The 127,238-nt window shown below is 46.9% G+C and overlaps 1 protein-coding gene across 1 annotated transcript; it reads right to left on the bottom strand.

Moving 5' to 3' along the window:
- Positions 1–42,824: 42,824 nt before the first annotated feature.
- On the bottom strand, positions 42,825–120,473 carry LOC308184782 (uncharacterized protein). The gene is made up of 4 exons (XM_080572332.1): positions 103,864–120,473; positions 61,633–61,737; positions 45,998–48,660; positions 42,825–44,740 (listed from the first exon to the last, which is right to left on the bottom strand). The coding sequence occupies exons 3-4, from the start codon at positions 46,096–46,098 to the stop codon at positions 43,789–43,791; spliced, it is 1,053 nt and encodes a 350-aa protein (XP_080428458.1). The 5' UTR covers positions 46,099–48,660; positions 61,633–61,737; positions 103,864–120,473; the 3' UTR covers positions 42,825–43,788.
- Positions 120,474–127,238: the final 6,765 nt, after the last annotated feature.

Raw genomic sequence — 127,238 nt, 5'->3', positions numbered from 1 at the left:
GAACATAGACACTTAGCACTCCCTACTTTGGGACGCATTCATACTAGAATTTCAATAAACAAAAAGTGTTTTCCATTTTTTCCTTGCAAGATCATGGAAAAGAGCCTCCCGGAAGCAATGTCAAGGCACATGCAAGACAAAGGGGTGATCCAAGACAGACAACATGGCTTCACCAAGGGTAAATTGTGCCTGAACACTCTGGCGCCCTTCTATGATGGAGTGACTGCATCAGTTGACAAGACCGATCAATGTCATCTACCTGGACTTCTGCAAGGCCTTTGACACTGTCCCACATGACATCCTGGTCTCCAAATTGGAGAGATACGGACTTGATGGGTGGACCATTCAGTGGACAAGGAATTGGCTTGAAGGTCACACCCAGAGAGTGGAGGCCAGTGACATAGACAGTGGGATCGAGTGCACCCTCAGCCAGTTTGCACAGTTTGCAGATGACACCAAGCTGAGTGGTACAGTTGATACAATAGAAGGAAGGGATGCCATCCAAAGGGACCTGGACAAGCTTGAGAAGTGGGCCCACATGATCCTTATGAGGTTCAACAAGTCCAAGTGCAAGGTGCTGCACCTGGACCGGGGCAATCTGAGACATGAGTACAGACTGGGAGAAGAACTCATTGAGAGCAGCCCTGCAGAGAAGGATTTGAGGGTTCTGGTGGATGGAAAGCTTGACATGAGAGAGCAGTGGGCGCTTGCAACCCAGAAGGCCAACTGCATCTTGGGCTGCATCAATAGAGGAGTGGCCAGCAGGTCAAGGGAGATGATTGTCCCCCTCTACTCTGCCCTTGTGAGGCCCCACTTGGAGTACTGCGTCCAGGTCGGGATCCTGGACAAGAATGATGTGGATCTGTTAGAGCGGGTCCAGAGGAGGGCCACAAAGATGAGCAAGGGGCTGGAGCACTTCTCCTATGAAGAAAAGCTGAGAGAGCTGGGGCTGTTCAGCCTAAAGAAGAGAAGTCTCCAGGGTGACCTCATTGTGACCTTTCAGTACTTAAAGGGGACTTTTAAAAAAGATGGAGAGTGACTCTGCTCAATCAGATAATGACAGGATGAGGGGGAATGGTCTTAAACTAAAAGAGGAGAGATTTAGATTAGAGGTTAGGAGGAAATTCTTCACTCAGAGGGTGGTGAGACAATGGAACAGGTTGCCCAGAGGGGTTGTGGTTGCCCTATCCCTGGAGGTGTTCAAGACCAGGTTAGATGAGGCCCTGGGCAACCTGATCTAGTGGGTGGCATCCCTGCCTATGGCAGGGGGGTTGGAAGTAGGTGATCTTTAAGTTCCCTTCCAACCCAAGCCATTCTATGATTCTATGATTTTCGGTCTTTAGAAAGGACCCATTTTCTTTTCAAGGGAAAGATTTCTCATAACTGCTTTTCCTTTCTGAAGATGATACCAAGTTTGCATTCCCTAATGCTACATCATACTTCATTGGAATACAAATATATGTATAAACCTGTTACTATTAAATTAAAATACCCTGAAAGCCAGGTGAAGTTGTTACCTGTCATTTGGAGGTGATAACATTGTATCTAAGAGCTCATGTTCCAAACTATGGATCTCTAACATATTTTGTTCTTAGGTTGTGAACTTTGCCCAAACTGAGTGAAACTGTAACTACTGATGATTTGTAGATAGCCCACATGATAGCAATTTGATCAGTGATCGCCAGGGAACAGATACCCTTGCTGGGAAATGACAGCTTTTGGCAGACTGAACAGACATACAGGGTTATTCTCCCATCGACCTAATTAAAAAGTGTTTGATTCTTTCTAAGAGAGGAGGGAAAATGCAGAAAGAAAAAGAAAAAAAATGTTTTTTGTTTGTTTGTTTTCCCATTTGAAGACACACAGGCCTTGTTTTGGGTCCAAAAATCAGGCTACTGTAAGATCGTAACTCACTGCATTCACAAAGAATTCCATCTGCGTGTTGCAGGACGCAAAGTGTCTTTGCAGATGCTTGCCTTGCTCATTCAGTTACACTAGAGCCTGTTGTGGTTTAATCCAGCAGGCAGCTAAGCACCACATAGACATTTGTTCCCCACCACAACAGTGGGATGGAGGAGAGAATCAGGGGGGAGGAAGTAAAAGCTCATGGCTTGGGATAAAGATAGTTTAAAAGGACAGAAAATGAAGGGAAATTATAATAATAATGATAATAATAAGTATAGAATGTACAAAGCAAATGATGCACAATGCAATTGCTCACCACCTGCAGACTGATGCCCAGCCCATCAATGATCAGAGGTCCCCCCCACACTCTAGCCAGCCGCTCCATATGTATTGTTCAGTATGACGTAATATGGTATGGAATATCCCTTTGGCCAGTTTGCATCAACTGTCCTGGTTCTGTCCCTTCCCAGCTTCTCGTGCACCCCTAACCTGCATGCTTGGGCATCGAGCCTACGTGAGGGAGCCGCCAGGCACCGGCAGCCCTCGTGAGGGAGGTTGACGAGGCGTAGGCGGAGCCAGCAGCGTCAGCGACAGCGTCAGCGGCGGGCCTTTTAAATCGGGCACCACCGCCATTTCAGAGCCACTTGCCGAGGCGACCGGCTCCGGGGCAGACGCGTGCTGCAGCTAAGCGCGGGATCGGGACAGGCAGGGCTATTTTTCGGGCATCGAGCCTACGTGAGGGAGCCGCCAGGCACCGGCAGCCCTCGTGAGGGAGGCTGACGAAGCGTAGGCGGAGCCAGCAGCGTCAGCGACAGCTCCTCCTCCCGGCCGTTCAAAGGCAGCCCTTAGGGAGCGCGAGCGACCAGGAGCGAGGCGAACAGGGCCGGCAAACAGGGAGTGAAGCGGGGGGAGTGACGCGGCAGTTAGCGAGGCAGTTAGTGCGGGCAGGAAGGGCGGGGACCCATCGTCGCTCTGTTGCAGCTGCCTCTCCCTTCGGTGCTTGTAACCTGCTTGCGTAGAACCTGACCATGGTATCAACCAGGCAGAAAACCGTGGCCTCCGCATCTCGTGCGGCATCTCCAGCCACGGTCACCACGGTGGCTACTCAGACGGAGGGCTCCGGGAAACACGCAGCCGTCCAGGTCCTGGGCTGCAGAGTGTGCCCCAGCCTTCTGTCGGTCTCCGACAGCAGTGGTGGGTATGCCTGTGGGAGGTGTGCCCAGGTTGAAGAACTGCTCAGCCAGGTAGCGGTGCTCCGGGAGGAGGTGAACAGGCTCAGGAGCATCAGGGAATCGGAGATGGAAATGGGCCCTTAGGCCCAACTCACCCAGAAGGAATGGGAAGGTTTAGAAGTCACAGAAGACCTGGTTTTCCTTTATATTTCCTGCATATCTTGTACCATGTTTGTTGTTGTTCTTTTACTATTTAAAGAGGGAAAAGGCTGTAAGATTGGAAGAGGTGACACAGGTTTCTGAGTCCAAGCCTTCTGCTATTACAGAAAGCCATGCATTAGTTGTTAAGGTCAGGAGGAGGCAAAAGAACCTTAGGCCTCCTCAAGCCACATGGAAAATCCCAACACCCATTAACGCTTTTAGGTCCTTTTATATAAAGCATCAAAACCCACAAAAATTCCAGTCTGCCAATGAAAAAAGGGAGGAGAAATCAAGTCTCTGGTGAGAGATCACCAGAAACTTAGACCCCTAAAAAGAAATTATGATTGGCAAAAAATCCTGAGAGATTCTAGGAAGTCAGTCATACGTGACACACAACAGGAGATGACAACAATCCTTGACAGTCTCTCTCAATGTCAATTACTTTCTGACTAGGCAAGCAGCTAAACAATCAGAGTGCACAAGCCAGCTGCACAAAGCTGGCATTGCTGGGGTTTCCTGATTAAATTAACTAAAGACTTTGTGAATGACTTTGCAGTTCATACTGGCATATTTTGTATCTCCAGTGGTTGAGAAAGACCTTTGTCTCTCTTATTTTTAGCTTCTTTTGGGGCTGATTTTTTTAAATGAAAATTCAAATCTTGTATAATTTCATGATGAGTAAAGAATTAAGGAAACAGAATCATGGGACCAAAAAGTAAACAGATGAGGGAGTGAGAAAGATTTTTAAAGAAGTTTCCTAGTTTTTTTTGTGGGTTTGTTTCTTTGTTTTGTTTCTTGATCACTTCTATTTAATATTAATGTTAAATGAGCATTTTAAAAAAGGATATAATTTTGAAGCATGGAGTTCCCATGAACTTTCAGTTAAGATGCTGGAAATTATTCTGTTTCTGAGCCTCCCAAGAAGAAAAACTAATGGTTACACAATTTCATATTCCAAGCAAATTTTAAGAATACCCAGCTTTCAGACTTTCTCCCTACATGCTAAGGGCAAAAACTCTTTTGAGAAACCATTTTGACCCTGGAAGTATTATAATTCTTAGCAAACAGGCCAGGTTCTGATCTCCACTGTTGCTCAGCAAATCCAGCTTTGAAGAAATGAAATAATATTAGTATTAGAGTAGTGAAAGAGGAAAGAATAACTTGCCTGTTATAAATTATTCTTTAGCCAGAAAGAATTTATAGTAAGTCGATTAGTTTATTGAGTAAGCGATCAGCAAGCAAAACAGCGCTGGGCGGCTGGGGAGTCCATGCTCCTCCAAACGGCGCGCACCCTTCCCCTTTCGCAGTCCCCTTTTATCATCAGGTTCTTTCGGGGTTACGTGGCCCCTTTCTAGTACTGCGGCTGCGTCGGTTGTTGCTAGGGGGTCATCTCTGTCCCTCTGGCGGTCGCGCGGATGAAGGCAGTAGTCTTCCTCTGCTTAGTTTGCAGCGTTTCTCCTCCTTATTTGGTCATGTTAGTTTTTCTTAAGATAGGGCAGTGGGTTATCGGGTTGGCAATTGTACTGTTTACACAAAGTTCTCTCAACCGTATATCCGAGACATCAACAGGCAGGATGTCTCAAGGTTTTTACCGCCGCTTGAGCAACTCCTTTTGTTCCCTTCTTAATATAGCCATGAAAAATAATGAACAAGCATTTCTTATACATCACATTGCCCACTAAGCCCAGTTCTTTCAACTATGAGTCTAACACCTATTATTGTACGGTGTTGTATTTCTGGCAACTGCATAATATATGTTTTCTGGTGACTGTATATGAAATGTTTGCTAAAGAATAATACCACTAAAATAATCACCAGAGAGTGATCTTACTAAAGGTATTTCCAGTATCAAGTGCTTATTATTTGCAAAGTTAATTAATGCATAATAGCAAGGGACTGAAAAAAGAAAATGCTGGATTATCATTATTTGGGCTGTAACTAGCCAGGTAAGTACCACTGTACAAATGTTTACAATGAGGAACAAGTATCTGTCTATTCTGAAAGGACAATAGCCGCAAACACCTGCAGGTCTCAGCTGTCACTACAGAGCTTAATACCTGTGTGAGGGAGTTTGGTGGAAGTTGCACTCCAGAAAACAAGAAAGTGTTTCTGAGCAGTTAAACTGCTTGTCAAGGCATCCTTGTAGGTGTGTGTATTGAATTATCACAGTCTGAAGGCACAGCTGAAGGCTTTTTATAAGCCTGGGAAATTCTTGGAGGGACCCCTCACTTCAGCTGGCTCACTGTGGGGACAGACAAGGACCATCTTTTGCAAAGGTATTCTTTTTGGAATTTGGTTTGGTTGGTATACCATTGTTATGGAAGGTATCCATAAAGCGTAGAAGACATTCTACGTTGGGTGCCATACTACTAGTCACTGGGAGTCCATGTGATTTAGTTAGTACATTGTTTTGTAGACGTTCTGTGTTGGGTGCTGTACTACTAGTCACTTGAAGTATATGTGTCTTAGTTGGTACATTGTTTTAACTTTGTTTTAGTTTTAGATTTGTTCTGGCTCTTTGACTCTGAATTTGTTCTTGACATTGAATAATGGAATACGTTTAATGGATCACGATTTATGCTGGGAAATTTGTTGCAATAAGTGTGTTACTATTTATAGTAGTGATTGTTGTTTTGTGTTGCTTGAGTGAAAAGTGTAAGGGGCCTCTTTGTGTGACTGTGTGATTGTGTTGTGTGAGTGAGACGCAGCATCGCTGCAAAGTGAGTGCAGAGTCCCGATCCGCAGTTCCGCTATTCCGCAAGGAATACTGCCGGAGATGGACGAAGCGTAAGAGATTAAGAAAAGACATCATAATGGGAGCAACTTCGAGTACTATTGATAAAAAGACCCCTCTGGGTTGTATCTTGGCCCATTGGAAGGATATTGGTGGGCCACCTGGAGGAAATGTTAATCGTAAGATCTTAGTTAAGCATTGTAACCAATGGTGGACTAAAAAAAAAAATAAGATCCAGACTGGGGAGACATTGATCTAATGTTGGGGGAGATGATGGAAACAGAAAAGCAGCTAATACTTAAAACAGCCCGAGTTCATGTGTGAGCTCAGATTGCCAATGGGACCGCTCAGGGAACTGTAGACGATTGCATTCGCCTGACCGACCCCCTCACTGAGACCCTAATCACCCCGGAAATTATGAATGGTTATGTAAATACCGAAATCTGATTAAATTGGGAATTGAGAACGTGGTTCCGAAAGCTATAAATCATTCAACCTTGTATAGTATCCAACAAGGTCTGAAAAAAAAAAAACTATGGAATTTTTGGACCAACTTCAAAATGCAATGAGAAAATACACCAATCTGGAACTGGTTTCGGAAGACGGACAGAGGCAATTGGCTAGCCTCTTTCTAGGGCAATAGGCCCCTGATATTGGAAAGAAATTACAGAAATTGGAGAGACCAGACTTGAGAGACCCAGAAAGGTTATTGAGTGCAGCGTGGAAAGTATTTAGGAATAGGGAAGACGCGAAGGTCAGAAGTTATCTAAGGTGATAGCCACAGCAAACAGTGTCTGCACTAGATCAGAAAGTGGGGGGGGGGGGGGGCAAGGGGGGGTCAAGGGGGAATTGAAAAAGGTAAAGAAAGGACTTTAGGAGGGTTTAGAGGAACATTAGGACAGAACCAGTATGCGTACTGCGAAGGAAGGACATTGAAAAAAGATTGCCCTAGGTTGCAGGATAAACTTGCAACAGTCACCGTCGCAGAGCAGGAATGACAGGGACCTGGTGCATCTACCTTAGCAGATCCACTGGTTGAAATAAAGCTAGGGAACGAAGAGAGAGGCATGGATTTTTTTTTGGCTATGGGATCTTCTTTCTCTGTGTAAAACCAAAAATAGATTCTGGAAATTTAAAGGAAAATGCTCCCAGGGTATGCCAAAAGCAATACATACTAAAGGTGGAAGACAGAAGGGGAATGGAAGGAATAATCAATAACTTTCTTAAATATGGACTATTAGTAGAATGTGAGTCAGAATATAATACTCCTATCCTCCCAGTTAGAAACACAGATGGAACCTATCGTATAATCCAGGATTTAAGGGCCATCAATAGTATCACAAAAGATTTATACCCTGTAGTAGCCAACCCCTATAACCTTTTGACAAAATTAGAAAACTGTCAAGTTTGATTCCCAGTACTAGATTTAAAGGATGCCTTTTTCTGCCTGCCCGTGGCGACTGAAAGACAGAAACTCTTTGCCTTGGAATGGGAAAATCCCAATACAGGACGAAAAACTCAGCTTACTTGGACTGTGTTACCACAGGGGTTCAAGAATAGCCCCACCATATTCAGGAACAAACTAGTCTGTGATCTTGAAGCTTGGAAAGCCCCTTCATGAAAGGGGACACTGTTGCAATACGTAGATGACCTGTTGATAGCTACTGAAGAAGGAAAGGAATGTGTAGAATGGACTATTAGTTTACTAATTTTTTTTTTGGCACTAGCACTGTGAACCCAGCCTCTTTCTGTAGTAACAAAGTTTCAAGATCACCCATTCACAATTGCATCAAGACCATGGAAACAGTATGCTCCAGCTGACCAGACTTAAAGGATATACCCTTAGAAGATGCGGAGGATTGGTATATAGATGGCAGAAGCTTTGTCTGCCAGGCAGTTTGCCTCGCAGGGTATGCAGTAACAACGCTTAATAAGGTAACTGAGGCGAAGCCTCTTTTCCCTGGAACATCAGCCCAAAAGGCAGAAATCATCGCCTTGATAAGAGCTCTTGAGCTGATAGAAGGGAATAGAATTAACATTTGGACAGATTCAAAATAGGCCTTTGGTGTGGTGCATGCACACGGGGCAATTTGGAAGGAGAGAGGACTCTTACTATCCTCAATTAAACATGCAGAAGAGATACTGAAGTGACTCCAAGCAGTATACCTGCCTACCAAATTTGCCATTATGCACTGTAAAGGACATCAAACAGGATACTGATATTGGAAGAGGAAATAGATTGGCTGACACAGAAGTCAAAGAGGTGGCAGAACGGACATCTGAGAGTCAAATTTTGGCACTAGTACTGGGAACAGAAAACCAGGCATTAGCAAAAGCCTTAGAGAATGAAGTAGAATATTCTAAGATCGATAAGCAATTAATTGATGTAAATGGAAAATATTACCTACAGGTTTAGCACAAATAAATGATGGGAGAATCGTGATACCATATTATATTATATGGTAATTGGAGAACATAATAAAGCATGCTGGGGAGCTGAAATATTATAACAGTTTTTAAGTAGAATATGGATAGGACCTAATTTGTATGCCATTGTCAGACAGGTATCGAAACAATGTGTCATATGTCTTAAAAATAACCCACAGACAGGAATCAAGCCCCAAATGGGAACAATAGGGAAGGGAAATGTTCCTGGGAAACAGTGGCAAATTGATTTTTTCGAACTCCCAAGAAAAGGGGGGGGTTAGATGCCTATTGGTACTAACAGGCACCTTTTCGAGATGGCCAGAAGCATTCCCGTGTAGAACTAACAAAGCCAGAGAAGTGTCCAAAGTATTGTTGAATGAAACCATCCCTGGAGGTCTTCTCACCATCCCTGGAGGTCTTTAAAAGACGTTTAGATGTAGAGCTTAGCGATATGGTTTAGTGGAGTACTTAGTGTTAGGTCGGAGGTTGGACTCGATGATCTTGAGGTCTCTTCCAACCTAGAAATCTGTGATACTGTGAAACTATACCGAAATTTGGTGTACCCTCAGTAATGTCATCTGACAGGGAACCACACTTCACTGCAGAACTAACCCAACAAGTAAGCAAAGTGCTAGGAATTGAATGGCAACTACACACTCCATATAAGCCACAGGCGAGTGGCCAAATGGAAAAAAATGAATCATTTGATAAAAAAACAGATTGCTAAAATCTGTCAAGAAACCAATATGTATTGGTATCAGGCACTACCCATGGCACTTCTTTGAATTAGAACTAGGCCTAGGAACAAGGAAAAACTAAGCCATTCTGCGATATTGTATGGCAAGCCTTACCATATGCCATACAAAGGAGAAGATCTAACACAAGTAGGAAACCAATATTTACAACAACATATTATAGTTTTGGGCAAGCAACTAGAACAAATCATTAAGAACGTTTTAGGCACTAGACCTTTTATTAGTCTCCCAAGGGGGAGTATGTACATTAATAAATATTAGTTGCTGTATGTACGTAAATGAGGCAGGACGAATTGATACTGATCTCAAAAATATTTGGGAAAAGAACAAGATCTTACATAAGGTAGCTCAAGATGACACCTCGTGGGGTTTTCGAGAATTATGAAACAAAATGACCTCTTGGCTACCCAACTTTTCTTGGCTTAAACAATTGTTTGTAGGAATATTGATCTTGCTTTTACTACTATTCTCAACCTGTGTATTGGTACAGTGTGCATTTTGGTGCTGTATAAAAGGACTCGATGATTATGAATCCTGGAAGCGTAACGGAATCGAGCACCAAGTAGAAACTGGTAAGAAATCTATGAAAACTTTGAATCAAGAAGGAATGTTATAAGCAAAAGAATTTGCTTAGGATAAAGAAAAGGGGGGGACTTGAGACAGGGAACAAGATAAAGGATGTTGATTTTGCAGGTCTTAGCTAACACAGCTGTATATTAACCACAAGGACAGGACGACCCCAGAGATAAGGGAGTAAAAGACTGTATGCATAGATAATAGAACCAGCAAGAACTGGCTTGGACTGCTGAAGTCTGTCAAAGAAAGGAAGGGTCAGAAGTTTAGCAGCAAGGAAGACTTCTGGCCTTCATCAAAAGACCACCAGAGTACACCGGATGACCACCAAAGGACTCTAGTATGCATGTGAATAAGGGTGGGAACCTATGCTGATGATTCTTCAGAGACCTATTTAATATGCAAGAGACTTACGGGAAATGAAATGAATATTTCGTCTATCCCTACGGGGGAAGGGAGAGACACGGAGAGGACACGGAAAGCTCGCGTGGTTAATAGGTGGCTCAGAGGCTGGTGCCAGCACAGAAAATTTGGGTTTTTTCACCATGGGGAGCTTTACTTGGCACCCGGCCTGATGGCCCCAGACGGGTCCCTATCTCCAAGGCGAAAACGGATCCTAGGTCAGGAGCTGGCGGGGCTCATAGAGAGCGCTTTAAACTAGGTAAGAAGGGGGATGGGGCTCAAACAAGGCTTGTTGGAGCTGTGCCGGGGGAAACAATGGCCCAGCTGAAGTGCATCTACACTAATGCACGCAGCATGGGTAACAAACAGGAGGAGCTGGAAGCCATCGTGCAGCAGGCAGGCTACGACTTGGTTGCCATCACGGAGACGTGGTGGGACCACTCCCACGACTGGAGTGCTGCAATGCCTGGCTATCGGCTCTTCAGGAGGGACAGGCAGCACAGAGGGAGTGGTGGCGTGGCTCTCTACATTAGAGAATCTTTTGATGTTGTGGAACTCCAGGCTGGGAATGATAAGGTTGAATCCCTGTGGGTTAGGATCCGCGGGAAGGCCGGCAAGGCTAGCATCCTGGTCGGGGTCTGTTATAGACCGCCGAACCAGGATGAGGAGATGGATGAGGAGTTTTATAGGCAACTGACAGAAGTTGCAAAATCGTCGGCGCTTGTCCTCGTGGGGGACTTCAACTTCCCGGACATATCCTGGAAGCACAACACGGCACAGAGAAAGCAGTCTAGGAGGTTTCTGGAGAGCGTGGGAGATAGCTTCCTGACGCAGCTGGTCAGCGAACCTACCAGGAGTGGTGCCCCGCTAGACCTTCTCTTCACAAACAGAGAAGGACTGGTGGGAGATGTGGTGGTCGGAAACTGTCTTGGGCAGAGCGCCCACGAAATGGTAGAGTTCTCTATTCTTGGCGAGGCCAGGAAGGGGACCAGTAAAACTGCTGTATTGGACTTCCGGAGGGCTGACTTTGAGCTGCTCAGGATGCTGGTTGGCCGAGTCCCTTGGGAGGCGGTTCTGAAGGGCAGAGGAGTCCAGGAAGGCTGGGCGCTCCTCAAGAAGGAAATCGTGATGGCACAGGAGCGGTCCGTCCCCACGTGCCCAAAGACGAGCCGGCGTGGAAGAAGACTGGCCTGGCTCAACAGAGAGTTGCGGCTTGTGCTTAGCAGAAAAAAGAGGGTTTATAATCTTTGGAAAAAAGGGCGGGCCACTGAGGAGGACTACAAGGATGTAGCGAGGCTGTGCAGGGAGAAAATTAGAAAGGCCAAAGCTCATCTGGAGCTCAACCTGGCTACTGCCGTTAAAGACAACAAAAAACCCTTTTACAAATATATCAACGCGAAACGGAGGACTAAGGAGAATCTCCATCCTTTACTGGATGCGAGGGGAAACCTAGTTACTAAGGATGAGGAAAAGGCTGAGGTGCTTAATGCCGCCTTTGCCTCAGTCTTTTAGCGGCAAGACCAGTTGTTCTCTGGATACCCAGTGCCTTGAGCTGGTGGAAGGGGATGGGGAGCAGGATGTGGCCTTCGCTATCCATGAGGAAATGGTTGGCGACCTGCTACGGAGCTTGGATGTGCGCAAGTCGATGGGGCCGGATGGGATGCACCCGAGGGTACTGAAAGAACTGGCGGAGGAGCTGGCCGAGCCGCTTTCCATCATTTATCGGCAGTCCTGGCTATCGGGGGAGGTCCCAGTTGACTGGCGGCTAGCCAATGTGACGCCCATCTATAAGAAGGGCCGCAGGGCAGACCCGGGGAACTATAGGCCTGTCAGTTTGACCTCAGTGCCAGGAAAGCTCATGGAGCAGATTATCTTGAGTGTCATCACGCGGCACTTGCAGGGCAAGCAGGCGATCAGGCCCAGTCAGCATGGGTTTATGAAAGGCAGGTCCTGCTTGACGAACCTGATCTCCTTCTATGACCAAGTGACGTGCTTGGTGGATGAGGGAAAGGCTGTGGATGTGGTTTACCTTGACCTCAGTAAGGATTTTGACACCGTTCCCCACAACATTCTCCTCAAGAAACTGGCTGCTCGGGGCTTGGACTGGCGTACGCTTCGCTGGGTTAGAAACTGGCTGGATGGCCGGGCCCAGAGAGTTGTGGTGAATGGAGTCAAATCTGGTTGGAGGCCGGTCACTAGTGGTGTCCCCCAGGGCTCGGTACTGGGGCCGGTCCTCTTTAATATCTTTATCGATGATCTGGATGAGGGCGTCCAGTGCACCCTCAGTAAGTTTGCAGACGACACCAAGCCAAGTGCGTGTGTCGATCTGCTTGAGGGCAGGAAGGCTCTGCAGGAGGATCTGGATAGGCTGGAGCGATGGGCTGAGGTCAACTGTATGAAGTTCAACAAGGCCAAGTGCCGGGTCCTGCACCTGGGGCGCAACAACCCCAAGCAGAGCTACAGGCTGGGAGATGAGTGGCTGGAAAGCTGCCTGGCCGAGAAGGACCTGGGAGTACTGGTTGATAGTCGGCTGAATATGAGCCAGCAGTGTGCCCAGGTGGCCAAGAAGGCCAACAGCATCCTGGCCTGTATAAGAAGCAGTGTGGCCAGCAGGTCTAGGGAAGTGATTGTGCCCCTGTACTCGGCTCTGGTGAGGCCGCACCTCGAGTACTGTGTTCAGTTTTGGGCCCCTCGCTACAGGAAGGACATGGACGTGCTCGAGCGAGTCCAGAGAAGGGCGACCAAGCTGGTGAGGGGTCTGGAGAACAAGTCTTACGAGGAGCAGCTGAGGGAGCTGGGGTTGTTCAGCCCGGAGAAGAGGAGGCTCAGGGGCGACCTTATCGCTCTCTACAGTTACCTTAAAGGAGGCTGTAGAGAGGTGGGGGTTGGTCTGTTCTCCCACGTGCCTGGTGACAGGACAAGGGGGAATGGGCGAAAGTTGCGACAGGGGAGTTTTAGGTGGGATGTTAGGAAGTACTTCTTTACCGAAAGGGTTATTAAGCATTGGAACGGGCTGCCCAGGGAGGTGGTGGAGTCACCATCCCTGGAGGTCTTTAAAAGACGTTTAGATGTAGAGCTTAGCGATATGGTTTAGTGGAGTACTTAGTGTTAGGTCGGAGGTTGGACTCGATGATCTTGAGGTCTCTTCCAACCTAGAAATCTGTGATACTGTGATACTGTGATACTGCCAGTAACCCTTGGTGTGTGTGTGTTAGGCGGAGTGATCCCCCACATACCTGGTGCCGTAATAAAGAATACCTGCTTAATAACTTTGGTTATTGAGTTTTCACTGCATCAGGTTGCATATACTTGTCTGGTCAGTACGCTTGTTTGACTATGCCTTGCAGCTGATCAGTACAGTCTGTCTTATCTTGCTAAATACCTTTCTAGATCTTTCCTGGGTGAGAGCTCTCTGTTCTGTGTCATTGGGAGTCTGAGTGTCAGGAACTGGAGTCAGACCACAGGTCAGAGGGCCCATTTGTCCATAGTGCCAACAACTGGAGTGAGCGAAGGTGTTTGAGTGTGTGAGTGCTAGTGAAGATCAAACCAGACTAGCTGGTGAGTAAGTGAAATGGCCTAGGAGCAAGGGGGAGTACGGATCTCTAAGGGCCAGCTCTGGGAGTGAGAATTCTCTGTGTCTCTGTGGGAGTGTGGCCATGGGGGTCGACGAGCCCCATGGTTGATGATAACATCGGACTCTTAACGATGAGGCCATCAGGAATGTAAAGAGTTTAGAGGGAACAAAGAAGGGTGATTCAGGAGACACCTTGCCATCTCGGGTTGGTTGTTCTCCAGCCATTAAGACATGGAAGTCGCTAGGTGTTTGCAGTTGCCGGGCAAAGTTATTGACCAATGAATAGTTAGTGGAAAGGTACTGCTGTGGGGCGAATGGCATAAGGGGCTTGTCCTCAATATGGGGATGCAACATGGAGAATGAAGTTATGTCATCAATAAAGTAGCAGCAGTTACTGATCCTGAAAGAACCCTGGTGTCCGTGTGGTCATTACGCCACATGTCTCTAAGGGTGAGAGCACAAGAGGTTGGCTATTGGACCAAGGGAGTCCTGGTCAACTCTGGGTGTGAGAGCTTTGTGTATTTCTAAGTGCAAGAACGCAGGGGGGTCGGCTACTGGGACATGGAAAGTCCTGGCCAATTGCATCTGTACGTAACAGTCTGTACCAGTAATTGGAGTGGGGCTGTGGCTTCAGGGGCTCATATGTCTAGATGCCAGCAACTGAGGAGACTGGGATCCAAGGACCAGTTACTGTGAAGACTGAGTATCTGAGCCCAGACGCTGGAGGGATCCACCTTGTACATGCTGTTGTGGTTTAACCCAGCCAGCAGCTAAGTACCACACAGCCATTCGCTCACCCTCCCCCCTCACTCTCTGGGATAGGGGAGAGAATTAAAAAGAAATGAAAGCCTGTGGGTTGAGATAAAGACAGTTGATTAGGACAGAAAAGAAAGGAAAATAATAGCAATAATAATAACAGTACTACTAATAATAATGTGTACAAAACAAGTGATGCGCAAAGACAATTGCTCACCACACACTGACCGATGCCCAACCCATCCCTGAGCAGCCGGTCCCCCCACCCCGGCCAGCCCCCCCATATTAATTGTTCAACATGACGTCGGATGGTATGGAATACCCCTTTGGCCAGTTTGGGTCAGCTGTCCTGGGTCTGTCCCCTCCCAGCTCCTGCTGCACCCCTAGTCTGCCCACTAGCAGGTCAGTGCGAGAAGCTGAAAAGTCCTTGGCTTAGTGTAAGCACTGCTCTGCAACAATTAAAACATCAGTGTGATATCAGCATTATTCTAATCCTAAATCCCAAACACAGCACCCTACCAGCTACTAGGAGGAAAATTAACTCTATCCTAGCTGAAACCAGGACATATATCCACCCCTTATTCCATACCATTTATGTCATGCTCGGGTCCCACACTTTCCAATACATTCCAACTAGTCACCATCTTCATATATGTATATAAAATGTCCACTAAGTTTGTTTAGTCTGTGACTGACCTGGAGCTCCATCTGTCCCAGCAGTCTTTCAGGGCAGAAGAGATGGTGTGTGATGTTGGATTGTTGCACACTGAAGCTCATCCTCGTTCCATTACACCGCTGTGCTTGTCCCATTCTACTAACCTAAATTCATTGCTATCTGCGGGACTGTGATACCATTAATGGGATATTGACATATAGCAATCACAATGCTGATGACATACAGTATTAGATAATAATTGACATAATACAATTCAACTCATGGGCTATTCTCACCCAGTATTAAATTCCCTTGAGGTACACACCGGACCTCCCCATTCTTTTGCATTACCCACCAAGTGCATCCAGGTCCCTGGGCAAAAGCAATCCCACGGATGAGTTTGCCTTTTCCTGAGGCAGGAATAGCCCAGACTGTCTTACCCAGCATGTTTCTTACGTGCACTACAGGAACTTTATCCCCTTCTACAGTACGTAACAGGTTTGATTGGGCAGGTCCAGCTCGGTTGGCAGATCCCCTAGTATTGACTAACCAGGTGGCCTTTGCCAAATGTGTATCCCAATTTTTGAATGTCCCAGCACCCATTGCTTTCAGTGTAGTCTTCAACAGTCCATTGTATCGTTCAACTTTTCCAGAGGCTGGTGCATGATAGGGGATGTGTGTGGTGGTTTTACCGTGCTAGGCAGCTGAACACCACAACCGCTCTCTCCCTCCCCCTCCTTAGATGAGGAGGGGAAGAAGTAAAGGAAAGAACAACTCACGGGTTGAGATAAGGATGATTTAATTAAAGGGAAGAAAAAATAATTATTAAGGAAAGATTATTATTAATTAAACAATTTAACTAAACAATTTAACTAAACGATTAACAATTTAACTAAAGGGGGAAAAAAAAGGAAAGGGGAAAAGGGAGGGGGAAAGGGAAAACTAAACAAGTAAAGGCTATGTGGAAGTGCAGAGGAAAGAAATTACTCTCTACTTCCCACAAATGAGCGATGCTGGACCACGTCCTTGAAGCAGGGCCTCAACGCACGTAGCCGGTGTTCGGGAGGAGGACAGACGTTTTCACAACGAGAGCCCACCCCTCCCCTCTTCCTCCTTTTTCCGCCTTTTATTGCTGATTGTGACATCATATGGTATGGAATATCCCTTTGGTTGGTTTAGGTCAGCTGCCCTGGTGATGTTTCTTTTCTCACATCTTTCCCCACCCCTAGGGGTGTTAGGGAGAGTCCTGATGCTGTGCCAGCACTGCTCAGCAGCAGACACAACACTGGTGTGATACCATTGCTGTTTTAGCTACGAGTGCAGAGCACAGCACTGTATGGGCTGCTTCAGGGAAAGTTAACATCCCAGCCCGACCCAGTACAACCTCCACCCCTTATTCCATAACATTTGTGTCACTCTCAGGTCCCCCATACTTTAGCATATAAGTATTCTCATCACCGTTGTCCCTTGTCCTTTAACAGATCGATGGGTAGGTATGTCTTTTCATTCTATAGGTCTTTCTTGGAAAATGTTCATAAGAACTGTTGACAATTTGGTCTTCATCTGCCAAAATGGTCACTCACAGCAGGCGGAGTTGGATGTCTGGACGCCAGCACCAGCTTAGCTCAAGTCCTTGTTGCACTTGCCCGGTTCCTTGTGAAGTTGACCTGTTGTTGATCCTGCAGTGTCTTCCTACAACATATAACTTAGATTATAGATTAGTTTTCTCTCAAGGTTAAATCTCCTTGAGGCACACACTTGATATCCCCATTCTTTTGCATGACCCACCAGGTATACCCTGGTCCTTGGGCGAAGACAGTCCCACGAGTGGGTTTGCCTTTTCCTGAGGCAGGAACAACCCACACCGCCTTCCCCATCCACTTTCCTACATGCACTACGGGGACTTTAGCTCCTTTCACCGTGTGTAGGGGTTTTGTTTCGGCAGGAACAGCACGGCTGTCAGACCCCCTGTTGTTAACTAGCCAAGTGGCTTCTGGTAGATTTATGTCCCAATGTTTCCATGTCCCAGCACCCAATGCTCGTAACACAGTCTTTAACAGTCCATTGTACCTCTCAACCTTCCCAGAGGCTTGTGGGTGATAAGGGATGTGATACACCCACTCAATACCATGCCTCTTGGCCCAGGAGGTGACCAAATTGCTTCGGAAATGACTCCCATTGTCAGACTCCATTCTCTCTGGTGTACCATGACGCCACAGCACTTGCCTTTCTAAGCCCAAGATTGTGTTTCGGGCCGTGGCATGGTTTACGGGGTATGTTTCCAGCCACCCAGTAGTTGCTTCTACTATGGTGAGTATATACCGTTTGCCTTGGCGGGTTTGTGGGAGCGGTCCGATATAGTCAATTTGCCAGGCCTCACCATATTGAAACCCTAGACACCTCCCCCTGTTCCAGGGAGATTTTACCTTCATGGCTCTCTTAATTGTAGCACAGGTCTCACACTCATGGGGAACCTGTGTGATGGCCTCAATGGTCAGGTCCACCCCTCGATCACGAGCCCATCTGTATGTGGCATCCCTCCCCAGATGTCCTGATGTTTCATGGGCCCGTCGAGCTACAAACAGCTCACCCTTACATCCCCAGTCCAGGTCCACCTGAGCCACATCAATTTTTCAAGCTCGATCCACTTCGTTGTTCTGATGTTCTTCCGTTGCGCGGCTCTTGGGCATGTGGGCATCTACATGACGTACTTTTACATCCAGGTTTTCTACCTGAGCAGTAATATCTTGCCACAGGGTGGCAGCCCAGATAGGTTTACCTCTGCGCTGCCAGTTGCTCTGTTTCCATTGCTGCAGCCACCCCCACAGAGCATTTGCCACCATCCATGACTCAGTGTAGAGATAAAGCACTGGCCATTTTTCTCTTTCAGCAATTTGTAGGGCCAGTTGTATGGCTTTTACTTCTGCATATTGACTTGACTCGCCTTCCCCTTCCATGGCCTCCACGACTCGTCGTGTGGGACTCCACACGGCAGCTTTCCATTTCCGATGGCTCCCTGCCACACGGCAGGATCTGTCAGTGAACAACACATGCTGCTTTCTGTCTTCAGGCAACTCATTATATGCTGGTGCCTCTTCAGCACGGGTTACCTCTTCTGTTGGCACTCCGAAATCTCTGCCTTCCGGCCAGTCCATGATCTCTTCCAGGATTCCTGTGCGATTAGGTTTTCCCATTCGAGCCTGCTGTGTAATTAACACTATCCACTTACTCCACGTAGCGTCAGTTGCATGGTGTGTAGTGGGAATTTTCCCTTTGAACATCCAGTGTAATACAGGTAGCCGTGGTGCCAAGAGGAGCTGTGCTTCTGTACCCACAACTTCTGAAGCAGCTCGAACACCCTCATATGCCGTGACTATCTCTTTTTCAGTTGGGGTGTAATTGGCTTCTGATCCTCGATAGCCCCGGCTCCAGAACCCCAGAGGTCGACCTCGAGTTTCTTCTGGGGTTTTCTGCCAGAGGCTCCAGGTGAGGCTATTTTCCCCAGCTACAGTGTAAAGTATGTTTTGCACAGCTGGTCCTGTACGGACAGGCCCAAGGGCTACTGCACGAGCTATTTCTTGTTCGATTTGTTCAAAGGCCTGTTGTTGCTCGGGGCCCCACTTGAAACAGTTTCTCTTTCGAGTCACTCGATGTAGAGGGCTCACAAGCTGACTACAGCCTGGAACATGCATTCTTCAGAATCCCACAAGGCCTAGGAAAGCTTGTGTTTCTTTTTTGCTAGTTGGCGGAGACACTGACGTTATTTTGTTGATCACATCCATCGGAATATGGAGACGTCCATCCTACCTTTTTACCCCCAAGAACTGGATTTCCTGTGCAGGTCCCTTGACCTTACTCTGTTTAATGGCAAAACCAGCTTTCAGGAGAATTTGGATTACTTTCTTCCCTTTCTCAACAACTTCTGCTGTGTCACCCCACACAAGGATGTCATCAATGTACTGCAGGTGTTCAGGAGCTCCCCCTTGTTCCAGCGCAGACTGCATCAGTCCATGGCAAATGGTAGGGCTGTGTTTCCACCCCTGGGGCAGCCGATTCCAGGTGTATTGGATGCCCCTCCAGGTGAAAGCAAACTGCGGCCTGCATGCTGCTGCCAAAGGGATGGAGAAAAATGCATTAGCAATATCAATTGTGGCGTACCACTTGGTTGCCTTTGACTCTAGTTCGTACTGGAGTTCTAACATGTCCGGCACTGCAGCACTCAGTGGTGGCGTGACTTCGTTCAGGCCCCGATAGTCCACCGTTAGCCTCCACTCGCCATTAGACTTTCGCACTGGCCATATAAGACTATTAAAGGGTGAGTGAGTCTTGCTGATCACTCCTTGGCTCTCCAGCCGATGAACTAACTCATGGATGGGGATCAGGGAGTCCGGTTATCCCTCTCCTCTACCTGGCCAGAGGCAGGGCCCCTCTAGTCCTGGTTGGAGTGTCTGCCACTTAATTCTTGCAAATGAGAAGCAGAGGTCCCTTCATCAGGGTCAAGAATAACATCAGCTCTTCTACTGCCTCTGGGGAACTGCCCAACAGAAACTGGAGCAGCATTTTTCTTAGGAGCCCCTCTTCTTTCTGCTGTATTTCCTTTCAGTTCACGTACCCGAGCAGCTAGGGTTGAAGTAGGTACACCATCCCAGTTCCTCATATCTTCCCCGTGGTCACGCAGATAAAACCACAAGGTGCCATGTGGTGTGCGTCTTGGATACTCTCTCTCTCGAGCAGGAAAATACTGATTCTTAGTGGCTGAAATATCACTCCGTCTGGATGAGGAGGGATATGCTCGTTCTACGAGGTGGTCAAGTCTTTCGAACAGTTTCTCCACAACTGAGACACAGGCCCGTAGCGGAGCAGAGAGGTTGTCTTCATATTTTTGAAGCTGGCAGGACATAGTATACACTGTTGGACCCATCCCCTCATCCCAATGAATTCCTGCCAGTGTACTGGCATGTGATGATGGTGCATTCCGCACAAATTTACGCCACATGGATGTTGTGCACTAGACTTCATCGGGCTCTTGAGGTGTCTGGGCATTGTCCGAATCACTATAAATCATCTCCAGCACAGCTAATTCCCACAGATGCTGGAGACCTTCATCCATGGTGGCCCACTTGCCTACTTGATATACAATATCTTCCTTATGGGGATACCTTTCTTTCACAGCTGCCAGGAGTCGCCTCCAGAGGCTGAGAACCTGTGCCCCTCTCCCAATTACTTTGTCAATGACCCTTTCTCTAGAGAGGGATCCCAGCTGCTTGGCTTCATTGCCTTCTAATTGTTGGCTATTGGCCCCAGTGTCCCAGCATCGAAGCAGCCAGGTGAGGATGTGTTCACCTGGGTGTCGACCAAAATCCTTTTGTATTTCTCGCAACTCACTCAGGGATAGGGATCGAGTGGTTTCTGATTCCTTTATGATTTCCATCTCTTCTTCCTGCTGTTTTTGTGATGGCTCCGCTTTAGAGGTGCCTGCCTTCTCCTCTTCTCCCTCTTTCTTAGGAGAGGCTTCTTCCCTTACTAAACGAGCTGACTTCTGTTTCCATTGTTTTGACTTGACTATGGGGGCGACTGATACCATAGTTGGTTGATCCTCTGGGTCAGTCACAGCATGTGTTATCTGGTCATCAGGTTCAGAGACTTCCTCCCTCTCTTCAAGGTGCTGGATGATGTTAAACAGTGTTTGATAGGAGTAAGCCAGGACCCAGCAGGGTGCTGCAAGCTGTCGTTCTCCGGCATTATCAGGGTCAGGGCATACGACTCTCAAACATTCTATCAGGTTTTTAGGATTTTGCACTAGTTCAGGGGTGAAGTTCAAAACTATTGGAGGAGACACCCGTGACAGGTACCTGCCGATATCCTCCCACACACCTTGCCACCTGCCACAAGACTGTTTCGGGACAGATTCCCGGGTAAGCTTTCTAAACAATCGACTAATCTTAGAGAGAAGAGGAAACCCGTTATTCAGAATTAGAAATAGTAATATATGGGTTACACATGGATATTCAAAATACACAGAGACTGTTGTAATTAGCCCACTGTGAAAGAAGGAGGAGGTACCATTCCTGATATTATTCATAAACTGACTTCCAGATGAGGAAAGGAAGGCAGTGTAATTCTGAACATACTCTAAAAGATAGTTTCCATGAGACCCAAATGATAACAGTGCAGAGCCTGAATGCCAGATTAAACTCAAGGACAGTGCTTGGCAGCACAGCGAATTTAAAAGAACGAACACAGATTATAGCACATTCTCGGATCGGATATAGAGGAGAAAGGAGAACATGACAGGGATTGCATGACACATGATCAAACAAGCCAATATTAACAGGACACTGAACATGGTGACTAGCAATTAAGTATATTAGTTGTAAGCGTTTTAATCAATTCTACTGTTATCTCAACCCTTCGAGCCCCACGTTGGGCGCCAAAAAGGACTGTGGTGGTTTTACCGTGCTAGGCAGCTGAACACCACAACCGCTCTCTCCCTCCCCCTCCTTAGATGAGGAGGGGAAGAAGTAAAGGAAAGAACAACTCACGGGTTGAGATAAGGATGATTTAATTAAAGGAAAAAAAATAATTATTAAGGAAAGATTATTATTAATTAAACAATTTAACTAAATTTAACTAAACGATTAACAATTTAACTAAAGGGGAAAAAAGGAAAGGGGAAAAGGGAGGGGGAAAGGGAAAACTAAACAAAACAAGTAAAGGCTATGTGGAAGTGCAGAGGAAAGAAATTACTCTCTACTTCCCACAAATGAGCGATGCTTGACCACGTCCTTGAAGCAGGGCCTCAACGCACGTAGCCGGTGTTCGGGAGGAGGACAGATGTTTTCGCAACGAGAGCCCACCCCTCCCCTCTTCCTCCTTTTTCCACCTTTTATTGCTGAGTGTGACATCATATGGTATGGAATATCCCTTTGGTTGGTTTAGGTCAGCTGCCCTGGTGATGTTTCTTTTCTCACATCTTTCCCCACCCCTAGGGGTGTTAGGGAGAGTCCTGATGCTGTGCCAGCACTGCTCAGCAGCAGACACAACACTGGTGTGATACCATTGCTGTTTTAGCTACGAGTGCAGAGCACAGCACTGTATGGGCTGCTTCAGGGAAAGTTAACCTCCCAGCCCGACCCAGTACAATGTGATATACCCACTCAATACCATGCTCTTTGGCCCAAGTGTCTATAAGGTTGTTTCAGAAATGAGTCCCATTGTCTGACTCAATTCTCTCTGGGGTGCCATGTCGCCATAGGACTTGCTTTACAAGGCCCAGGATAGTGTTCCAGGCGGTGGCATGGGGCACAGGATATGTTTCCAGCCATCCGGTGGTTGCTTCCACCATTGTAAGTACGTGGCGCTTGCCGTTGCGATTTGAGGGAGTGTGATGTAATCAATCTGCCAGGCCTCTCCATATTTATATTTCAGCCATCGTCCTCCATACCAAAGAGGCTTTGACCGTTTGGCTTGCTTGATTGCAGCACATGTTTCACAATCATGAATAACCTGTGCTATAGTGTCCATGGTCAGGTCCACCCCTCGATCACGAGCCCATCTGTATGTTGCATCCCTGCCTTGATGGCCTGAGGTGTCATGGGCCCATCGGGCTATAAATAATTCACCTTTATGTTGCCAGTCCAGGTCCACCTGAGCCACTTCAATCTTAGCAGCCTGATCCACCTGCTGGTTGTTTTGATTTTCTTCAGTAGCCCGATTCTTGGGCACATGAGCATCTACATGGCGTACCTTTACAACCAGGTTCTCTACCCGGGCAGCAATATCTTGCCACAATGCAGCAGCCCAGATGGGTTTGCCCCTGCGCTCCCAGTTGTTCTGCTGCCATTGCTGTAACCACCCCCACAGGGCATTTGCTACTATCCATGAATCAGTATAGAGATAGAGAACTGGCCACTTTTCTCGTTCAGCAATATCTAAAGCCAGCTGGATGGCTTTCACTTCTGCAAACTGACTCGATTCACCTTCTCCCTCAGCAGCTTCTGCAACTCGTCGTGTAGGACTCCATACAGCAGCTTTCCATCTCCGGTGCTTTCCCACGATACAACAGGACTCATCAGTGAACAGGGCATATTTCTTCTCATTTTCTGGTAGCTTGTTGTACAGTGGGGCTTCTTCAGCACAGACCACCTCCACCTCTGATGATATCCCAAAATATTTGCCTTCTGGTCAGTCCATAATCACTTCCAAGATTCCTGGGCGACTGGGGTTTCCTATTCGAGCCCGCTGAGTAATCAGTGCAACCCACTTGCTCCATGTAGCCTCAGTTGCATGACGTGTAGAGGGGATCCTTCCTTTGAACATCCAGCCCAGTATCGGGAGTAAGGGTGCCAGGAGGAGCTGCGCTTCAGTACCGACCACTTCCGAAGCAGATCGAACTCCTTCATATGCTGCCAATATCTCCTTTTCAGTTGGAGTGTAGGGGGCCTCAGATCCCCTGTATCCCTGAATCCAAAACCCTAGGGGTCGACCTCGAGTTTCCCCAGGCTCTTTCTGCCAGAGGCTCCAGGTGGGACCATTCTCCCCGGCTGCAGTGTAGAGCACATTCTTTACATCTGGTCCTGCTCGGACTGGCCCAAGGGCTACTGCATGAACTATTTCATGCTTAATTTGTTCAAAGGCTTGTCGTTGCTCAGGGCCCCATTTGAAATCATTCTTCTTATGGGTTACTTGATAGAGTGGGTTTACAACCAGACTGTAGTTTGGATTGCGCATTCTCTAAAACCCCACGACACCTAGGAAAGTTTGTGTTTCCTTTTTGCTAGTTGGTGGAGACATAGCTGTTATTTTGTTGATCACATCCATTGGGATTTGACGATGTCCATCTCGACATTTTATTCCTAAACACTGGGTCTCCTGTGCGGGTCCTTTGACTTAGAATCATAGAATCATAGAATATCCCGAGTTGGAAGGGACCCATAAGGATCATCTAGTCCAACTCTTGGCACCGCACAGGTCTGCCCAGAGTTTAGACCATGTGACTAAGTGCACAGTCCAATCGCTTCTTAAATTCAGACAGGCTTGGTGCAGCGACTACTTCACTGGGGAGCCTGTTCCAGTGTGCGACCACCCTCTCGGTGAAGAACCTCTTCCTGATGTCCAGCCTAAACTTCCGCTGCCTCAGCTTGACAGTGTTCCCGCGGGTCCTATGACAGGTGATTACGGAGAATAGGTCACCTGCCTCTCCACACCCCCTCGTGAGAAAGTTGTAGACTGCGATGAGGTCCCCCCTCAGCCTCCTCTTCTCCAGGCTGAACAGGCCCAGTGACCTCAGCCGCTCCTCATATGTCTTCCCCTCTAGGCCCTTCACCATCTTCGTAGCCCTCCTCTGGACACTCTCCAACAGTTTCACATCCTTTTTGTACTGTGGTGCCCAGAACTGCACACAGTACTCGAGGTGAGGCCAGACCAGCGCAGAGTAGAGTGGGACAATCACCTCCCTCGACTGACTAGCAATGCCGTGCTTGATGCATCCCAGGATACGGTTGGCCCTCCTGGCTGGCAGGGCACACTGCTGGCTCATATTCAACTTGCTGTCAACCACAACCCTCAGATCCCTCTCTGCGGGGCTGCTCTCCAGCGTCTCATCGCCCAGTCTGTACGTATAGCCAGGGTTGCCCTGTCCCAGGTGCAGGACCCGGCACTTGCCTTTGTTAAACTTCATGTGGTTGGTGATCGCCCAGCTCTCCGGTCTGTCCAGATCTCTCTGCAAGGCCTTTCCACCCTCATCCGAGTCCACAACTCCTCCAAGTTTGGTGTCGTCGGCAAATTTGCTCAAAACACCTTCTAGTCCTACATCCAAATCATTTATAAAGACATTGAAGAGGACTGGCCCTAAAATGGAGCCTTGAGGGACCCCACTAGTGACCATCCGCCAGCCAGATGTGGCCCCATTTACCACAACCTTTTTTTTGTTTTATGGCAAAACCAGCCTTCAGAAGGATTTGGACTATTTTCTTCCCTTTCTCGAAAACTTCCTCTGCTGTGTCACCCCACACAATTATGTCATCGATGTACTGCAGGTGTTCAGGAGCTTCCCCCTGTTCCAGGGCAGACTGGATCAGTCCATGGCAAATGGTAGGGCTGTGTTTCCACACCTGGGGCAGTTGATTCCAGGTGTATTGGACACTCCTCCAAATAAAAGCAATTTGTGGCCTGCACTCTGCTGCCAAAGGGATGGAGAAAAATGCATTAGCAATATCAATTGTGGCATACCACTTGGCTGCCTTTGACTCCAGTTCGTACTGAAGTTCTAGCATATCTGGCACTGCAGCACTCAGTGGTGGCGTGACTTCATTCAGTCCACGATAGTCCGCTGTTAGCCTCCACTCGCCATTAGACTTTCGGACTGGCCATATGGGACTATTAAAAGGTGAATGAGTCTTGCTGATCACTCCTTGGCTCTCCAGTTGACAAATTAGCTGATGGATGGGAATCAGGGAGTCTCGGTTGGTGAGATATTGCCGCTGGTGCACAGTTGTGGTAGCGATCGGCACCTGCTGTTCTTCAACCCTCAGCAACCCCACAACAGAAGGGTCCTCTGAGAGACTGGGCAAGGTAGACAACTGTTTAATGTCCTCTGTCTCTAAGGAAGCTATGCCAAAAGCCCACTGATACCCTTTTGGGTCCTTGAAATATCCTCTCCTGAGGAGATACATGTGATACTTTCTCACTAGTGGACTTCCATCCTGTCCAGTCAGAAAGGGGAGTAGGATGAGGTCATTGGTGCTGTCTATGTTTGTGTGAGTGCTCTTAGTGTCTGTCTGTGATCCATGTGGCTGGTCATATTGATATATATACCTGTAGTGCGTATGTGTGTTTTTGTGTGTATGCCTGCTGGTAGTGCATCTTCAGCCCTGATACTGGTTGAACCTGGGGACATGGAGTGGCAGCCCCAGTGGGGAGTGTCGCTGCAGGGGTGGCCTCTGTGAGAAGAATCCAGAACCTTTCTGTGGAGAGGAGCCCACGTAGGACCAGGTGATCTGGAGGGAGATGCTGCCCGTGGGGGACCCAGGTTGGAGCAGTTTGCTCCTGATGGATGGACCCCTGTAGTGGGTTTACGTGGCAAGGTTTTGGTAGCAGGGGGCCATAGGGCTGGCTTCTGTGAGAAGGATCTGGAAGCTGCCCCATGTTTGGTAAGGGCCCCACTGCTGACCAGAGCTGAGCCAATAAGTGATGATGTTTTGCACCTCTGTGAGAGCATATTTAAGATGGGGGGAAAAAAAAAAAACCACGCTGTGCCACACAGCAGCTGGGAGAGTGAGAGGAGGGAGGAACAGACTTGCAGGTGCCAAGGTCAGTGAAGAAGGAGGGGGAGAGGTGCTCCAGGCGCCGGAGCAGAAGTCCCCTGCGGCCCGTGGTGAGGACCATGGTGAAGCAGGCTGTCCCCCTGCAGCCCACGGAGTACCACAATGGAGCAGGGTTCCACACTGCAGCGCGTGGAGGAGACCACGATGGAGCAGGTGGACTTGCACCGATGGAGACTGCGGCCTGTGGAAGACCCCTGCCGGAGCAGATTCCAGGCCAGACCTGTAGCCCGTGGAGAGGAGACCACACAGAAGCAGGTGACCTGGCAGGAGCTGCTGCCCGTGGGGGACCCAGGTTGGAGCAGTTTGCTCCTGAGGGATGGACCCCGTGGTACAGACCCATATCTGGAGCAGTTCTTGAAGAGCTGCTGCCTGTGAGCAGCCCACGTCAGATCAGTTCACCAAGGACTGCATCCCGTGGGAGGGACCCCACAGCACAGGGGACGAGAGTGACCGAGAAGGAGCGGCGGCGAAGCAGCGCTATAGAGTGACCATAACCCCCATTCCCCCGTTCCCCTGCGCCGCTCGGGGGGAGAAGTGGAAGAGGGTGGATGGGGGGGAAGGTGCTTTTGGTTTCTTTCCTTTGTTTCTCGCTTCTCTAGCTTGTTAGTAATAGGCAATAAATCTTACTATCTCCCTATGCTGAGTCTGTTTTGCCCATCATGATAATTACTGTGTGATCTCCCCATCCTTATCTCAACCCTTAAGCCCTTTTCATCGTATTTTCTCCCCATTCCTCTTTGAGGAGGGGGAGTTAGAGAGTGGTTGTGGTGGAACTCGGCTGCCGACCCGAGTAAAACCACCACAACCCCGTGGTACAGACCCATATTCGGAGCAGTTCTTGAAGCAGCACAAGTCCGGAGTCTGGAGGAGGGCCACAAAGACGATCAGAGAGATGGAGCATCTCTCTTATGAAGACAGGCTGAGAGAGCTTGGGTTGTTCAGCCTAGAGAAGAGAAAGCTCTTGGGAGACCTCATTGCAACCTTCCAGTACCTAAAGGGGGCCTACAGGAAATCTGGTGAGGGACTCTGTCAGGAAGTGTAGTGATAGTACAGGGAGTAATAGCTTTAAACTAAAAAAGGATGGATATAAGGATTAGATATAAGGAAGAGGGGAGCAAGGTACTGGAGAAGGGCAATGAAGCTGGTGAAGGGTCTAGAGAACAAGTCTTATGAGGAGCAGTTGAGGGAACTGGGGTTGTTTAGTCTAGAGAAGAGGAGGCTCAGGGGAGACCTTATTGCTCTCTACAACTACCTCAAAGGAGATTGTAGCACGTTGGGGGTTCAGTCTCTTCTCCCAAGTAACAAGTGATAGGACAAGAGGAAATGGCCTTATGTTAATCCAAATCCTACATTTCCATGCATTAGCATTTTGACAGGTGTGTGCTTTTTTTTCAGTATGCTAATGACCCTTAATGAGCAAAAGGTTACTGTAAATCAGTCTGGAATCTTCCTGCAGCTGTTTTCCTCCTTCTTGTTTTCTAGCTTTCATCCCTTATCTCCCTTGCTTCTGCTAGCTCAACGCTACCAGTCTCCATGTTTTCTTCAAGGTGTCCTTGTTTTCTTCAGCTTAAGACTACTGTTTCTCCCCTTTGAGACTATGAACCTCACTTTTAGGCTTCATAGTTCTCCCCACATAATTCTTGTCCATTTTTGCTAATTTGAAGAAGTACTTTATATTATCCGTATCTCGTTTTGCTAACATTATTTGGTGAGGTTTGCTGAATAAAGCACTATATGAATTTAGATAACTAGACATGCATCACAAAACAGAACTACATATGCCTATTATAGCTACAAATACTATGATAATTAAAAACAGTTGTTTCAGCCATCCAAAGTCTGGCAACCATGACCAGAGCTAGAAACAATCTGATCCACTATTAATGGCTGCATCCTGAGACACTTGGTGAAACAAATGGGATGCTCTCCAGATTCAGTTGATATCTGTCTGAATTTGCTTCTTCTCATTTACACAGACACAGCAGCTGCAGTTTTTCACAGCACAAAGGCCTTCCTGGACTGCGAGTAGTGCATCTAAGGCAAGACGGTTTTCCAAGGCTATTTGAGATACCTGTTCTAATTGTATTCAACCAAGAGCATCACTAGTGGCATTGCTTGTAGTTTCGAGTGTCACAGAAATGTTTACTATCACCCTTTCAAGTACTGTTATTCCCAATGAAGGGATTAAAAATCTACACAAAGCATGAGGTAGCATGAGAGGTCTCAGGAGACTGGAAGCTGGCAAATGTTGTCCCAATTTTCAAGAAGGGTAAGAAAGAAGACCCTGGCAACTACAGGCCTGTCAGTCTCACATCAGTGCCAGGTAAAATTATGGAGAAGATGATTCTTGAAGTTACTGAGGCGCACCTGGGGGACAATGCAGTCATTGGTCCCAGCCAACATGGGTTCACGAAGGGAAGGTCCTGCCTAACAAATTTGATTTCCTTTTATGATAAGATCACCCATCTAGCTGACCAAGGGAAACCAGCTGATGTGATCTTTTTGGACTTCAGCAAAGCTTTTGACACGGCTTCCCATAGGATCCTACTGGACAAAATGGCCAGCATACAACTTAACAAAAACATCATACGATGGGTGAGCAATTGGCTGACAGGCAGGGCTCAAAGGGTTGTGGTAAATGGGGCCACATCTGGCTGGCGGATGGTCACTAGTGGGGTCCCTCAAGGCTCCATTTTAGGGCCAGTCCTCTTCAATGTCTTTATAAATGATTTGGATGTAGGACTAGAAGGTGTTTTGAGCAAATTTGCCGACGACACCAAACTTGGAGGAGTTGTGGACTCGGATGAGGGTGGAAAGGCCTTGCAGAGAGATCTGGACAGACCGGAGAGCTGGGCGATCACCAACCACATGAAGTTTAACAAAGGCAAGTGCCGGGTCCTGCACCTGGGACAGGGCAACCCTGGCTATACGTACAGACTGGGCGATGAGACGCTGGAGAGCAGCCCCGCAGAGAGGGATCTGAGGGTTGTGATTGACAGCAAGTTGAATATGAGCCAGCAGTGTGCCCTGCCAGCCAGGAGGGCCAACCGTATCCTGGGATGCATCAAGCACGGCATTGCTAGTCAGTCGAGGGAGGTGATTGTCCCACTCTACTCTGCGCTGGTCTGGCCTCACCTCGAGTACTGTGTGCAGTTCTGGGCACCACAGTACAAAAAGGATGTGAAACTGTTGGAGAGTGTCCAGAGGAGGGCTACGAAGATGGTGAAGGGCCTAGAGGGGAAGACGTATGAGGAGCGGCTGAGGTCACTGGGCCTGTTCAGCCTGGAGAAGAAGAGGCTGAGGGGGGACCTCATCGCAGTCTACAACTTTCTCACGAGGGGGAGTGGAGAGGCAGGTGACCTATTCTCCGTAATCACCAGTCATAGGACCCGCGGGAACAGTGTCAAGCTGAGGCAGCGGAAGTTTAGGCTGGACATCAGGAAGAGGTTCTTCACCGAGAGGGTGGTCGCACACTGGAACAGGCTCCCCAGTGAAGTAGTCACTGCACCAAGCCTGTCTGAATTTAAGAAGCGATTGGACTGTGCACTTAGTCACATGGTCTAAACTCTGGGCAGACCTGTGCGGTGCCAAGAGTTGGACTAGATGATCCTTATGGGTCCCTTCCAACTCGGGATATTCTATGATTCTATGATTCTAGGTATTTCTATCTGAAAGGGGATTATAAATTCCTCATTCTTCTCTAGGTGTCATAAAGATAGCCGGTGATCTTAGCCAACCCCTTATGTGTGAGTGTTTATGGAGTCTAACATCTGGGACTATGGCTCCCAGGACACAAGTCCCATACCATCCAGGAGGAAGTGTTTTACGTGCCTGTGGACCACACTACGAATATACTCCTCCCAGGTAAAGAATCATAGAATCATAGAATCATAGAATCATAGAATCATAGAATCATAGAATCATAGAACAGCTTGGGTTGGAAGGGACCTTAATGATCATCTAACTCCAACCCCCCCTGCCATAGGCAAGGATGCCACCCACTAGATCAGGATGGCCAAGGCCCCATCCAGCCTGGCCTTGAACACCTCCAGGGATGGGGCATCCACAACTTCTCTCGGTACCTGTTCCAATGTCTCACTATCCTTACAGTGAAGAATTTCCTCCTAACGTCTAGTCTAAATCTATCTTGTTTTAGTTTAAGAACATTCCCCCTTGTCCTTTCATTATCTACACAAGTAAAGAGTCCTCCATCTTTTTTATAAGACCCCCTTTAAATATTGAAAGGCCGTGATGAGGTGTCCCCAGAGCCTTTTCTGCTTTAGGCTGAACATCCCCAGCTCTCTCAGCCTTTCTTTGTAGGAGAGGTACTCCAGCTCTCTGATCATCTTCTTAGCCCTCCTCTGGACTCGCTCTAACAGGTCCACATCCTTTTTGTATGGTCCACATCCATACATTGGAGGCCCCAGGCCTGGATGCAGTACTCCATGTGGGACCTCACAAGAGCAGAGTAGAGGGGGAAAATCACCTCCCTCGACCTGCTGGCCACGCCTTTTTTGATGCAGCCCAGGATGCAGTTGGCCTTCTGGGTTGCAAGCGCATGCTGCTGGCTCATGTTGAGCCTTTTGTCCATGAGAACCCCCAAGTCTCTCTCTGCAGGGCTGCTCTCAATGAGTTCTTCTCCCAATCTGTATTCATGTCTCAGATTGCCCCAGCCCAGGTGCAGCACCTTGCACTTGGACTTGTTGAACCTCATGCAGCTCACATGGGACCACTTCTCCAGTTTGTCTGGGTCCCTTTGGATGGCATCCCTTCCTTCTGTTGTATCAACTGCACTACTCATCTTGGTGTCATCTGCAAACTTGCTGAGGGTGCACTCAGTCCCATTATCTGTCATTGATGAAGATATTGAAAAGCACCTTTCCCAAGACAGACCCCTGAGGGACACCACTCGTCACCGGCCTCCACTTGGACATAGAAACATTGTCCACTACTCTCTAGGTGCAGCCATCAAGCCAATTCCTTATCCACCAGATGGTCCACCCTTCAAATACATATCTTTCCAATTTAGAGATTAGTATGTCATGCAGGACCGTGTCAAAAGCCTTACAGAAGTCCAGGTAAATGACATCACAGAATCACAGAATGGTCAAGGTTGGAAGGGACCTCTGAAGATCATCTAGTCCAACCCCCCTGGCAAACCGTACCCTGTAAATGAATTACTGACAGAAGGGAGTCAAATGCATATAAGAGGGGAAGGTTGAGTCAGGCAATATTTGCTGTCTTTGTCTGCTGTGTTGTCCTCTCTCCATAGATATGCATAGGAGCGACTACTGATTCCATTGGACATTCCGGTATACCCATTCAGACCTGGCCATCAGGTGCTGATCCGAAAGTGGAAAGATGGGCCTCCAAAGGAAAAGTGGAAAGGACCCTATACCATCTTGCTCCACACCTACACTGCAATCAAAGTAGAAGTGATCAAATCGTGGATTCACTATACTTGTATAAAAGCAGCACCAGAAGAAGAGAAGCGAGGCCTACCATCAGGAGAAACACAAGAGATTTCGTGGCAAGTTGAACGTACTGAGGACTTGAAATTGTTGTTTAAAAGGACAAAATGATTTCTATTTTGGTTATATTTTCCTTAAAAGAGCTGACCTATGTTTCGACTTCTTGGACATAGAATTCTATAGTTCAGTTAGCTTTAAACTTAACCCATTTTGCGACTATATCATCTTGTTGGGTGTGTACCCATGTACTTGTCTTGGCACATGACAGAACTCCTATCTATGCTATACCACTCACATTGCACAAGACAGATGTATGGCAATTAGCAAATACGAGCAATGCTAGTATCTTCTCTCAGTCACAGTTTCCCTCTCTCCCTGTGTATCCTATTGAGAGAGAAACTCTGTCATGGGCATGCTCAATAGAAGTAGAGAGAATGCTGCCCAGCGATCGTATGTAGGTTCCTGGAATCTGACTGGACAATGTAAAACTATTATTACAGTTGAAACTACCAATTACGCTATCATAAGAAATTATGGAAATAGAAGTGGACCTATTGGCCACCACTGGTGGATATCTGGCATGGTTAAACAAGGAGCTGCTGGTCAAACTTAGGCATAAGAAGGAAACGCACAGACAGTGGAAACAGGACCATGTGCTCTGGGAAGAGTAGAGAAACGCTGTCCGGATGTGCAGGGATGGGATCAGAAAACCCAAGGCATGGATGGAACTGAGCTTGGCAAAGGATGCAAAGAATAACAAGAAGGTGTTCTACAGGTACGTTGGCTGCAAAAGAAAGACTAAGGAAAGTGTATCGCCTCTGACAAAAGAAGATGGAGAACAGGTAACAGCAGATGTGGAGAAAGCAGAGGTACTTAACTTTGCCTCGGTCTTCACTAGTGGTCTAGCTTCCCATGTCTCTCGAGTACCCAAACATCTAGGCGGGGGTGAACAGAGTACCTCCCACTATAAGCAAATAGCAAGTTTGGGACCTCCTGACGCAACTTAACTACACGTCTATGGGGCTTGATGACATGCATCTCAGGGTCCTGAGGGAATGGGATGATGCATTCGCCAAGCCACTCTCCATCATATGTGAAAAATCATGTGTCCTGGTTCCAGTTAGGACAGAGTTAAGTAGCTCATAGTAGCTGGTAGGGTGCTATGTTTTGGATTAGGATGAGAAGAGCGCTGATAACATGTTGATGTTTTAATTGTTGCAGAGCAGTGTTTACACCAGGCCAAGGACTTTTCGGCTTCTTGCTCTGTCCTGCCAGCGAGCAGGCTGGGGGTGCAGCAGGAGCTGGGAGGGGACAGACCCAGGACAGCTGACCCAAACTGGCCAAAGGGGTATTCCATACCATCTGACGTCATGCTAAACAATATATAGGGGTGGCTGGCCGGGGTGGGGGGGCCGGCTGCTCGGGAATAGGCTGGGCATCGGTCAGCGGGTGGTGAGCAATTGCATTGTGCATCACTTGTTTTCTTACACATTATTATTGTTAATACTATTACCATTATCACTATTATTATTATTATTGTTATTATTATTTTCCTGTCTTAATAAACTGTCTTTATCTCAACTCACAGGCTTCACTTTCCCGTTTCTCTCCCCCGTCCCAGAGAGGGAGGGGGGAGGGTGAGCGAACGGCTGTGTGGTGTTTAGCTGCCAGCCGGGTTAAACCACAACAGTCCTTTTGGCGCCCAACGTGGGGCCCGAAGGGTTGAGATATCGACAAATCTGACCAGAGTGTGTTAAACTAAAACGGCGCTTGCCGTTGCGGGTTTGAGGGAGTGTGATGTAATCAATCTGCCAGGCCTCTCCATATTTATATTTCAGCCATCGTCCTCCATACCAAAGAGGTTTTGACCGTTTGGCTTGCTTGATTGCAGCACATGTTTCACAGTCATGAATAACCTGTGCTATAGTGTCCATGGTCAGGTCCACCCCTCGATCACGAGCCCATCTGTAGGTTGCATCTCTACCTTGATGGCCTGAGGTGTCATGGGCCCATCGGGCTATAAATAATTCACCTTTATGTTGCCAGTCCAGGTCCACCTGAGCCACTTCAATCTTAGCAGCCTGATCCACCTGCTGGTTGTTTTGGTGTTCTTCAGTAGCCCGATTCTTGGGCACATGAGCATCTACATGGCGTACCTTTACAACCAGGTTCTCTACCCGGGCAGCAATATCTTGCCACAATGCCGCAGCCCAGATGGGCTTGCCCCTGCGCTGCCAGTTGTTCTGCTTCCATTGCTGTAACCACCCCCACAGGGCATTTGCTACCATCCATGAATCAGTATAGAGATAGAGAATTGGCCACTTTTCTCGTTCAGCAATATCTAAAGCCAGCTGAATGGCTTTTACTTCTGCAAACTGACTCGATTCACCTTCTCCCTCAGCAGCTTCTGCAACTCGTCGTGTAGGACTCCATACAGCAGCTTTCCATCGCCGATGCTTTCCCACAATACGACAGGACCCGTCAGTGAACAAGGCATATTTCTTCTCATTTTCCGGTAGCTTGTTGTACAGGGGGGCTTCTTCAGCACGAACCACCTCCTCCTCTGATGATATCCCAAAGTATTTGCCTTCTGGCCAGTCCATAATCACCTCCAAGATTCCTGGGCGACTGGGGTTTCCTATTCGAGCCCGCTGAGTAATCAGTGCAACCCACTTGCTCCATGTAGCATCAGTTGCATGATGCGTAGAGGGGACCCTTCCTTTGAACATCCAGCCTAGTACCGGCAGTCGGGGTGCCAGGAGGAGCTGCGCTTCAGTACCGACCACTTCCGAAGCAGATCGAACTCCTTCATATGCTGCCAATATCTCCTTTTCAGTTGGAGTATAGCGGGCTTCAGATCCTCTGTATCCCCGACTCCAAAACCCCAGGGGTCGACCTCGAGTTTCCCCAGGTTCTTTCTGCCAGAGGCTCCAGGTGGGACCATTCTCTCCGGCTGCGGTGTAGAGCACATTCTTTACATCTGGTCCTGTTCGGACTGGCCCGAGGGCTACTGCATGAACTATTTCCTGCTTAATTTGTTCAAAGGCTTGTCGTTGCTCAGGGCCCCATTCAAAAGCATTCTTCTTACGGGTTACTTGGTAGAGCGGGTTTACAATCAGACTGTAATTTGGAATATGCATTCTCCAAAACCCCACGACACCTAGGAAAGTTTGTGTTTCTTTTTTGCTAGTTGGTGGAGACATAGCTGTTATTTTGTTGATCACATCCATTGGGATTTGACGGCGTCCATCTTGCCATTTTATTCCTAAAAACTGGATCTCTCGTGCAGGTCCTTTAACTTTATTCTGTTTTATGGCAAAACCGGCCTTCAGAAGGATTTGGACTATTTTCTTCCCTTTCTCGAAAACTTCTTCTGCAGTGTCACCCCACACAATGATGTCATCGATGTACTGCAGGTGTTCAGGAGCTTCCCCCTGCTCCAGCGCAGACTGGATCAGTCCATGGCAAATGGTAGGGCTGTGTTTCCACCCCTGGGGCAGCCGATTCCAAGTATATTGGACTCCCCTCCAAGTGAAAGCAAACTGTGGCCTGCACTGTGCTGCTAGAGGGATGGAGAAAAATGCATTAGCGATATCAATTGTGGCATACCACTTGGCTGCCTTTGATTCCAGTTCATACTGGAGTTCTAGCATGTCCGGCACTGCAGCACTCAGTGGTGGCGTGACTTCGTTCAGGCCACGATAGTCCACTGTTAGTCTCCACTCACCATTAGACTTTCGCACTGGCCATATGGGACTATTAAAAGGTGAATGAGTCTTGCTGATCACTCCTTGGCTCTCCAGTTGACGAATTAGCTTATGGATGGGACTCAGGGAGTCTCGGTTGGTGCGATATTGCCGCCGGTGCACAGTTGTGGTAGCGATCGGCACTTGCTGTTCTTCAACCCTCAGCAACCCCACAACAGAAGGGTCCTCTGAGAGACCGGGCAAGGTAGACAACTGTTTAATGTCCTCTGTCTCCAAAGCAGCTATGCCAAAAGCCCAGCGGAACCCTTTTGGGTCCTTGAAATATCCTCTTCTAAGATCTAAGTCTATGCCAAGGATGCACGGAGCATCTGGGCCAGTCACAATACGGTGCTTTTGCCACTCATTACCGGTTAGACTCACTTCAGCCTCCAATACAGTTAACTGCTGGGATCCCCCCGTCACACCATAAATACAGATGGGCTCTGGCCCTTTATAGCTTGATGGCATTAGATTACATTGTGCACCAGTGTCTACCAAAGCCTTATACTTCTGTGCGTCTGACGTGCCAGGCCATCGAATCCACACAGTCCAATAAACTCGATTGTCCCTTTCCTCCCCCTGGCTGGAGGCAGGGCCCCTCTAGTCCTGGTCAGAATCTTCATTTCTGTGTCTAAAGGACTGCCTGCTGGAAGTTGGAGCAGCAAACCTTTCAGAGAACTCCTTTTTCCCAATTGTTTTCCTTTGCAATTCACGTACCCGTGCCTCTAGGGTCGCAGTAGATTTTCCATCCCATTTTCTCATGTCCTCTCCATGGTCACGTAGGTAAAACCACAGGGTGGCGCGGTGTGTGTGCCCACCATATTGTCTTCCTTGCATAGATGAACGTTTACCCCTAATAGCTGAGACACTGGTTTGTACAGGTGGGGAGGAAAATAATCTCTCTTCAAGTTGGTGGATCTTTTCAGAAAGTTTCTCCAAGGTATTCTCTTTTAGCTGGTGGACACTGGTTCGTTCAGGTGAAGGGGAAGATAATCTTTCTTCAAGTTGGTGGATCTTTTCAGAAAGTTTCTCCAAAGCATTCTCTTTTAGCTGGTGGACACTGGTTCGTTCAGGTGAAGGGGAAGATAATCTTTCTTCAAGTTGGTGGATCTTTTCAGAAAGTTTCTCTAAAGCATTCTCTTTTAGCTGGTGGACACTGGTTCGTTCAGGTGGAGGGGAAGATAAATTCTCTTTAAGTTGGTGGACCTCTTCAGAGAGTTTCTCCACAGCTGAGACACAGGCCTTTAGGGAAGAGGAGAGATTTCCTTCGTACTGCCGGAGTATTTTAGTCACTTCATTCACTGTGGGATTCTCCTCAGTTTTCCAGGCTAGTATTGCTAATGAGTTGGCATATGATGATGGGGCACTCTGTACAAACTTCCGCCACATGGGTAGTGTACACCGGACTGCATCTGGATCTGCGGATGTTTGTGCGTCGTCTAGGTCCTTATAAATTACTTCCCGTACGGCCAATTCCCTCAGGTACTGAATTCCCTTCTCCATGGTGGTCCATTTGCTTGGTAAACATACAAGTTCTTCCTTGAAGGGATACCTTTCCTTCACAGCTGACAGGAGACGCCTCCAGAGGCTGCGAGATTGTGCTCCATCTCCAATTGCTTTGTCAATGCATGCGTCCCTAGCAAGGGATCCCAGCCGCCTGGCTTCCTTGCCCTCCAATTCCACATAATTGGCTCCCGTGTCCCAGCACCGGAGCAGCCAGGTGACAAGCTGCTCGCCTATACAGCGACCAAAATCTTTTCGCACATCTCGTAGCTCACGCTAGTATAGAGTCCGGGTAATTACTGTTGATTTTTCGACATCCTCATCCTCATCTTCAGTCTTCTGCACCTTTGATGGCCGGTGTAGAGTCCGGGTAGTTACTGTTGATTTTCCGACATCCTCATCCTCATCTTCAGTCTCCTGCACCTTTGATGGCTGGTATGGAGTCCGGGTAGTTACTGTTGATTTTTCGCCATCCTCATCCTCATCTTCAGTCTCCTGCACCTTTGATGGCCCAGCCTCGTCTTCACTACGCCCAGACTTAGCAGAAGACTGTCTGCGTTTTAAACGACCTGAGCCTCTATACCATTTTTTCACCTTGTCTACAGGGGCAACTTGCACTGCTACAGCTCGTTTCTCTGACCCAGACACAGGGTCTGCCACAGGGGTTGGAATACCCTCTGCGGGGTCAACTTGCACTGCTACAGCTCGTTTCTCTGACCCAGACACAGGGTCTGCCACAGGGGTTGGAATACCCTCTGCGGGGTCAACTTGCACTGCTACAGCTCGTTTCTCTGACCCAGCCACAGGAGTGGGAGCAGCTGCACGAGCTGGGGCAGCTGCAGGAGCTGGAGCGGCTGCAGGGGCTGGAGCTGGAGCGGCTGCAGGAGCTGGAGCTGGAGCGGCTGCAGGAGCCGGAACGGCTGCAGGAGCTGGAGCTGGAGCTGGAGGGGCTGCAGGAGCTGGAGCTGGAGCGGCTGCAGGAGCCGGAACGGCTGCAGGAGCTGGAGCTGGAGCGGCTGCAGGAGCTGGAGCCGGAACGGCTGCAGGAGCTGGAGCGGCTGCAGGAGCTGGAGCTGGAGCGGCTGCAGGAGCCGGAACGGCTGCAGGAGCTGGAGCTGGAGCGGCTGCAGGAGCTGGAGCCGGAACGGCTGCAGGAGCTGGAGCGGCTGCAGGAGCTGGAGCTGGAGCGGCTGCAGGAGCTGGAGCTAGGTTGCTAGTAGCATCAATTGCAGCTCGATAGGCACAAGCCAGACCCCAGCACGCTACAGTCATTTGTGTCACTTTGGAACTGCCAGAGTCATGACACCTTTTTTTCAAGCATTCTGCCAGCTTTTTAGGATTTTGCAGTTGTTCAGGGGTGAATGTCCAAAACACTGGAGGTGACCACTGCTCTAGAAACCTGCCCATATCCTCCCACACTCCCTGCCACTCGCAACTATCCCGCCTCAAGACAGATCTCCGGATGAGATTCCTAAGTAGTTGTTTAACCCTCCACAAAATCTGAAGCGCATTCAGGAGACATAAAAACAAGAGCAGGCTGGTCTGAGTACCCTAAGGATATTCAACATATCGGAGAACCACCGTAACTAGCTCGGGGGATAAGAGGGTGGTGGTGAAGGAGAAAGGGAGAGTGAACAGGTAGGGAAACATGTCTTCCCCTGTCCCCTTCACAGATTGGCTCCCTAACGAAAACAGGCAATAGGTGTAATTGCTAATAGTTTCCGAGATATGGGTTCCAAAGTATAGAGTCGACATCAGTGCTGAGTACAAATACCAGGTTAAAGTCGTGACCAGATATTTCATCATTTCATAAGCCATTGCTACACCGCACAGTACCATAACAATCTTAAACCAGGGCCCGGAAAGGATAAACAGTGCAACAGGGAGCACATACAGAAAGTAACGCACCATAAAACTCAATTTGGAATACAGGTACAGCAGACTGGAGATTAAGGCAATCAACATCGTGACTAGCAACTATTAAGCAGGTCCAATACTTATACCAATTTTAGTTTAACACACTCTGGTCAGATTTGTCGATATCTCAACCCTTCGGGCCCCACGTTGGGCGCCAAAAGGACTGTTGTGGTTTAACCCGGCTGGCAGCTAAACACCACACAGCCGTTCGCTCACCCTCCCCCCTCCCTCTCTGGGACGGGGGAGAGAAACGGGAAAGTGAAGCCTGTGAGTTGAGATAAAGACAGTTTATTAAGACAGGAAAATAATAATAACAATAATAATAATAATAGTGATAATGGTAATAGTATTAACAATAATAATGTGTAAGAAAACAAGTGATGCACAATGCAATTGCTCACCACCCGCTGACCGATGCCCAGCCTATTCCCGAGCAGCCGGCCCCCCCACCCCGGCCAGCCACCCCTATATATTGTTTAGCATGACGTCAGATGGTATGGAATACCCCTTTGGCCAGTTTGGGTCAGCTGTCCTGGGTCTGTCCCCTCCCAGCTCCTGCTGCACCCCCAGCCTGCTCGCTGGCAGGACAGAGCAAGAAGCCGAAAAGTCCTTGGCCTGGTGTAAACACTGCTCTGCAACAATTAAAACATCAACATGTTATCAGCGCTCTTCTCATCCTAATCCAAAACATAGCACCCTACCAGCTACTATGAGCTACTTAACTCTGTCCTAACTGGAACCAGGACAGATATCCACCCCTTATTCCATACCATTTATGTCATGCTCAGGTTACACTCTGTCCAATACATTCTAATTAATCACCATTTTCATCTATGATATATAGCAATCATGGTAGTGATGATATACATTATTATATAATAATTAACATACTACAATTCAACTCATGGGCTATTCTCACCCAGTATCAAATCCCCTTGAGGTACACACCGGACCTCCCCATTCTTTTGCATTACCCACCAAGTGCATCCAGGTCCCTGAGCAAAAGCAATTCCACGAATGGGTTTGCCTTTTCCTGAGGCAGGAGTAGCCCAGACTGTTTTACCCAGCATGTTTCTTACGTGCACTACAGGAACTTTATCCCCTTCTACAGTGCGTAACAGGTTTGATTGGGCAGGTCCAGCTCGGTTGGCAGATCCCCTGGTATTGACTAACCAGGTGGCCTTTGCCAAATGTGTATCCCAATTTTTGAATGTCCCAGCACCCATTGCTTTCAGTGTAGTCTTCAACAGTCCATTGTATCGTTCAACTTTTCCAGAGGCTGGTGCATGATAGGGGATGTGATACACCCACTCAATACCATGTTCTTTGGCCCAAGTGTCTATAAGGTTGTTTCGGAAATGAGTCCCATTGTCTGACTCAATTCTCTCTGGGGTGCCATGTCGCCATAAGACTTGCTTTTCAAGGCCCAGGATAGTGTTCCGGGCGGTGGCATGGGGCACAGGATATGTTTCCAGCCATCCGGTGGTTGCTTCCACCATTGTAAGTACGTGGCGCTTGCCGTTGCGGGTTTGAGGGAGTGTGATGTAATCAATCTGCCAGGCCTCTCCATATTTATATTTCAGCCATCGTCCTCCATACCAAAGAGGTTTTGACCGTTTGGCTTGCTTGATTGCAGCACATGTTTCACAGTCATGAATAACCTGTGCTATAGTGTCCATGGTCAGGTCCACCCCTCGATCACGAGCCCATCTGTAGGTTGCATCTCTACCTTGATGGCCTGAGGTGTCATGGGCCCATCGGGCTATAAATAATTCACCTTTATGTTGCCAGTCCAGGTCCACCTGAGCCACTTCAATCTTAGCAGCCTGATCCACCTGCTGGTTGTTTTGGTGTTCTTCAGTAGCCCGATTCTTGGGCACATGAGCATCTACATGGCGTACCTTTACAACCAGGTTCTCTACCCGGTGTCCTGGTTCCAGTTAGGACAGAGTTAAGTAGCTCATAGTAGCTGGTAGGGTGCTATGTTTTGGATTAGGATGAGAAGAGCGCTGATAACATGCTGATGTTTTAATTGTTGCAGAGCAGTGTTTACACCAGGCCAAGGACTTTTCGGCTTCTTGCTCTGTCCTGCCAGCGAGCAGGCTGGGGGTGCAGCAGGAGCTGGGAGGGGACAGACCCAGGACAGCTGACCCAAACTGGCCAAAGGGGTATTCCATACCATCTGACGTCATGCTAAACAATATATAGGGGTGGCTGGCCGGGGTGGGGGGCCGGCTGCTCGGGAATAGGCTGGGCATCGGTCAGCGGGTGGTGAGCAATTGCATTGTGCATCACTTGTTTTCTTACACATTATTATTGTTAATACTATTACCATTATCACTATTATTATTATTATTGTTATTATTATTTTCCTGTCTTAATAAACTGTCTTTATCTCAACTCACAGGCTTCACTTTCCCGTTTCTCTCCCCCATCCCAGAGAGGGAGGGGGGAGGGTGAGCGAACGGCTGTGTGGTGTTTAGCTGCCAGCCGGGTTAAACCACAACACCCGGGCAGCAATATCTTGCCACAATGCCGCAGCCCAGATGGGCTTGCCCCTGCGCTGCCAGTTGTTCTGCTTCCATTGCTGTAACCACCCCCACAGGGCATTTGGTACCATCCATGAATCAGTATAGAGATAGAGAATTGGCCACTTTTCTCGTTCAGCAATATCTAAAGCCAGCTGAATGGCTTTTACTTCTGCAAACTGACTCGATTCACCTTCTCCCTCAGCAGCTTCTGCAACTCGTCGTGTAGGACTCCATACAGCAGCTTTCCATCGCCGATGCTTTCCCACAATACGACAGGACCCGTCAGTGAACAAGGCATATTTCTTCTCATTTTCCGGTAGCTTGTTGTACAGGGGGGCTTCTTCAGCACGAACCACCTCCTCCTCTGATGATATCCCAAAGTATTTGCCTTCTGGCCAGTCCATAATCACCTCCAAGATTCCTGGGCGACTGGGGTTTCCTATTCGAGCCCGCTGAGTAATCAGTGCAACCCACTTGCTCCATGTAGCATCAGTTGCATGATGCGTAGAGGGGACCCTTCCTTTGAACATCCAGCCTAGTACCGGCAGTCGGGGTGCCAGGAGGAGCTGCGCTTCAGTACCGACCACTTCCGAAGCAGATCGAACTCCTTCATATGCTGCCAATATCTCCTTTTCAGTTGGAGTATAGCGGGCTTCAGATCCTCTGTATCCCCGACTCCAAAACCCCAGGGGTCGACCTCGAGTTTCCCCAGGTTCTTTCTGCCAGAGGCTCCAGGTGGGACCACTCTCCGGCTGCGGTGTAGAGCACATTCTTTACATCTGGTCCTGTTCGGACTGGCCCGAGGGCTACTGCATGAACTATTTCCTGCTTAATTTGTTCAAAGGCTTGTCGTTGCTCAGGGCCCCATTCAAAAGCATTCTTCTTACGGTTTACTTGGTAGAGCGGGTTTACAATCAGACTGTAATTTGGAATATGCATTCTCCAAAACCCCACGACACCTAGGAAAGTTTGTGTTTCTTTTTTGCTAGTTGGTGGAGACATAGCTGTTATCTTGTTGATCACATCCATTGGGATTTGATGACGTCCATCTTGCCATTTAATTCCTAAAAACTGGATCTCTCGTGCAGGTCCTTTAACTTTATTCTGTTTTATGGCAAAACCGGCCTTCAGAAGGATTTGGACTATTTTCTTCCCTTTCTCGAAAACTTCTTCTGCAGTGTCACCCCACACAATGATGTCATCGATGTACTGCAGGTGTTCAGGAGCTTCCCCCTGCTCCAGCGCAGACTGGATCAGTCCATGGCAAATGGTAGGGCTGTGTTTCCACCCCTGGGGCAGCCGATTCCAAGTATATTGGACTCCCCTCCAAGTGAAAGCAAACTGTGGCCTGCACTGTGCTGCTAGAGGGATGGAGAAAAATGCATTAGCGATATCAATTGTGGCATACCACTTGGCTGCCTTTGATTCCAGTTCATACTGGAGTTCTAGCATGTCCGGCACTGCAGCACTCAGTGGTGGCGTGACTTCGTTCAGGCCACGATAGTCCACTGTTAGTCTCCACTCACCATTAGACTTTCGCACTGGCCATATGGGACTATTAAAAGGTGAATGAGTCTTGCTGATCACTCCTTGGCTCTCCAGTTGACGAATTAGCTTATGGATGGGACTCAGGGAGTCTCGGTTGGTGCGATATTGCCGCCGGTGTACAGTTGTGGTAGCGATCGGCACTTGCTGTTCTTCAACCCTCAGCAACCCCACAACAGAAGGGTCCTCTGAGAGACCGGGCAAGGTAGACAACTGTTTAATGTCCTCTGTCTCCAAAGCAGCTATGCCAAAAGCCCAGCGGAACCCTTTTGGGTCCTTGAAATATCCTCTTCTAAGATAGTCTATGCCAAGGATGCACGGAGCATCTGGGCCAGTCACAATACGGTGCTTTTGCCACTCATTACCGGTTAGACTCACTTCAGCCTCCAATACAGTTAACTGCTGGGATCCCCCCGTCACACCATAAATACAGATGGGCTCTGGCCCTTTATAGCTTGATGGCATTAGATTACATTGTGCACCAGTGTCTACCAAAGCCTTATACTTCTGTGCGTCTGACGTGCCAGGCCATCGAATCCACACAGTCCAATAAACTCGATTGTCCCTTTCCTCCCCCTGGCTGGAGGCAGGGCCCCTCTAGTCCTGGTCAGAATCTTCATTTCTGTGTCTAAAGGACTGCCTGCTGGAAGTTGGAGCAGCAAACCTTTCAGAGAACTCCTTTTTCCCAATTGTTTTCCTTTGCAATTCACGTACCCGTGCCTCTAGGGTCGCAGTAGATTTTCCATCCCATTTTCTCATGTCCTCTCCATGGTCACGTAGGTAAAACCACAGGGTGGCGCGGTGTGTGTGCCCACCATATTGTCTTCCTTGCATAGATGAACGTTTACCCCTAATAGCTGAGACACTGGTTTGTACAGGTGGGGAGGAAAATAATCTCTCTTCAAGTTGGTGGATCTTTTCAGAAAGTTTCTCCAAGGTATTCTCTTTTAGCTGGTGGACACTGGTTCGTTCAGGTGAAGGGGAAGATAATCTTTCTTCAAGTTGGTGGATCTTTTCAGAAAGTTTCTCCAAAGCATTCTCTTTTAGCTGGTGGACACTGGTTCGTTCAGGTGAAGGGGAAGATAATCTTTCTTCAAGTTGGTGGATCTTTTCAGAAAGTTTCTCTAAAGCATTCTCTTTTAGCTGGTGGACACTGGTTCGTTCAGGTGGAGGGGAAGATAAATTCTCTTTAAGTTGGTGGACCTCTTCAGAGAGTTTCTCCACAGCTGAGACACAGGCCTTTAGGGAAGAGGAGAGATTTCCTTCGTACTGCCGGAGTATTTTAGTCACTTCATTCACTGTGGGATTCTCCTCAGTTTTCCAGGCTAGTATTGCTAATGAGTTGGCATATGATGATGGGGCACTCTGTACAAACTTCCGCCACATGGGTAGTGTACACCGGACTGCATCTGGATCTGCGGATGTTTGTGCGTCGTCTAGGTCCTTATAAATTACTTCCCGTACGGCCAATTCCCTCAGGTACTGAATTCCCTTCTCCATGGTGGTCCATTTGCTTGGTAAACATACAAGTTCTTCCTTGAAGGGATACCTTTCCTTCACAGCTGACAGGAGACGCCTCCAGAGGCTGCGAGATTGTGCTCCATCTCCAATTGCTTTGTCAATGCATGCGTCCCTAGCAAGGGATCCCAGCCGCCTGGCTTCCTTGCCCTCCAATTCCACATAATTGGCTCCCGTGTCCCAGCACCGGAGCAGCCAGGTGACAAGCTGCTCGCCTATACAGCGACCAAAATCTTTTCGCACATCTCGTAGCTCACGCTAGTATAGAGTCCGGGTAATTACTGTTGATTTTTCGACATCCTCATCCTCATCTTCAGTCTTCTGCACCTTTGATGGCCGGTGTAGAGTCCGGGTAGTTACTGTTGATTTTCCGACATCCTCATCCTCATCTTCAGTCTCCTGCACCTTTGATGGCTGGTATGGAGTCCGGGTAGTTACTGTTGATTTTTCGCCATCCTCATCCTCATCTTCAGTCTCCTGCACCTTTGATGGCCCAGCCTCGTCTTCACTACGCCCAGACTTAGCAGAAGACTGTCTGCGTTTTAAACGACCTGAGCCTCTATACCATTTTTTCACCTTGTCTACAGGGGCAACTTGCACTGCTACAGCTCGTTTCTCTGACCCAGACACAGGGTCTGCCACAGGGGTTGGAATACCCTCTGCGGGGTCAACTTGCACTGCTACAGCTCGTTTCTCTGACCCAGACACAGGGTCTGCCACAGGGGTTGGAATACCCTCTGCGGGGTCAACTTGCACTGCTACAGCTCGTTTCTCTGACCCAGCCACAGGAGTGGGAGCAGCTGCACGAGCTGGGGCAGCTGCAGGAGCTGGAGCGGCTGCAGGGGCTGGAGCTGGAGCGGCTGCAGGAGCTGGAGCTGGAGCGGCTGCAGGAGCCGGAACGGCTGCAGGAGCTGGAGCTGGAGCTGGAGGGGCTGCAGGAGCTGGAGCTGGAGCGGCTGCAGGAGCCGGAACGGCTGCAGGAGCTGGAGCTGGAGCGGCTGCAGGAGCTGGAGCCGGAACGGCTGCAGGAGCTGGAGCGGCTGCAGGAGCTGGAGCTGGAGCGGCTGCAGGAGCCGGAACGGCTGCAGGAGCTGGAGCTGGAGCGGCTGCAGGAGCTGGAGCCGGAACGGCTGCAGGAGCTGGAGCGGCTGCAGGAGCTGGAGCTGGAGCGGCTGCAGGAGCTGGAGCTAGGTTGCTAGTAGCATCAATTGCAGCTCGATAGGCACAAGCCAGACCCCAGCACGCTACAGTCATTTGTGTCACTTTGGAACTGCCAGAGTCATGACACCTTTTTTTCAAGCATTCTGCCAGCTTTTTAGGATTTTGCAGTTGTTCAGGGGTGAATGTCCAAAACACTGGAGGTGACCACTGCTCTAGAAACCTGCCCATATCCTCCCACACTCCCTGCCACTCGCAACTATCCCGCCTCAAGACAGATCTCCGGATGAGATTCCTAAGTAGTTGTTTAACCCTCCACAAAATCTGAAGCGCATTCAGGAGACATAAAAACAAGAGCAGGCTGGTCTGAGTACCCTAAGGATATTCAACATATCGGAGAACCACCGTAACTAGCTCGGGGGATAAGAGGGTGGTGGTGAAGGAGAAAGGGAGAGTGAACAGGTAGGGAAACATGTCTTCCCCTGTCCCCTTCACAGATTGGCTCCCTAACGAAAACAGGCAATAGGTGTAATTGCTAATAGTTTCCGAGATATGGGTTCCAAAGTATAGAGTCGACATCAGTGCTGAGTACAAATACCAGGTTAAAGTCGTGACCAGATATTTCATCATTTCATAAGCCATTGCTACACCGCACAGTACCATAACAATCTTAAACCAGGGCCCGGAAAGGATAAACAGTGCAACAGGGAGCACATACAGAAAGTAACGCACCATAAAACTCAATTTGGAATACAGGTACAGCAGACTGGAGATTAAGGCAATCAACATCGTGACTAGCAACTATTAAGCAGGTCCAATACTTATACCAATTTTAGTTTAACACACTCTGGTCAGATTTGTCGATATCTCAACCCTTCGGGCCCCACGTTGGGCGCCAAAAGGACTGTTGTGGTTTAACCCGGCTGGCAGCTAAACACCACACAGCCGTTCGCTCACCCTCCCCCCTCCCTCTCTGGGATGGGGGAGAGAAACGGGAAAGTGAAGCCTGTGAGTTGAGATAAAGACAGTTTATTAAGACAGGAAAATAATAATAACAATAATAATAATAATAGTGATAATGGTAATAGTATTAACAATAATAATGTGTAAGAAAACAAGTGATGCACAATGCAATTGCTCACCACCCGCTGACCGATGCCCAGCCTATTCCCGAGCAGCCGGCCCCCCCACCCCGGCCAGCCACCCCTATATATTGTTTAGCATGACGTCAGATGGTATGGAATACCCCTTTGGCCAGTTTGGGTCAGCTGTCCTGGGTCTGTCCCCTCCCAGCTCCTGCTGCACCCCCAGCCTGCTCGCTGGCAGGACAGAGCAAGAAGCCGAAAAGTCCTTGGCCTGGTGTAAACACTGCTCTGCAACAATTAAAACATCAACATGTTATCAGCGCTCTTCTCATCCTAATCCAAAACATAGCACCCTACCAGCTACTATGAGCTACTTAACTCTGTCCTAACTGGAACCAGGACACATGATTTTTCACATATGATGGAGAGTGGCTTGGCGAATGCATCATCCCATTCCCTCAGGACCCTGAGATGCATGTCATCAAGCCCCATAGACGTGTAGTTAAGTTGCGTCAGGAGGTCCCAAACTTGCTATTTGCTTATAGTGGGAGGTACTCTGTTCACCCCCGCCTAGATGTTTGGGTACTCGAGAGACATGGGAAGCTAGACCACTAGTGAAGACCGAGGCAAAGTTAAGTACCTCTGCTTTCTCCACATCTGCTGTTACCTGTTCTCCATCTTCTTTTGTCAGAGGCGATACACTTTCCTTAGTCTTTCTTTTGCAGCCAACGTACCTGTAGAACACCTTCTTGTTATTCTTTGCATCCTTTGCCAAGCTCAGTTCCATCCATGCCTTGGGTTTTCTGATCCCATCCCTGCACATCCGGACAGCGTTTCTCTACTCTTCCCAGAGCACATGGTCCTGTTTCCACTGTCTGTGCGTTTCCTTCTTATGCCTAAGTTTGACCAGCAGCTCCTTGTTTAACCATGCCAGATATCCACCAGTGGTGGCCAATAGGTCCACTTCTATTTCCATAATTTCTTATGATAGCGTAATTGGTAGTTTCAACTGTAATAATAGTTTTACATTGTCCAGTCAGATTCCAGGAACCTACATACGATCGCTGGGCAGCATTCTCTCTACTTCTATTGAGCATGCCCATGACAGAGTTTCTCTCTCAATAGGATACACAGGGAGAGAGGGAAACTGTGACTGAGAGAAGATACTAGCATTGCTCGTATTTGCTAATTGCCATACATCTGTCTTGTGCAATGTGAGTGGTATAGCATAGATAGGAGTTCTGTCATGTGCCAAGACAAGTACATGGGTACACACCCAACAAGATGATATAGTCGCAAAATGGGTTAAGTTTAAAGCTAACTGAACTATAGAATTCTATGTCCAAGAAGTCGAAACATAGGTCAGCTCTTTTAAGGAAAATATAACCAAAATAGAAATCATTTTGTCCTTTTAAACAACAATTTCAAGTCCTCAGTACGTTCAACTTGCCACGAAATCTCTTGTGTTTCTCCTGATGGTAGGCCTCGCTTCTCTTCTTCTGGTGCTGCTTTTATACAAGTATAGTGAATCCACGATTTGATCACTTCTACTTTGATTGCAGTGTAGGTGTGGAGCAAGATGGTATAGGGTCCTTTCCACTTTTCCTTTGGAGGCCCATCTTTCCACTTTCGGATCAGCACCTGATGGCCAGGTCTGAATGGGTATACCGGAATGTCCAATGGAATCAGTAGTCGCTCCTATGCATATCTATGGAGAGAGGACAACACAGCAGACAAAGACAGCAAATATTGCCTGACTCAACCTTCCCCTCTTATATGCATTTGACTCCCTTCTGTCAGTAATTCATTTACAGGGTACGGTTTGCCAGGGGGGTTGGACTAGATGATCTTCAGAGGTCCCTTCCAACCTTGACCATTCTGTGATTCTGTGATGTCATTTACCTGGACTTCTGTAAGGCTTTTGACACGGTCCTGCATGACATACTAATCTCTAAATTGGAAAGATATGTATTTGAAGGGTGGACCATCCGGTGGATAAGGAATTGGCTTGATGGCTGCACCTAGAGAGTAGTGGACAATGTTTCTATGTCCAAGTGGAGGCCGGTGACGAGTGGTGTCCCTCAGGGGTCTGTCTTGGGAAAGGTGCTTTTCAATATCTTCATCAATGACAGATAATGGGACTGAGTGCACCCTCAGCAAGTTTGCAGATGACACCAAGATGAGTAGTGCAGTTGATACAACAGAAGGAAGGGATGCCATCCAAAGGGACCCAGACAAACTGGAGAAGTGGTCCCATGTGAGCTGCATGAGGTTCAACAAGTCCAAGTGCAAGGTGCTGCACCTGGGCTGGGGCAATCTGAGACATGAATACAGATTGGGAGAAGAACTCATTGAGAGCAGCCCTGCAGAGAGAGACTTGGGGGTTCTCATGGACAAAAGGCTCAACATCTCGGGAACTGGACCTACGTGAACCTAATGAGGTTCAACAAGTGAAAGGTGCTGCACGTGGGTTGGGGCAATCCCAGACATGAGTACAGACTGGGAGAAGAACCCATTGAGAGCAGCCCTGCAGAGAAGGACTTAGGGGTTCTCATGGACAAAAGGCTCAACATGAGCCAGCAGCATGCGCTTGCAACCCAGAAGGCCAACTGCATCCTGGGCTGCATCAAAAAAAGGCGTGGCCAGCAGGTCGAGGGAGGTGATTTTCCCCCTCTACTCTGTCCTTGTGAGGTCCCACTTGGAGTACTTTATCCAGCTCTGGGGCCCCCAGCACAAGAAGGATGTGGACCTGTTAGAACGAGTCCAGAGGAGGACCACAAAGATGATCAGAGGGCTGGAAAACCTCTCCTACAAAGAAAGGCTGAGAGAGCTGGGGTTGTGCAGCCTAAAGAGAAGGCTCCAGGGTGACCTCATTGCAACCTTTCAATACTTAAAGGGGACTTATAAGAAAGATGGAGAGCGACTCTTTGCTTAGTCAGATAATGGCAGGACAAGTGGGAATGGTTTTAAACTAAAAGAGAGGATATTTAGATTAGAGGTTTGGAGGAAATTCTTCACTCAGAGGGTGGTGAGGCACTGGAACAGGTCTCCCAGAGGGGTTGTGGTTGCCCTATCCCTGGAGGGGTTCAAGACCAGGTTAGATGAGGCCCTGAGCAACCTGTTCTAGTGGGTGGCATCCCTGCCTATGGCAAGGGGATTGGAACTAGATGGTCTTTAAGGTCCCTTCCAACCCAAGCCATTCTGTACTTGGTTTGCGATAGTTTGCATTTCAGTTCCACAGAATCACACATCACAGAATGTTAGGGATTGGAAGGGCCCTTGAAAGACCATCTACTCCAATCCCCCTGACGGAGCAGGAACACCTAAATCACGTCACACAGGAAAGCATCCAGTCAGGTTTTGAATGTCTCCAGAGAAGAAGACTCCACAACCCCTCAGGGAAGCCTGTTCCAGTATTCTGTCACCCTCAACGTAAAAAAGTTTTGTCTCATATTTAAGCAGAACCTCCTGTGTTCCAGCTTAAACCCACTGGCCCTGGTCCTATCATTGGATGTCACTGAGAAGAGCCTGGCCCCATCCTCCTGACACTCACCCTTTACATATTTATAAACATTAATAAGGTCACCCCTCAGTCTCCTCTTCTCCAAGCTAAAGAGACCCATCTCCCTCAGCCTTTCCTCATAAGGGAGATGCTCCACTCCCTTAATCATCCTTGTGGCTCTGAGATGGATGCTCTCAAGCAGTTCCCTGTCCTTCTTGAACTGAGGGGCCCAGAACTGGACGCAATATTCCAGATGCGGTCTCACCAGGGCAGAGTAGAGGGGAAGAACCTCTCTCGACCTACTAACCACACCCCTCCTGATACACCCCAGGATGCCATTGGCCTTCTTGGCCACGAGGGCACACTGTTGGCTCATGGTCATTCCGCTGTCCACCAGGACCCCCAGGTTCCTTTCCCCTTCACTACTCTCCAGCAGGGCAGTCCCTAACTTATACTGATGTCTGGGGTTGTTCTTGCCCAGATGCAGGACTATACACTTGCCCTCATTATATTTCATTAAGTTTCTCCCCGCCCAACTCTCCAACCTGTCGAGGTCCCACTGGATGGCAGCACAGCCTTCTGGCATGTCAGCCACTCCTCCCAGTTTAGTGTCATCAGCAAACTTGCTGATGGCACACTCTATTCCCTCATCCAAGTCACTGATGAATATATTGAACAATGCTGGTCCCAGTACCGACCCTTGAGGGACTCCACTAGATATAAGACTCCAACTCGACTCCGTCCCATTGACCACAACCCTCTGGCTTCTTCCCTTCAGCCAGTTTACAGTCCACCTCACTACCTGATCATCCAGACCACACTTCCTCAGTTTAGCTGCGAGGATGCTGTGGGAGATGGTGTCAAAGGCTTTACTGAAATCAAGATAGACCACGTGCACTGCTTTGCTATAATCTATCCTCCTGGTTATATCCTCATAAAAGGCTATCAAGTTGGTCAAGCACGACTTCCCCTTGGTGAAGCCATGTTGACTGCCCCTAATGACACTTTTATCCTTGATATGTCAAGAGACGATGCCAAGGATAAGTTGTTCCATCACCTTACCAGGGATGGAGGTGAGGCTGACCGGTCTATAGTTACCTGGGTCCTCCTTGCCCTTTTTGAAAACCAGAGTGACATTTGCTTTCCTCCAGTCCTCAGGCACCTCTCCCGATGCCCACGACTTACCAAAGATGATGGAGAATGGCCTAACAATGACTTCTGCCAGTTCCCTCAGCACCCATGGGTGCATCCCATCAGGACTCGTGGACTTATGGATGTCCAGCTTGCTTAATCGGTCCTTAACCCAGTCCTCATCAACCGAGGCAAACTCCTCCTTTATCCCGAGTTCCTCTCGGGACTCAGGGGTACGGGGCTCCTCAGGACAGCCTCTGGCATTATAGACAGAGACAAAGAAGGTATTCAGTAACTCCGCTTTCTCTTTATCTTCTGTCACCAGGGCACACACCTCATTCATCAGTGGGCCTACATTGCCTCTAGTGTTAGTTTTATCCACAATGTATTTGAAGAATCCCTTTCTGTTGTCCTTCACCCCTCTCACAAGGTAAGGAGGCATTAGCATTCCTAGTTGCCTCCCTACATCCTCTGACAACAGCCTTATATTCCTCCCAAGTGGCCAGCCCCTTCTTCCATGATCTGTAGACTCTCCTCTTCCACTTGAGTTTGCCCAGCACTTCCCTGTTTAACCATGCAGGTCTCCTGGCTCTTTTTCCTGACTGCTGGGATGCTCTGTTCTTGAGCTCGGAAGAAGCAGTCATTGAAAGCTAACCAGCTATCTTGGGCTCTTTTTCTTTCAAATATCTTGTCCCATGGGGTTTCCCCTAGCAAATGCTTGAAAAGGCCAAAGCCGACTGTACTGAAGTCCAGGGTTGCGATTCTGCTCGGTATTCTGTTCCTGCCACATGAGATCCTAAACTCCACCATCTCATGGTCGCTGCAACCAAGTCTGCCTTCAGCCTTCACCGCTTCAACCAGCCCCTCCTTGTTAGTGAGGACAAGATCCAGCAGCGCTCCTCTCCTAGTTGGCACATCCACCATTTGCATCAGGAAGTTATCATCAATACACTGAAGGAACATCTTGGACTGCGGATGGCTGGCTGAGTAGGCCTTCCAGAAAATGTCAGGGTAGTTGAAATCCCCCACAATAACCAGGGCCTGTGTTCTCGAGGCTGCTATCAGCTGCCTGTAGAAGGCCTCGTCAACTTCCTCATTGTGATCTGGTGGCTTGTAATAGACACCCACAACAGTATCCCCCATGCCAGCCTACCCCTTAATTCTCACCCACAGACTCTCAACTCGCTCCTCATCCACCCCTGAACAGTACTCAATACAATGTAGATGCTCTCTCACATAAAGAGAAACTCCGCCACCTCGCCTTGCTGGCCTGTCTGTTCTGAGAAGGACATACCCATCCATGACCACATTCCAGTCATGTGAGCTGTCCCACCATGTCTCTGTAATTGTCACGAGATCATAATCTCCTGACCAAACATGGATTTCTAACTCCTTGTCCTGGTTTTAGCTAGGATAGAGTTAATTTTCCTCCTAGTAGCTGGTAGGGTGCTATGTTTTGGGTTAGGATGAGAAGAGCGCTGATAACATGCTGATGTTTTAATTGTTGCAGAGCAGTGCTTACACCAAGCCAAGGACTTTTCAGCTTCTCGCTCTGTCCTGCCAGCGAGCAGGCTAGGGGTGCAGCAGGAGCTGGGAGGGGACAGACCCAGGACAGCTGACCCAAACTGGCCAAAGGGGTATTCCATACCATCTGACGTCATGCTAAACAATATATAGGGGTGGCTGGCCGGGGTGGGGGGGCCGGCTGCTCGGGGATAGGCTGGGCATCGGTCAACGGGTGGCGAGCAATTGCATTGTGCATCACTTGTTTCGTACACATTACTATTAGTAGTACTATTATCATTATTATTATTATTTTCCTGTCTTAATAAACTGTCTTTATCTCAACTCACAGGCTTCACTTTCCCATTTCTCTCCCCCACCCCAGAGAGGGAGGGGGGAGGGTGAGCGAATGGCTGTGTGGTGTTAAACCACAATACTCTTCTTGCTTATTCCCCATGCTACATGCATTGATGTACAGGCACTTCAGGGAGCTGAGCACACCGATTTCACCCTAGGGGGGTGGGAGGCCTCCCAGTCTTCCTCACTGTTAGAGTGCTGCCCCACCTTTGCAAGCCCAGCTTCTTCCCCATTCCCCTTCGGATCTAGTTTAAAGCTTTCCAAATGAGCCCTGCTAATTCCAGTTCCCAGAATCCTTCTGCCCCTGTGAGATAAACCTTTCCCGTGTATTACTGTCAGGACTGGTGTCTTATAAAACTAGCCATTATCAAAAACCCAAAGCCCTGCCTGTAGCACCAGTCACATAGCCAATCATTCATGGACCGGATCCTTCTATTCTGTCCCACATCATCACCCCAGAATGGAAGGAGGGAAGAGAAAATGACTTGTGCACCAGACTCTTTCACCAACCACCGTCCCAAGGCCTTGAAATCTTTCTTCATTCCCCTCAGACTACAGGATGCAGCTTCCTCCCCACCTATCTGGAAGATCAGTAGTGGGTAGTAGCCTGTGGAGCGCACCAAGTTGGGGAGTATCCTGGTGATATCCCTGATCTGGGCTCCAGGTAGACTACAGACTTCCCTTCGATGAGGGTCAGCTCTGCATACTGGGCCCTCTGTTCCTCTCAGAAGGGAATCTCCTACTACAATTACCCTTCTTTCTTTCTTTTCGGAGGCAGTCTTGAGGCATGGTGTCAACTGCCTCTTCTAATGTGACCTCATAGGCAGGACTTCCACCACATCCTCACCTAGCTCTCCTTCAAGATCCAGGGCCTCAAACCTATTATGGAGGGGCACCTGGGGAAGCGAGGTAGGTAGGTAGGGGGGTTGCCTGCGGGGCCGAACCAGGACTCGCTTCCAACCCTCCTCATATTTTTGGTCCCCTCTCTCTGCCTGACAGCGACAGGGCAGGGGCTCCACCACCCTCTGGAGGGCATCCCCGGCACCCTTCTCTCTGGCACACCAAGGACTTACTCCACCAGTCAATCTTCTGCTCACACACCCTGCTGCTCCATAGTCTCTCCACCTCCTCCTTGAGCTCAGCCACCATGGTGAGCAGACCTTCCACCTGAGAACAGGTAGTTTCCCTGCTGCCCTCCCCTGGCAGCGGCAGGCTCAGGCGCTCCCTGCAGCCAGAGGCCTGAACAGCCCTGTTGCTGGTCAGGCCCAGACCCTCCGTCTGGGTCACCACAGTCTTTTTGGAGTGAGTTCTCTGCCTAGTGAACACCATGATAGGTGTGCGATCTCGCAGACTGCCAAGAGTTGGTGCAGAGCTCCCGCGCCCTGCCGCGCCAGCTGCACACCAGTGTGCACGTGCTGCTGACTCCTCCCTGCTCGTGGTGGGCAGCAACTAGTCATTGCTCTCCTGGAGGCTTTTTCTAGGCAGAGGGCATGGGCACAGTTGCCATTGCCCTGGTAACGTCCACTCCCTGTCAGCCTCTCTTCCTAGAGCTGGTGGGTGCTGCCTGGTCATGCTGCTGTCCCGGGCCACCCCTGGCGAAGCAAGGGCCCAAAATCCCCCTGTAACTCGCGATCAGGTGCTGTGGCTGCGGCTGCGCCAGCTCCGAGGCGGCCGACCTTGACTACTCATTTTGTCTAGCTGTTTGGAAAAGTAGGCCACTGGTGTTTTCCAGCTTCCCAACATCTGGGTCATCACACTGGCTGCCACCTTGCTTGTTTCATGAACAAACAATTGAAAGAGTTTTTCCAGGTTTGGCAGCCCTAGTGTAGTCCCAAAGCTGGGAAAAAACAAGGAAACCTTGAAGAAAACAGGGAGGCCTGTAGCTTGTGTAGTCTTTCTATAGCTTGTGTAGTCTTTTAGCTGAGAAAATAAGGAAAGAAAGACAACACTAGGGATGGGAATGACATTAGGGCCCTCTTTATATCATCAAATCCTTTACAGCACTCAGCAGTCCACTCCAACATATTTTCTGATCCCTTTGTTGCTTCATACAGAGGCTTTGTTATTAGTCCAAATTTGGGGATACAGATTCGACAAAAACCTGCCATCCCTAGGAATCCTCACAATTGCTTTTTGGTTTGGGGGACAGCAATTAGCCATATAGCTTCTTTTCGCTCTGGACCTAATGCTCACTGTCCTTGAAAAATATCAAACCCCAGCTACTGCACTTTCTGCTGGGCTATCTGGGCCTTTTTCTGGGATACTTGGTATCTGGCTGTTCCCAGGTAATTTAACAAGCTGATAGTCAATTGTACACATTTTTATTTGGTTGGGGCTCCTAGCAACAAATCATTGACATAGTGCAATAATGACCCTTCATTCTTGCTTTGCCAGTTATTTAAATCTGCCCCCACAGCAATCCCAAATAACATGGGGCTGTTCTTGAATTCTTATGGTAGTACTGTCCAGCACATTTGGTCTTTTTCCCTGTCGTAGGGTTTTACCACTCAAAAGCAAATACAGTCGGACTATCAGGCTCCAGGGGTATACAAAAGAAGGCGTTTTTAAGATCCAACACTGTAAAGTAAGAGTCTCTTTAAGATTGTGCTGTTTGAAGGGTGTACGGATTCAGCTCTGCTGTGTGGATGTCTTATTTTGTTTATGGCTCACAAATCTTGCACAAACCTATATTCACTGCTATTCGGTTTCTTTACTGGGAGTGTTGGCGTGTTAAAACTAGATTGACATTCACGGATTAGCCCATAAGATAGGAAGTTGTCTATTAGAGGTTCCAGCCCCTTCCTTGCTGTAAGGCTAATTGGATATTGTGGCACCTGTACAGGTATAGCTCCTAGTTTTAGCTCAACCAGAACTGGAAGCGAATTTTTTGCTCTCACAGGCTGTATTCCTTCTGTGAGTCAGCACAGGCAAGCAACAGGAACAACCACAGACTCGCAGCTAAAATGCAAAGAGTAGATTTATTCTTGTTACTTAGCCAACCGGGGGATCCCCAAAGCAGCACCCGAGCAGAGGTACACGAGCACAGGCATGCAAGCGGGAATGCAGGAACCACTAAACAGGGTCTGTGCTAGGAGACCGCCAGCCTGCTGGTTTCACCTGTTTTTATCAATAGTTCGTGCAGGCACAGTTTTTAACCACCATGCTGTGATTCTCACTGTGCTTCCCAGGGAAACCTCTGGGTTATATGGCGGTGGTGCTGAGGATGCCAATAACTGCACCTCTTTTTGTTCTAGATCTGGATAAATTTTAGGGGGTATAATCACTCCCTTTCTTCCCTTCCTTTTTGGTGCTATGCGTAATATGATCTTCCCACAATACACACTCAGCCTTCTCAGGTCCTGATACAATGACATAAAAGGAATAACAAACATCAACTCATCTCATTTTCCTTCTCACTGGCAAAATAATTGCAATATGGTATCATAATTGAACTATCTGTTCACTGGCCATTGTTCCCCATCATCTAGTTTGTACTGAGGCCACTCTTGATTACAATATTGCCTCATTTTACCCTTTGTCATATATTCACCACCAAATTTAGATCAGTTTTTAAGGCTTGGGAGAGGAAGGGGCGATTCTGGACTGACCGCTTCTCATTCTCCCTTCGACAGTTGCTCACACCGGTCTTTGACTTTAATGCATCAGTGGGGTCAGGTAGCTCACAGGGCCATATCCTGTTCTTGCCAAACCACAGCGCCTATGTGTGAGGCTGACAATCTGCTCTCCAAATACCCATAGAAAGATATATATCATACTCACCAGTGACTTCTTCTTTATCCCCTGATGTTTGGTGGATTCCTTAAAGTGTTGCATTGTTGTACCGCTCACTGGCGCCAGACTTTCGTAGGGTCAAGGTCAGACCCTGATAAAATCACTGGTGTGTGCTTGGTCTCTGGCATCCTCACCTCTGACGCTGACAAGTTGGACTGGGCAAGGCTAATTTAGGGGTCCCATCTGGGTCACCAAAACTGTTATCTTTAGGTTTGTGCCCAGTGCGCCTCAACAACAAGCACACAGACTCGGAATCCACACAAAGGTATTTTAATTAAATAATTAATTATATTATTCTGCAGAATCAGGTGCTTGGCAATCTTTCACAAAGCAAGCACACCTCTGGCTTGAGTCACCATTATTTATACACAGAAAACTTGTGAAACTATCTCTCTGGCTAATTTTGATGGGTTGTTTTAGCTCACCTAACTTATCTCTGTCGAGCCTGTGCATTACAGAGGACCAGCGGGGGTGGGGGACAGGACGGGACACACCAAATCCCACATTTCCATACATTTGCATTTTGATGGGTATGTTTTTTGATATGCTAGTGTTGTGGTTTAACCCGGCCAGCAGCTAAACACCACACAGCTCACCCTCCCCCCTCCCTCTCTGGGATGGGGGAGAGAAATGGAAAAGAGAAGCCTGTGAGTTGAGATAAAGACAGTTTATTAAGACAGGAAAATAATAATAACAATAATAATAATAATATTACTAATAATAATGTGTACGAAACAAGTGATGCACAATGCAATTGCTCACCACCTGCTGACCGATGCCCAGCCTATCCCCGAGCAGCCGGCCCCCCCACCCCGGCCAGCCACCCCTATTGTTTAGCATGACATCAGATGGTATGGAATACCCCTTTGGCCAGTTTGGGTCAGCTGTCCTGGGTCTGTCCCCTCCCAGCTCCTGCTGCACCCCCAGCCTGCTCGCTGGCAGGACAGAGCGAGAAGCTGAAAAGTCCTTGGCCTGGTGTGAGCACTGCTCTGCAACAATTAAAACATCAGCATGTTATCAGCGCTCTTCTCATCCTAATCCAAGACATAGCACCCTACCAGCTACTAGGAGGAAAGTTAACTCTATCCTAGCTGAAACAAGGACAGCTAGCGACTCTTAATGAGCAAAAGGTTGCCATAGGTCGGTCTGGAATCTTCCTTCAGCTGTTTTCCCCCTTCTTGTTTTTTACCTTTCATCCCTTATCTCCCTTGCTTCTGCTAGCTCAAGGCTACCAGTCTCCCCGTTTTCTTCAAGGTATCCTTGTTTTCTTCAGTTTAATACTACAGGAAAACAATTTGGAGATAACATAGTCTGATAGCCAAGGACTCATCTGTCTCCACTGCAGTTCTGAACCTTCCAGTGTCAATTCCTATTGCAGTCATGTTAGGGGAGAAACTCTAATGTTTGCATAAAGATAGATGTGCAAGAGGTAGGCAGGTGGCCATACACTTGAGTGATTAGATTAAGAAGAAATATTAAACAGTTACCTTATTTCCTGAGCACAGCCTGCACATATGCAGAATTAAACAGAAGTGCTGCAGAAAAATATTATTAAATCATGTAATTAAAAATGTTTTCCATAATGCATATTCAGATTGCCAGTGAAGCTGTAATTGCTGGAATCTTTCACTTCAGAACAACAAATACGAAACCTTAAATACATGTGATATAAGTAACATCGGTGCGCTCTGTACAAACTTCTGCAACATGGACCACATGCATTGGACTTCATCCTGATCTTTGGATGCCTGGTTGTTGTCCAGGCTGCTGTAGATCACCTCCACAACAATTAATTCACCTCTCTCCATGGTGGTCCACTTGCCTCAGTAACTTACAAGATATTCCTTGAAGGGATACCTTTTCTTCACACTCAAAAGGAACTGCCTCAATAGGCTGAGGACTTTTGCCCCTTTTCCAATCCCTTTGTCAATGGCCTTATCCCTAGCAAGGGATCCCAGATGCTGGGCTTCTTTGCTCTCTAATTCCTGACTATTGGCCCTTTTATCTCATCATTGGAGCAGCCAGGTGACAATGTGCTTGCCAGGGTGACGGCTGAAATCTTTTCGCATATCTGCAGCTCACTCAGGGATAGGGATGATGTGGTTTCTGACTCGTTTATTATTTCTGTCTCTTCCCCATCCTGATGACCCTGCTGCAGAACAGGCTGCCTCTTCCAATTCTTCTTCCTGATCCCTCATAGGGTAAGTATAAGCATCTTCTTCCAGTACTGAATGAGTTGACTTCCACTTCCATTGTTTCTTCTTGACTACAAAGGCAAGTGATACAGTTGAGGTTTGGCTCCCTGGTTTAGCCACAGTGTGTGTTTTGTCTTCAGATGCAGAGACCCTTTCTTCCCCTTGAGTGTGCTGAATGGTGTTGAATAGGGATCAGTAGACATAGGCCATGCCCTAGCACAGTGCAAGAAGTTATGTCTCTCTGAGATTACAATGGTCAGGGCATTCTTTTTTTCAGATGTTCATCAGGATTCCACACTTGTTTGGGGGAGAAGTCCCATACAATCAGAGGTACTCACCATTCTAGGTACCTGCCCATGTTCTCCCACGCACTGTGCCACCCATAACCACACTGCCTCTGGGAAAAGATGGTGAAGGGACTAGAGGGGATGAGGAGCGGCTTCATGGGAAGTTCAGATTTGATATTAGGAAAAATATTCTTCACTGAGAGGGTGGTCAGGCACTGGAAAAGGCTCCACAGGGAAGTGGTCACAGCACCAAGCCTGCTAGAGTTCAAGAAGTGTCTGGACAACTCTCATAGATAAATGGTTTAACGCTTAGGTTCCCCTGTGTGGAGTCAGGAGTAGGACTGTGATCCTCATGGGTCTCTTCAAACTCAAGATAACCTATGATTCTCTGATTCTGTGGTATCTCTGAGGGATTCTTAAATAATTAACTTTAGGAAAAGTCGGAAACATTCTGGAGACATAGCAGTAGGAGCATTTTAAGTTAACCAAGGATGCTTAAGATACTGAATAGTTAATGTAACAAGGCAAGAAATATCTACCCTGCAGGAGAAGGGGAAGTTGCCACTCTTTGTTTTCTCCACCAATTGGCTATCAGGGGAGAAAAGGGGAAAAGTGTAATTGTTAATTGTCTCCAAGAGATGATTCCCAAAGTACAGGGAGAACAGCAATGCAGGGCCCAAATACCAGATTTGGCTCAAGGCCAGTTCTTTTATCATCAGTTTCCCAGGCAAAACACAACCAAGTGCTACACAGCAAAGCAAACTGAAAAAGCCAAAAAAGGCATGAATCAAATAAAACAATGTCAAGAAACAAATAAGTCAACATCATGACCAACAACTGCTAAACAGATATAATAATGACAAACTCCTTCTAATACTCTCTGGTCAACTGTGTCATTCTCTCAAACCCTTCGTGCCCCACGTTGGGCACTAAAAAGGACTGTTTTGGTTTAATCCAGGTAGGCATCTCACCAACACAGAGCTGCTATCTTACTCCTCCCACCCACCCCCAGTGGGATAGGGAAAGAGAAATTGGACAGGCAAAAGTCAAACTAAAAGAGGGGAGATTTAGATTATAGGTTAGGAGGAAATTCTTCACTCAGAGGGTGGTGAGGCATTGGAACAGGTTGCCCAGAGAAGTTGTGGATGCCCCATCCCTGGAGGTGTTCATGACCAGGTTGGATGAGGCCCTGGGCAACCTGATCTAGGGGGTGGCATCCCTGCCTATGGCAAGGGGATTGGAACTAGATGATCTTTAAGGTCCCTTCCAACCCGAGACATTCTATGATTCTATGAAAAGTTAGGAAAATCATGGGTTGAGATAAAGACAGTTTAATAAGTTTAAAAATAAAAAGGAAACAACATAAAAACAAAAACAAGAAACACAAGTGATGCAAAACACAATTGCTCACCACCAGCCAACCAATATCCAGACAGTCCCAGAGCAACTTCCACCCTATTTTTTATTATTACTGAGCATAACATCATATGGTATGAAATGTCCCTTTCATCAGTTTGAGTCAGCTGTCCTGGCTATGTCCCCTCCCTACTTCTGGGGAACCTCCAGCATACTTACTGGCAGGGCAGTATGAGAAGCAGAAAAGACCCTGATTCTATGTAAACACTGCTCAGCAGAAACTGAAGTATTGGTGTGTTATCAACACTATTTTCATCACAAATCCAAAACATAGCACCATACAAGCTACTATGAAGAAAACTGGCTATTCCAGCCAACACCAGCAAAAGCATATATGACAGTTTGAATCTATTTGTCCACTAAATGTCTGTTTTTTATGCCCATTATATACTGAGTTTTGTACAGTGCTTTGAACAGACAGAATAGCCTAGCCCAGCTCCCACCACGGTCAGCATTACTCCTTCCCAAGCCTCTGCCTTTACACCCTCCAAACATACCCTTTTAAACTTCACTGCTGGAATCTGCTCCAAATGTTGATATGGTGGGTTCAGGGCATTTTGGAGTCTCGATTTCCATGGCAACCAGGCTTCTCTGCTTGGAACCTGTAGTTCAGGAGGGGACATGAGGGGGCAAGAAGTCTTTAAATGTGTCAATTAGTATGCAGGGCCAAGGCTGTATGTAATTGCAGGGAGTGCCTGAAAAGGCAAGCAGTGGTGGGGCTGTCCTGACAGCAGGGCAGACCAGGGGAAGATGGAGTTACCAGTATTTGGCTATAGCTGAGGGGAGCTGAATAACAGCTGCCTGTTGCACTGGCAGAAGCATGCCCACTAAGGGAAGGCATTGTGCCAGACATTCACCTACAAGTGGTTACAATATTTTGTCCTGGACTGACAACATTTCAGTCAGGGCTGCATGTATTTTATACAGCTGTACAGGAGCTATAAATGCTTTGTAATGTTTCTGAATAAACAATGCAATGCAATAAATCTAAGATTGTTACAGGGATTAATTCCATGGCAATATTTATCTCAATATTTATCATTAAAAGGAAAGTGCTAAATAGTTATTATTAAAAGGAAAACATTCTAGGTATCTTAATATGATATCCCAGATGAGCCCCCTCTCTTCTCCCTGGTAACAAATGATAGAATGCAAGGGAATGGCACAAAACTGTGCCAGGGGAGGTTCAGCCTAGATATTAGGAAAAATTTCTTCACTGTGTGGGTAGTTAAACACTGGAACAGGCTTCCTAGAGAGGTGATTGATGCCTCATGCCTGTCAATGTTGAAGATGCATTTGGATAATGTCCTGAATAATACGCTCTAATTTTTGGTAAGCCCTGAAGAGGTTAGGCAGTTGGACTTCAAGATCTTTGTAGGTTCCTTCCAACTGAACTATTCTATTCTATTCTATTCTATTCTATTCTATTCTATTCTATTCTATTCTATTCTATTCTATTCTATTCTATTCTATTCTATTCTATTCACTGTTGGTATTTCAGTTTCTTTTTTTTTTAATTCAGGAAGTGCACATCACTTTTCCAATCATTTCACATTCAGTGCATAGAATCTGCCTAGAGAAATTTCAGGAGTCACCTATTAATCATTTTGTTGTTGATTATTTTTATTTAGTCTGTCAGACAATCTATCCCCTTCCCAAAATATGTATGCTCCCTATATTTCAATGTTTTATCTGGGATTTACTTGTTTTAAGACATGACTTACTGATCTTGTGTGAAGCATTGTTTCTTTGTTTTTCCCAATGAATCCCTGTAAAACAACCCTTCTGTCAGTACAGTTCTTGAGTATTTGAGTTGTTTGTGGAAAAGATTTGTGAAGGGGAAGAATTCCCCCAGAAATTCCTATTAGGAAGTAAAAATAGAAAAAATGCAGAGAGAAACAGTATTGCGTAGGAGCTGGACTTCATGCTCCTTCCAGCCTCTCGCTGTCTAATACTTCATGAGACCTGAAACACTCTAGGAGTCCTCTGGATGTTGGGCTCCCTCATACCCAAGGAGGTGTCACTCTGCAGGAACCTGACCTACAAAAACATAACAATCGCCTCCACCTCCCCAGGGCCTCCAGCAGAGGATTTTCTTGGCTTCTATGTAGGTTTTGCTTCACTTCAGAACTGTATTGGGTTTATGTGGCAAGGTTTTGGTAGTGGGGAGCTGCAGGAGTGGCCTCTGTGAAAAGAGTCCAGAAGCTGCCCCATGTTAGAAAAGAGCCAGTTTCAGCCAGCTGGAAAAGGGACCTGCTGCTGGCCAGAGCCGAGCCAATAAGCAATGTTGTTTACACCTCTGTGAGAGCAGATTTAAGAAAAAGAGGAAAAAAAAAAAAAAAAACCTGTTGCACAACAGCAGCTGGGAGAGTGAGGAGTGAGAAACAGCCTTGCAGACACGAAGGTCAGTGAAGAAGGAGGTCATCTGGTCATCTAGGCACTGGAGCAGAAGTTCCCTTGCAGCCTATGGAGAGGACCGTGGTGGAGCAGATTTACATGCTGCAGCCTGTTAAGGAGCCCACAGTGCAGCAGGTGGATCTGACCTGAAGGAGGCTGTGGCCTATAGAGAGCCCCCCCACCAGAGCAGACTCTGGACCAGACCTGTAGTTCGTGGAGAGGAGCCCAAGCAGGAACAGGTAATCTGTCAGGAGCTGCCGCCCGTGGGGGACCCATGTTGGAGCAGATTGCTCCTGATAGATGGACCCCGTAGTATGGACCAATATTTGGGTCTTGAAGAGTTGCTGCCTGTAGGAAGCCCACGTAGGGTCAGGTTGGGAAGGACTGTATCCCATGGGAGGGACCCCACATTGGAGCAGGGGAAGAGAGTGACCGTGAAGAAGCGTTGTGTACTGAATGCAACCCCCATTCCCCATTCCCCTGTGCTGCTCTGGGGGAGGTTGTAGAAGAGGGTAGATGGGGGGGAAGATGCTTTTAGTTTGTTTTTAGTTTCTCGCTGCTATGGCAAGTTAGTAATAGGTAATAAATGTCATTAATCTCCCTATGCTGAGACTGTTTTGCCTGTGATGATAACTGTTGAGTGATCTCCATGTCCTTATCTCAGCCCTTGAGTCCTTTTCATCGCATTTTTTCTCCCCCTTTTCCTTTTGAGGAGGGGGAGTGAGAGAGCGGTTGTGGTGGAGCTCAGCTGCCCAGCAGGGTAAAATCACCACAGGATACATGCTTTTTAGGTAAAATAGGCCAGATAGGTGAGGTGGTGGAGTTGCCCTTTATGTGAGACAACACCTGGAATGCATGGAGGTCTGCCTTGGGGTAGATGATGAGTGGATCGAGAGCTTGATCACCACAAGAACCAATTTCAAAAATGTGCTAATTCAAAAAATTCACTTTAGAAAATGTGACCTCAATTTAATATCTGCCACATTTTATTTTAGTATCTGTATACATTTTTTAAAATTTACATTTACAATGAAATTTTTCAGGAGAATCTGCTTATTTAGATTTACTGGAAAAAAATAAAAAATTCATGTTCTGAATTGTGTTCAGTACTTCAGTCTGATATAGAGTCAAAGCCATTTCAAAACATGAATAATTCTCACAAAAAGCAGAACAACTTTTTCTGATCACTATAGTCTTGTGGAATAGGTTAATAAGATGACTGTAAGCAGTGATGCCTTGAACTCTCCCCTGTATCTCTGTAGTGCTTAAATTATGCTTGCTAAAGCAACTTTGAAACAGTGTTTTTCCTTGACCAAAAACCTCTTGAACTTTTGGGGACTTAGCAGATACCAAGTATCAAAGGAAAAGGCACAAATTGTCTGGGATATAGTCAACTAACCTGAGCTTCAAAATTCCAAAAGGGCAAAGGCAATTAGGAATTCAAAAAATCATAGACTATCCCGAGTTGGAAGGGACCCACAAGGATCATCAAGTCCAACTCCTGGCACCGCACAGGTCTACCCAAAAATTCAGATGATATGACTAAGATCATAGTCCAAGCGCTTCTTAAACTCCGACAGGCTTGGTGCAGTGACTACTTCACTGGGGAGCCTGTTCCAGTGCGTGACCACACTCTTGGTGAAGACCTTTCTCCTGATGACCAGCCTGAACCTCCCCTGTCGCAGCTTGACTCCATTCCCTCGGGTCCTATTGCTGGTCGCTAAAGAGAACAGATCAGCGCCTGCCCCTCCATTCCCACTCATGAGGAAGCTGTAGACTGCGATGAGGTTTCCCCTCAGCCTCCTCTTTTCCAGGCTGAACAAGCCCAGTGACCTCAGCCGCTCCTCATACGTCTTCCCCTCTAGGCCCTTCACCATCTTTGTAGCCCTTCTCTGGACACTCTCCAATAGTTTCACATCCTTTTTGTACTGTGGTGCCCAGAACTGCACACAGTATTCAAGGTGAGGCCGCACCAGCGCAGAGTAGAGCGGGACAATCACTCCCCTCGACTGACTAGCAATGCCGTGCTTGATGCATCCCAGGATACGGTTGGCCCTCCTGGCTGCCAGGGCACACTGCTGGCTCATATTCAGCTTGCTATCAACCACAACCCTCAGATCCCTCTCTGCGGGGCTGCTCTCCAGCGTCTCATCGCCCAGTCTGTACGTATAGCCAGGGTTGCCCTGTCCCAGGTGCAGGACCCGGCACTTGCTTTTGTTAAACTTCATGCGGTTGGTGATCGCCCAGCTCTCCAGTTTGTCCAGATCTCTCTGCAAGGCCTTTCTACCCTCAACAGAGTCAACATCTCCTCCCAGTTTAGTATCATCAGCAAATTTACTCAAAACACCTTCTAGTCCTACATCCAAATTGTTTATGAAAACATTGAAAATTGAACAAGAATTGAACAAGAATTGAACAGAAAGAAGCTATTTGAAACCTCCCCAAGCCGCATACACCAAGAAAACTGTGAGCGTTTCTAGGAATGACAGAATGGTATCACCTGTGGATTGCAAATTATGGCCTGTTGGTAAAACCTCTATGCAAATTACCAAAAGATTCACAAAATGGGACTCGTGAATGGACAAATGGCAGCAGAGCTGTGTTTAAACAACTGAAAGAAACTCTGATGAAAGTCCATGCCCTGGGATTACCAAACATTTTTTGAACTTTTCACTTATGAGTGATGAGGAGTGGCACTAGGGGTCCTAGCCCAGTTTCTAGGAGGGCAATGGAGAGCCATAGCATATTTTTCCAAACAATTGGACAATGCAAGCCAGGGATGGCCCAGCTGCCTCAAAGCAGTAGCAGCCACAGTATTATTAATTCAAGAGGCATGCAAACTCACTTTAGGACAAAAGATAACTGTGTACATACCACATATGGTATCCACAGTTTTAGAACAAAAAGGAGGGGATTAGTTGTCCCCCAGCAGTATGCTGAAATGCCAAGTAATACTACTGAAACAAGATGACATTAATCTTAAGACTACTTCAGTTGTCAGTCCTGCAGTGTTTCTCTCCACTGATCGAGTGGAGAGTCCACCAGAACATGATTGCTTAAAGACAGTGGAAGAAACTTACGCTAGCTGCCCAGATCTTAAAGATGTTCCGTTGGAAAACCTAGACTGGGAATTGTATACTGACGACAGCAGTTTTGTTCATGACAGGAAGAGATTGTCAGGATATGCTGTGACGACCTTAGATGGCATAATAGAGGCATGAGCCTTATCTCCCAAAACATCAGCCCAAAAGGCAGAGCTAATAGCTTCAACTCAAGCATTGGAACTAAGTGAAGGGAAAAAGGTTAATATCTGGACAGATTCTAAGTATGCTTTTGGAGTTGTACATGCCCATGGAGCCATCTGGAAAGAGAGAGGACTACTATCAGCACAAGGAAGTGAAATCAAGCATGCTACACAAATACAAGAACTATTAGAGAGCATTCAAAAACCGACGGCAGTTGCAATAATGCACTGCAAAGCCCATCAAACAGGAAAGGCCCCACAAGAAATAGGTAATCAATTGGCAAATAAAGCTGCCAAAGAGGCTGCAGAAACAGGTGTCATGGCATTATTACCAGAAATAGTTCTACCGAAAACACCACCTAAATATGATAATAAAGAAGCCAAATTAATAAAGGGCCTTACAGGCACAGCAACAAACAGATGGGTGGGCTGTTACGCCCACAGGGCAAATAGTAATCCTGCCCTCATTAATGAAAGAAATTACCAGATGAGAAGATAATAAAGTACATTGTGGAACTGAAAATTTAGAAAAACATCTTTGAAAAATAGTTATAAGCTGGGCAATGACAGAAATAATCTGCTCCATTACAGAAAAAATGTGAAATATGTTGTAAAATATATGTATGTAAAATATATGTAAAAAAATGCCAGCAATAAGTTAATTTTTGGGGTTACAAAAGTAGGAAATTCCCCTGGAGACTGGGGAAAATTTGATTTTACAGAACTACCTAGAAAGGGGGGATATAGGTACATCCTTGTTCTGGGTGATACTTTTACTGGATGGCCAGAGGCTTTTCCCTGTCGAACCAACAGAGCTAGAGAAGTAACTAAAATCTTGTTAAAAGAAATTATCCCAAGGTTTGGTGATCCTTTAGGAATGTCCTCAGACAGAGGACTGCATTTTGTTGCTGAAGTTATAAAACAATTGAGCAAAAGCTTAAGCATAGCATAGGACCTCCATATCCCCTACAGGCTACAATCAAGTGGAAAAGTAGAAAGAATGAGCTATACGCCTAAATTGCAAATTGCAAAAATACATCAGGAAGCATCGATGACTTGGATACAAGCACTACTTTTAGCGCTATTAGGAATTATAATACAACCTCATGGTAAAAATAATTTAAGTCCCTATGAAAAATAATTTAAGTCCTTATGAGTTGCTATATGAGACTATCAGACCCCACATATACCAGGGGCAATCCATATGAGACGGGAAATAGATTTAAATAATTACTTAATGTCTTGGGGAAAGACTTTACAGGAACTGCAAAAGTACATGACAAGCAGGCCCTTGGAACTGGATACATCAGCCCATTCATTTCAACCTGGAGACTGGGTCTACATCACGTCGTGGAATTCAGAGCCGCTAACTGAAAAGTGGAAAGAACCATTGATGCTACACAGGCACTACAAATTGAAATATCTAGTTTATCCAAGGAAGTGATGCAAAACCAAATGGCTCTTGACTTACTATTGGCTTTACAGGGAGGTGTTTGAAAGATTATTAATATGAGCTGCTATATATATGTCAACCAAGCCAGCAGAATTTCTCTGGATTTAGCAGAAATTTGGGAGCAAACAAAAATCTTGCATCAAGTTATGAAGGACAATATGTCCTGGGGATTTGAAGAGCTATGGCATAAACTTATTGTTATTATAATAGTTATAATTTGTCTGCACATCTTAGCCTGTATAATGATTAAATGCTGTAGTTGTTGCAGTCAATTGTACATGGAAGTAAAGTTTAAATATTGAGGCTTTGGATTTGTGAGTACAAAGTCTCAATAAAAGGGGGGAATCGATGCTTTGAACAAAGATTCTACTGTATCTCTGTAGTACTTCAATTATGCTTACTTGAGCAACTTTGAAAATTTGTTATATACGAAAAGGATAAGAAAACCTTGAGCTTTGTTGATAGCATGCACAAATAGATCAGAAGCCTTGGGCCTTGCTAAGCTTTGTGATTAAAACCCGCTAGGACCAGTTTAGGACCATATAAATGGGAAAAAGAGATGAACCATCTGGGATGACCCACACTGTGCATGCATTAAGGTAGAGTTCAACTAGAGGACACCAAGAAAACAACCACCAGAAGGTCTCAGAGACCTCTAAAGACCACCAACCCATAACAGCGCATGCCCAAAAGGGGCAGACACTATGTAAATGATTTGGGGGTAAAATAATGAATATGTATATGCATTGCGGGAAAGCTTTTGCATATGTAATGTCTGCAGTGTATATAAGCTTAAGAGTTTTTGAGCCAGGTATGCACACTAGGAAGAACTATCCCCCGTGCATCCAGTGCTGCAATAAAAAGAATGCCTGCTTTCTAAAACTACAAAATTGAGTCTTAGAGAGTTTCTTTGACCAGCTTTTATGGTAACAGTAGCCTAAGGAAAAGCTTGCATGGATTTTTTTGGGAAGGAGAAGTTTAGGGGGAGAACTTTTCAGTCCATAATAAGTAATTGGTGTATTTTCTTCTGTTTTGTTAAATCTTATTCTGTTTATCCCATCCTCTCACTCTGCTTTTAAACTTCTAAATCACAGTGTATTAAAATGATAGTAAAAAGTTACTATGATTCTTTTAGCAATTAGTCTCTAGATTAAACACACCCATCTCTACCTTTACATAACATCATAGCTCTCTCTTCCTTTTCTTGTGCCAACATGGAAAAATAGGTTCTAGGTATCAGTTTCACAAAAACTGCTTCTGGATACCATTGCACAATATTGTACTGGGCTTATGTGGCAAAGGTTTGGCCTCTGTGAGACACTCTAGAAGATGCCCCATGTTAGATAACAGCCAGTTCCATCTGGCTTCAAAGGGACCCACCACTGGCCAAAGCTGAGTCAATAAGCATCTCACCTCTCACCTTTCTGAGAACATATCTAAGAAAGGGAATAAAATTGCTGCAAAACAGCAGCTGTGAAAGAGGAGTGAGAAAATGCAGAGAAAAACAACCCTGCAGACACCAAGGACAGTGCAGAAGGAGGGGAAGGAGGTGCTCCAGGTGCTGGAGCTGAATTTCACTTGTGGTCCTTGGAGAGAACCATGGTGGAGCAGGTCGTCCCACTGCAGCCCATGGTGTACCACAGTGGAGTAGATCTTCACGCAGCATCCAATGGAGGAGCCCACGGTGGAGCAAGTGGATCTGGCCTGAAGGAGGCTGCATCCCATGGAGAGCTCCTGCAGGAGCAGACTCCAGGCCAGAACCTTCAGACTGTGGAGAGGAGCCTGCGTGAGAACTGGCAGGAGCTGCCACCCGTGGGAGACCCATGCTGGAGCAATTTGCTCCTGAAGGATGGGCCCCATGGTACAGACCCATATTGGAGCAGTTCTTGAAGAACTTGGATCATTTGGGGAAGGACTGCATTCTGTGGGAGAGACCCCACGGTGGAGCAGGGGAAGAGAATGTGAAGGAGTAGCAGGTAGAAAGCATTACTACGGGGTCCATCTATCAGGAGCAATCTGCTCCAACATGGGTCCCCCACGGGCGGCAGCTCTTGCCAGATCACCTGCTCCTGCTTGGGCTCCTCTCCACGAACTACAGGTCTGGTCCAGAGTCTGCTCTGGTGGGGGGGCTCTCTATAGGCCACAGCCTCCTTCAGGTCAGATCCACCTGCTGCACTGTGGGCTCCTTAACAGGCTGAAGCATGTAAATCTGCTCCACCATGGTCCTCTCCATAGGCCACAGGGGAACTTCTGCTCCAGCGCCTGGAGCACCTCCTCCCCCTCCTTCTTCACTAACCTTGGTGCCTGCAGGGCTGTTTCTCACTCCTCACTCTCCCAGCTGCTGTTGTGCAGCAGCAGTTTTTTTCAATTTCTTAAATCTTCTCTCACAGAGGCGCAAGCAACATTGCTTATTGGCTCGGCTCTGGCCAGCAGCAGGTCCCTTTTCCAGCTGGCTGAAACTGGCTCTTATCTAACATGGGGCAGCTTCTGGACTCTTCTCACATAGACCACCCCTGCAGCCCCCCACTACCAAAACCTTGCCACGTAAACCCAATACACCTGCCAATGTTAAACCACCATAAATATAAAAATACTCTTCATGTCTTCACAATAGTAGAAAAAGAGTGAATTTTGTTATCTGCATACCAGGTCTTGCTTACAGATGTACTTATATCTTTCATTTAAATGCATTTTTATCATTTTCTACGTATATAATACCTCTTCTAATAATTAATATTAGAAATAATATGATATAGCATTAACATTAACATAAAATGTTAAATATTAAATAGCTTTAAATATTAACTTTCTTGACAATATTAATGAAAACAAGATGTTTCCATGATTGTAGCATTTTAACATTAACTTTTTTGGAGATTGATGTCTATCAAATACTTTATAGTGATTGGCATCCATCCCAGTACATAGAGCTAGCAGAAGGTGTACGGTATTTCTTCCCTTGCTTTCTAATTGACAACACTGTGAGTGACTTCAGTGGCGTGGCCTTGGAGTGGTCCCACAGAGATGAATTTCACACTTAGTGCACAAATATGATCACAGAATTTAAGCCCTGGGCAGAAATAATAAAGATATTAGTAAATGGTGATGTTGACAGTTGTGCATTTCAGCTTTAGTTGAGAACAAAGACAAAATTGCAGAATCATACAGTCATAGAATTGTTTGGGTTGAAAGGGACCTTAAAGGTCATCTAGTTCCAACCCCCCTGCCATGGGCCAGGACACCTTCCACTACATAAAGTTGCTCAAAGCTCCATCCAACCTGGCCTTGAACACTTCCAAGGAGGGGCCATTCACAGCTTCTCTGGGCAACCTGTTCCATCTGCTGTTTGTGGGAAGTCCACATAGGTTCAATTTGGGAAGGACTTTTGACCATGGGAGGGGCCCCACATTGGAGCAGGGGAAGAGAGTGACCATGAAGGAGTGGTGGAGATGAAGCGTTATGGACTGACCACAAACCCTATTCCCCGTTCCCCTGCACCGCTCGGGGGGAGGTTGTAGAAGAGGGTAGATGGGGGGGAGATGCTTTTAGTTTGCTTTTAGTTTCTCACTGTTCTAGTCTGCTAGTGATAGGCAATAAATTATATTAATCTCTCTGTTGAGTCTGTTTTGCCCATGAGGCTAATTGTTGAGTGATATCTCTGTCCTTATCTCAACTCTTGTGCCCTTTCTAAGACAGGCCAGATAGGTGAGGTGGTGGAGTTGCCCTTTATGTGAAAGAACACCTGGAATGTATGGAGGTCTACCTTGTGGTGGATGATGAGTGGATCAAGAATTTATAGGGAAGGATTAAAGGACAGACTAACAAGGGTGACAGTGTTTTGGGTGTTTGCTACAGGCCATCTGATTAGGAGGAGGAAGTAGATGAGGCCTTCTACAGACAGCTGGAAGTAGCCTCACCATCACAGGCCCTAGTTATCATGGGGCACTTCAGCCACCCTGACATCTGCCAGAGGAGCAACACAGCAAAGCACAAACAATCCAGGAGGTTCCTGGAAAGCACTGTTAATAACTTTCTGACGCAGGTGATGGAGTAGCCAATGAGGAATGGTATGTTGCTGGACCTTGTACTAACAAACAAAGAGGGACTGGTTGGAGATGTGAAGGTTGGGGGCAGCCTTGGCTACAGTGACCACAAGATCATGGAGTTCAGGATCCTGCAAGGTGGAAGTAAGGCAATAAGATAGATCACAATCCTTGACTTCAGCAGAGCTAACTTTGTCCTCTTCAGGGACCTTCTTGGAAGAATTCCATGGGAATGGGTCCTAGAAGGAAAAGGGGTCCAAGAGAGCTGGTTAATATTCAAGCATTACTTCTTCCAAGCTCAAGATTGGTGCATTCCTATGAGTAAGAAGTCAAGCAAAGAGGGCAGGAGACCTACATGGATGAACAAGGAACTCCTGACAAAACTCAAACAGAAGCAGGATGTGTACAGGAGGTGGAAGCAGGGAAAGGCCACTGGGGATGAATATAGGGATGCTGTCAGAGTATGCAGAAATACAACAAGGAAGGCCAAGGCCCATTTGAAATTAAATTTGTCTGAGGATGTCAATGACAACAAGGAAGGCTTCTTCAAATACATCAATAGCAAAAGGGAAATTAGGGAAAATGTAGGCCTACTACTGAATGGGGCAGGGACCCTGGCAATGGAGAATGCAGAGAAGGCAGAGATGCTTAATGCCGCCTTTGCTTCAGTCTTCACTGCCAAGGCCAGCCCTCAGGAATCCCTGACCCAGGAAACCAGGGAGAAAGTCAGGAGAAAGGAAGACTTTCCCTTGGTTGAGGAGGATTGGGTTAGAGATCATTTGAGGTATCAACTTGATAACTTAAAATTTATGGGCCCTGATGGGATGCAGCCATGAGTGCTGCGGGAGCTGGCAGACATCATTGCTATGCCACTCTCGATCATCTTTGAAAGGTCATGGCAATCAGGAGAGGTGCCTGAGGACTGGAAGAAAGCAAATGTCACCCCAGTTTTCAAAAAGGGCAAGGAGGAAAACCCATGAAACTACAGGGAAGTTAGCCTTACTTCAGTCCCTGGAAAGGTGATGGAACAGCTCATCCTGGATGGTATCTCTAAGCATGTGGAAGACAAGGTGATGAGGAATAGTCAGCATGGATCCACTAAGGGGAAATCATGTTTAACCAATCTGATAGCCTTCTATGATGGAATGAGTGTCTGGGTAGATGAGGGGAGAGCAGTGGATGTTGTCTTCCTGGACTTCAGTGAGGCTTTTGACACTGTCTCCCATGATATCTTCATAGGCAAGCTCAGGAACTGCAGGCTGGATGAGTGGATGGTGAGGTAGATTGAGAACTGCCTGAACAGAAGGTCTCAGAGGGTTGTGATCAGTAGCACAGTCTAGTTGGAGGCCTGTAGCTAGCAGTGTCCACCAGGGGTAAATACTGGGTCCAGTGTTGTTTAACTTATTCATCAATGACTTGGAAGAAGGACTAGAGTGTTTCTTCCAGCAAGTTATTGATGATACAAAACTGTGAGGAATGGCTGATACACCAGAGTGCTGTGCTGTCATTCAGAAGGCTCTTGACAGGCTGCAAAGATGGGCAGAGAGGAACCTTTTGAAACTCAAGAAAGGCAAGTGCAGGGTCCTTGTTGTGGTTTAACCCAGCAGGCAGCTAAGCACCACACAGCCATTCGCTCACCCTCCCCCCCAAGAGTGGGATGGGAAAAAAAAAAAAAGTTAAATCTTGTGGGGTGAGATAATGACAGTTTAATAGGACAGAAAAGAAAGAGAAATAATAATAATAGTGGTAGTAGTAATAATAATATGCACAAAGCAAGTGAGGCACAATGCAATTGGTCCTCTGTTCCTTCACACACACCCCTGGCCAGCCACCCCATATTAATTTTTCAGCATGACGTCATACGACATGGAATATCCCTTTGGCCAGTTTGGGCAAGCTGTCCTGGTTCTGTCCCCTCCCAGCTCCTGCTGCACCCCCAGCCTCCTCACAGTCTGAGCAGTATGATGAGCTGAAAAGTCCTTGACTTAGTGTAAGCACTGCTCTGCAACAATTAAAACATCAGCATTTTATCAACATTATTCTCATCCTACATCCAAAAATAGCACTAGGAGGAAAATTAACTCTATCCTAGCCAAAACCAGGACAGTCCTGAACTGGGGAAAGAATAAACCCATGCACCAGTACAGGCTGGGGGCTGACCTGCTGAAAAGCAGCTCTGCGGAGAAGGACCTGAGGGTCCTGGTGGATGATAAGCTGACCAGCAATGCACACTTGCAGCCAAGAAGGCCAATGGTATCCTGGCCTGCATTAAGAAGAATGTTGCCAGTAGGTCAAGAGAGGTTATCCTCCTCCTCTACTCAGCCCTGGTAAGGCCTCATTTGGAGTACTCTGTCCAGTTCTGGGTATCCCCAGTACAAGAGGGACATGGAGCTCCTGGAGCGAGTCCAGCAGAGGGGCTATGAAGATGATTAGGGGATTGGAGCATCTCTCATATAAGGAAAGGCTGAGGGAACTGGACCTGTTCAGCCTGGAGAAGAGAAGGCTCAGAACATATCTTATCAATGTATATAAATACCTGAAGGGAGGATGTCAAGAGGATGGGGCCAGACTCTTCTCAGTGGTGCACGACAGGATGAGAGACAACGGGCACAATCCAGAACACAGGAAGATCCATCTGAACATGAGGAAAATTTTCTTTACTAAGAGGATGACTGAACATTGGAACAGGTTGCCCAGAGAGGTGGTGGAGTCTCCTTCCTTGGAGATATTCAAAAGCCATCTGGCCACAATCTTGGGTAATGTGCTCTAGGGGACCCTGCTGGAGCAGGGAGGTTGGACTAGATGATCTCTAGAGGTCCCTTCCAACCTCAACCATTCTGTGATTCTCTGATTCTGTGATAATTCCTTACTCACCGAGTGGTCCATCCGTCAAATCCATGTGTTGTGGTTTAACCCGAATGGCAGCTAAACACCACACAGCCGTTCGCTCAACCTCCCCCCTCCCTCTCTGGGATGGGGGGAGAGAAACGGGAAAGTGAAGCCTGTGAGTTGAGATAGAGACAGTTTATTAAGACAGGAATATAATAATAACAATAATAATAATGATAATAGTATTAATAATAATAATGTGTACGAAACAAGTGATGCACAATGCAATTGCTCACCACCCGTTGACCGATGCCCAGCCTTTCCCCTAGCAGCCGGCCCCCCCACCCCGACCAGCCACCCCTATATATTGTTTAGCATGACGTCAGATGGTATGGAATACCCCTTTGGCCAGTTTGGGTCAGCTGTCCTGGGTCTGTCCCCTCCCAGCTCCTGCTGCACCCCTAGCCTGCTCGCTGGCAGGACAGAGCGAGAAGCTGAAAAGTCCTTGGCTTGGTGTAAGCACTGCTCTGCAACAATTAAAACGTCAGCATGTTATCAGCGCTCTTCTCACCCTAATCCAAAACATAGCACCCTACCAGCTACTAGGAGGAAAATTAACTCTGTCCTAACTGGAACCAGGACAGATATCCACCCCTTATTCCATACCATTTATGTCATGCTCAGGTTACACTCTTTCCAATACCTTGTAATTAATCACCATTTTCATCTATGATATATAAAGCAATCATGGTAGTGATGACATACAGTATTATATAATAATTAACACCCTACAATTCAGCTCATGGGCTATTCTCACCCAGTATCAAATCCCCTTGAGGTACACACCGGACCTCCCCATTCTTTTGCATTACCCACCAAGTGCATCCAGGTCCCTGAGCAAAAGCAATCCCACGAATGGGTTTGCCTTTTCCTGAGGCAGGAGTAGCCCAGACTGTTTTACCCAGCATGTTTCTTACGTGCACTACAGGAACTTTATCCCCTTCTACAGTGCGTAACAGGTTTGATGGGGCAGGTCCAGCTCGGTTGGCAGATCCCCTAGTATTGACTAACCAGGTGGCCTTTGCCAAATGTGTATCCCAATTTTTGAATGTCCCAGCACCCATTGCTTTCAGCGTAGGCTTTAACAGTCCATTGTATCGTTCAACTTTCCCGGAGGCTGGTGCATGATAGGGGATGTGATACACCCACTCAATACCATGTTCTTTGGCCCAAGTGTCTATAAGGTTGTTTCAGAAATGAGTCCCATTGTCTGACTCAATTCTCTCTGGGGTGCCATGTCGCCACAGGACTTGTTTTTCAAGGCCCAGGGTAGTGTTCTGGGCGGTGGCATGGGGCACAGGATATGTTTCCAGCCATCCGGTGGTTGCTTCCACCATTGTAAGTACGTGGCGTTTGCCGTTGTGGGTTTGAGGGAGTGTGATGTAATCAATCTGCCAGGCCTCTCCATATTTATATTTCAGCCATCGTCCTCCATACCAAAGAGGCTTTGACCGTTTGGCTTGCTTGATTGCAGCACATGTTTCACAATCATGAATAACCTGTGCTATAGTGTCCATGGTCAGGTCCACCCCTCGATCGCGAGCCCATCTGTATGTTGCATCTCTACCTTGATGGCCTGAGGTGTCATGGGCCCATCGGGCTATAAATAATTCACCTTTATGTTGCCAGTCCAGGTCCACCTGAGCCACTTCAATCTTAGCAGCCTGATCCACCTGCTGGTTGTTTTGATGTTCTTCAGTAGCCCAATCCTTGGGCATGTGAGCATCTACATGGCGTACCTTTACAACCAGGTTCTCTACCCGGGCAGCAATATCTTGCCACAATGCAGCAGCCCAGATGGGTTTGCCCCTGCGCTCCCAGTTATTCTGCTGCCATTGCTGTAACCACCCCCACAGGGCATTTGCTACCATCCATGAATCAGTATAGAGATAGAGAACTGGCCACTTTTCTCGTTCAGCAATATCTAAGGCCAGCTGGATGGCTTTCACTTCTGCAAACTGACTCGATTCACCTTCTCCATCAGCAGCTTCTGCAACTCGTCGTGTAGGACTCCATACAGCAGCTTTCCATCTCCGATGCTTTCCCACAATACGACAGGACCCATCAGTGAACAGGGCATATTTCTTCTCATTTTCTGGTAGCTTGTTGTACAGTGGGGCTTCTTCAGCACGGACCACCTCCTCCTCTGATGATATCCCAAAGTATTTGCCTTCTGGCCAGTCCATAATCACTTCCAAGTTTCCTGGGCGACTGGGGTTTCCTATTCGAGCTCACTGAGTAATCAGTGCAACCCACTTATTCCATGTAGCATCAGTTGCATGATGTGTAGAGGGGACCCTTCCTTTGAACATCCAGCCTAGTACCGGCAGTCGGGGTGCCAGGAGGAGCTGCGCTTCAGTACCGACCACTTCCGAAGCAGATCGAACTCCTTCATATGCTGCCAATATCTCTTTTTCAGTTGGAGTGTAGGGGGCCTCAGATCCTCTGTATGCCCGACTCCAAAACCCCAGGGGTCGACCTCGAGTTTCCCCAGGCTCTTTCTGCCAGAGGCTCCAGGTGGGACCATTCTCCCCGGCTGCAGTGTAGAGCACATTCTTTACATCTGGTCCTGTTCGGACTGGCCCAAGGGCTACTGCATGAACTATTCCCTGCAGGCTTGTCGTTGCTCAGGGCCCCATTCAAAAGCATTCTTCTTACGGGTTACTTGGTAGAGCGGGTTTACAATCAGACTGTAATTTGGAATATGCATTCTCCAAAACCCCACGACACCTAGGAAAGTTTGTGTTTCTTTTTTGCTAGTTGGTGGAGACATAGCTGTTATTTTGTTGATCACATCCATTGGGATTTGACGACTTCCATCTTGCCATTTTATTCCTAAAAACTGGATCTCTCGTGCAGGTCCTTTAACTTTATTCTGTTTTATGGCAAAACCGGCCTTCAGAAGGATTTGGACTATTTTCTTCCCTTTCTCGAAAACTTCCTCTGAGGTGTTACCCCACACAATGATGTCCTCGATGTACTGCAGGTGTTCAGGAGCTTCCCCCTGCTCCAGCGCAGACTGGATCAGTCCATGGCAAATGGTAGGGCTGTGTTTCCACCCCTGGGGCAGCCGATTCCAAGTATGTTGGACTCCCCTCCAAGTGAAAGCAAACTGTGGCCTGCACTCTGCTGCTAGAGGGATGGAGAAAAATGCATTAGCAATATCAATTGTGGCATACCACTTGGCTGCCTTTGATTCCAGTTCATACTGGAGTTCTAGCATGTCCGGCACTGCAGCACTCAGTGGTGGCGTGACTTCGTTCAGGCCACGATAGTCCACTGTTAGTCTCCACTCACCATTAGACTTTCGCACTGGCCTTATGGGACTATTAAAAGGTGAATGAGTCTTGCTGATCACTCCTTGGCTCTCCAGTTGACGAATTAGCTTATGGATGGGAATCAGGGAGTCTCTGTTGGTGCGATATTGCCGCCGGTGCACAGTTGTGGCAGCGATCGGCACTTGCTGTTCTTCAACCCTCAGCAACCCCACAACAGAAGGGTTCTCTGAGAGACCGGGCAAGGTAGACAACTGTTTAATGTCCTCTGTCTCTAAGGCAGCTATGCCAAAAGCCCAGCAGAACCCTTTTGGGTCCTTGAAATATCCTCTTCTAAGACAGTCTATGCCAAGGATGCACGGAGCATCCGGGCCAGTCACAATACGGTGCTTTTGCCACTCATTCCCGGTTAGACTCACTTCAGCCTCCAATACAGTTAACTGCTGGGATCCCCCCGTCACACCATAAATACAGATGGGCTCTGGCCCTTTATAGCTTGATGGCATTAGAGTACATTGTGCACCGGTGTCTACCAAAGCCTTATACTTCTGTGCGTCTGACGTGCCAGGCCATCGAATCTACACAGTCCAATAAACTCGATTGTCCCTTTCCTCCCCCTGGCTGGAGGCAGGGCCCCTCTAGTCCTGGTCAGAATCTTCGTTTCTGTGTTTAAAGGACTGCCTGCTGGAAGTTGGAGCAGCAAACTTTTCAGAGAACCCCTTTTTCCCAATTGTTTTCTTTTGCAACTCACGTACCCGTGCCTCTAGGGTCGCAGTAGATTTTCCATCCCATTTTCTCATGTCCTCTCCATGGTCACGTAGGTAAAACCACAGGGTGGCGCTGTGTGTGCCCACCATATTGTCTTCCTTGCATAGATGAACGTTTACCCCTAATAGCTGAGACACTGGTTTGTACAGGTGGGGAGGAAAATAAACTCTCTTTAAGTTGGTGGACATCTTCAGAAAGTTTCTCCAAAGTATTCTCTTTTAGCTGGTGGACACTAGTTCATTCAGGTGGAGGGGAAGATAAATTCTCTTTAAGTTGGTGGAACTCTTCAGAGAGTTTCTCCACAGCCGAGACACAGGCCTGTAGGGAAGAGGAGAGATTTCCTTCGTACTGCCGGAGTTGTTTAGCCACTTCATTCACTGGGGGATTCTCCTCCGCTTTCCAGGCTAGTATTGCCAATGAGCTGGCATATGATGATGGTGCACTCCGTACAAACTTCCGCCACATGGGTGGTGTACACCGGACTGCATCTGGATCTGCGGATGTTTGTGCGTCGTCTAGGTCCTTATAAATGACTTCCCGTACGGCCAATTCCCTCAGGTACTGGATTCCCTTCTCCATGGTGGTCCACTTGCTTGGTAGACATACAAGTTCTTCCTTGAAGGGATACCTTTCCTTCACAGCTGACAGGAGACGCCTCCAGAGGCTGTGAGATCTTGCTCCATCGCCAATTGCTTTGTCAATGCCTGCTTCTCTAGCAAGGGATCCCAGCCGCCTGGCTTCCCTGCCCTCTAATTCCACATAATTGGCTCCGGTGTCCCAGCACCGGAGCAGCCAGGTGACAAGCTGCTCACCTATACACCGACCAAAATCTTTTCGCACATCTCGTAGCTCACGCTGGTATAGGGTTCGGGTAGTTACTGTTGATTTTTCAACATCCTCATCCTCATCTTCATCCTCCTGCACTTTTGATGGCCCAGCCTCGTCTTCTCTATACCTAGACCTAGCAGAAGACTGTCTGCGTTCTAAACGACCTGAGTCTCTATACCATTTTTTCACCTCGTCTACAGGGGCAACTTGCACTGCTACAGCTCATTTCTCTGACCCAGCCACAGGAGTTGGAGCGGCTGCAGGAGCTGGAGCGGCTGCAGGGGCTGGAACTGGAACGGCTGCAGGAGCTGGAAATGGAGCGGCTGCAGGAGCTGGAGCAGCTGCAGGAGCTGGAACTGGAACGGCTGCAGGAGCTGGAGCAGCTGCGGGAGCTGGAGCGGCTGCAGGGTCTGTCACTGGGTTGATAGTGGCATCAATTGCAGCTCCATAGGCACAAGCCAGACCCCAGCACACTACAGTGATTTGTGTCACTTTGGAACTGCCAGAGTCATGACACCTTTTTTCCAAGCATTCTACCAGTTTTTTAGGATTTTGCAGTTGTTCAGGGGTGAATGTCCAAAGCACTGGAGGTGCCCACTGCTCTAGAAACCTGGCCATATCCTCCCACACTCCCTGCCACTCGCAACTATCCCGCCTCAAGACAGATCTCCGGATGAGATTCCTAAGTAGTTGTTTAACCTTAAACAAAACCTGAAGCGTATTCAGGAGACATAACAGCAAGAACAGGCTGGTCTGAGTATCCCAAGGATATTCAACATCTTGGAGAACTATCGTAACTAGCTCGGGGGATAAGAGGGTGGTGAAGGAGAAAGGGAGAGTGAACAGGTAGGGAAAAATATCTTCCCCTGTCCCCTTCACAGATTGGCTCCCTGACGAAAAAAGGCAATAGGTGTAATTGCTAATAGTTTCCGAGATATGGTTTCCAAAGTATAGAGTCGACGACAGTGCTGAGTACAAATACCAGGTTAGAGTCATGACCAGAAATGTCATCATTTCATAAGCCATTGTTACACCGCACAGTACCATAACAATGTTAAACCAGGGCCCGGAAAGGATAAACAGAGCGACAGGGAGCACATACAGTAAGTAACGTGCTATAAAACTCAATTTGGAAAACAGGCACAGCAGACTGGAGATTAAGGCAATCAACATCGTGACTAGCAACTATTAAGCAGGTCCAATACTTATACCAATTTTAGTTCAACACACTCAGGTCAAATCTGTCGATATCTCAACCCTTCGAGCCCCACGTTGGGCGCCAAAAGGACTGTTGTGGTTTAACCCGGCTGGCAGCTAAACACCACACAGCCGTTCGCTCACCCTCCCCCCTCCCTCTCTGGGATGGGGGAGAGAAACGGGAAAGTGAAGCCTGTGAGTTGAGATAAAGACAGTTTATTAAGACAGGAAAATAATAATAACAATAATAATAATAATGATAATAGTATAAATAATAATAATGTGTACGAAACAAATGATGCACAATGCAATTGCTCACCACCCGCTGACCGATGCCCAGCCTATCCCCGAGCAGCCGGCCCCCCCACCCCAGCCAGCCACCCCTATATATTGTTTAGCATGACGTCAGATGGTATGGAATACCCCTTTGGCCAGTTTGGGTCAGCTGTCCTGGGTCTGTCCCCTCCCAGCTCTGCTACACCCCTAGCCTGCTCGCTGGCAGGACAGAGCGAGAAGCTGAAAAGTCCTTGGCCTGGTGTAAACACTGCTCTGCAACAATTAAAACATCAGCATGTTATCAGCGCTCTTCTCATCCTAACCCAAAACATAGCACCCTACCAGCTACTAGGAGGAAAATTAACTCTGTCCTAATTGGAACCAGGACACCATGTCTCTCCAATTTAGAGAAAAGGATGTTGTTTGGGAAAGAAGAAGAATAATGTTAAAGAAAAAATAATGAAAATAATGTCCTGGGCTGCATTAAAAAAGGGGTGGCCAGCAGGGAGAGGGAGGTGACTGTCCCCCTCTACTTTGCTCTTGTGAGACCCCACCTGGAATACCGCATGCAGGCCTGGGGCCCCCAGCACAAGAAGCTCTTGGAACAGGTCCAGAGGAGGGCCGCTAAGATGATCAGAGGGCTGGAGCGCCTCTATGAAGAAAGGTTGAGGGAACTGGACTTGTTTAGCTTGGAGAAGAGAAGGCTCTGGGGAGACCTCATTGCAGCCTTCCAGTACTTGAAGGGAGCATATAAACAGGAGGGGGAACGCCTGTTTACATGTGTTGGTAGTGATAGGACAAAGGGGAATGGTTTTAAACTAAGACAGGGAGATTTAGGTTAGATATTAGGAGAAAGTTTTTCACTCAGAGGGTGGTGAGGCACTGGAACAGGTAGCCCAGAGAGGTTGTGAATACCCCATCCCTGGAGGCATTCAAGGCCAGGCTGGATGCAGCTCTGGGCAGCCTGCTCTAGCGGTTGGCAACCCTGCCCAGAGCAGGGGGGGTTGAAACTAGATGATTTTCAAGGGCCTTTTCAACCCAGGCCATTCTATGATTATGTGAATCAGCAATGTGAGCTTGCAGCCCAGAAAGCAAACCGTATCCTGGGCTGCATCAAAAGAACCATGACCAGCAGGATGAGGGAGGTGATTCCCTCTACTCTGCTCTTGTGAGACCCTACCTGGAGTACTGTGCTCAACTCTGAGGTGCCCAGCACAAGAGGGATGTGAAAGTATTAGAAAAAGTCCAGAGGAGGGCCATGAAGATGATGAAGGGGCTGGAACACTTCTCCTGTGAAGACAGGCTGAGGGAGTTGGGGTTGTTCAGCCTGGAGAAGAGAAAGCACCAGGGAGACCTTAGAGCAGCATTCCAGTGCCTAAAGGAGGCCTACAGGAAAGCTGGGGAGGGACTCTTTGTCACGGTCGGTGGGATTGAATGCACCCTCAGCAAGTTGGCTGATGACACCAAGCTCTGTGGTGCAGTAGACGCGCTGGAAAGAAGCGATGTCATGCAGAGGGACCTGGATAGGCTTGAGAGAAGTGATGCACTGTGCATCACTTGTTTTGTACACATTATTATTATTAGTACTACTATTATTATTATTTTCCTTTCTTTTCTGTCCTAATAAACTGTCTCTATCTCAACCCACAGGCTTCATTTTTCTGATTCCTTCCTCCATCCCAGAGAGGGAGGGGGGAGGGTGAGTGAACAGCTCTGTGGTGCTTAGCTGCCGTCCAGGTTAAACCACAACAGGCATACAGCAATCGTACAGTATTATATAGTAATTAATATCACACAATTCAAATCATGGGCTTTTTTCACCCAACATCAAATCCCCTAGAGGTACATATTGGACCTCCCCGTTTCTTTGCATTACCCACCAAGTGCACCCAGGTCCCTGATAAAAAGGTATCCCAGGGATGTTTTTACCTTTATCTGAGGCAGGAGTAGCCCAGACTGTCTTCCCCAGCATATTTATTGCGTGCACTAGAGGGACTTCATCCCCTTCTACAGTACGTAGTAGAGTTGATTTGGCACATGGGACACAAAGGGCGTGTTTTCTGCCAGGTGGTGTATTGGGTTTACGTGGCAAGGTTTTGGTAGTGAGGGGCCTCAGGGAAGCTGCCCCCGTGTTAAATAAGGGCTAGTTTCAGCCGACTCCAAAGGTACCCACCGCTGGCCAGAGCCAAGACAGTAAGCGATGTTGTTTGTGCCTCTGTGAGAGCATATTTAAGAAAGGGGAAAAAAAACTGCTGCTGTGAGAAACAAAGTTGTGTTTTTGCAGTAGAATGTGTTTTTGCAGTGGAAAATTCCACTAACCTTGCATATTCAAAAGTGATTGTGCAGGCATGACAGTGGCATAGCAGTGGGGAGTATGTTAAGCAGATAAGGGGAAGGTCCAACTGTCCCAAAATAAGGAGAATAGGTAGGAGAAACAGGATGAGAAGTGCAAAATCAGTAAAAACAAAAAAACCACAGGCTTTCTAGTCACTACTGGCTACAGATTGTTTCTCACAAACAGCAGCTGGTAGAGCGAGGAGTGAGAAACAGCCTTGCAGACACCAAGGTCAGTGAAGAAGGACGGGGAGAGGTGCTACAGGCACCAGAGCATCAGTTCCCCTGAGGCCTGTGGAGAGGACCATGGTGAAGCAGCCCATGGGGTACCACGGTGGAGCAGATTTCCATGCTGCAGCCCATGGAGGAGCACAGAGTGGAGCAGGTGTAACTGACCTGAAAAAGGCTGCAGCCTATGGAGAACCCCTGTTGGAGGAGGCTCCAGGCTGGATCTGTGGCCCATGGAGAGGAGCCCACGCAGGAGCAGGTGACCTGGCAGGAGCTTCTGCCTGTGGGGGACCCAGGTTGGAGCAGTGTGCTCCTGATGGATGGACCCCGTGGTATGGACCCATATTTGGAGCAGGTCTTGAAGAGCTGCTGTCTGTGGGAAGCCCACGTAGGATCAGTTCGGGAAGGACAGCATCCAGTGGGAGGGATCCCACGTCAGAGCAGAGAAAGAGAGACCGTGAAGGAGTGGCAGAAACGAAGTGTTAGAGAGTGACCACAACCCCCATTTCCCGTTCCCCTGCACTGCTTGGGGGGAGGAGGTAGAAGAGGGTAGATGGGGGGAAGGCTTTTTTAGTTTGGTTTTAGTATGTCACTGTTCTAGCTTGTTAGTAATATGTAAGAAATTACATTAATCTCCCTACGCTGAGTCTGTTTTGCCCATCGCAATAATTGTTGAGTGATCTCCCTGTCCTTATCTCAACCCTTGAGCCCTTTTCACTGTATTTTCTCCCCCTTTCCCTTTGAGGAGGGGGAGTGAGAGAGTGGCTGTTGAGCTTAGCTGCCCAGCTGAGAAAAACCACCACAGGTTGATACCATGGCTGGAGCTCCTCTTGAGCAAGCTGTAAGTTGGAAGCGGCAGTGGCAGTGACCATGCCCTCCAGCACAAACTGCCGTGTCACTCCCTGTGTGATGTGCCATGATCTGTTTACCTGCCAATGGTATCCTGGCCTGCATTAAGAAGAATGTTGCCAGTAGGTCAAGAGAGGTTATCCTCCTCCTCTACTCAGCCCTGGTAAGGCCTCATTTGGAGTACTCTGTCCAGTTCTGGGTATCCCCAGTACAAGAGGGACATGGAGCTCCTGGAGCGAGTCCAGCAGAGGGCTATGAAGATGATTAGGGGATTGGAGCATCTCTCATATAAGGAAAGGCTGAGGGAACTGGACCTGTTCAGCCTGGAGAAGAGAAGGCTCAGAACATATCTTATCAATGTATATAAATACCTGAAGGGAGGATGTCAAGAGGATGGGGCCAGACTCTTCTCAGTGGTGCACGACAGGATGAGAGACAACGGGCACAATCCGGAACACAGGAAGATCCATCTGAACATGAGGAAAATTTTCTTTACTATGAGGATGACTGAACATTGGAACAGGTTGCCCAGAGAGGTGGTGGAGTCTCCTTCCTTGGAGATATTCAAAAGCCATCTGGCCACAATCTTGGGTAATGTGCTCTAGGGGACCCTGCTTGAGCAGGGAGGTTGGACTAGATGATCTCTAGAGGTCCCTTCCAACCTCAACCATTCTGTGATTCTCTGATTCTGTGATAATTCCTTACTCACCGAGTGGTCCATCCGTCAAATCCATGTCTCTCCAATTTAGAGACAAGGATGTTGTTTGGGAAAGAAGAAGAATAATGGTAAAGGATCATTGGCCCAATGTTAGACATTGCAGAGGCAGTTCCTGATGGAAATGCAGAATGACCAAAAGCTGTAATTCTGTTGCAAGGTAGAACACAAAAGCAGTAACTGTTCTGGAGAGAACGGCTTTTAAGTCATCGTAGGCTGTGGCTGCGATTTTCACCTACACCCTGTGGTGGCAGGTATAGTCTCCAGATCCCTAGAAATGCAGGGTCGGTCAAAGTGTTTGGGGTCCTTTCCCCAACCCCCTGCCTGAGTTTCACCTAGGGAGAGCCCAGAGGCTCATTCTGAGAGGCTGTGCTTCCTGACTCAGAGGAACTATCACCTAGTGGTGATTTTTGGCTGGGATAGAGTTAATTTTCCTCCTGGTAGCTGGTATGGTGCTGTGTTTTGGATGTAGGATGAGAATAATGCTGATGAGAATAAAACTGATGTTTCAGTTGTTGCTGAGCAGCGCTTACACTAAGTCAAGGACTTTTCAGCTTCTCATACTGCCCTGACAGTGAGGAGGCTGGGAGTGCACAAGAAGCTGGGAGGGGACACAGTCAGGACAGCTGACCCAAGCTGGCCAAAGGGATATTCCGTACCATATAACGTCATGATGAATAATAAAATCGGGGGAGCTGCTGCTCAGGGTGGGGCTGGGCATCGGTCAGCGGGTGGTGAGCAATTGCATTGTGCATCACTTGTTTTGTGTATTCTTTTATCATTATTATTATTATCCGTTCCTTTTCTGTCCTATTAAACTGTCTCGATTTAAATCCATGAGCTTTTGCCCGTTTCTTTTTTAAATTCTCTCCCCCGTCCCACTGTGGGGTGAGCGAGCAAAAAGCTGTGTGGTGCTTAGTTGCTTGCCGGGTTAAACCACAACATAGTTGAAAAGCGCAAACCCCTCAGGGCTTTCTGACAGCCGCTCACAACTTGTGAAATCCTCAGGAGTCAGTCAAAGTTGGCCTTGTATCCTGCCAGTAAGGGCCTGTGGGGTCCTTCCTGTAGGGTAGTGAAAAGCTCTAAAGCTGTATTCTTTTAGACAAGGAACCAATTTTGCCTTACTCTCTTTTTCTCCCTCCATCTCTCCCAGACTAACACCAAATAAGCAAAGACACTGCAGGTTTTTTTCATACATGTTGGAGAGGTGAATGGATATTTATGCTTAGTCTGAATATTGCATCCTTTTCAACAGTATTCATTCAGAATATTGCATTCTTTTGCTAAAGCAGAAAAGGTTTGAAGCTTCTTGTAACTTGGTAGCGTTTTGACCAGATGTCACTTTCTATAGGAGATTGTTATGTTACTAGGTAGTTACATATGGAACAGCGAAGCTGAACTGAAAGACACAAGCAAGACTAGGGCTTTCCCAGCCTTCGGACCATCAATAAGGAGACTGAGTAAGTAAGAGGGTTATATGTCCAAGTGGAGAACAATGCCGAGTGGTGTCCCTCAGGGACCAGCACTGTTTAACATCTTTGTCAGTGACATGGTGTACTGGGTCTGGCTGGGATGGAGTTAACTTTCCCTACAGCAGCCCATACAGTGCTGTGCTCTGCACTTGTAGCTAGAATAGCATTGGTAACACACCAGTGTTTTGTCTACTGCTGAGCAATACTGGCACAGCATCAGGACTCCCTCTAACCCTCCCAGAGCCAGCAGGCTGGGGGTGGGCAAGAGGTGAGGAAGGAACATCACCAGGGCAGCTGACCTAAACCAACCAAAGGGATATTCCATACCATATGATGTCACACTCAGCACTAAAAGGTGGAAAAAGGAAGGAGAGGGGAGGAGTGGGCTCTCGTTGCGAAAACGTCTGTTCTCCCGAACACCATCTACGTGCGTTGAAGCCCTGCTTCAAGGATGTGGTCAAGCATCGCTCATTGGTGGGAATTAGGGAGTAATTTCTTTCCTCTGCACTTCCACACGGCCTTTGCTTTTTTTTCTTTTTTTCCTTTTCCCCTTTTTCTTTCCCCTTTAGTTAAATTATTTAATTAATAATATTTCCCCCTTAATAATTATTTTTTCTTTAATTAAATTATCCTTATCTCAACCCATGAGTTGTTTCTTTCCTTTTCTTCTTCCCCTCCTCTTCTGAGGAGGGGGAGTGAGAGAGCGGTTGTGGTGGAGTTCAGCTGCCTAGCAAGGTAAAACCACCACACATGGACAGTGGGATTGACTGCACCCTCAGCAAGTTTACCAATGACACCAAGTTGTGTGGTGCGATTGACACACTGGAGGGAAGGGAAGCCATCCAGAGGGACCTGGAGTTGGGGTTGTTCAGCCTGGAGAAGAGAAGGATCCAGAGAGACCTTATAGAGGCCTTCCAGTACCTAAAGGGGGCCTACAGGAAAGCTGGAGATGGCCTCTTTATCTGGGAGCGTAGTGATAGGACAAGGGGTAACAGTTTTAAACAAAAAGAGGGTAGATTTAGATTAAATATTAGGAAGAAATTCTTTGCTACGAGGGTGGTAAGGCACTAGAATGGGTTGCCTGGAGAAGCTGATGGATGTCCCCTCCCTGGAAGTGTTCAAGGCCAGGTTGGATGGGGCTCTGAGCAACCTGGTCTCATGGAAGGTGTCCCTGCCCATGGCAGGGGGGTTGGAATTGGATGATCCAACCCAAGCTATTCTATGATTCTATGATATGGGACACAGAACTTGTGATGATCAATTGTGTACTTGCTTGTTGGAGATGCTTTGCAATAGATGGAAAGCTGGCTGGTCATTCACTTCTGCATGCCGTGGCCTGCATTTGTGACCATTTTGCTTTCTTTCCAACTCCTGTTCACCATCTGTTCTCTCTCCCTCTCTCCCCCCCCCCCCCCCCAACTCCCCCCCCCCCCCCCCATCTCCTCTTTTTTCTCTTCTGTTAGTATTCATCTTGATTCCTTTTCCCCATTCCCCATGGCTAGGCAGTTGAATTGTTACTTATTCTACTATATGTTTCTTCATTAAAGTGGTCCTACTGAGCCTAAATATGCCCTTATTTGTGTAAGTGCCTGTTAGGGAGGGTAATCCATATTAGGTTTGTTTAGCAAGGAAATGTCTTCCCTGCTTTCTCTAGGGCCAAGACATAGTCTCTGGGACCATGACTTTCTCCTGCAGTTATTGCATCAGGCCTGGATGACCATGGATGATGGGAAGCTGTCCAAGAGAAGAGAGGTTTTCAGCTTTAGCAATAAGGCATGATAGCCAGCAGAGAAAATTTCTTTGCAGTTATATCATCCTGAGATGGGAGAATTAATCACAAAACCAAAAGATAAATAGAGTCCTGCTGGGTCCTGTACTTTGGCCACAACAGCCCCATGCAACGCTACAGGCTTGGGGCAGAGTGGCTGGAAAGCTGTGCAGAGGAAAAGGATCTGGGGGTGTTGGTCGATGCTTGCCTGAACATGAGCCGACAGTGTGCCCAGGTGGCCAAGAAGGCCAACGGCATCCTGGCTTGTATCAGGAATAGCGTAGCCAGCAGGATCAGGGGGGAGATCGTCCCTTTGCATTCTGCTCTGGTGAGGCCGCACCTTGAGTACCGTGTTCACTTTTGGGCCCCTCACTACAGAAAAGACATCGAGGCCCTGGAGCATGTCCAGAGAAGGTCTATGAAGCTGGTGAAGGGCCTGGACCACAAGTCCTATGAGGAGCTGCTGAGGGAACTGGGGTTGTTTAGTCTGGAGAAGAAGAGGCTCAGGGGAGACCTTATTGCTCTCTACAACTACCTGAAAGGCAGTTGTGGGGAGCTGGGGGTCGGCCTCTTCTCGCAAATAACCAGCAATAGGACTAGAGGGAATGGCCTCAAGTTGTGCCAGGGGAGGTTCAGGTTGGAAATTAGAAGAAATTTCTTCTCAGAAAGAGTAGTCAAGCGATGGAACATGTTGCCCAGGGAGGTGGTAGAGTCACCGTCTCTGGGGGTGTTTAAGGAAAAGGTTGGACATGGTGCTTAGTGACATGGTTTAGTGGGTGACATTGGTAGCAGGGGGATGGTTGGACCAGATGATCTTGGAGGTCTTTTCCAACTTTAATGATTCTATGATTCTATGACATTGTGTTGAGGTGAAGAGTATGGCTGCCTCCTCCAGACACTGTGGCCCAGGACTGATTCTGCCTGGCTGCTTGTGCCCAGACCAGTGCCTGGGGACCTGGAGTCTCAGCTCAGGATGGGTGTGGGGGGGTGGAACAAGGCTGCTGTTTTCCCTTTAGCAGTCTCAACCAGTAGCAAAGCTGAGCACATATCCCAGAGACATACAAACACAGACAAAGACAGGGCACTAATATAACCGGTCACACAGGTTGTTCCAGCCAAGGGCTGCCTTCATAAGGGTTCACATAAAGCATAGACATAGATAGCTGAAACCCCCTCCCCCTCTCTGGCTGGTAGAGGTAGAAGTTCGCTAGTGAAGGCACACACACACAGTACTCTCCAGGTTCACAATCACACACACATTTGTGGATCCTTCGCATACCTGGCACAGTCCATCTGTCTATCCAGCACCCCCGCCTGGATCCCTCAAGTACTTGCATGGCCCCTCTGTCCATCTGGCATCCCTGTCTGGATCCCAGGCCCTCATACCCACTTCATGGATCACCTACTTGTCGGCTAGTCCATCTTGAAGCTTGCTGCAAGCACGCGCTCACTCACACACTCGTCCCTCATGCACACCACATTCGCAAGTCCCCCTGGGCATACCAGTGTTATAAATGACTGAGTCCCAAACTTCTCTTGGACTATTAACAAAGGGTTTATCTTTGATCATTAGGATTTGCCCTACTTTGGACTCAGGTACCTTCATTATTAATTCTCCATCCTCAAAGGTTATTGTTGCATCTAATTTGGCTAATAGATCCCATCCCAAGAGTGGCATCGGGCATTCTGGTACATACTAAAATTCATGGGTTAGTTCCTTACCCCCAAAACGCAAATCAAGGGGTTGTAAGAATGGCCATTCCTCCTCTTTCCCTGTGGCTCCAATTATTGTAGTTGTCTTAGCTCCTAATTGTCCTTTAAAACTATTTAACACTGAATATGTTGCTCCTATTACATTTACAGCCTAATTAACACAGAGAAAGAAGCTCCCACAACCAACAAAAAATTCAAGCCTCTGTCTTCGTTTCCTAGCTTTATTTCAACTAGTGGACCTGCTAGGGTAGATGCCCCAGGTCCCCATCATTCCTGACTGTTGTGTTATAAATGACTGAGTCCCAAATAGGATTACAATCAGAGTTTACAATTTATTAAACGAATAGAGGCAAGCAAACAGCGCTGGGTGCGCCGGGAGTCTCTGCTCCACCGGGACGCACACCCGTTACGTAAGGCATCTAATTTTTTATACTCCTAGGCTAATACATATTTATTACTACTTCTAAAAGAGGCAAGGTTATTATAATTGGTTTCCCGAATCCGACGTCCTTCCAGGTGCACCTGCTTATCAGTCTCTGTTACTTTCTCGGGGGCCGCTCGGACAGGGAGACAGGGAGGCTCATATTCTTCCTCCTTATCTAGTGGTCTCTTGGCCGGCTGTCAGAAGTTACTGCACATTCGTGCAAAGTCAGCAGTTTTTCTCTGAAGAAATCCCTTTGTTCTCTTCTCGCCTAAACCCAGGCCTCAATGTTAACCCTTCAAAACCCCTTAGTGGCACGAATTGCTGGACCATTTCTTACAATTCCTCCTTTTTTTTTTTTTTTTTTAATCATCAATTCGTGTCTCTCCTTCAACCTTTGTCAGTAACAATTGGATTTCATCAGTCAGTTCTCGGGGTGTCCACTTCTTAAGCATCATTATCGACACGTCACCTTTTCTCTCCCGAAGTCATCACAAATTGGGTGCTATTTATTATCCGCCGTATCAACAACGTAAAGCAAGGTATCATACAAGGTATAAACAATAATGTCACTATACCACATAAAAATAAAAACAGCATCCTTTTAACCCATGGTTCACCAGGCAACCATGAAAAGAAATCCCAATCCATACCCTTCCAAGTTTGTACTGGGACGTGGGCTAGCTTTCTAATTTCCTTTGTTATCTGCTTGACCACTTTTCCATTATCATCGATCTGTAGACAACAATTAGAATCGTTCAGTTTTCCACATACTCCCCCTTCTTCTGCTAGTAAATAGTCTAAGACCATTCTATGTTGGAATATAGCATTTCTCATTTGAGTGGATTGGTCAGCCAAAAGATCCAAGGCCGTCGCTGTTTGATTTGTTACAACTTCGAGGATAGCTTGCAACCTAATTATTCGGTTCAAATTATAAATAGGTTCTCGGGCTCCTGATATCAACTCATTCGGGTTCCAGGTGGCTGGCCCATAATGCTGTATGATTCTTTCAGGAGGCCATTCATCCTTTCCCCATTTTTGGGCACTACCCCCGGTTAAGGAAGTATCAATAGATCGTTTCACTCTGTTCAGGTCATCATATAATCTTATTCCTAAATGATTTCCTTGTGTTTGTGACAATAAAAAGAACAAGGGTCTTATGTACCCCACATAGCATATTCCCGACCAATTTTCAGGTAGCCTCTTGTAAGCATGTTTGCCACACACCCAATAATGTCCCTTTAGGGCCCATGTCCCATTTGGAAAAGGACCATTCCATTCCTTTTTAGCCCTTGGGGCGTGATAATACAGTGTCCTTGTTACCGAGTGGTCCTGTTACAATGTCTGCCCCGTTCGTACTCGTATATGCGCACTTCCAAGCTCCCGCATCGGGTTTCCACTTACAGTCACAATTCAGTTCTCCTTGGTGGCCAGTTATATTATAAGCTGACCAGAAATGCTTAAAGAACACTCGCCTCCCATTCTCATTCTGCCATCTCCAGCGATAGACCCGCACCACATGCTATTCCTTAGTGGTGTTATCGCGCTGACAGCTCAAGATTTGACCATCAAATTGTCCCCCCGCTTGTGCTCTTGCCACAGTTTTACATCCGGATCCAAAAAATTCTCAATATGAGCATTTCAGCCAAGTCCCATTTCTCAGCTGAACATGTGTGGTGTTCCATTTCCCACTACGTGCTGTACAGTTTATAGGACTACATCCAGGATCGGTACAATCATATCCGGGGGACAGAGTCCAATTGCAAATGCTTTTTCCCACCGCCACTGTTCCTGTTCTGTTCAAGCAATATACACCCCGAGCTGACGAGTGCAACTGCCATGGGCCTCCTTCCTCTTTCCAAAATTGCGTCCCATTATGAACTTCGCTCAGATTACTGACCCACCACTTGGGTTCAACTGGGCCTGCTACCCAGGGCCAACTTTCAGTTCCCCCCGGTCCTCCACAAATCCAGCAGTTACTAAGGTTAAAGGCCCTAGCCACTTCCTCCCCCAAAGTGAAAAAGTTATTCCTCCATTCTTGCCCATGGCCCAATTGCCCCTGTAAAAACAATACCAGAAAGTATAGCATTTCTTATCCTTTTTCGTCGTCCAATCTTGAGAGTGTGGGAAACGCCTTTAATCATGAGGTTGGGCCCGCTTTCAGAGCTTGTGTTACCATTCAGCCCTTCGGAGTGATCCAGCTCCTGGAAAAACTAATCACAATTTCATTATGGGTTTAAGAGGTTCTCATGTTATTTTTCTCAGGACAACCTGATCTTAGCGCGGGAGAAGTCCAGTCGAGGCCCTCTCACTCGGCGGTCAATACCCATAGGGGTTGCCTCCCTCGGTAGACCATACACACCGCAGTGGAGGGTCCTACCCCGGTCTTGCCTTCTCCCTTTCCTCCCTTCAGCCTTGTCCTCTTTATCCAGTGCCCTTAATTCATGCAGAACCTCATTGCTGGGATATCAGTTCCTCTTTAGTCTCAGTTTCAGTTCCCCAGGAGTGGACTCAACCCTCCAGGCTTCGGTAGTTATTGGTCCTTTTATTCTGGATGCGTGGGTCCAACCCCTTTCTGCTGTTCTCACAGCTGTTTCAGTAGTAAGTAAAACAAGGTACGGTCCCTCCCATCGGGGGTTCAATGATTCTTCTCTCCAGGTTTTTATTAAGACCTTGTCTCCTGGTTGTATTTTATGAATAGCAAATCCTAAAGGTGGTGTCTGAGTCATCATCCCAATTTCTCTTAGCTCCCGTAATCTCCTTCCAATGGTAATTATGTATTTCTGGATACTATGATCCTCAATTACATTGTTCCCTAGGGGCATCCCTTGAGAATAAGGCATACCATATAACATTTCATATGATGATAATCCAGTCTCACTGTGTGGTTTAGTTCTTATGTTTAAAAGTGCCAATGGTAAGCATTTCGTCCAGGGCAGCTGTGTCTCGATCATTAACTTAGCCAATTGTTGTTTTATTGTTTGATTCATCCTTTCTACTTTCCCTGAGCTTTGTGGGTGCCAGGGAGTGTGGTATTCCCACTGAATACCTAATGATTGACACAACAATTTTATTATTTTAGAAGTAAAGCGTGTGCCCTGATCAGAATCAATGTACTGGATTATCCCATACCTTGGTATTAAATGTTCCAATAAAATTTTTACCACTGTCTGTGCAGTAGCTCGTGCTACAGGATAAGCTTCTACCCATTGTGTTAAATGATCTACGATTACCAATAGATATTTCATTCTCCCTACCTTGGGCAATTCAGTGAAATCAACTTGTACTTTCTCGAAAGGCCTATAAGCTGTTTTTCTCCCTCCCATAGCTGCTTGTCGAAACACTTTCTTATTTATTTTCTGACAAGTTAAACAACCTTATGTAATTTGTTTCGCTATTTCAAAAATTCCAATGCAACCAAATTGTTTAAGGAAATGATCGCTTAATGCCTTCATACCCCAATGTGTTTGTGCATGTAAACGTTCCAGTATTTGCCTCGCATAGGCTGTTGGCAATATCTCTCGCCCGTCAGGCAGTGTCCATTCTCCTTGTTCTAACTTAGCCCCTATTTTCTCCAATTTTGCTTGTTCTTCAGGGGTAAATTTCTTTTCTTCTCTTTCTCGCCTTTCTTCCTCTCGTATCACATTGATTTTAACAACCTGAGTCCTCAGGGCTGCTTCCTGGGCCTCCTTATCTGCTAGATTATTTCCTCTGATTCGATAATCCAATCCCTTTTGGTGTCCTCTTACATGTACCACTGCTATCTCCTTTGGTTCTCTTAATGCCCTTAAAATTTTTATTATTAACTCTTGATGTATAAGATTCCTCCCTTGAGTATTAATTAGACCTCTTTCTTCCCAAATTTTTCCAAAAGTATGGACCACCCCATATGCATATTTAGAGTCTGTATATATCGTCCCACTTTTCCCTTTTAATAGTTCCAGGGCCCTACATAGGGCATACAGCTCACAAGCCTGAGCTGACCATGATGGGCTCAAAGGTCCGGATTCCACAGGTTCTAAGTTCTTATTAATTATTGCATATCCTGATTTCCTCCTCCCTTCCACTACTCGGGAGGAGCCATCTACAAACAGAAAATTCAAACAAAAAATTCAAGCCTCTGTCTTCGTTTCCTAGCTTTATTTCAACTAGTGGACCTGCTAGGGTAGATGCCCCAGGTCCCCATCATTCCTGACTGTTGTGTTATAAATGACTGAGTCCCAAATAGGATTACAATCAGAGTTTACAATTTATTAAACGAATAGAGGCAAGCAAACAGCGCTGGGTGCGCCGGGAGTCTCTGCTCCACCGGGATGCACACCCGTTACGTAAGGCATCTAATTTTTTATACTCCTAGGCTAATACATATTTATTACTACTTCTAAAAGAGGCAAGGTTATTATAATTGGTTTCCCAAATCCGACGTCCTTCCAGGTGCACCTGCTTATCAGTCTCTGTTACTTTCTCGGGGGCCGCTCGGACAGGGAGGCTCATATTCTTCCTCCTTATCTAGTGGTCTCTTGGCCGGCTGTCAGAAGTTACTGCACATTCGTGCAAAGTCAGCAGTTTTTCTCTGAAGAAATCCCTTTGTTCTCTTCTCGCCTAAACCCAGGCCTCAATGTTAACCCTTCAAAACCCCTTAGTGGCACGAATTGCTGGACCATTTCTTACAGTTGTAAGTTTGTCCTGCAGCCTAAGACAATTTCTTTCTGATATCAGGGGCCGATTGCCCTGGAAAGAGGCTAGCCAGTTGCCTCTCTCTCTCTCTTTTTTTTTTTTTTTAAAGCCAGGTCCATTTTTTTTTCTCATTGCATTTCAAAGTTGGTCCAAAAATTCAAAAATTCCATAAATTCCATAGGGGTTTCTTTTGGACCTTGTTGGAACAGATTCTCAATTCCCAATAGCCAATTTAACCAGATTTTGGTATTTACATCATTTCCGGGGTGATTAGGGTCTCAGTGAGGGGGTCGGTCAGGGGAATGCAATCGTTGAAAGTTCCCTGAGCGGTCCCATTGGCAATCTGAGCTCACACATGAACTCAGGTTGTTTTAAGAGTTAGCTGCTTTTCTGTTTCCATGACAACTCTCTCGGACCCATCATGGTCCCTCTGCCCCAGAGGGCTCACACCCGCGATTTAGAGATCTCAGCCTCGGGTTGAGACGGAACTATTAACATTCCTACATCCTCTTTCCCTGCTCATTCAACTTCAAACAGCTCTGTTAAATACTACATGCCACACAACCTTTAACACCTTCAACAACCCTTTTAACACTTCCTTTATCTTTCTCCAGCCTGTACTTTTCTAATGCCAACACCAAAGGCTCAGTCAGGGGCCAACTTAATTCCAAACCTTTTCCCTCCAAGATGCTGAAACAACATATCAGTATACAACATTTCATCCTATTTTCCTTCTCTCCTCAAAAACATTAATTGCAAGACACTGTTATAGTCGATTGATCCATAAAGTGGCCATTTAGTTTATATAGTGGCCACCATTGATTGCAATACTTAGTGAAAGTCCTCTTGCTTTCTGTGCCCCCATTTCTAACAATATCCTTCCAATGTGCCAATATGCACCCAAGGAGGCTTTTTTTTTTTTTTTTTTTAGGACGTCTTTGTTTTGGATTTTACCCATTTCCTCGATTTCCCATTCCCTTTTATTTATTTATATTAGTTACTGTCCCTTGTTTCAATTTCCACGCAAACCTTTTTATTGAAGGTTTTTACTATCTTTTCCTAATCTTCTTCCCAAATGTCCCAGTTCTCTGGGATTAAACTCTTCTTTCCACATACAAACTTCAGTATTTCAGATTATTGATGAGCCCCGTTCCAATCATAAATCCACAGGACTTCGGAAAAACACCAGAAGCACTCAGCCTTCTGTCTTCTAGACAAACAATACCACCTTTTTCACAAAATTTACATTTCAACAAGACCGAATTTCAAGCCGAATGCTAATTTTTCTCATGCACTTTGTTAGTAAGCCTACACAAAACAAGGAATCACTCCTGTGTATCCGTCAAGATGGGGGTTTAAAAAGGTATTGAGGCCTAAATAAATTCGCTCTCCCCCTTCTTACCAAATTCCCAGGGCTCAGGCCCGAACCACCGAAGAAGTGACTCTCCGTTCTAACATTTTGATAATCAGTCAGCCCCTCTCCCCCGATACTTGGGAAACTGACCAAACACCACCGCGAATATACCCAAACTTCTAAACTGTTACTTAGATAATGCTCCCACCTTCCTCCTTGACACAGTCAAAACATTTAAGAACAAAACAGGATTACAAGATGCACCACCGGGGGTGGATTGTTAGGATATAGAGGTGGTAGGTTATCCAATGACTCCCATTCATCATCTTTTTCTTTTTCCTTTTTTTTTATTTTTTATTTTTTTGTTCTCTTCTTCTTCAAACTTCTCGTCTGCTTTTAGTGTAAATATTGAGGCTGGAAAAGGACGTGAGATCCTGATCCATAATCCTGCATAATCACTTTCCTCCTGGCTAAAAGGTTCCTTTGAATTAACATGTATATTTAAGGCCTGGCAAACCCAGTCTTCAAAGGATCCGAAAACGGGCCAAAAGACATGTGGTCTTAAAGGCTCCTTCGGCCATTCTGTCATACAATACTGAACCATTTTTAATTTACTTTTTTCCTTTTCTGGGGCCCCTATCGTTCCAATTTCTAATCATTATCCCTAATGGACTTTCTGGTGGTATGTCTGGTAATTTGCTCCCTTTTCTCTGGTCCCGGGTCTTCAATTTTGTCTGACCCATCTAGGAATTTTACTGTGGCAATTCCTACAGCCCTTGGTTGCCTTAGTGAGAGTGTCTTGCAGGGGGTTTAGGACCTATCACCCACCCACCAATCCTATAGGAATCGCTTCGGTCCTTCACCGGCCAAGTCCCTCGCGGGAGATTGGAACCGCGGTTAGAAGACCTCCACAATCGCTTCGGAACTACGTTCCGTCTCAGTCACACTCTCACACACACAGGCAACCGAATCCCACCCAACCGAACGGTATACTCCATCGTCTTCGTTTGGATCTTCGCGTGCAGAACTACGGGCAAAATATAGTGCTGCAGCCGGCAAAGGGAGCTCATAAAAAAATCTAAATCTTTGCTTGCCCTTATTCAGGTTCGAGATGGCATTAGCCCCGACCTGACTCGAACAGGAGCCACCAAATGGTGGGGGCGCCCCTCCTAGATCAAGTCAGAATTCAGGAACCAAGACCATCCCGGACGAGCCCCCAATTGTTATAAATGACTGAGTCCCAAATAGGATTACAATCAAAGTTTACAATTTATTAAACGAATAGAGGCAAGCAAACAGCGCTGGGTGTGCCAGGAGTCTCTGCTTCACCAGGACGCACCCCTGTTACGTAGGGCGGTTGGTTTTTATGCTCCTAGGCTAATACATATTCATTACTACTTCTAGAAGAGGCAGGGTTATTATAATTGGTTTCCCGAATCCGAAGTCCTCCCAGGTGCGCCTGCTTATCAGTCTCTGTTACTTTCTCGGGGGCCGCTTGGACAGGGAGGCTCATATTCTTCCTCCTTATCTAGTGGTCTCTTGGCCGGCTGTCAGAAGTTACTGCACGTCCGTGCAAAGTCAGCAGTTTTTCTCTGAAGAAATCCCTTTGTTCTCTTCTCGCCTAAACCCAGGCCTCAATGTTAACCCTTCAAACCCCTTAGTGGCACGAATTGCTGGACCATTCCTTACACCACCATGGAGCCCCCACCTGCCTGATACCCGACCTGGACCTGAGGCTCCCGCTACATGCCAGCTAGTCCAACTTAAAGCTTGCTTGTGAATACAAATGCACACCCCACGCACACCGGGGTTTAGGAAACAGAATCATTAAGGTTGGAAAAGACCTCCATCTGGTCCAACCGTCCCCCTACTACCAATGTCACCCACTAAACCATGTCCCTAAGGACCATGTCCAACCTTTCCCTAAACACCCCCAGGGATGGATGACTCCGCCACCTCCCTGGGCAAACAGTTCCAATGCTGGAGACCTGAACAGCCACATTTTTGGACAGGCAGTCGGTCTGGGTTGCCACATTATTTTTCGCAAGAGTTTTCTGTCTGGTGGAGACCATGGCTGAACTTGTTGTCTGGGAGGCAGCCAATAGGTGAGCTGGTCTCTTGAGTGGGGAGGGATACTCTGCCCTCCCTGCACGATCTGCAGTGCAAACTGCCATGCCATGCCCTGTTTGCCCCCTCTGTTTGTCGAACTCCTGCTCACTCATGCTCCCTAGGGGCTGTCTTTGTACAACAGAGGAGGGGCACTCCTGGCTCTGCCCAAGCCTCGTCGGCTGCCCTCGAGAGGGCTGCCGGGTCCTGGCGGCTCCCTCAGCTTCCTCGATCGGCCTTGATGTAGGGAACTGAAGGGATGCAAGACACGGACTCCTGATGGCTCTTGAACAGGAGACCTTTATTGCCATTTTTCACCACTACATATACTTTCCCCGTAGCCCCACGTGCTGTCCACGCGCCTGAATCTGTCATACAATTGGTTAGAGACCCTCAGACACGCGCCTCGAGCCAGCCAGCAATTGGCCACTGCCCAAAGCTCATCTTTAACACTGTAGCCAATTTACTTTATCTCGACCTTGCTCAAGTTTTTGGTTCTACCGCTGTTTTCCTCATTATCTCTAACTCAGGGATGTGTGAAACAGCACAAAGCTCCCTGCGAATTCCTTTCCCACAATTCCCCCTTTTTTATTTTCAATCAATCAACCAAACGCTTTCTATAGATTTTTCTATCAATCACCGCAGACACTGCAATAAGCAAGATACAATAAGCAACAGGGTGAAAATCACAAGCAGAATTACGATTGTAAAGTAGCGTGCCTACTAGAATCTACATCAGTCAACAAGCCACTAAGCGCTAGGGATGTTGCTTCGCAGTGATGCTGCTTCTCACTCACACAGCACAATCACACGATCATGCAAAGAGGCCTCTTGCACTTCTCATTCATACCACAAGAAAATATCACTTAAAATAATTTGTCTGCGGCTTCAGGAGGTCCTTGTCTACTCCCGCGGTGAGCGGCTGAGAGTGGAGACTCCTCCGAGGAAAATGCTCGGGGTGCACCTAGGGGCGTCCGTTCCACAGTCGATCCCACAGCCGAGCAGAGCAGCTCCTGGCACAAGGAAGGATGCTATTATAGTTTTGTATAATTACAGCAAAGAGATGCATTGCGATAAGGAGCAAGTGTGGCGTTGACCATTCGTTTCACGATTTGTTTTTTTGCCTGAGCAATTAAACCTTACACATGCTGTTGCTGTTTCACATCCCAGGATATCTAATTCCTCTGGCTCTAGGGGCGCTTGCGGCAAGTAGACAGTCCAGTCTTTGTTATCTGCCGGGTTCCCCACCAGACATGTTGTGAATGGGTCGTTAGCACTAGCCCGGGACAGGCACACCGCTTCTTATCCTGTCATGTTGGCGAGGGTGACCCAGATGTTGCGGCGTGGTTGGATGGAGACCCAGGAAGTGAGCCTGGACATGGCGACTAGTTTCACCCACCGCAACTGTCGCCCAAATAGCATGAGAGAAAGTATCTACAGATAAGTGAACATATTTCAAGCGACCAAATTCTGGAATATGCATTACGTCGGTCTGCCATAACTGTAAGGACCGTAGACCTCTATGGTTTACCATTAAAGACGGGGTCGAAACATGTTGTTGACAGTCAGGACATATTTGGACAATCAATTTGGCGTCAATGATCGATATAGCGAATTGTTTCGCCGAGACTTTGGCGGATTGATGGAAAAAGGCATGGGATAACCGAGCTTGCTCCAGCACCTTAGGCACCGGGGCAGTCAGGGTCATATTAGTTAGCTGGTCAGCGTGTGTGTTACCCTCTGCAAAAATACCAGGTAACATGGTGTGGCTCTGCATGTGAATAATACAATACAGGTGCACTCGCTGCTCTACCAAAAATAACAGCTCTTTAAATTTTAGAAACAAGTTTTCCTTTGGGATGTCTCAAATGTGCCCTCTCAATGCGCTGAGCAACACCTACAGCATATTGCGAGTCCGATACAGTATTCAAAGGTACTGTTTTTTTAATTTTTTCCTTTTTTTCTCTTTTTTTTCCTTTTTTTTTTCCTCTCTTTTTTTTTTTTTTTTTGTTTTCTGGCTGCAATGTCCTCGATAACTGCACTGATTCGTCGCAAATCATGCAGTAATCTCCATTTCCCGCTCTTCTTCTTGATAACAAACACTGATGAATTCCATGAGCTGTTTGTCGGAACAATATGTCCTTGTTGGAGTTGTTCTTGAACCAACTCCTGCAGACTACTGCTCGGAAAAGAATCAATTGAGCAATTCTAGTTCCCTTTTGTATTGACAATGGTGGAGATGGTGTCCAAGCCATAGCTTGGATTTGTCCATTGTAGTCAGCATCAATTAGCCCCCGGCAAAACAAACAATCCGGTCAAAGTTGCACTTGATCGTCCTAGCAGCAATACACTACAGTCATTCCCAATTGGTCCTTTGATGTTCAATGGAATTTTATGAACGTGAGTACCGCACAAGGTGGTGTCTATTACTGTGGAGGTATCCACTCCGGCACTCCCTCTGGTTCTTGCTGAGAGGGTGTCCACCGTGGTAACCGTGGCAGCGGGGCTGCAGCGCGGAACCCTGCTCCACCGTGGTACTCCATGGGCTGCAGGGGGACAGCCTGCTTCACCGTGGTCCTCACCACAGGCCGCAGGGGACTTCTGCTCCGGTGCCTGGAGCACCTCTCCCCCTCCTCCTTCACTGACCTTGGCGCCTGCAAGGCTGTTTCTCACTCCTCTCACTCTCCCAGCTGCTGTGTATCGCATTTTTTTCCCCCCCTTTCTTAAATATGCTCTCACATAGAGGCTCAAACAACATCGTTTATTGGCTCGGCTCTGGTCAGCACCAGGGCCCTTACCTAACATGGGGCAGCTGCTAGATTCTTTTCACAGAAGCCACCCCTATGGCCCCCTGCTACCAATACCTTGCCACGTAAACCCACTACATTCCAATATACTCTTAATTTACAATTATCACGATCTTCACAAACTTCACTTAATCAAAAAAAAAAAAAAGAATTCCCCACACCAAAATAAACATAACATCATCACGACACCGACGAGGTGGACAATTTACACACACACCACCCCTTGTCCCTTCACCACACTAATATGAAACATATTCCTCACAATTGCTGCTTTCTTAAATTCTTCACAACTATTACATTCATAAAAAAAAAATCCAGTCCATGTTTTGCCCGTTACTTCTCTCGGCTATCATCCTTATCTCAAATTCCTTGAGCCCCATGTTGGGCGAATAAAAAACCATAAGAAGTTATCACGGATTTGGGGTAGGAGGTTTAAAGAAACCAATCTTCCAGCAGTATCGGACAATAAATGGCACAGAAACTCTAGTAATGCTGATTCGTACTGGAGCAAACAATTTGTGAATAGCATATGCCAACAGAAATGTGCCTGTACCAGCAGCCCTTTTAGACTGCAGCGATGATTCACTGAAACCAAGTTTGAAGAGAACTGCAGTCATATCCACACCACTTGACACAGCCAGGTAGAAGATTCCTAGAGATACTAATGAAATTCCAACATGGAATGAAACTCCTACAGCACCATATTCTTTGAAAACTTTTTTCAGCTGCTGGGATTTATTGAGTTTGTGTTCACTGCTGAGATCTGTGGCTGCCTTTTCAGGGGATCCACCCCCATCCTTGGCCGAGCTGCCGGCGGCGGCCCGCAGCGCCAGCAGAGGGGCCGGCGGGCTGAGGGGGGGGGCCCGGCCCGGGGGGGGTGGGCAGCAGCGGCGGCGGTCGGCGGCGAGCGGGGAGGCGGCGGCGGCGCTTGCGGCCGTGCCGGCTGTCGCGGAGCGGGGGCGGTGCGCGGCTCTGCCCGGCCTCGCAGGACGGACAGAGCGGGGGCCCGCGGGGCCACGGGCCCGGGCGCAGCGGCAGGCGGAACATGGCAGCGCCCGGTGTGCGCGGGCGGGCGCTCAAACCGGAGAAACGCAGCAGCCGGCGGCGGGGCGGGCGGGCGGCTGCCCGAAGCTGACAGCGGGGCAGGCGGCGGCGCTGGCGGCAATCGTACGGCACCAACAATTGACCAGTCATAACATTTTCTAACAGTGACTGAATAAATGGTGCGTGTAATCCATATGTAGTCACAGTCTTTCTTAATTCTTTAATTAGGTCACAGTGGAAGGCATTATATTCATTTGGACCGTTGGGTCGCACCTGCACCGGGAAAGCCATTCCTACCGGGTCCCCGTCCTTTAGCGCTTCCCGGCGCACCAGCTCCCATTGTTCCCGCGGGTCGAAAGCTCGGGCCCGCAGGGAAGCATTATCGGGGGCAGGCAAGGCGAGAGCCGAGGGGGTCAGCGGGGAGGGGCTCTGCGGCGGCGGTCCGCGGCCCTCTTCCTTGTCATCCCCCAGGTCTATCAAATTGCACTGCTCTGGTGACCTTGCAGGCTCTGATCTCAGTTCGGCTGCTGTTATTGCCTGGGCAGCAACGTTCTGTACTTCCTTTTCTGCCTGCCACGATCTTAAAGTCTCAGTCACCAGCCGCCACGTAGTCATCACCTCAGCAGCATTAGTATCCCCACTGGACGCTGCTTCCCATATTTTTTCCCCCACTTGGTCCCAAGTTTTTACATCAAATACTGTGGAAGCCATTGAGGGGAGCCCTTGTTTTCGCAAAAATTTCAATAATAGCTTTATCTTAAACGGAATATTTTTTACTCCCCTGTCTATTAGGAGTTGCGTTAGCAGTTTCACTATAGCCTCTTCCTCTGCCGAAAGGCTAGCTCCCACGATTAATGCCCAGCCGCTCACCTGTCCTTCAGGTGATGTCCCGGGGTTGAAGCTGCAGTCCAGCTGCGAGCTTGACTCGTTCGGCTGGGTTCCCTTCGGACACTCGTGCAGCGCTGCTCCTCCCCTATCACGTCGGGGTCACCATTTGAAGGGATGCAAGACACGGACTCCTGATGGCTCTTGAACGGGAGACCTTTATTGTCATTTTTCACCACTACATATACTTTCCCCGTAGCCCCACGTGCTGTCCACGCGCCTGAATCTGTCATACAATTGGTTAGAGACCCTCAGACACGCGCCTCGAGCCAGCCAGCAATTGGCCACTGCCCAAAGCTCATCTTTAACACTGTAGCCAATTTACTTTATCTCGCCCTTGCTCAAGTTTTTGGTTCTACCGCTGTTTTCCTCATTATCTCTAACTCAGGGACGTGTGAAACAGCACAAAGCTACCTGCGAATTCCTTTCCCACAGGGAACCCCCTGTGATCCCCTGCTCCACTGCAGAACGTGTTTGCCCCAGAGCCAATTGCCTTGGCTTGGCCCCTGCCAGCATCCATCACCAGGCACATGGGCTGTGACCTGCGGCCTTTCTCTAGCCACCAGTGCGGAGCCCTGTACTCGCCTCACTCATGCCAGTCCCCTCCAGGTAGTAGCTGGTTTGTGAACACGCTGTGCTCCTGCCCCAGTGGCTGGGAGTAGAAGACCCCCACATGCTCCAGTAGCTGGCACACAGTTCACTTATGCCAGTCCCACAGTAGCTGGCACACAGTTCGCTTATGCCAGTCCCACAGTAGCTGGCACTCTGGGCACAAAGTCTGTAGGACCCTTTCAGATCCAGAGCTATGGCCCCTGCAACTACTGATGCTAGGACCCTCACTCGCTCCATTAGCTGGCACCACAAGCCAGGGGTGCCCGCTCCCTCACCCTGACTCCAGTATCTGGCACCAATCTTCACTCACACACAAACAGGTCTCACTAGTAGCTGGCACTTAGTCCTTGCAGCACACATGCACACAGGAGAGAGAGTGTGAGTATGCAGAGAGCTAGTTAAGAAAAGATTTAATGAGGAAATATAAGAAGATAGGACAGACTGCAGTGATAAGGTGCAGAGCTCAGCCAGAGAAGCATACTGACCAGCCCTGTTTTACACGTGACCGGCCCTTTTATACCCCTTACTACCTATCCCCTCTTTGTTCCTCTTGCTCCCCCTTCCCCCTGCACAACCCCCATGGATTTGCAGAGCTCTGCAGTTTCCTGCACCCTCCCAGTCTGGGGTCCCCCCCTGGTTCACAGTCTTATCAACTTCAAAGTCCAGATTGATCTTCCTGGAAGTGGTGCCTGTAGTTTGATAGCTCATCAACTAGTGTGACTGAGAGGTTTGTTTCTCGTCATTGTCTCTATTTTTGCTTTGTCAGGTCTGTATCTCAGCATTTTGCTTATTGTTCCCCCTTCTTTACTTCTTATCATTCCGATCCAGAAATCCTCACTGAGACAACCTTGCCTGAATCAACATTTCCATATTCCATCACCTTCCTTATCAATTAGTAGAACTGACTAGACTTGGTTTCCATCACTTCTTCCCTTTCTTATTATCCCTTTGTTGCGCTGGAAAAGGTCCTTGACCAGATACCCTTAAAGGAGCAGAAACTCTCCTTCTACATACCCTTGCACATTGCACTGTTGAAAAGTAACAATACATCATATGTGAAACAGTGTGGTGGTTTCCCCTTGAAAATGTTTCTTTGGAGAGCAGCGTTATAGTTCATTGGTTTGTCATAGCAGTCTCCTCCCTGTAGATAGTTTGCACATTGCAGAAGATAATTTATCAAGCCTTCTCTTTTAGATTGTAGCCCAATATTGCTAGTAAATATAACTAGTAAAAATAATATAAGACTACAGCAGGGCTAGTGAGTGCTTGCTTGCTAGCTTGCATAACTTGACATTTGGAAGTATTTACGTCACAGAATGATCTATAGAAGTGCAATTCTGAATAAAAATCATAGAATCAGAATCATAGAACGGTTTGGGTTTGAAGGGACCTTAAAAATCATCTAGTTCCAACCCCCCTGCCATGGACAGGGACAACTTCCACTAAATAAGGTTGCTTAAAGCCCCATCCAACCTGGCCTTCAACGCTTCCAGGGATGGGGCACCCAGAACTTCTCTGGGCAACCTGTTCCACTGCCTCACCACTCTCATAGTAAAGAATTTCTTCCTAATGTCTAGGCTAAATCTACTCTCTTTCAGTTTAAAGCCATTACTCCTCGCCCTATCACTGCACTCCCTGACAGAGTCCCTCTCCAGCTTTCCTGTAGGCCCCCTTTAAGTACTTGTGGTGGTTTTACCTTGCTGGGCTGCTGAACCCCAGCACGACCACTCTCTCACTTCCCCTCAGAAGAAGAAGAAGGGGAGAAGAAAGAATGCTGGAAAGAAAAAAAAAAGGCTCACGGGTTGAGATAAGGATAATTTAATTAAAGGGAAAAGGAAGAGGGAAAAAAAAAAGCAAAGGCTGCGCAGAAGCACAGAGAAAGAGAAAAAAAATAAATTGCTACTTCCCATTAACGAGGGATGTTCGTCCACAACCCGGGAAGCAGGGCCTCAATACATGTAGCGGTTGTTTGGGAGGACAGAGGTCTTCATAATGAGAGCCCCTTTCCCCTTTCCCACCTTTTATTGCTGACTGTGACATCACATGGTATGGAAAATCCCATATGTCAATGACCCTTTCCCTAGAGAGGGATCCCAGCCCCTTGGCTTCCTTGCCTCTTAGTTCCTGGCTACCGGCCCCAGTGTCCCAGAATCGAAGCAGCCAGGTGAGAATGTGCTCACTTGGGTGACGACTGAAATCCCTTTGTATATCTCGCAACTCACTCAGGGATGGGGATCGGGTGGTTTCTGACTCATTTATGATTTCCGTCTCTTCTTCCTCCTGTTTTTGTGATGGCTCTGCTTTAGAGCTCCCTGCCCCTTCCACTTCTCCCTCCTGGGACTTCTCAGGAGGAGCTTCTTCCCTTACTAAATGAGCTGACTTCTGCTTCCATTGTTTTGTTTTGACTATGAGGGTGACTGATACCACTGATGGTTGGTCCTCTGGGTTAGCCACAGTGTGTGTTATCTGATCATCAGATTCAGAGACCTCTTCCTCCCCTTGAGGGTGCTGAGTAGTGTTAACTACCATTTGATAGGCACAGGCCAGGCCCCAGCACAGTGCAGCAAGCTGGAGTTCTCTGGCACTGCCAGGGTCAGGGCATACATCTTTCAAACATTCTATCGTTTTTTTAGGATTTGGCATTTGTTCAGAGGTGAAGTGCAAAACCATTGGAGGAGACAACCGTGACAGGTACCTGCCCATATCCTCCCATACACCTTGCAACCCACCACCACACAGTCTCAGGGCAGATTCCTGGGTGCTATTCTTAACTAATTGTTTAACCTTAGGAGAAAAGAAAAGAAAAGAAAAGAAAAGAAAAGAAAAGAAAAGAAAAGAAAAGAAAAGAAAAGAAAAGAAAAGAAAAGAAAAGAAAAGAAAAGAAAAGAAAAGAAAAGAAAAGAAAAGAAAAGAAAAGAAAAGAAAAGAAAAGAAAAGAAAAGAAAAGAAAAGAAAAGAAAAGAAAAGAAAAGAAAAGAAAAGAAAAGAAAAGAAAAGAAAAGAAAAGAAAAGAAAAGAAAAGAAAAGAAAAGAAAAGAAAATACATTCTGCAGACCTAGCAATAGGAGCATGTTGATTACCCATGGATATTCAAAGTACTCAAAATCTGCTGTAATTAGCCCACAGGAAAAGAAGAAGGAGGTACCATTCCTGATATTGTCCACAAACTGACTTCCAGAGGAGGAAAAGAAGAGAGTGTAGTTTTTAACATTCTCAAAGAGATAGTTTCCAGGGGATAGGAATGATAGCAATGCAGGGCCTGAATACCAGATCAGGCTCAAGGCCTGTGCTTTACAGCACAGTGAACTAAAAAATCCAAACACAGTCTTTAACAAGCTCTCCGACCTGATATACAGCAGAAGGGAGAATGTGGCACGGATCGCATAAAACAGGACCACATAGAAAAATATTAACAGCAAAACAGACGACATGGTGACTAGCAAGCAAGTATGTTAATTGTAAGCATTTTGATCAAATCTACTGTTATCTCAGCCCTTCGAGTCCCACGTTGGGTGCCAAAAAGGACTGTGGTGGTTTTACCTTGCTGGGCTGCTGAACTCCACCACAACCACTCTCTCACTTCCCCTCCTCAGAAGAAGAAGGGGAAAAGAAAGTATGCTGGAAAGAAAAAAAAAGGCTCATGGGCTGAGATAAGGATAATTTAATTAAAAGGAAAAGTAAGAGGGGAGAAAAAAAAAAAAAACCACAAACCAACAAGCAAAGGCCGAGCAGAAGCACAGAGAGAGAAAAAAGAAATTATTCACTACTTCCCATCAACGAGCAGTGTTCGGCCACGTCCCGGGAAGCAAGGCCTAGCAGTTGTTTGGGAGGACAGAGGACTTCATAATGAGAGCCCCCCCCCCTTCCCCTTTTCCACCATATGAGTGCAATGTCATATGGTATGGAATATCCCTTTGGTCAGTTTAGGTCAGCTGCCCTGGTGATGTCCCCTGCCCACCTCTTGCCCACCCCCAGCCACCTGGTTCTTGGGGGGGGGGGGGAGGTTGAGGGAGCTCCAAACTTCAATGCTGTGTCAGTATTGCTCAGCAATAGACAAAACATTGGTGTGATACCGATGCTGTTCTAGCTACAAGTACAGAGCACAGTGCTATATGGGCCGCTGCAGGAAAAGTTAACTCCATCCCAGCCAGACCCAGTACAGTGCTGGAAGGCAGCTATAAGGTTTCCCCAGAGCCTTCTCTTCTCCAGGCTAAACAACCCCAACTCTCTCAGCTTGTCTTCATAGGAGAAGTGCTCCAGCCCTCTGATCATCTTCATGGCCTGCCCCTGGACTCACTCCAACAGGTCCATGTCTGTCTTATGTTGGGGGCCCCAGAGCTGAATGCAGGACTCCACGTGAGTTCTCACGGGAATGGAGTATCTTTTCATCCACCAGCACTCCCAAGTCCTTCTCCGCAGCTCTGTTCTCTATGCACTTATCACCCAGCCTGTATTCATGTTTGGGATTGCCCCGACCCAGGTGAAGGACCTTGCATTTGGCCTTGTTGAACTTCACAATGTTCACACAGGCCTGTCCAGGTCCCTCTGGATGGCATCCCTTCCTTCCAGCACATCAACTGCACCACTCAGCTTGGTTTCATCCACAAATTTGCTGAGCGTGCAGTCAATCCCACTGTCCGTGTCACCAAGAAAGATGTTAAATAGCACCAGTCCCGATACTGACCCCTGAGGAACACCACTCGTCACTGGTCTCTGCTTGGACATTGAGCCATTGACTGCAACTCTTTGAGTGTGACCATCTAGCCAATTCCTTACCCACCGAGTAGTCCATCCATCAAATCCTTGTCTCTCCAATTTAGAGACAAAGCTGTTGTGTGGGACAGTATCAAATGGTTTGCACAAGTCCAGGTAGATGATGTCAGTTGCTCTTCCCCTATCCACCAGTGCTGTAACCCCATCATAGAAGGCCACCAGATTTGTCAGGCATGATCTGCCCTTTTAGCCATGTTGGCTGTCACCAATCACCTCTTTGTTTTCCATGTGCCTTAGCATAGTTTCCAGGAGGATCTGCTCCATGACCTTGCTGTGCCCAGAAGTGAGACTGACTAGCCTACAGTTCCCCAGGTCTTCCTTTTTTCCCTTTTTGAAAATGTTTCCCCTCTTCCAGTCAGTGAGAACTTCACCGGACTGCCATGACTTCTCAAATATGATGGATAGTGGCTTAGCAACTACATCTGCCTAGTCCCTCAGGACCCTCAGATGCATCTCACCAGGTCCCATGGAACTTCAGGTTCCATAGATGGACTTGACCTGATCTTCTCTTACAGTGGTGTTGTGGTTTAACCCAGATGGCAGCTAAGCACCACACAGCTGTTCTCTCACCCTCCCTCCCCCCCCCCCAACAGTGGGATGGGGGAGAGAATCAGGAAAAAAATTAAAAGCTTGTGGGTTGAGATACAGACAGTTTAATAGGACAGAAAAGAAAGAAAAATAATAATAATGATAATAGTAATAATAATAATGTGTACAAAACAAGTGAAGCACAATGCAATTGCTCACCACTCGCTGACTGATGACCAGTCCATCCCTGAACAGCAGTCCAGTCCAGAGGCAATCGGCTCCAGGGCAGACACGTTCTGCAGCGGAGCGGGGGATTGCAGTGTGCAAGGGTTTTCCTTCATCGAGGCAACTTGAGGCAGCCAAGGGAGCGGCCAGGAGCCGGCAGCCCTCACAAGGGTGGCTGATGAGGCTTGGGCAGAGCCAGGAGTGGGCCTCTTGTACAAAGGCAGTCCCTAGGGAGCACGAGCAACCAGGAGCGCAGCGACCAGGATACCAGGATGGGCAAACAAGATGTGGCGCGTCAGTCAGGATGTGGCATGGCAATTTGTGCGGCAGCTCACGTGGGAGGGCACAGGGAGTGCCCAGAAGCTTGGCTAGCTCAATTAGGGAGCAATGGTATCCACCCAACAGAAGGCTATGGCCTCTCGGAGCTCAACACCCCCCACAAGTGACGCAGCCTCCCAGACAGAGCTCTGGGGGAAACACACTGCCACCCAAGTGTCAGGCTGCAGAGTGTGCCCTACTCTTACACCAGTTCAGGACAGCAGGAGTGAGCACACCTGTGGGAGGTGCACCCAGGTTGAGGCACTCCTCCACCTAGTGACAGAGCTCTGGGAAGAGGTGACTAGGCTGAGGAGTATCAGGGAGTCTGAGAAGGAGATAAACCACTGGAGTCGCTCCCTACCTTCCCTGAGACAGGCCCAGCAGGCAGAAGGGACACTCAGTAGAGGGGTTTCCCTATCCTCTCTCCACCCAGCTGAAAGCACTGACCTAGGGGATAAGGGGCAGTGGCAACAAGTCCCTGCCCAGCGCGGCAGGCGCGTCCCTTAAGGAATTCCCCACCTTCCCAGGTGCCTGTGCGCAATAGGTATGAAGTTTTGCAGGTTGATCTGAAAAATATTGAGGAGCACGGTACATCTGGCTTGGAGGTGTCACTGAGATCACGTCGACCTGTGCCCTGCATTAAAACAGCTCCCACCAAGAAAAAAAGACAGGTTGTTGTCGTGGGAGACTCCCTTCTGAAGGGAACAGAAGGCCCAATATGCAGACTGGACCCACTTCATAGGGAGGTCTGCTGCCTTCCTGGGGCCTGAGTTAGGGACATGAAGAGAAAGCTTCCTGCCCTAGTTTGACCCTTGGATTATTACCTGTTATTGTTTTTTCAGGTAGGCAGTGTTGAAGCTCCAAGAAGTCTGAGGGCAATCAGAAGAGACTTCAGAGCCTGGTGTCACCAGCAGAACTTTGGGTTTTTGATCATGGGCCATTTTACAAGACACCAGGCCTGCTGGCAACGAATGGGGTTCACTTGTCTCTAAGGGGGGAAAAGATCTTTGCTCAGGATTTATCAGGGCCCATCGATAGGACTTTAAACTAGTTTTGAAGGGGGAAAGGGAAAAAACAACAGCAACAACAACAACAAAAACAGGCTTGACAGAGACAAGCCTGGCAGTGGTATGGCAATGGTTAAGGGACGGTGTGCTCGCAAGGTCCATCGGTCTACCATCCCGATTGAGGTAGGGGATGGAGAACTATGCAGCAGCAAAGGCAGAAGGGACATTGATGGGTCAGAAATCACAAAAGTGCCCGGGAATTGTCATGTAGGAATTAGGGCTTCTCCCCCCAAAAAGGTGACAGGATCGCTGGCCCAGCTGAAGTGCATCTACAGTGCACGCAGTATGAGCAACAAACAGGAGGAGCTGGAAGCCATTGTGCAGCAGGAAAGCTATGACAGTTGCTATCACCGAAATCAGTGGGACGGCTTGCATGACTGGAGCGCTGCAATGGATGGCTACACACTCTTCAGAAGGGATAGGCTAAGAAGGAGAGGTGGTGGGGTAGCCCTATATGTTACCGAGTGTTTGGATTGTCTTGAGATTAATAATAGCGATGACAGGGTTGAGTGTTTATGGGTAGGAATCAGGGGGAAGGACAATGAAGCAGATGTCCTGGTGGGCATCAGTTATAGACCACCTAACCAGGCCAAAGGGGCAGACGAAATATTTTACAAGCAGCTGGGACAAGTCTTGCAATCACTAGCCCTTGTTCTCATGGGGGACTTCAGCTTCCCAGATGTCTGCTGGAAATACAACACAGCGGAGAGGAAACAGTCTAGGAGGTTTCTAGAGTGTGTGGAAGATAACTTCCTGACAGAGCTGGTGAGTGAAGCCGGTGAGCTTCTTCAACTTGGGCGGTGTGGCTTATTAGCTAAGACTGAGGCAAAAAAGTCATTGAGTACCTCAGCCTTCTCCGTATCCAGGGTGACCAGGTCTCCTGTTTCCTTCCAGAGAGGGCCCACTTTTTTCCTAGTCTTCCTTTTATCACCGATGTACCTATAGAAGCTTTTCTTGTTGCCCTTGATGTCCCTGGACAGATTTAATTCAAAAAGGGCTTTAGCTTTCCTAACCTGATCCCTGGCTGCTTGGACAATTTCTATGTATTTCTCCCAGGCTACCTGTTCTTGCTTCCACCCTCTGTAGGCTTCCTTTTTGCGTTTGATTTTGGCCAAGAGCTCCTTGTTCATCCATGCAGGCCTCCTGGGATTTTTGCCTGACTTCCTCTTTGCTGGGATGCATCGCTCCTGAGCTTGGAGGAGGTGATCCTTGAATATTAACCAGCTTTCTTGGGCCCCTCTTCCCTCCTGGACTTTATCCCATGGTATTCTACCAAGCAGATCCCTGAAGAGGGCGAAGTATGCCTTCCTGAGGGTCAGGGTAGTGAGCTTGCTGTGTGCTCTCCTCTTTGCCCTAAAGATCATGGTCACTGCAGCCAAGGCTGCCCTTGAGCTTCACGTTTCCTACCAGCCTTTCCTTCTTGGTGAAAACAAGGTCCAGCATAGCACTTCTCCTCATTGGCTCCTCTATCACTTGGAGAAGGATGTTATCAATGCATTCCAGGAACCTCCTGGATTGCCTGTACCCCGCTGTGTTGTCCCTCCAACAGATTTCAAGGTGGTTCTATTCCCCCCTGAGGACCAAGGTTTGTGGAAATGAACCATCATAACACAACTGCCTTCAAGTAAGCATCAAGAAACTATACCATAATTTGTATACATAAAATTATCATTTTTGCAGCATTGCTACAACTACAATACAGATTTTAAAGTGATAGCTTAGTAATTTAAAGCTGCAATCCTTTTAAACCTGTCATAACTTTAGCTAGATTGACTATTAAAGGTCTTTACCTGCAATAGTCTGCTTAGCACATGGCCGTTGTAAAACGGTGTGTATCAAGCAGCACTACAATGTATGCAATAGGGACTTCATCTTGCAGGATGCTGATAGCTGAGAGTTGTGTAATACTTGCATTTCTTAATAAAGCATGAGCAGAAAGCATCCCTCTGAAGCACTTAGCACCTTTCAAGTTTGATCAGTGTACTTGTGCTTTCTTTCATTTATCCTTCTTGGGAAACTCCCCTTAACCTTGCTACGAGGTTGGAAACAGCAACAAAAATGCACTCTAGCTCTGTTCACTACTATTATGTCACAGCTGTGGGTCCTTGGACTCACCAGTTCAATAAACACCAAAGGAAGCTCACAACTGACTGGAGATTCGTTTCAGACATACTGAGAACTGTGATGTCAAGTCCTAGGTTTTGGTTTATGAAAGCACTGACGCACGTGCTTCATTTTAAACATGTACCTAACACTGCCTTTAGTGCTTTTCTGGATGGAGTAATTGTTGACTAGGTAACTGTGAGAAAAATCTCAAATAGTTTTCTTCAGACAGGATCTTCTGTGAAGCTATTTTATTCGTGATTGCAATGGCGGATGCCCTGTCAATCAGGAGCGCATTTTAGTAAACAAAGCATAACCTTATATTCCCTATTACCTGACACCTGATCACCTCCCCTGTTTCCTCATTCGCTGAGTACTACAGGTTCACAAGCTACTCGACGCTCCTCTATACCATATATGTACAATTTTTCTTTTTTTCCCAACCCTTTAATTTCTCCCTTTTCCTTTTTTTTTCCCCTTTCTTATGTTTTGAGAACCTGTGATCTTTGTTTTACTGTTCCCACAGTGCTCATCCTGTTTTTCTCAAGCTTCCACCTTATTCTGGAACAGTGAGGCCTTCTACTGTCCACTTATCTACTTAGCATTTCTCCTTATTATGACTACACAACTACCTTGGAATACAGAAAAGTAATTCTCTACTGCAAAAACACAACTTAGTTTCTCACAGTAACCACTGATTGTTAATAGAAAAAGAAATGTGTATTTAGAAAAAATGCCTTTGGCCAGGCCCTAACCCGTGTTTTTGATGTGGCTGAACTGAAATCTGAGCTGAAGTTCAAGGTACTCTTGAACCAGGAAGGATGGAAGATGATCAGCCTGCCACAGGTGTTTCACAGGTTTTCTGTCTTCATCGCAGTGCCATGTGGGAAGAGGAGAACCCCTTATTATAACAGCTAATACCTTTTATCAGTGTTTTTGCAAAGGGGCTAAATATTATCTTCACAAAACTCTGAGATATTGGAAGTAACGTGTCTAAGATTATAGAGAAATGATAGAGTTGGGACTTCTCAGTCCCAGCCCAGTACTCTGCCCAGTAAAGTCTTCTGCTTTCAGGAACAGAAATGGCCACAACCCAGCCAAGGCAGTGTTGGATTTTGCAGCTCTTTGGAGAACACCAAACAGCCCTGTGGTTTGTGCTTACCTGTAAATCTAGTTCTGGGTGTCAGTGGTGACAAGTTAATCTTGCTATGATTACAGTAGCAAGTAGATACAACTATATCTGTGACGTTCCAGTTCTGTTCATTGCAACATCCATAATTTGGTGATCATTTATCATCATCTTATCAACATCTTTCTTAGGGGTATTTATTTTACTGTATGAATAGAATAGTACAATTGGAAAAGACCTTAAAAGATCATCTAGTCCAGATGCCTGACCTCTTCAGGGCTAACCCAAAGTTAAAACATATTACCGAAGGCATTATCCAAAAGCCTCTTGAACACTGACAGGCATGGGGCATCAACCACCTCACTAGGAAACCTATGCCAGTGTTTGACCACCCTCATGGTAAAGAAATTTTTCCTGATGTCCAGTCTGAACTTCCCCTGATGCAACTTTGTGCCATTCCCTTGCATTCTATCATTGGCTACCAGGGAGAAGAGACTGGCACCTCCCTCTCTGCTTGCTCTCCTCAGGAAGTTGTAGAGAGCAATGAGGTCACCTCTTAGCCTTCTTTTCTCCAGACTAGACAACCCAAGCGTCCTCAGCCTCTCCTCATAGGACATGCCTTCTAGCCCTTTTACCAGCTTTGTTGCCCTCCTCTGGATGCTTTCAAGTATCTTAACATCCTTTTTATATTGTGGAGCCCAGGAGTGCACACAATATTCAAGGTGAGGCTGCACCAATGCTAAATATAGCAGGAGACTCACCTCTTTTGACTGGCTGGCTATGCTATGCTTAATGCATACCAAAAATGAATGAATGACACAGAAAACACAGCACATTGTGATTCTGTATCAAGGAACCCTTGGAAAAGAAGACCGAGAGAGTGAGGTTTGGGTTTTATTTATTTATTTGGTTGGTTTTATTTTTATTAATCTTTCTTGTGACAAATAAAAAAGAGAGACTTTTTTATATCTTTCCTTAATTTTTAAGGAATGGTTCAAAGAAATTGCTGAAAAAAAACAATTGTGGAGTCTATATGATAAGTCATTTAAAAGAGTCATTTTAATATTTAATGAGACTTCATCACTTAACGTCTTTTAACGGCACTTTCCCTTTGGCTGAGCATATGTGGCTGCATGTTGCAGCCTTTTCCTCTTGGAAAAGAGGGCGGGCTACTCAGGAGGACTATAAGGATGTTGCGAGGCTGTGCAGGGACAAAATTAGAAAGGCCAAAGCTCATCTGGAGCTCAATCTGGCTACTGCCGTTAAAGATAAAAAACGTTTTTACAAATACATCAACACCAAAAGGAGGACTAAGGAGAATCTCCATCCTTTACTGGATGCGGGGGGAAACTTAGTCACAAAAGATGAGGAAAAGGCTGAGGTGCTCAATGCTTTCTTTGCCTCAGTCTTTAGCGGCAAGACCGGTTGTTCTCTGGATAATTGGTACCCTGAGCTGGTGGAAGGGGATGGGGAGCAGGATGTGGCCCTCGCTATCCATGAGGAAATGGTTGGCGACCTGCTACGGAGCTTGGATGTACGCAAGTCGATGGGGCCGGATGGGATCCACCCGAGGGTACTGAGCGAACTGGCGGAGGAGCTGGCCAAGCCGCTTTCCATCATTTATCGGCAGTCCTGGCTATCAGGGGAGGTTCCAGTCGACTGGCGGCTAGCAAACGTGACGCCCATCTACAAGAAGGGCCGGAGGGTAGACCCGGGGAACTATAGGCCTGTTAGTTTGACGTCAGTGCCAGGGAAGCTCATGGAGCAGATTATCTTGAGTGTCATCACGCGGCACTTGCAGGGCAACCAGGCGATCAGGCCCAGTCAGCATGGGTTTATGAAAGGTAGGTCCTGCTCTCCTGATCTCCTTCTATGACCAAGTGACGCGCTTGGTGGATGAGGGGAAGGCTGTGGATGTGGTCTACCTTGACTTCAGTAAGGCTTTTGACACCGTTTCCCACAACATTCTCCTCGAGAAACTGGCTGCTCGTGGCTTGGACTGGCGTACACTTTGTTGGGTTAGAAACTGGCTGGATGGCCGGGCCCAAAGAGTTGTGGTGAATGGAGCCAAATGCAGCTGGAGGCCGGTCACTAGTGGAGTCCCCCAGGGCTCAGTGCTGGGGCCGGTCCTCTTTAACATCTTTATCGATGATCTGGATGAGGGGATCGAGTGCACCCTCAGTAAGTTTGCAGATGACACCAAGTTAGGTGCGTGTGTCGATCTGCTCGAGGGAAGGAAGGCTCTGCAGGAGGATCTGGATAGGCTGGACCGATGGGCTGAGGTCAACTGCATGAAGTTCAACAAGGCCAAGTGCCGGGTCCTGCACCTGGGGCGTAACAACCCCAAGCAGCGCTACGGGCTGGGAGATGAGTGGCTGGAAAGCTGCCTGGCAGAGAAGGACCTGGGAGTACTGGTTGATAGTCGGCTGAATATGAGCCAGCAGTGTGCTCAGGTGGCCAAGAAGGCCAACAGCATCCTGGCTTGCATAAGAAGCAGTGTGGCCAGCAGGTCTAGGGAGGTGATTGTCCCTTTGTACTCAGCTCTGGTGAGGCCGCACCTCGAGTACTGTGTTCAGTTTTGGGCCCCTCGCTACAGGAAGGACATGGAGGTGCTCGAGAGAGTCCAGAGAAGGGCGACGAAGCTGGTGAGGGGTCTGGAGAACAAGTCTTCTGAGGAGCGGCTGAGGGAGCTGGGGTTGTTCAGCCTGGAGAAGAGGAGGCTCAGGGGCAACCTCATCGCTCTCTATAGGTACCTTAAAGGAGGCTGTAGAGAGGTGGGGGTTGGTCTATTCTCCCACGTGCCTGGTGACAGGACGAGGGGGAATGGGCTAAAGTTGCGCCAGGGGAGGTTTAGGTTGAATGTTAGGAAGAACTTCTTTACTGAAAGGGTTGTTAGGCATTGGAATGGGCTGCCCAGGGAGGTGGTTGAGTCGCCATCCCTGGAGGTCTTTAAAAGACGTTTAGATGTAGCCCTTAGTGATATGGTTTAGTGGAGGACTTGTTAGTGTTAGGGCAGAGGTTGGACTAGATGATCTTGGAGGTCTCTTCCAACCTAGACGATTCTGTGATTCTGTGATATGTTGCTGCATGTTTTTAAGGGAATATCTTTTCTTACTTTCTAATGAAATTATACTTGAGACAGGAATAAAAGTGTATGGTGCTATGTTTTGGATTTAGGATGAGAATAATGTCGATACCACGCTGATGCTTTAGTTGTTGCTGAGCAGTGCTTACACTAAGTCAAGGACTTTTCTGCTTCTCATACTGCCCTGCCCAACAAGGAGGCTGGGGGGTGCAGAAGAAGATGGGAGGGGACACAACCAGGGCAGCTGACCCAAACTGACCAAAGGGATGTTTCTTCTATAAGATGTCATGTTCAACAATAAAATGGGAGAGTTGGCCAGGGGGTTGTTGCCGTTGCTCAGGGACTGGCTGGGCACCAATCAGCTGGTGGTGAGCAATTGCATTGTGCATCACTTTTTTTTTTTTTAATTCTTTTATTTTCTTTGGTTTGTTTGCTTGTTTGTTTTTTCTTATTAAACTGTCCTTATTCCAACCCGTGAGTTCTTACTCTTTTACTTTTCTCATTTCTCTGTCTTGCTTTCCTGGAAGTGGCCTGTCGATGGGAAGCAGTGAATGAATTCCTTGTTTTGCTTTGCTTGTGCATGCGGCTTTTGCTTTACCTAGCAAACTGCCTTTATCTCAACCCATGAGTTTTCTCACTTTTACCTTTCCAGTTCTCTCCTCTGTCTCACTTGGGCAGTGTGAGCGAAGGGCTGTGTGGTGATTAGCTGCCTGCCAGGTTAAACCACAACAGGTTGCCGTGTCAGTTTAGTTTATGATAAGGTGGGAAACTGAAGCTTTCTTTGCATCTCAACATATTCATATGTTACTTCAAACTCTTCATATCACTGAGTGACTTCTCAGTCAAAGATCATTTAAAAAAATGATGTGCAGAGCCTTACAGCAATTCTTCTTGCTAGAGAGGTAAATTAACACAAATGGATGGTCTAATTGAGCAAAGCACTTAAAAACATGCATCCATCCTTCATCAGCAGTGTGTTTATGTGAATATTTTTAAGTTAGGCTGAAAGCTGCAGGGATTGAATCCTCTTTTGAATGGCAAAGCAACCTTTGCACAGTAACCTATATTAAGTCAGAAGCAAATCCACAAGGTAGCCAGGAATTGAACTGAGTCATGCCTTTCAGTCAATGTCTCTGACAAAAGCACTCCTTGTTCGTTAACACAACATCTCAGGTAGGGAGAGGAGAAGAAATGGCTAGTAATAGACGACATCTATGAGCATCTTAGCATCACTTTCTATTTTTATGCAATTGGTAACAAGAGTTGACTTTTGGCAATGTACAGAACAAGACTGAGCTCTAACAGCAGTAGCTGCATTTTTGGTATGCTGTGCTAACACTGAATTACTGACAGATAGTTGGAAATGGATGTGTTGAGTGATTTAGAAATAATGTGAACGCTGACTGAACCTCTATTGGGTTTTCCTTCCATTTCCTATTTCAACATTAGAACAAGGAGGGTATTATTTATAACAAGATACGTAAAGTCCCACAAAGAAAAATGATATTTTGAATTGACAGAATCTTGAAAGTACAAGCGTGGTTTCATAACTAAATATAATTTTAGACAGGAAAATGGGAATTAACCAAAATTTATATGTCCTTGAAGAAGTTTACTTTTTTTTTTCCCCCTTCCTTGGGAAATATTTACAGCTGCCTCAATGCAAAAGTAATTCAGAATATTTATATATCTATATCGCAGTAGCTCAGCTGGTTAGACTATTTTAAAAGCACTTGAGTGGATTTATTCATTGATGTGATCCAGTCAGAATGTGATGTATTAGGAACAGTAAGTTGTTTAGAAACTAGAAAGAAAAGCAAGGGTTTATTTATTTATTTATTTACATTCAGGTTAAGTAACCCAATTTTAAGAAAGTATAACATTTTGGGGAAAACAAAAAACGTGTTAGAGACCTTCAGAAAGGCGTTCGTTCAGGAAAAGGTTCCCAGGGAATTCAACATGTGATGACTGGAGACAGGAGTCCACGTATTGCAAGTTATTTATTATCACGTATATATTCAAAGGACTGAAAATTTGGAAAGCTGCATTCAAAATTAAGAGTTTAAACCATATAGATACTGATCCAACTGTGTCCTGCAGTTGCTGTGTCTTCATGGATCTCAGCTGATATCACTGTTTAGGAGAAACATCACTGTGATTTTCATTGCATGAATCTTTTACAGGTTCCTCAGTTTTAAAATGAAAAGTAAAACTGGTCTAATTTAAAATGGGTTGATAGGTTTAGTTAATTATTAATTTTATAGAGCATTCAGTTACTTGGGTAGGGGATGCCAAATAAATGTCAAAGATGAGCTTATACCTCAGAAACAATTTCTTTGGAGATTCTATTGAGAAATATATCATGGTAGTGATTGTCATTTGGGAGAGAGGAGTTTGGATCATGGCTCCCTAGTTCTTATGAGCTCTTTTAAGTGAATGGCAGCAGATGGGGGCAAAAAGAAATTGTGGATTCACCTGGTTTAGCATCTGAGTACTGTTCCTGGAGCTCTGGAGGAATTTTTTCTGACTCTCTCTTTTTTTTTTTTCTTTTTTTTTTTTTCTTTTTTTTTTTTCTTTTTTTTTTTTTTTTCTTCAGGTTGGGGGGGGTCACACGATGCTGCCCATTCGTTGGATGCCTCCAGAGAGTATCATGTACAGGAAGTTCACCACAGAAAGCGATGCGTGGAGCCTAGGGGTCGTATTATAGGAAATCTTTACCTATGGCAAACAGCCGTGGTATCAGCTCTCAAACAATGAGGTGTGTGTAATATTTTTTCAAATTGCATAAGGGAGGGGGGCATTTCAACTGATGGCATGGCTTCTTTGGGGAAAGGACAGCAGCAAACATATTTAGTAAAAGCAATAACCCTGATATTAAGTATTTATGGTACTGTTGAAAATTTTGTGGTTGAAATTCTTTTTCATTCTTTTCTATCCAAGGTGGATGGAATTTATCCAATTAGGACTATACCAAGCTGGGATGTAGCTTCTGCCTTTGTATAGGATAGTCCGCTCTGGATGTTGAGAAAGATCATGAGGAAATGAAAAGGAGCTTACCTGTCTCCCAAACTGGCATTGGGTGATTTCAGTTACATATTAGGAAATGTCATTGTCATTAATTGATTATTCTAAATCATCCTTGAATAGATTGAAGGAATCAGGAGATCTCTTCAAACCCAGGAAACTGAAAATAATCCCTTTCCAGAGATTAGCCATGTTCATACTCATAAAGTGTAAGGAGGGAGGGAAGGGTGCTCTGAGACAATTGAAAGAGCTTGCTTCTGAGAAGAGGTGAGCTTGATAGACAGGTAGGGGAGGTATGGAATGACTTCCCTACCACCGTTCCCCTATGAATGGAAGGAGTAACAAGGGTCAACATACAACATCAGTGAAGGTATTGCTCCTTGACATCTTACATTATGGCAATTTTTCCAGATCACATCCCACTGCCCATGCATCTACCTAGAAAGGCAGTTCTACAGAGGTGGCCAGGTGACTGCTGCCAGCGAGGCTGCTGTGGCTATTTGCAGATGGGGTGAGACCCATGTAATTGGCATGGCTGCAATTATCCTTTCTTTGTGATTTTTCATAGGTGATTGAGTGCATCACTCAGGGTCGAGTCCTGCAGCGACCTCGCACGTGCTCCAAGGAAATATATGAGTTGATGCTGGGCTGTTGGCAAAGGGAGCCTCACATTAGGCTCAACATCAGAGAAATCCATTCCCTCCTCCAGAACTTGGCCAGGACTTCTCCAGTCTACCTGGATATTTTAGGCTAAATCATCCTAGTGTTTCTTCTTATGGTCTATGTGAATTAATGTGTTCGCTGCCACTGAACTCCATTAAAATGTGTTCATAACTTTGACAGTATTAATGACAAAGATGTGGAGAAGCTTTCAAAGGGTAAGCAGTGAGCACTTCTCCATCTGCAGACACAGTATTGACTTTTTAGACAATACTGAAATGTATCTTCGCTCTCAGTTTCTCAATTTTTCCTCTCTCCTTTCTTTCCAATCAATTTGGCTTCTGCATTATTGTATCTCTGCATAGAAAAAGGTCTTAAAAACCTGCTTTGTTATATCAGCAGACTCTCCAGTTAATCCACCACAACTAACAATGCCTTGTTGTATTCATACCTTTGATGTGGATGAAAAAAGGGAGAAATATATTTGACTCAAACTTTGTGATTTCTGCTGTACGGATACTGGGAGTCTCTTTGTATTCACCTCAATTTTTTATTTTTTTTGCTTCAGCATGTGGGTGGAAAAAGGCTAGTGTTCTCTACATGAAGCATATTTCTTGCAGAGTCAAAGACAGATAGAATGAAAACAGAACTGTGTTTTCCACCATCTGGAGGAACTATGGGATCAGATGGCATCTAACCCCACTAAAAAACAAACAAACAAACAAAAAAACCACCACCACCACCACCAACAACAACAAAAAACTGAAACAATTACATGAAAGGCAAGAGGAACTTTAGTACTTTCCTTGGAGAACCTTTCTGAGGAGTGAAAGGATTATTCAAGGAGGTGCACGGCCAGCATTTTTCATTGCCAGATACAAGTTTATTATAAGGGAAAAAGATATCCCTGGTACTACACAGAATTACGTTACAAAATGATGAACAAAACACATACCCCTATTTTATCTTCTGGTAGGATATTGCCATGCTACTAGTAAAAAAATATTCTACAGCTAGTTTTTGGTAATAAAGGCTGAAGCTAAACTTATTGATGTGCAAGATTAATTTCAGGATTAAATGTTTAAACTAATGATAAGATAGAATAAACTACAGATGTTGGAGTAGGCGTATCTTATATTGTGCTTGTCCAGAAGCATATTCCTTCCTTCCTCAATACTTTTTTTTTCAATTGTGCAAGCAAAACTGTACGTGGTCTGTGTTGATTAATAGCCTTTGTGCAGAAATTAATCTCTCATCTTGTAGTACAGCCTTGTAGGCATAGCTAACTCATAATAGCATAATTTATAATTAATTGGAAGGGGCTAATGGAGGATATATATACAGTGCTACAGATAGAATAGATTGATATTACATGAATAATCTAAAGCACAGAGATCACTGGCTATGTTTGAGCCATGTTGGCGGATGGAGTGAGATCCCTGGAGAAAACAAATATGATTCTGAGGTTATGGCTTCCTATTTGGAGTGCAAAGACCCTTAGTTCAGTATCATGTTTATATTGGTACTAGTGCTGTCACTCCCAACATCCACTCTTTTAAAAATTCTTTTGGATTGGATGGGCATTGTACATGTACAGTATTTGCATGGCCACTGTGTTGGTTACAAATGCATGGGCATATCTGTTATTTTTTCAAACTGGAAGTTGAAGTTTTCAAATTCAGAGGTAGGATTATTTTTAATATGAATTCTTACAAATGGAAACCTACTTTATCTAGGTCCCAAGACTTTTGCCTCCCTCTGTGAGGGGACATTGTTGCAAAAAAAACAGTCTTTCTTTTCTTATTCTCTTTTTTCTTTTTTCTTATTGACATGATCCAGATCTAAATGGCCCATAATCTTTGTGTTGGGAGTATTTTATTTAATAAATTAATCATTTTGTTTTTGCAAATGTTCCCATAGTAGTCTTAATATATAATGTACTTGCATATATTATTTATTTAGATACTTTAGTTTGTTTGTGTTTTTTTTTTCTTTTCTACAGACGCTTTTAGAGCTAGCTCATAAAGATTTTGAACATTTTTAAAAGAAAACATTTCACTGGACAGTGGTGGATTTTTACCCTTCTCAATGTCATTGAAAAGGCAGTATTACAAATATACATGATACTATAACTATAAAGACATACTCAGTTTTTCTTTAATAAACTAAATGTTATTTCTTAACTAGCACTGAACTGGAAACACACAAAAAGTCTGAGGAAGATTCCCACAAAACAGGCCTTAAGATTTTATCTAGACTGTCTTGGAAATTCACATATAAAGCTATATAAAGATTTACATCCATTGAAATCCATTCTCTTGAGAATCTGATTTGTATGTTTTAAAGGAATTTGAAAAACATTTTTGTCATAGTGGTGGAGAAAGATGGTGTCAGTGTGCTGATACTGTGCAGTGGGAGAGGGTTTCAGGTGGTGGAAGGGGAGGAGTTAAGCTTCTGCCTGGTGTATTCTGTATTAGTTTCTTATGAACTTAATAAAGAAGCAACTGAAATGCTTCTAAGCAGGTTCCAGCCTGAAAGTAAGCATGTGGGTTTTGTTGCAAGTACTGAATAAAAAGGTGGGTAAGTGTTGTAGAATGAACAGAGAAGGGGAAGAAATATGCTCCAATCACAGCAAAGTGCATATTCATCATACTTGCACTGTCAGTTAAATCATGTATACTGAGTAAATATGACAATCAGGCTCATTTAAAAAAAATCTTTCTAGACTATGCTATGAGGTGATCATAAATATATATTATATAGTGGTTACATATGGTGTGTGTATAGATATATATACACATAGCATATACATGTATGCCTATGTCTGTTGTACTTTATATATGTGCAGATGTATGCACATTATGTATGAGCTGTGTGTATATGTATAAATTTATATAAACCTACGTTACTACAAATTGTAATTAGAGTGCTATTAATAAATATATAAAGTCTGCTGAGTAACCAAAACATTTGTTTTTTCTTTTGATATTTATTTTTCTGTGTTTGTGAAATTCAACTTCTTTAACTGGTGTGCAGCAGAGGAAGTGCTAGAATGCCAAAGAAATAACAACAAGAACTTTTTCCCCAAATTACTGCTTAAAAACATGTCTTCCATTCCTATCTCATATAAATATAGATTTCCATTTTGCCACCAAACTGTGACCTGGTGTGTGGAACTATTGTTCTCCTTTCTTTTTTCTTTTTCTGTTCTTAATGTAATATTTTCGTGCAAACATTTACTGGTCCTGGTTTTGCAGTTTGTTATAGCAAGTCATTGCTTTAAAACTTTGCATCTTGGCTGATTTTGAAATGATGCCTAGGTGTTAGCATTAAAAGTTTTGCTTGTGAATCCTGTGACCAGCTTCTCTTGACATGACATGGGAAGTCTCTTGTATTATAGTGTATTTAATAAAAATGACGTCTTACAATAAACAGTGTAAACCCAAAGAAAGATACAATGGTTACTTTAAAAGACATACAATTTTAATGAAGCGTTGTACGACCTCTTTATTTTTTTATATCTTTGTTTACCTCCATTCCTTTTGGAAAGGGTGAAAATAAGGGATAGTTTAGTATGCTTAGAAAGATGACATATTCGCACTCCAAAACCCTGATTAAAAAAAGAGGTCACAATTTCTAGGTGAGGAAAGCAGAGTCCCTTAATAATAGAAAAAAAAAGAAATATCCAATATGAATGTGGTTTGTTAGGCTCTTTTTTATTCTTCCTTTTTTTTTTTTTTTCTCTAAAATGGAGATCTGTGGTGGTTTTACTCGGGTGGGCAGCCGAGCTCCACCACAGCCACTCTCTCAGTCCTCCTCCTCAAAGGGAAAGGGGGAGAAAATACGATGCAAAGGGCTCAAGGGTTGAGTTAAGGATGGGGAGATTGCGCAAGAATTATCGTGATGGGCAAAACAGACTCGGAGTAGGGAGATAATAAAATTTATTGCCTATTACTAACAAGCTAGAGAAATGAGAAACAAAGGAAAGAAGCCAACAACGCCTTCTCCCCCCATCCACCCTCTTCCACTTCTTCCCCCCAAGTGGTGCAGGTCCACCTGCTCCACTGTGTTCTCCTCCACGGGCTACAGCGTAGAACCCTGATCCACCGTGGTACACCATGGGCTGCAGGGGGGCAACCTGCTTCACCATGGTCTTCACCACAGGCCGCAGGGGAACTTCAGCTCCGGCGCCTGGAGCACCTCCTCCTTCTTCACTGACCTTGGTGTCTGCAAGGCTGTTTCTCACTCCTCTCTCTCTCCCAGCTGCTATTGAGCAGCAGTTTTTTTCCCCTTTCTTAAATATGCTCTCACAGAGGCGCAAACAGCATTGCTTATTGGCCTGGCTCTGAACAGCGGCGGGGCCCTTCTCTAACACGGGGCAGCTTCTGGATTCTTCTTGCAGAAGCTACCCCTATGGCCCCCCGCTACCAAAACCTTGCCACGTAAACCCACTACAGACCTAGGAGTATTGGTCAATAGCCAGTTGAATATGAGCCAGCAGTATGCTCAGGTGGCCAAGAAGGCCAACAGCATCCTGGCTTGTATCAGAAATAGTGTATCCAGCAGGACTAGGGAAGTGATTGTCCCCCTGTACTTGACTCTGGTGAGGTGTGGTGGTTTTACTCAGGTGGGTGGCCGAGCTCCACCACAACCGCTCTCTCACTCCCCCTCCTCAAAGAGGAACGAGGAGAAAATACGATGAAAAGGGCTCAAGGGTTGAGATAAGGACAAGGAGATCGCACAGTAAGTATCGTGGCGGGCAAAACAGACTCAGTGTAGGGAGATAGTAAGATTTATTACCAATTACTAACAAGCTAGAGAAGCGAGAAACAAAGGAAAGAAACCAAAAGCACCTTCCCCCCCCAACCACCCTCTTCCACCTCCTCCCCCCGAGCGGCGCAGGGGAACGGGGGAATGGGGGTTATGGTCACTCTATAGCGCTGCTTCGCCGCCGCTCCTTCTCGGTCACTCTCGTCCCCTGTGCTGTGGGGTCCCTCCCACGGGATGCAGTCCTTCCTGAACTGATCCAGCGTGGGCTTCCCAGAGGCAGCAGCTCTTCAAGAACTGCTCCAGATATGAGTCCGTACCATGGGGTCCATCCCTCAGGAGCAAACTGCTCCAACCTGGATTCCCCCACGGGCAGCAGCTCCTGCCAGGTCACCTGCTCCTGCGTGGTCTCCTCTCCACGGGCTACAGGTCTGGCCCGGAATCTGCTCCGGCAGGGGTCTTCCACAGGCCGCAGCCTCCGTCGGTGCAGGTCCACCTGCTCCACCGTGGTCTCCTCCACGGGCTGCAGCGTGGAACCCTGCTCCACCGTGGTACTCCGTGGGCTGCAGGGGGACAGCCTGCTTCACCATGGTCCTCACCACAGGCCACAGGGGACTTCTGCTCCGTCACCTGGAGCACCTCTCCCCCTCCTTCTTCACTGACCTTGGCACCTGCAAGGCTGTTCCTCCCTCCTCTCACTCTCCCAGCTGCTGTGTGGCACAGCATTTTTTTCCCCCGTCTTAAATATGCTCTCACAGAGGCGCAAAACAACATCGCTTATTGGCTCAGCTCTGGTCAGCCGTGGGGCCCTAACCAAACATGGGGCAGCTTCTAGATCCTTCTCACAGAAGCCACCCCTATGGCCCCCTGCTACCAATGCCTTGCCACGTAAACCCACTACATGAGGCCACACCTTGAATGCTGTGTTCAGTTTTGGGCCCCTCACTACGAGAAGGACACCAAGGTGCTGGAGCGTGTTCAAAGAAGGACAACGAAACTGGTGAAGGGTCTAGAGAACAAGTCTCATGAGGAGTGGCTGAGGGAGCTGGGGTTGTTTAGCTTGGAGAAA

This window comes from Anser brachyrhynchus, assembly GCF_964034855.1.
Source record: "Anser brachyrhynchus genome assembly, chromosome: W".
Lineage (NCBI taxonomy): Eukaryota > Metazoa > Chordata > Aves > Anseriformes > Anatidae > Anser > Anser brachyrhynchus.
This window is presented reverse-complemented; position numbering and strand designations above follow the sequence as displayed.

Coding starts and splice junctions, on each gene's coding strand:
- LOC308184782 (XM_080572332.1), bottom strand. CDS start 46,098: ATGGGCAGGTTTCTAGAGCAGTGGTCACCTCCAGTGTTTTGGACATTC. Junction 44,741..45,997: donor GCAGAATGCTTGAAAAAAAG/GTGTCATGACTC, acceptor TGTGAAGGAAAG/GTATCCCTTCAAGGAAGAAC.